Source organism: Microtus pennsylvanicus, chromosome 13 (genome assembly GCF_037038515.1).
Source record: "Microtus pennsylvanicus isolate mMicPen1 chromosome 13, mMicPen1.hap1, whole genome shotgun sequence".
NCBI classification, from domain to species: domain Eukaryota; kingdom Metazoa; phylum Chordata; class Mammalia; order Rodentia; family Cricetidae; genus Microtus; species Microtus pennsylvanicus.
In genome coordinates, this window is record NC_134591.1 from 73,138,811 (window position 1) to 73,275,097 (window position 136,287).

Genomic DNA, 136,287 nt, shown 5'->3' on the forward strand with positions numbered 1-136,287 from the left:
TGTACAGACAGACACACCTGGCTTTTTACCTGGGTACTGGGGATTTGAACTCAGGCCCTCATGCTTGAGCACTGAGCCATCTCCTCAACCTCCTCCTTTTGAGACAGTCCCCAAACTTGCTACATCCTTGAGGATGACCTTGAACTCCTGCTGCCACTTCCCCTGACTATGGAGTCCTGGGATCACAGGCATGGCTCAGTTCAGGTTCTTCATGAAAAAAATGTTTCTGAGATTTTTTTTAAAAAGAGCTTTAAGAAAGCCTTTCTTTAATTACATTTTTGTGTGTGTATATTTGTGTGTTTGTGCTTACGTGTACCATGTGTAAGCAGTTGCTTGTGGAGGTCAGAAGAGGGCAGGGCGTCAGATCCTTTGGAGCTGGAGTTACAGATGGCTGCGAGCTGTCTGACCAGTGCTGGGAACTAAACCTGGGTTGTCTAAAAAGCTGCCAGTGCTCTTACCCACTGGACTGTCTCCCCAGTCCTTCAGGAACATCGTCAGGATCAAGTCAAGTTCACCTTTCTCTCTGATTTTGAACACACCTGATGTGGAATACCACATAAAGAGTTTCTCCTCTGTTCCCCAAGTATTTGACAAATATGAAGACCGCGTTTGGTTTTAGAATACACGATGTTAGCTTTCCTTGTCGACTTGACCCCACCTGGAGTCGCCTGAGAAGAGAGTGTCAGGGAGGGATGGTCTACTGTGATTTGGTCTGCTGGCATAGTTATGGGGCGTGGCCTTAGTGAAGTTAACTGACGTGGGAAGACCCAGCCCACTGTGGGTGGCCCCATTCCCTAGGCAAGGGTACTCGAACTCTAAGACAGTAGAGAAATTGAGCTGAGCTCAAGCAAGCGAGCAGACATGCTCATGTCTCTCTGCCGTGGGTATCGTGTGACTAGCTGTTTGAGGTTCCTGCCTTGACACTGGCAAAATGAGTTGAAACAAACCCCTTCATTCCCTGAGTTCCTTTTCGTCTGGGTATTTTATCATAGCAGCAGAATGAAACTAGAATAAAATATGAAAATATTTTTATTGTGGCTTTCAAAAATAAAACAACAACAACAACAAAACCAATCTATTTTTGTGCTTTTTTTTTTTTTTTGGCTCTTTCCCCACCTAGGTGTGGCTGGCTGCAAGGCCAAGAGAGAATGACAGTGATGAGGTCATGTGGGTAGACAGAAGGCAGGGCACCAGAGGAGAAATGAGTCTCCGTGAACCACATGGAAATGGAATACATCTTCTTTGGGGACTGAGTCACAGGTCTATCCTGTAGCCAGAGACTGGGGAAACTAAGGTCGTTCAGTTCAGCAGGATGGACAATGTGGAAATTAGAAACCGGGCTTCCAAACCCAGCTCCTGTGTTTACTGAGTGACTGTAGGCAGGCCAGCCAATTTCCCGGACTCGGCATCCTGGTCTGTGAAGTGGAGGAACGAAGGGCTTGGGGAAAGGATTAATTCAGAAGTGTGTTGAGAACTGCAAAGTGCCGTAGACATGTTGATCAGGATTACAGAAGCAATGAAATTGATTGGCATTCTAAATTTATTATAATAAACTCAGATATAAATTCATTATACTGTGGTCAAGTGCTCTAAGCTTCCCCTTTGCCCTGTGGCTCTAGTTGGGTTTCTTGGCACACAACTGTATCCACAAGGCTAGGAGTCTGGGTTATAGACATATTCTTTATATACCTGAGTGTATATACATTTATAGATATTTTTTAAAAAATCCTCTCTCCACACACTCCAAAATACATTCTGTACAAAATATTAATCTAGAAAGCCAAACAACCAAGCAGCCATTTTTAGCGTGCTCTAAAAGTCCCTGGCTTACTGGAGAGTCAGACTGACTCACTCAGGATCACATGAGCCCTGGGACAGTGTGTTTTCTAGTTCTTTCCACCCGACTTAACAAACGACAGACTCTGGCTAGACTTGTACGCCTCCTTTTTCGTCTCTTTTTCTTGGCCTGTCTTCTGGGTGACTTTCTTGCTTCCAACCTTCAATGAGCAAAAAGAACAAAAGCACAAAATTTGTCAATGCAGTCAGAACTCCAAATGGCCTGTGCATTTTTTAAAAATTTACTTTATTTTATTTTTGCGACAAGGTTTCTCTGTAGGTTTGGAGCCTGTCCTGGAGCTAGCTCTTGTAGACCAGGCTGGTCTCGAACTCACAGAGATCCGCCTGCCTCTGCCTCCCGAGTGCTGGGATTAAAGGCACCACCACCACCTGGCTAAATTTGCCTCATTTTTAATTAAGTGTAAGTCTATATGTTTATGAGCACATGCATACATGTACAGGTGCCTGAGGAGCCCAGAGGCAGCAGATTGTCCCTGGAGCTGGAGTTCTAGGCATTTGTGAGATTCCTGCCATGGGTGCTGGGAATTGAACCCTAGTCCTCTGCAAGAGCAGTACATGCTCTCAACTGATGGGCCATCAATTCCAGACCTTTATGCAGTTTTTGTTTGTGGAACAAAGTAAAATATGTATGCCTACAGATATGAACAAGGGGGTGCAATGATTGCACACTGCCACGCTCCCCAAAATAAGCCTCATGCGTGAGTGCATCCTTGCGGCTCGCAGTGTGCGGACTGCTTTTCTTCCCTCTGTACTGGACGCCGTCTGTTTGAAAATGAGAGCTGTGTGATGGGGGCTGCCCCTAGGGTGGGGTGTGTCCAGCATAGCTGTCACAGGACTGAAGGTGTCCCTCTGGCTCTGATGGCTTGACAAGAGAACACGGCAGACTCTTCAGGGGGCCCTCACTCCTTTCTGAGTCCTTCTCACTCCCTCTGCAGGGGACACCATGGTAGCCACAGGCCTGATGCTGCTCCCAGGTCACAGCCAGGCTTTTTGGATGATGGTGGCTCCAAGGATCAGGGTTTACAGACTCTAGCTGTTGTTCACTCTCTTCCTGTCACGTGACTGGGAAGAGGTCTGCAGTGTGCGTGTTTGTAGTCAAGTAGACGTGTGTGTGTGTGTGTGTGTGTGTAAACAGCATCCGGTCCTCTCCTTTGGTTTTCACGAGACACCCATCTCTGTTTCCATCTATACATCTCCCCATTTGTGGGTAGGTCACCACAGTCCCAGAAGCCCTCTTGCACACGACCCTCAATGTTCTGTGGACACCTTGGCCTTTTGAGTTCCTATCTAGCAGGATGCACGCTTCCTGCTGTCTCCTTCACATATGACTGCAGGCATTAGTATACACACCCCCCCAAGGCAAATGGGAGCTGGCTGGTAATGGTGAGTTCCAGCTGTCACTATGCGACACCTCCCCCAACTTCCCACCGACAGTCTCTGTCAGATGGAGACCAGGCTTGGGGCCTGTCTTTCTCAGAGACTTTGGAGTCATTCTGGGAAGGTTTATTATTATTATTTTTTAATTACGTTTTATTTGTTTGGGTGTGTAGGCATGTATGTACATGCGTGTGCATGTGTGTGTATGTGTACATGCCATGGATATAGTCAGAGTCCAAATTGCAGGAGTCTGTTGTCTCTACCTTGTGAGTACTGGGGACTAAACTTGGTATTAAGTGCCCTAACATTCAGAGGTGTCTCTCCAGTCTCTGGAAACATCTTGACAGGAACGCTATCTCTTGATCCCTTTGTGCTTTAGGACAGCTTTGAAATTATCCTCAGGAGGCCCAGATGAGCGGCAGATGGGAGCCTTCTATGTTTGTTTTGTTTTAAATAATTGTATTGTTTTATGAGTGTGAGTGTTTTGCTTGTAAGGATGTGTGTGCCCCACACGCATGCCTAATACCTGACAAGGTCAGAAGAGGGTGCTGGATGCCCTGGAAATGGAGTTAAGATGACTGTGAGCCCCCATGTCGGGGTTGGGAATTGAACCCCAATGAGCTGCAGAGCAACAAGTGCTCTTAACCAAGGAGTCAACTCTCCTGCCCTTGTTTTGTTTCCTTAAGACAAGATTTTGCCAGGCAGTGGTGGTGCACACCTGTAATCCTAGCTCTTGGGAGCCAGAGGCAAGTCGATCTCAGTGAGTTCAAGGCCAGCCTGGTCTACAAATCGAGTTCCAGGACAGCCAGGACTATTACACTGAGAAACCCCGTATTGAGGCCCCTTCCCCCACAAAAATATGTAGTCCAGGTTGGCCTTGAAATGGTAGATAGCCCAGGCTAGCCTTGAATCCCTGATCCTGCTGCTTCTACCTCCAAGTGCTAGGATTACAGACCTGTGCTGTCTACTATACCCAGCCCTTGAATATGTTCTGAGAACCTGCATTCAGGATTCATTCAGGGGAGGAAAGCCGGTACAGAAGGCCACTCAGCCACTATTGACCTGACACCCAGGGAGGAAGCAACCAGACAGCAACCAAGATCTGTTCTTTATGTTTCTTTTTTTTTTTTTTTTTGATTTTTCGAGAAGGGTTTCTCCGTAGCTTTTGGTTCCTGTCCTGGAACTAGCTCTTATAGACCAGGCTGGTCTTGAACTCACAGAGATCCGCCTGCCTCTGCCTCCCGAGTGCTGGGATTAAAGGCGTGCGCCACCACCGCCCGGCTTGTTCTTTATGTTTCTTTCACTGGGGGTTTCAATAAAACTGCCACCTTCAGGTGGTTCCCAAATGCCACTGCCCGAACCTGTTGTGGCACCAGAGCCAGAAAGATGTTTATTAAAAATAGAGTTCCAGGTCCAGGTGGTGCCACCCCCGTGTCTGCCAAGAGTGGGGGAAGAAGGGACTTTTGGTGTCTATTTGGCTTGACAAGGGAAGGGCCAGCAGAAGGCAGGTGTGCTCACAGACCTGCGCAGAGGAGGTAGCTGCCAACTTTAGACCGGCTGATGTAAATAGGAAGGGGCAGAGCCCTGGCAGAGCCCAGCCCGAGATGGCCTTCAGACAGACAGCACCCAGTGTTCAGTCTGCCATCTTTGGGATCACAGTCCACACCCTAAGGGACAGAACCCAGACTGCAGCAGTGCTGCCCAGGTGGAAATTACACACTGGGTCGGCTTTTTCTGGCAAACCGCAAGGCCAAGCCGTTCCCAAGAAGCCACAGATGCCTTAGCCGTCTCCCCACATGCCTCTGTGGCCTCTGACTGGGTGGGACCCCTTGAAAGAGGCTCTGGAGCTCTGCCTGCTGACCTTTGCCTTCCCAGAACTTTGGCCAAGGTAATTATTAGCCCTTGCATCCGCTTAACAAAAAAAAAAATAGTTCCGAAGCTAAGCGAGGAAGGCTTGTGAGTGTTCTGATCCGGTTCCCTTGTCAACCCTTCATTCATTATCACCTCTTGCTGACACTGTGGCTATCTTTCCCTATGCTCTCTCAACTCTATGAAAATGTCATGTATGGTATTCATGTATGCATACATGTGTTATGCACGTGCGTATATATATATACGTCAATGCTAAGAAAGTTTGTGTGCATATGTGTGTTTGTGTGTTTTCATGTATGCGATTTACACATAAAGAATTTATGTCTGCCCCCTTGGAGGTGACATTGCCCCTTTGGGGATGTACGATTAACCTCCACACCTGCCCTCATCTGCCACATCCTAGGCTCTCAGCTCATATCTGTCATAGGGTGGAACCTGGTGTTCACGCTTCCTACCCCACGCTCAGCAGTGTGGTAGCCCAGCCTAGGCAATCAGCAGGTCTCGAGGAGATGTTTTACAACATAGAAAACTAGAGAAATGTCTACTTTGGCATGTAGCCCACAAACAATGACAAAAGACTATTGGCTGCAAGGGAGGGTGATGTGGGATTCCCCTCTGTGTGCTGTGAATATGTTTTATTGCCATTGGTTAATAAAAAAAAAATGCCAGTGGCTTAACAGAATAGAACTAGGTGGGAAAACTAGACTAAATGCTGGGAAATACTAGGCAGAGTCAAGGAAAAGCCATGTAGCCCGGCCAGAGACAGATGCCGGAGGAAACTTTACCAGGTAAGCACGCAGGGTCAGAAAGCACAGGGCGAACCTTGACTCTTCCCTGAGGAGCCACACCCACACTTGAGTATGTCTGACCTAACCTTTGTGCTGAAACCTACGTGAAACTCTCTGTACTAAAAACGAAAATCTCCAATTCTGCTTTATAAACTGGCTTGTCTTGAAGTGCTTTTCATCACTGATGCTCTGCATTCTGGTTTAGCCTGAGTCGAGGTCCCTGGAGCTCAAGAGAACTCTTCAGGCTGTCGAGGGTGATACTCGTGTGTGTGTGTGTGTGTGTGTGTGTGTGTGTGTGTGTGTGTGTGTGTGTGTATGTGTGTGTGTGTGTCACTACAGGATGTAAGATGTGTTTGTGTGTGTGTCTGTGTGTGTCTGGGCACTGAGGCCAGGCCATACTGGGGGGTGCTATGCCTCCTTCATTTGCACCCCTGAATCTCTGACAGATTAACCTCCCCTTTCGCGTACAGAGGAAGTGCGTCTCTCCCCAGACTTCCACAAGCTCGCCTCTGCTTTCAGCAAGGCAGAGTGCCGATTGGGGCAATTCCAGGAAGGGCTGGATCGCAACTGCAATGGTTTGGTCTATTGAAAATGTCAAAGTCTTGATTCTCAGCTCTTAAAAAAGAATATTTTAGGTGGTGTTCTCTCGGAATTGGAGAGAAATGCTTACCGGAACTGTGGTAAGTTTACTGGCCCGGAATACCCAAAATCTCCTCATTAACTGTGTGGCTGGGAACACCTCGGTCTCTGAGCCTCAGACCCTTGTTCTGTGGGTGAGGTTAACCCCCGCCCCAGAGGTGGGGAGATGCCATGCGCTGCTGAGGCTAACCGGTTCGGTTCCTCTCTTTCCGGCTCACCTGGAGATTGGAGTTCTGCATCTTTTTCTTGACCACCTCTACAAATATGCGTCTCTTTAACACAAAAAAGACAGTGACAGCATTTAGTATAGACTTGCATTGCCTTTTGCGTCAGGGAGAATGGATTCCTCTCTATTTTAAGATGCTGTTCGTTTGGAATGTTGGGCTTGTTTTTTGGAAGTGGGGGCAGGAAGTGACACATTTGCTTGCAGTAGGGGTGGTACTGCTTTGGGAGTACAGGGGCTCCTGCGTAGCGGGTTAGGGATCTCTGATTAGATTCTTGCTTGGAGGAGACTGGCTGGCTGAGGGCTCTCCCAGAGAACATAGACCCTTTTCAGGGAGCAAAGTTGCTTCTGCTGGTGGCAGGACCATGCAGCACAGTGGGACAGAGGACTCAGGGGGGCCATACGGTGCAGGCCTAAGGAGACCACAGTGACTGCCCTGCTCTCTGGGGATCACCTGCGGGGAAGCCATTGCCATCCCAGTCCTGCAGGCTGTTCAGATTCAGAAGTGTCGGCCCTGGTGTCTTCCAGAGCCTACGTGGAAGAGAGACCCTTCAGAGGTTCAGGGGTACCAGAGGGAGGGGTAAGCTGGGACCTCCTGGTCAGCAAGTAAGCCCAAGGTACTGTTAGGGACAGGGAGTTCCCAGAAAGCTCTGAACGCCCTAAAGATAGCCACCTTTAGGGCTCTGGGTGGAGCAAGAGGAAGAGAGATTGGGTGAACTACGGACCAGGAGCCTGGGTCCTTCCTAAGAAGCTGGGAAGGAGGTGGTGGACAGACTTTTGGGCTTCTGTTCTTGTTTCACACATTTCTCAGAGAAGCTAAAAAATACCACCACCCAAACTGCAAAGCAAAATACATCTCGCGAGCCAGCTGAAGCACACCTGTTGGCAGCTGTTGGTGGCAGCTGCTTCTGGGTCTCCCACCTTGACACCAATCAATACCCATTGGTGGACTGCCAGAGAAAACGGTGCCCAAGTCCGTCCCAGCTTTGTAATGAAAGCACATCGCTAAGAAAATATATCCCCTGTTCAGTGTTCGGGACATACGTAGACTAAATTACTAGTTGTTGTTGTTATCTGAGTTCAAAAGGCAGAGGGCGTGGCTCTGTAGTAGAGCATGCTCCCAGCAGGCAAACGGCCCTAGGTTCTACCCCAACACTGCAGAAGAACAACCACCCCGCCATGAAATTCAGCTGTAACTGGGTGTCGTGTTTACTTTCCCCTCCTGCTCTGGCAGCCCCACCAGGCTCTCCCCAAGCCCCATGGAGGGAGGGGGTGGGGGCTGTCTCCTGGGACAGGCAGGGTGAATGCCTGTCAGTCTCTTCCGAACTCTCCAAACAGCTGTGCCCGGAACTCTTTGAGGCCTGAATTTAGCTGGCAGCTGCCCTCTGGGTATTTTGTACTTAGGGGGCCTTGAGCTTGCAGTTGTTCAATATTTATCACGTTGGGGCTGGAGAGATGGCTGTTAGGAGCTCGGACTGCTCTAGTTGGGTTCCGAGGGTCCCTGTTAGAGGCTTAGGACCAACTGCCTGAAACTCTAACTCCATGCCTTCTGGCCTCTGCAGGCAACTGCACATCTTGGCCCACCACACACACACACACACACACGAACACACACTTGCATGCACACACACAGGCACACATGCACACAGGCACACACGCATATGCACACATGCAGGCACGCACACACATACACGCATGCATGCATGCATGCACACACACATGTGCACACTCACCCCCATGCACATGTGCACGCATGCTCACAAATGCATATGCACACACACGACACAAACCTGGCTTAAGGGGCCTAGGCTTGGACAATGACCACTATCTAGGGTCTGCAGTATTATAAAGTGGCCATTTAAAACTTTCCTTTTTCTTACTATCTTTTTTTTTTTTTAAGTACTAGGGATGGAACCCAGGGCTTTTCATATGCTAGGCAAGGACTCTACCACTGACCTGCAGCCCCCAGCCCTGGTTTGGGTACCTTTCTCTTTCCCTGTTTTCTCCTCTTTCTGCTGCAGAACCCTTTACCCAATTCAACTCCCACGAGTATGTGGCATAGAAAATGCATGTAGTGAAGCCATTCTGGCTAATGTGGGGTCAGAGGTGTCGTCATCCTTCCCATGGAACCCAAGGACTCTGAGGAACCCTAGCTCACTGCTCCGGAATCTGTGAATGAAGGCCAGCTGGCAGATAGCCACGCCCTGAAGGGCAGAGCCGGGGAGCTGGACTCAGGGGGATGGGAGGACATCAGGAGCTGCTCTCAGGTGTGACTCCATGGACGCGGAGTTGCTTTTCACCAAGTTTTCTCTTGGGGATGTAGTCCATTATGTCACAGGAGACCCTGCTCCAGGGGAATACGCTGGATGGCCCTTATTCTGAGGACACTGGGAACTGCTCATGTACTGTATTAACTGGGGACCAAGTGGGATGTATCTCTACTTCCTGGCTGCCAGGAAGCCCGGAGTGAGACGAAAGTTGATGCAGGTGTGAGGGCTGCTATAGTGGGGAACTTTCATCTCCATCCTGGGTCCCACTTTGTACCCCTTGCCCTTCATCCTTAGGATGGAGGTCCTGGGATACCCCCACTCTCCCACTTTCTTCTTTTCTCACGACTTTGTCTCTGAATCCCCAGGTCATTCAGTGTCCAAGATGTTTTGTCCCATCAGTCAAAAGTGCCCTGGGTTTTCTTACACTTCGGGACCCTGGGTTAGACACTTGCCTGTCTCCTAGGTCCTCTGTCCAAAGTGCCAGTAGGCAGTGGGCAGAGTGAAGCTGGGAGGGAGGACGGGGAGGGGTGCCAGTGTCCCTGGGCAGGGTGGGCTGCTGTTCATTGCTGTGGGGCTCTCATCCTTGCCAGGACAGGCTACTGGGCCTGGGGCTGCCCGATCTCGCCGCTTCGCTTCGTACCTGCCTCTCATTGTCTTTGAAGGGACAGCTGCAGGATGCCTCTTTTTTCTCTTGAGCCTCGACTCGATCCTGAGTGAAAATATCAGGTGAGGGAAAGAGCGTTTAGTCTGTCCTGTTCCAGCCTGGGGTATACCTAGGAGGGCTTCTGGGAGATGCTATGTTTCACGGCCCAACGCTCTCAGAAGAGTCACGTGGGAGGGTGGAACCCATTCTTCAGCACTTTCCCTCCATCCTCCACACCACGTATCTGCATCTTACGTTCCAGCCTCCATCCTCTGGCTCTCAATCCATTCCCATCCAATATACCTACTGACTTGTTTCATTTTTTTAAAAAAATTTAATTTGTTTATTTATTTAGTGTCTGTGTGAGCCATGAGCTCATGTGGTGGTTAGAAAATAACTCAAGAGAGCCTTTATTTAACAAGCCAACCTCGCCTGCCCAACGTCTACTGGTTTCTACTCCTTGGCCACAGTGGGAGAGAGGCAGAGAGGATCTGGACCATATCTGGGCCCACGTTGATTTTAGAAAGAAGTGAGTTGATTAAACGGAATAAGGATGATGGCAGTGACCAAAGGTATCACTGGACATCCTACCTGCTCAGGCTTTATGCCCGCACTCTGGTTGAACCCCGTGAGCCGTGCTCTGTTTATATTCTTATCCTGAAGACATGGGAGGGGCTGGGGGCTCCGGCCTAGCTGAGACTGCTCCTAACAGCAGCGCCCGAGCCCCCTGGGCTGGGATTTGACAGGCTCAGCCTGGAAAGGAGTGAAATTTTCTCCCCTGGCTAAAGCAGCCACTGATAGCAGCTGTTCTCACATTTCCAGGCCTGACAAAGCCCGGGAAAGGGCTCACAGGCTTCTCAGAGGGCAGCTCCCGGGTGTTCAAAAGCTTTCTATTGAAAATTCCCATCTGAGCCATTCACGGAAAGTATCTGCTCTTTCTTGGCTGAGGCCCCAGCTGCATTCACCAACTAGAAAAGACTGCTTTACAATAGGGCTGCCAGCCCTCCGGGAGCAGGAAAAGCCTTGGGGTTTGCTGGGCTCTCAGCTGTGCAGGGGGCAGAACCAGCCCTAACCGTCTGGAGTTGCCTTTCTCTCCCTGTAGGTCTGAGTTTTCTGGGGCGCTGCCGGCATTCTGCCATATACCCTTCCCCACTCTCCTGTAAAGTGGGTCCTGTTTGCCGCTGCCGTAGTTGAGAAGCCAGAGACATGGGATGGTCACCTACTTGTCGCTAGGTCTCAGAGGTGGCACAGACCCTATGGTTTGACTCCAAAGTTGACCTCTTCATTCTGAGACGGGCGCCTTATCCGGGAATATGGAAACGGAACAGGACTGAGCGCAGCCAGGGGCATTGCCACGGTCCGATTGTCCCGCAGAGAGAGCTCTGAGGACCCAGGCTGTGTGTGTGTCCAAGATGGGGGTTTTCTTAGTGTTTCATTGCACAGTTGAAGGTGTTAATTTACAGACAGTCAAGCCCCCCTCAGAAAGACAAACAGTGAATGCTGTCCCTCATGTGTGCCTCCCGGGCTTTCTGTAGACACAGATTATAAAATTGAGTATGTTTATATGACACGAGAGTAGGACCAAACATGTGTAGGGGACCAAGGGGCTTGTGGGATTGAGAAGAGGGATTATGGGAGAGAGTGTGTGTGCATAATGTATAGTATTATGTTCAGGAGAGTGTCCTCATGTAACCCGGTGCCATGTGCAAGGCCTATACATCAATGAAAGTCAAGAAAAGAAAAAAAGGGTGTTTTAAAAATACACTGGTGTATGCATGTACATGTGTGTGTATGTGGTGTGTGTCTGTGCATGTGTATGTCTCTGTGTCTGTGTATATGTGTGTGTGTGTGTGTGTGTTTGTGTGTGTGGTGTATGTGTCTGTCTGTCTGTCTGTCTGTTGTGGAGCAGTGTGGTTCTGAAGCTCCAGACGGGAAGTTTTCCTCCCCTGGGCCTAACCAGTCCGTCTTTATGATATTACAAAGGAGACTTGGAAAAATGTTAAGCCTCCTTGAGAAAAAATTAGATGTAAACATTTTCTTAAAATATTTATTTTCCTTTAAAACCCCTTCCCTTAAAAACAGGGTTTCACCAGGCGGCTTCAGAATCTCAGGGAACACCTGCCCTGCCTCCTGAGTGAAAATATGCTCCTAGGATGGACAGATGACTTCGAATTTCTTTTCCCTTAGCAAACAAGAGTCTCTGACAATACATAGAGTCACAGGCCTGTTATGACAAGCAGAGCCCTAGAGTGACACCCCCACCACCCTGGCAATCAGGGGAGTGTAGAGGTCACAGGGGCCCGTGAGGCTGAGGGCGTGGTGGGGGTTCTGTTCTGTTGCTGGGCTGCCTAGCATTGCGGCCCTTTGTCAGTCTCGGTTCTCTTCTGAGCCTGCCGCCCCAGGCTGAGCCCCTTGCAAGCTGTGGAATGCAGCAGGTGCAGGATGGAGTAAGCGCGCACCCAGCAGCAGGCATCACGTGACCCCGGGTGGAGCGTGACGTTTATCAGCTCCACGTGGCCGTGCTGCAGCTCCATCTCTCTCTCTCCAGACTGTAAAGCCCGAGAATTTGCAAGGCTCCAGCCCTAGCTCTGCGGGGACCCCCGCTGCAGGTTCAACTGGACCGGTCCAGGTCACCCACGCAGGATGTCTGGTGCCAACGGGCTGGGCGGCCGCATTGTGTGTGAAGGAGGCGGCTCATGAATAATGCATGCGACACTGATTATGCAAATCTTCAAGTTCTTAGATTTTTCAGCCAGCACACCACAATGGGCTATTGGGGGGCCCTCTGAGGTCCTGTTATGTGGTTTTGAGTCTGATCTCGAGGACCTGGGCTGCCAAGTCTCAGGGGGCACCTTGGGAAGAAGTGGGCACCCTGGCAAGTTCAGCCTCTTGTCATTGCTTCAGCTGTCCTGGCATGGCTCAGTGCCAAAGGCCCCTGTGATCTGCCTAGGGTAGCCCCTGGCACACACATGTGGAGGCTTGTAATCTTTAATTCAAAAGGATGAGTGTGCAAGCAGTGTTTGGGGCTGCTTTCTCTGCTGGGCAGGGCTGGGCTTCTCCAGTGACTCTGCCCCTGCCCCCAGTAAAACTTCCTGGATGGGGAGGGGCATCTTTTGATGTCCTGGCCTTCTCAGAGCTCACCCCAGCCCCACAGTGTCACATGCATGTTGACGTACACAGAAGAGTCATGTGTGTGTCTATGCCAACACAGACGCATACACTGTTACAGTCACACATATACAAGTATGTCCATTGTCATGAATATTTGCATGCTTGCACACAGTCATATACATGTAAACACTCATATATATATGTATCTATACATACATATGTGAGTGTGTACACACAGTGCACCCACACATAAACATGCAGCTCCAAAGTTGAAAAAGATAATCATTACAAGGGAATCCTGGGGGGAGAGCCCAGCATACAGTACAGGAATCAGGGGAGACGCCTGGGGCCATGGTGCAGCCCTATTTACCAGCCACTGTGTGAACCCGGGCCAACCTCTCAACCCTCTGTTTTTACTGTTTTTTTCTTATTCTTTTAGACAGGGGCTCATCTCATGTGGCTCAGGTGGGCCCCCAAACATGGCTATGCACTCTTAACCCTCCTGTCTCTCTCTCCTCCTGAGTCTGGGCTGGCTGGCTATGTACTTTTAACCCTCCTGTCTCTCCTTCTGAGTCTGGGCTCACAGGCAGGCATCACCACACCGGGTTTATGCAGTGGGTTTATGCAGTGCCGGGGATCTGACCCAGGGCTTTGGGAATGAATGCTCGGCAAACACTCAACCAGCCGAGCTACGTCCCATCCCCAGCCCTGGTCTCTCAACCCACTGAGGCACCATTTCTTCATCTGGAAAAAAAAAATCAGGGCCATGGCCCTCACCGGGAAGGCCCTTTGATGACGCTAGTATACGGCCACGGCTGTAAAGTGGAGATGGAGCCGTGGGCCTGACCCATCATGAAGAGATGGTGGCTGTGGTTAATTTCCTTGTTAGTCTGATCCGAGCCTGAGGTCTGTTCTGTCCTAGCAAGAGCTGAGGGGGCTGCCGCGGTGGCTCAGAGGGTGAGGGTGTCTACTGCCAAGCCCGACAACCTGAGTTTGATCCTCGGGACCCACACGGTAGAAGGAAAGAACTGGCTCCTCAAATTGTCTTCTGACACCCACACGTTCACTGTAGCACGTGTACGCCCATGCACAGACAGTGAAATAAACAGATGCAGTTAGAAACAGCACCAACAGACGCTGTTAACCGGCGAGGTTAAGAACCTGCTTAACATCTCAAAGCAGGTGGTGGAGAGCAGAGTGCTGAGCCCAACTAGGTTTGTTGGCTGGAAAAGCTATTCTGCCACCTTCTGCACTGTGGGGGTCTTCCTGGGATTGTTACAGCATTTCCTTTTTCTTTTTGAGGCGGAGTTTTCTGTGTAGCCCTGGCTGTCCTGGAACTCACTCTGTAGACCAGGCTGGCCTTGAACTCACAGAGATCCTCAGGCATGTGCCCCCCACTCCCAGCTGTCCTTTCTAAGGGGCCAAATGGCTCACCTTCTGCTGCCTAATGGCCCTGTTGAGCCTCCTCTCCTGGTATAGCTGCTCCTCTGTGCGCTCCAGGGCCTCCTTCAGCAGCGCCTTCTCCTCGGCTTCTTTGTAGACGTCATCCTCCAGCTTTGCCACCTGCGCCTGGTACATCTGGATGGACACCTTGCTCTGCCTGGGTGCGTGGACAGACAGAGTGCCGTTTCCCCTTAGCGTCCCCACTCGCTATCAAGGCCCCAGCCTCTCTAGATCCTTCCATATGGAACTGACTTCTGAGACCATGACAAAGACTTGGGGATGAGAGGGCAGAACACACTGGACATGGACAGCATTGAATGGCTCAAGATGGCCAGCCTTTCCAGTGCTCTAGGGTGCCGGTGGGGACCTGCAAGTCTGCGTGAAATCAAGGTTCATGTGTGTGTGAATGTGAGCACGCATGTCTGGAAGCCGGAGGATAAACTCAGGTATAGGGCCCTTGTCTTGTTGAAGGCAGGATCTCTCTGCTGCTTTTCTGTTTTGTATGCCAGAACAATGAACCCCATTTCTGCCTCTCACCTTCCCACAGGAACAATAGAACTATAGACACCCCTGCTACTGTTCGTATATGGATCCTGGGGATTCAAACTCATTTCCTTGCCATTGTGGGACAAGTGCTTTTGCCTATAGAACCATCTCAAACCTTTTATTATCGTGAGACAGGGTTGCATGCTACCCAGGTTTGCTTTGAACTTTCTGCGTAGCAGAAGATGGCCTTGAACTCCTGATCTTCCCGCCTCTACCTCCTGAGTGCTGGGATTATAGATGTGAACAGACTCTGTGCCAAGTTTTATGCACTGGGATGGAACTCAGGGCTTAACGCCTGCTAGGCTCCAGGAGGTCATGTCCCCCAACTGGTGTTTTTCCTTAATCTGCATCCCGGCCTCTGACTTGTCCTAGCCCAGGCAGGGACCACAGGCAGTGGCGGTACCTGAGCTGCTCCAGTTCCTGCTCGCATCCTCGCAGGAGTTCCTCTTTCCTCTGAAGCCGGTTCTTGAGCTGAGTGATCTTATCAAACACCAGGTCCAGGTCCTTCTGCCGGAGGTGGTTGATCCTCTCACGCTCTTTGGGTGAGACGTGTTTCAAGTTCACATGGCCAGACATGTCCTTGATGTTCATCAGGCTGCCAAGCGTCTTGCTCATGTCCATGTACTGCAAGGAGATGGGGTGCTGGTGAGGGCAGCGCTAGGGGCTGCCTGGAGGCCATTGGGAGGCTGGCGTTGACTCTAGCACATTCTTTGCAGCCGGAGGAAGCAAACCAGTATGTCGGAAGTGACTGCAGTCAGGTCTTTTATGTCCCCCACAGCCATGTACAATAAGTTCTTTCTGGAATGGGTGGAGATTGGCAACAGACTTTAACACTCGTTCTAATGATGGAGCTATCAAGGAATTGGCCTATGTGTTGATTCCTGACCCATACTGGATAGCAGCTGGGTCTGGCCGAGTTATTAGAATGGCTCAATAAGACTCAGAGGTTAATACTTAGTAAACAGCCCTGTGGTTAATGGTGATGATATGTGGGGACCAGTGCTGGGCAGAAAGGAAGGGGAAGGGAAGGGACGGCGCGTGCACACACCAGCTTCTCGCTGAGTTCTAAGGCTTCTGCAGCATCTGTTTTCATTGACTTCTCAACAGCCAAGTTGGAGGTCGAGATGAAAAGGTCATTCTGAGGCTGAAATGAAAGAGAAATGAACACGCCCTTGGCGGTCTATTGGTGTCAGCCATGAGGAAGCTAGGACCCTGTGTGACTGTGGAAGAGGGTTTCCACAGGTTTCTTATCTCTATTCCTGACCATCTAGATGGAATTATTGGTCATTGGCTTTGCTATATGTCTGCCAGTTTCTCCTCTGATGTCTTTCCTCTAGAACAGTGTCTCTCAGCCTGGTTAAGTTTGCACCCCACTTTTCCGGGTTGTTAGTGATGTCTAGGCTCATCTGAAGAGGGCAAGTGCTACTGGAACCCAAAGGGAGGATGATGAGGTTGCCACTGAACCAGACAGTCCCCAGTCAAACTGGCCTGGAGTCATCTGACCCTAGATATGGTGTGTGTGTGGAGACGGAGGCCAGTGGCCAACCTCACGTGCCATTTCTCAGGAGCTGTCCGTCCTCCATCTTGTTCTTTGATACAGTGTCTCTCACCGGGTCCTGAGGCTTGCTGATCCCCAGAAATCCTTTGGTCTTCACTTCCCCAGCACTGGGATTTCAAGGATTTCAAGAGCACACTACAATGCTCAGCTCTTTTCTTTTCTTTTCTTCTTTTCTTTTTTTTTTTTTTTGAGACAGGGTTTCACCGTGTACCTCTGGCTAGTCTGGATTCTGTAGACCAGCCTGGCCTCGAACTCACAGAGGTCCACCTGCCTCTGCCTCGCAAGTGCTGGGATTAAAGGTGTGCACCGTCATGCTCCCCCCTTTTCAATGGGGACCAGACTCAAGTCACCATATTTGTTTGACAATTACTTTACCAATTAAAGTCTCCCAGCCCTTGACCCAAATATTGTGTCAGTGTTGAGAAGCCCTGGCCAAAGTGACAGGCTCCATAGAATGGGGACCATGCTGCTGTCTGTGTGTACCCAACCTCTGTGCCTAGCATGGCAGTCACTGGTCACACAGTGGCACAAGAGGTGTCTGAAGAATGAATGACGGCTACACAGGAACATTGTGTTCTCCTTTTGTCAGAGGAACCTCATTTTCACACGACAGAAACGAGTCCTTCAGAAGGTGTGGCCCCCCAGTGTTCTCTGGGTGGGCGAGGCTCCCTTGGACTATTTCCTGAGATGATGTAGGCCCGGTCATCCAGCTGTGCAAGACCTTGCTATGCCCTGCATCAGCCAGCTGGCCTCTGGAAGCTCCGACTGGAAGCATGGAACAGAAACCAGGCCAGGCAGAGAATCAGAGAGCCTTGAGCAACTGTGACACACACACCTCGTCAGGACCCAAGTGGACCCTAGCATTCAGTAGGCACAACATGGGCATCTTGGTTGGTCTTCAGCATCTGCAGGTGCTGCCAAGTGACCCCTGGAGATCAAAATAGGACCCAAGAAGACCCTGACCATAAAACCAGAAAGGATTGACAGTGGTAACTGTGGCTTGACAATTGGTAAGAGGAGACATGGTGATATATTGAAATAAGAAAAGATTGTGTGTGTGTTGTGCACATGCATATGGTGTGTGTATGTGTGAACACATGAATGATGTATGTATGTCCAGGTGTGTATAACCCGTGTGTGTGTGTGTGGAGGCCAGAGGAGGTTGGGTGTCCTGCTCTGCCACTCTTTGCCTTATTCCCTTGAGACAGCATCCCTCACTGAACCTGGAGCCGGGCTGGTAAGACTCAGTGATCCCCCTGTCTCCATCTCTCATAATGCTGGAGTTAGAGGTGGGTGTGTGGATGCACCCCACTCTTTCCATGGACACTGGGGATTTGAACTCAGATCCTCATGTTTGAAGAGCAAATGCTCTTACCCATTGAGCCATCTCCCAAGCCCTCACTGCTTTTTTTTTTTTTTTTTTTTTTTTTGAGACAGGGTTTCTCTGTGGTTTTGGAGCCTGTCCTGGAACTAGCTCTTGTAGACCAGGCTGGTCTCGAACTCACAGAGATCCGTCTGCCTCTGCCTCCCTCACGGCTCATGGCTTTGAAGATGACAGTAAACCGAGCAGAGTCCTCTCCGCCCCTCTCTGGGACCCGCCCCCTTTTCATCCTTCTCTGCAGACGCCAGACAGCCAGGGACAGAGTACAGGCTCCGTCCTTCTGTATCTCTGTGACCTTGGATGAGACACTTGGCTTCTGAAACCTTCATTCTTCATCTGCAACATAGGGACAGTGGAAATGCGACAGCCCAGCTGCTGCGAGGATTCACTGAGCATCTGAAGGGCGCAGCTCACGCTCAGCACACGGCAAGTGCTCCCTCCTTGCGGGCTTTCCTTCCTTCCTACTCCTCTTAGAATTCCAATAGCTTCCAACCTTGGAGGATCAGGGCTGTGAAAAGCAGAGTTGGGAGGTCCCCTGCTGTGTACTGGCAGTAGAGGGTCATCCTCAAGGGGACTGGCCTGTCTGGGAAGCAGAGTCAGGCCCTGAGATCTAGCTGACCTGCCATCTGGAAGCTGTCCCTCCACACCCAACCATGGAGACAGGGTGTGCAATTTTTATTAAGAAAACTAGCTCACTTCAAATACATCCACATCCAATGCTGGTAAATGCCCAGAAAGATAGTTAGATAGGATACTGGTTCAGATAGGACAACTCTGGTGTTCATTTTATAAGCTTCCACATGTTTTATTCTCAGTATGTGGTCGGTGGGTCCCGCGATTGACACCGACTTGAGCTGTCCATTGTCATGCGTCCATCAGCTACTTAGTCTAACATCCTTTCGGTGGTAAGGTCACTTTTAATGTCACAATCACTCCCGAGAATCGTGTTATCTAAGGTCCCACTCCTTCCTTGGATAGTATTTAGCAATAACAGCTACCTATTTTGTAGTATAAATTCTGAGTCAGGCTCTGGCCAAAGCATCCATAGAGTTACCTTGATTTTTGTTGTTGTTGAGATGGTCATAAGTAGCCTCGGTAGACCTAAAATTTAGCATGTCATCAAGCGCGACCTGTACCCCCTGATAATCCTGCCTGGACTCCCGAGTCCCGGGACTACAGGTGTGTGTTGCTGCACCTGGCTCTCCTTTCAGGGTTTCGTCAAAGCCTTGCTGGGGGACACCCAGCATGCAGGCTGGACCCCATCACAGGACTCTCTGGCTCTCCCATCCCAGTGTCCTGCTTGTATGTGTTCATGCCTTTGGGTTCCAGGGAACAGCAGACTTTGACAAACTCACGGCATAGTCTCCTGAATCAGCCTGTTGGACATTTTCCGCAGGATGTCACATCTCATGGGAAAAGGAGGAGTCCTTTGTGCTTCAGTGACCAGTGTGGCTCAGAGTCAAAGCTGTGACAGACTGTACCGTGCAGATGGAGGCCACCGTCTGTGCCACTATCCAGAGACTCACTGGCGGGTGTATGCAGACAGACACCTGCTTATCGGGGAGGCCCTGGCCCTGAACCTCCAACACACTGGCTTGCAGCTCAGCTCACATCAGCCCTAATGCCCACCCTCTCGTGTCAGTCACTGCAGAGATAAACGATTTTTGGTTACCGATCGGATCTCTATTCTTGAGAGAGTTGTCAAGTCAGGCTTTGCATCTAACAGTATTTTCTGTACATTTTTTTCCATTCTCAGAGTCTTTAGTTCTAGGAACGATTCATTCGCATGGTCCTTATGATCTACAAAAGAAATGATTTAGACTCAGGAAGACATCATTGCATAGCATCGCTGTAGCTATGGCTTACGGGACAACTCACCACACGACTGTTTTTAATCCTCACGACCTCTCTGGCAGATGAGGAAACCAAGGCCTAGAGAAATTAAATGATTTGCCCAAGGCCACACACTGAGTATGAGGCTTTGGCCCCCAAGCTGTCACTGCAGAGGTGAACGTCACCTAAGGCCTTTCAGGTGCAGAGATGAGGATGGGATTTGTACTGGGACACCCGGTGCTCAGTGCCTTGCTTGGCCACCAGCTGCCCAGTCGGAGCCAATGCCAGCCTTTCTGAATGAGGCATCTAAGAGGCACCCCGGGGCTCAAATTCAGGTAGCTTTAGACTATGACAAAGTTCCCACCAGGCCACAGTGAAATAAGGAGGAGGACGACAGTGAGCTTTTCGTGTCCTATTTATTTAACATCAGGGCCTGCACTTGACTCTGAGGCGGGGCCTGGCCCATCACTGTTAGTATAATCCAGGCTCTGGGGGCCCCCAAGCTGGGACTAAGGAGCAGAGAACTTACTGGAGGAGTTGGCCTTCTCCAGTTCTTTGATTCGTATCCGGAGTTCCGACAAGGCCTTTCTCTGCTGCTGGATGATTTCCTCGTGTCGAGACCCTTTGCACTTGGCCCCCAGGTCACTGAAGATCTGCTCCTGGAGACAGGGTGACACAGACAGCAGCTCCATAAGGGTCCAGGTATTTCCCTCAGATTCTCGGGGACGTGAACAATTCCTGTTCAGTGGGAACCCTGCCACTCGGCACTTCTGGAAAATGCCACGAGAGCTTCGGCAGGGAAGGGATTTACATTTTTCATCGCAAATATCAAGTCCCGTGTAGGAGGGTTTCTGACTCCTCTTCCTGCTTAGTGGTACTATGAATAAAACCCCCCCAGACTCCGTCTCTGCAGCCTTTATTTCTTCTTCTAATGCTTTCATGCCTGTGGCTTTTTTTTTTTTGAGACAGAGTCTCTCTACATAGCACTGGCTATCCTGGAACATACAATGTAGACCAGGCTAGCCTTGAGCTCAGAGCTCTACCAGCCTCCTGAATGCTGGGATTAAAGATGTGTGTCACCCCATCCAGCTTTGCGTCTCTGTTTGTTAAAAATATGATCTTGTTCTGAATAGTAACCCCCCCCCCCCGAGACAGGGTTTCTTTGTGTATCTCTGGCTGTCCTGGAACTTACTATGTAGACCAGGCTGGCCTCAAACTTACAGAGATCCACCTGCCTCTGCCTCTCTGAGTGCTGGGATTAAAGGTGTGCACCTGAATAGTAACTTTTTAAAAAGAATTATTTTTAATACTTTTAAAATTGTGTGGTGTGTGTGTGTGTGTGTAACAAGGATGGTTTTCTCCTGTCTGCTTGGGGGTACTGGACAGCCTGGACTTGGCTGGTCTGGAGAGACCTGTCTCTGAGACTCCAGGATCTCTAGATCCTGTGGCAGGTACAACAGAACATTCTATAACAACAGAACATTCCATGCCTGCCTCACGCAGTATGGTAGCTGCTGGCCTCATGTGGGTCCCATGGGACTGGTAGAGACTAGACTGAGGCTTCCTCAGGGCACAGACAAGGAAGGTCATTGAAGGTCATGCTCCGAGGACGTGCACCCCAGTAAGGCAGAGTGCTTATTGAACGTACACAAAACCCAGAGCTCCATCCCCAGCACTGTGTAGACTGGGTGAAGCGACCCTCGCCTGAGATCCCAGTAGTCCTTCCTGGCTACAGAGTGAGTTCGAGACCAGGCTGGGTTACCCGAGACCCTGTCTCTGTTCTCCAGTGGATCATTCCTTCACTCCATGCGCACCTCAGGCTGCTAGGCTCGTGATAGGCTCTGCGGCTCTGTCAGTGAGTGGCACTGGCAGGTCTCCCAGGATGAGGGGACAGACAGTGTGGGGGGGAGTACATAGTGGGCATGGGCAATTGATAAGCAGATAATTAAGTGGGGGGGCTGGGATGGGGTGCTGAGAGCGGATTTCTGTTGTTTGACAGTTGCTAGGGGGAAGCCTCAGCCAAACTGGCAAGAAAGGGAAAAAAAACCAACGATCTCTTTTTTATAACTATTTTTAAAATAGCAACTTTTGGTTCATTTTAGATTACAGAGATAGATACCGAAGACAAATATATAGCATGAGGTGAACTGAAATTACGAAAATTTTATATAGCTAGGCATCTCTGTCTCTATTCCTTTTTTTTAAAAAAGGTTTTTCCTTTTTAAATTTTCCTTTGAGACAGGATCTCACATAGCCCAGGTTGCCCTCAAACTGTCTATGTAGCCATATACATACTTATGTACGTGGTTCTATGTATGACCTTGAACTCCTGACCCTCTTATCTCCGCCTCCTGAGTGCTGGGATTTCAGGCGTGTGCCGCTGTGCTCAGTTTGTGTGGTTGTAGGGGGTGAGCACAAGGCTTTGTGTGCCCCACAAGCACCCTACCAACTGAGCTCCACACCCAGCCCTGTCTCTGTTTGTAGATGTATACGCATGTGTCTATCAATCCATCACCAGCTACCCAGATTCTCATTCATATTCATTGCCCTCCCTCCCCTTCCCCTGTGCTAGATGCTATTCCAGGCACCTCCATCAAAGACCCAAGATGAGCCCTCCCGTGGATCTGAACTCTGTGCACCAGACGGATGATGCACGGTTCAGCATCGCACACACCCTAGCATCAGCGAGAGACACCCACAGAGCAGAGGCCAGGGAAAGAGAAGCATTTGCTCTTCCTCTGCTGACTCTCGTTGCTTCCTTAAGGCCAAGAGGATGATGGGTCCCAGGCTCCCTGCTAGTTACATTGTATCCTTGTGTGTGTGTGTGTGTGTGTGTGTGTGTGTGTGTGTGTGTAGGGGGGGTTCAAGGCCCACAGCCTTCTTTAAGGGGCTCCCCTCCCCTTGACATTTCTGACACTCACATTGTTTCTTCCTTTTGGCTCTGCTCTGAATTTCCCCCTGTGGGGGCCTCTCACCCCCAGCTCTGAGAGAACCTGTTTCTTATGATGCTCGCATCTATTGTTCTGGTCAGGGTTTTTGTTTTGTTTTGTTTTTGTCACCAGGCCTCACTGGGAAGAGGGAACTTCAGTTGAGAAAATGTCTCTATCAGATTGGGCAGATTGATGTGGGAGGACTCAGTCCATTGTGGGTAGCGCTACCCCTGGGCAGGTGGCCGCGGGCTGTATAAGAAAGCAGGGTGGTGGGCTGGAGAGATGGCTCAGCAGTTAAGAGCACCAGCTGCTCTTCCAGAGGACCCGAGTTTAATTCCCAGCACCTGCATGGCAGCTCCCAGCTGTCTGCAACTCCTGTTTCAGGGGGATTTGATGCCCTCATACGGACATAACCTGCAGGCAAAACACCAATGTCCATAAAATAAAAATAAATAAATAAAAAATTAAAGAAAGCAGGGTGAGTGAGCCAGGAAAAGCAAGCCAGTAAACAGCACTCCTCCTCAGCTTCACTCCCAGCCCCCAGGGTCCTGCCTCCAGGGTCCTGCCTTGAGTGTGTGCCCTGACTTCCTCCGCAAGGAACTGTAAGCTGGAAGATAATGAGCCCTTTCCTCCCTAAGCTGTTTTTGGTCAGAGTCTTTATCACAGCGAGAGGGAACTAACTAGGACTGTCTCAAGTCCTGCCCTAAGGGCTCCTTAAGCTGCTTGTCCCGCCCCCATCCCTAGGATGGTTTGCCCTATACTGCTACTTTCTTGCTGTTTCCTCCCTTCCCACACACAGGCTCCAGGAGGGCAAAGCACGCCTCCCTCCCATGGAGACCATGGTCTTCCCTGGCCTGAGCATGCGCTGACAGTGGGCACAGTCTGGAAGGAGTGAGCCACCTTCCCCAGCTTCTGATAGTGCTGGGACTGCCGGGTGGGTGAGGGGACCTAACTGGTCTGGTGTTTTGCTCCAAAGCTGTACCACCTCAGGGCTTGGTTCTGCACGGGTCTCAATTATCTGCCTAAGGGCATCTGTTTCCCCTGGAATGAGTCACCTGAAGGGTCCCTCCTTCTGGACAGAAGCGGGAGATGCTGCATTGGGGCCGAAGGAAAGGCTCAGCAGCCAGGCCAGACTCCCCTAGGCTTCCACGCGCTGGGAGAGGAAGCACCACCACCATATGACCTCTCCTCAGGCTCCTCTGGGAACTCTCTTACTAAGAGAGGACACGGATTTTTTCTCACACAACTCTTGAGCCCTCTGACCCTCTCTGGCTTTGGAAACAGGAAGTAGCCTGGGCGAGGACCCCTGTTCCAAGAAGGGATGCTTTTTTGCCTTTGATCTTGCATCCTCCCTCTCCCATTAACCTCAGCTTGAAGACAGACACTAAAAGTCACCATTCAACAGGTCTCCTCACGGAACACACGTGGGGCATGTGTGTGTGTGTGTGGGGGGTGATTATGTGTAGGGCACCTGTGAACCTTTTCCTGTCTAGCACAAGGCCTGATTTACGGCAAGTGCTCAGTAGTAGCCGTGGGTCAAAACCTGCTTCTAGGGCTCAGGATTCCAACGGGAGTGATGGATATTTTCTGCCGCCCAGCTGAGTTTCCAGCCACCTGGGCCATTGCACTCCTCCTCCTGGTTGCCCTGAGCAACCGGAGCCCCTTTCTATTAAAGTGCTCTGAAGGGCACTCAGTGCCAGGGACAGCTGGCTGGACCTCAAACGCTTTCATCCTGACTGCCTGAAGCCTGGGCTTGCTGCTGTCTGGCAGGGGTAATGTCTTTGTTGACATATTTGGCCTTGTTTCTTTGGCAGATGACTCATTCTCTGGTTTCTCAAAGTGGAAAAAAAAAGGTTGTTCTGGACTGGACTCTAGGAATCGGAAGCCTCGAGGAACCACTGCGCCCCACAGTCAGCCCACTAGGAACGATGGAGAATGCGACAGCACCAGGCGTGGGGCAGAGTGTGAGCATCAGCTTCGGGGACCATCTGATGGAGGCTGTTCTCACTCAGACATGCTTCCCATTGGATGAGCATCTGGGACTCCTGGGCAGTCACAGAGGGAGACCTTATCAAGGGACTGTCATGGAATGTGTGTGGGGGCCGTACGCGGGTCACATACTGCACGGTTCTCTGGGAAGGTCATTTGGTTCTGTGCCACACAGTTTAGGAAGCCCCTTGGCCCCAGCAGGTTCACAGCCAGGCGTGAGTTCTACATAGGGGCAACTTATACTAACTACAGCACCAGCTTGAGGGAGACACAGCTGAACTCTCCATCATCTGGGGACTGCGTGGAAAAAACTGACACAAAATGGAATTCCAAGCAGCCACTTAAACAAACGATGCGGACTTTTACAGACTTGGCTGAGGAGAGGCCATCAAACAATGTCTGTGAGCAGGGGAGATGGCTTACTGGGAAGCATTGGGGAACTGAGTTCAGGTACCCAGCACCCATTTAAAGAGCTAAGCATGGCTGCATGCACTTGTAACCCCAAAGCTGATGGGGACGGTGGGGGGGGTACCGTGGTTTGCTTACCAGCCCTGCAGGAAAAATAAAATGGTACACACCCCGGCAAGGGACCCTATCTCAGGGTGATAAGACAGTTTGGGCCAGATAGCTTACAGCTAGTGTCCTCCTTTGGTATCTGCACGTGCATATCACACACGCGTGCGCGCGCACAGATACACACACACACACACACACACACACACACACACACACACGAGCGAGAGGAACAAATTGAAGAATTAACAGAAATTTTTCTACCAGATGTGTTTGTGGGTGTGCATAATAAATAAAACGTATTCCAACCACCCTTTGAAGTGGGACTCTTATTCTCAAAGGTGAGAACTGGAGTGCTGTGATTTCCCCACGGGCACAGACTTTCTATGCGTGGAGGGGTTGGCATTCAAGCCCAGGCCCAGCTTGCTCCAAGGCGGGTAGCCGACCACTACACAACCACTACTACAGTTCGAGATTGTAGGAAGACCTGGCGGCTTCAGAAGAGAGCTGCTGGCCCTGTCTCCGTTGTTGATAGTGTAACCATGGAGACTGTGTCCATGGGGCAGCACTCTGTCTGACTTTGCCATTCCATGTGAATGAGCACTACTTTTAGGAGCTATTAACCCTTGGGCCTTCTGTTGTCGCCAACCCAGTCCTGCCTGGAGCCCCAGCTCCAGACACTGACCTCTTGGAGACTGGAGAATGTATCCTGGTGCACTGGTTCTATCTGCAGGGAGATGTCACACTTGGGGGTCGGATTCCTCGGCTTCTGCTCCATGCTCAGGTGGGGTCTGTGGGAAGCCCTGGGGTAGAGAGGGACATCGCGGGTGTCAGAAAACTCGGGGACCTTTGCATCCCTCCGTGACCTGGAGGTAAAAGCTATTTTCATAGGTGACTGAATTCTTCCAGACTTCCTGCATTTAAGCTGAGCCCTGCCGCCCGCCCGGGAGAACGCCTGGTCCAGCACACAGCACAGCCCTGTTTTAGTTAATGGGTCTCTGAAGCAACGAAACACCACCACTCCTTCACCCATCCGATTCTACCACAGTCTGCCAAGCCCTTTCTCTGTGCCAGGCGCCTTGGGGTGGTCATGCCACAGGGGCCCTTCCCACACCTGAGCGCCTCCCTGAGGACCTTCAGTTCCCTGTCTTTCTTCTCCACCAGGCCGCTTGTCTGTGCCACCTTCACTTTGAGCATGCTCAGCTCCTTGTTCTGCTGCTGCACCAGGGCCACGTGTCGCTCCAGCTCCATCTTCTGCTTCTCACTTAGCTCCCCTGTGATGACAGATGTGGAGTGGTGAGCCGTTTTCCACCTCTGATCTCTGTCCTGGCCTATCTGACAGCCCTATGGGATGGATCCGTGAGGCAGATCTGCCCCAGGACTCTTAGGGGCTCGGGTGCCACCTAGGAGCTCTGCCAGAGCCTCAGCATGGGATGTTGGGTGGCACAGGAAGCCCCCTGCTTTTGCCTCACTCTAGTATTACACCGGCAGCCGCTGTGAGGGCCCTGACCATGTCCCCCTGATCTTTTAGGGCATTCTGGCCAGTGTTCAGCTACCTACTTCTGAGGCTTTTTGTTTATTCTTTTGTTTTCAGACAGGGTCTTATCTATCCCAGGCTGGTCTCCAGCTCTTTATATAGTCAACAATGACCTTAAACTTCTAATCTTCCCGACTCCACCTCCTCAGTGCTGGGATCACAGGCGTGTGACACCAACCTCACTGTCATTTAGAGCTGGGACTTGAACCTGGGGCTTCCTGGAGGCTCCACACACCCAGCTGCCTCTGTATCTTTTTGCCCAGGGGTCTTCTTGGCCCCTGGAATCTTCTGGGCTACGTGCCTGCCAGGTACAACAATGTTCCATCCGCAGCTGGCACAGACAGCTGTCCCTGCTCCTAGCTCTCTCTGGCTGAATTAGTTCCGGGTACCTCGGTGCCCCCCTGATGGACAGCCTGCTGCACTTCATTTTCTCTTCCTCTGGCTCACGCTCTGTTTCACTGCTGGCATTTACTGGGGTTACTGGGGTTATGTAGTGGAGTTCCAGTCTTAGGGTCCACTGCTGGGAGAACCCACACTAAAACCTTTCCATGGCTTTAAATCTTCCATGGCAGGTTACTGGTGGCACCCTCATTTCACAGGTTCAGACACTGAACCTCAGAGAGGTAGAGTCTTGTCTAAAGTTGAGGACCTAATGGTGACCAGGTTCTGTACTTGGGTTCTGACTCACTGTATCTTGCGTTATTACTCTCCTTCCTATCGGAAAGCCATGGGAATGGTCTCAGGGAGCAAATAGGCCTGAGGGTTGGGGGATGCCAGAGGCTGGTGATGGGAAAGACAGTCTACTCTCCTCTCTCCCTCCATCCCTTCTTCTCTCTCTTTTCCCACCTTCCGCTCCTGGAATCTAGTTTTGCTACCTCTTGACTCCTATCTGCCTGGACTTTTTGTCCTGCCAGAGGCTGGGGATGGGGAGGAGAAGGAGGCCCTGAGAAGCAAGAGGAAGGAAGGAGAAACGTAAGGAGTGGGAGGGACTGAGCCAGGCTGTGTGTCCACGCAGGAGGGTGTGAGACACCTGGCTTTCTCTCCCTTACCTGTTGTGGAAATTCATTCCACCAATAGCTTTGGGGTGTTGGCTTTAGGGCGTGGCTTTTTGTCTGTAAGAGATCACACCTGAAGACAAGAAGCTACCCCTTAAAGCCGGCATGCTAAAACTATTGGTAGAATGGATTTCTACAACACCTACCCTGGATTGGTGGCCTATGAGGAAGGAGGTGTGTGATCTTTTTGCATGATGAATAGAAGGCTTGTAAGGTCCCTTCATATTGCACCCAGGCTCCTGCAAAGGGCCCAGTCCCAGTGTGGGGCAGGGCGGGGCAGGGGACCCTCACTTCTGCCCTCGCAGGGGTTAAGAATGCTTCACAGTTAAAGACAATATTGACGCTCAAGGTCCACCAAGTGTGTGTGGTTTCCCGGGTGACAGGGGCTGCAGGCACGCAGGAAAGGAGGTCCAGGAGAGGCTTTGAGACCAAGGCTGCTGACTCTGCCTTCACTTCTTTCCTGAGAGGGTCAGGGTGTCGGGTGACCCAGGAACTCATACCTACCTCTCAGGTCTGACATGCGGCCGTGGGCTTCAGTGAGATCTGTCCTCAGCCTCATGATGACCTCCTGCTGAGACAGGATTTCCTTCTGAGCAGTCAGTAAGTCATCTCTGCAATTAAACAACAACAACAATAAGAGTCAGCTGCGCTCACGTCCCTGGCGACTCCCGATGGCGGCTGGAAAGGAGAACCCAGAGAAAAGGTTCAAAATTCCCAGGGATGGACCTTAGGACCCCAGCCCAGCCAGGGGACAGGCAGCCTTTAAATACGTAAAAACAACACAATCTTGATGCACTTAACATACTTTGAGAAAGAACCAAGGGTCAGGTTGGGCTGGGCGGAGGGCCACTGTGGGGTCCTGCATGGGACCTGTCAACACTGATTGACAGGCCAGTCGGTTTTGTGGAAAGAGGGTGGAAGACCATGGGGGCGGTGTTCAGGACTTCCATGAGAATGGGGAGAAGAGGGGGAGACAATGAGGGCTTTCTGTTTGTTCACTGGCATGCTGGGCTCCTGGGCACTGGGGACGGAGCAAGGAAGGAGATGCCAGAATGGTAAGAGGGTACACGGTTGACACCACGAGAGTTGCTGTTCTCACTGGAGGGCTGTTCCACAGGACAGGCCCTGGTTAGGGACCGCAGCAAGTAGGCCTGCAAAAGGGGTGGAAGTAAAAGGAAGCTGGGTCGTGCTTTTGAGGGAGTACGGGGGAGCTGGGTGTGGTACACTAGAAGGCCGGATCGAGGCCTCACTTGTCACTCTCTAGCAAGCTCAGAGGTTTTGGGGGCCTGGGCTCTTCTCTCACACACACGTGTGTGTGTGTAGATGTGTGTGTGTGTGTGTGAGAGAGAGAGAGACAGACAGGGGCACCCATGTTAAAAAATATATATGTATATACATGTATACACACATATACATATTTACCCACACACAAGCATGTGCGCGCACACACACACACACACACACACACACACACACACACGGGTGCCTCTGTCTTTCCGTCTTTCTTGGAGCAAAGATTCAGTGCCTCTTTGTTTACATATTGCTCTGCAGGAGCCTTCTGGACTATTCTACTCCTCGCTTGTTTAATTTTTAGCAGGACTAGATCCAACCCAGGGCCTCACACATGTAAGCTAAGTACTCTGTCACTGAGCTACATTCCGAGCCCTGTGTTTTTTGAGTCATTACGTAGTTCAGGGTGGCCTCCTGTGCACACTCCCGAGTGCTGGGATCACAGGTGTGTGCTACCACACCTGGACACGGATAGATTTCGTTTTTTCAAAAATTGTCAGTTCCTTGAGGCTCCCTGGACTCTTTGACCATTAGGGTTGGAGAGGCGAGCTCATTAGTAGGGTCATTTAGTGCAACCCTTTCCCCTCCTTATGTTCTATTTATTTATTTTGTATGTGTGTATGTGCCATGCTGCACCTGTGGAGGTCAGAGATCAGCTTGTGAGACTGTTTCCACCTGATGGGTTCTGGGGATCACACTGAGGTTGTCGGCCTTGGCAGTGAGTGTCCTTACCTGTGGAGACATCTCACAATCCTTCACAGAACATTCCCCTGTAAGCAGTCTCCACTGTTAGCAGGGATCTTAAGAAGGAGATTCTTCTCAGAGGTGTGTGTGTGTGTGTGTGTGTGTGTGTGTGTGTGTGTAGGGGGGGCGTTCAGGATAGAAAGCAAATCACAGCACCTGCTCCCAGTCACCAAGTTGCAGGGATGGCCCTCCTACAAATGCAGCCGCTCAGGGAAGTAGCCCGACTTCCCCGGGACTGCAAGGCCACCAAGGGCGGACTTGTGATCTGAGCAGGGACAGCTGCCTGGATCTCCCCACCTCATTGTCCTCACTTGCCACAGGAACTGAGAAATCTAAGTGACTCTGAGAACACAGATCTGGCCATGCTCCTCCTGCTCCAATGCCTCGAGACCCCCCTCGGTACTCACATCAGATGGTCGCACGCTATGTCTTTGGCAGTGCTGTCTGGCACGGGTCCTGCTGCGGGCTCTTTGGATACATTCTCTTTATGAGCTGCATCAGAGGGTTAGGTCAACATCACCACGTCCGTCCGTACGCAGTGGACTTTCCCTTTCCCCTCTCCTGTGAACACACTTGTGTCTCTCACAATTTACCCTGAGACTTCCTGTATGGATGGCCCAACAGGCCGAGGCTGTCTCAGTGTATGAGGTCAGGCTTGTGTCCTCTGAGATGGCATGTTGACATTTAATCCCCACTGTGAGGTTTAGGAAGGTGGAGGCCGGATCTCACTGTGGTGTTAGAGGTGTAGATTAGGAGAGACCATCACGGTGGAGCTCGGGACACCAGGGGGACAGAGACCAGACACATTCAGACGCCTTGTCTCTCATTCTTTTCTATCTTCCCCTATTTTTAAAAAAAGAATCTCATGTAGCCCAGGCTGGCCTGAAACTCACTATGTAGCTGAGGATAACTCAAAACTTTGATCCTCCTGCTTGTACGTCCCCAGTGCTGAGATTACAGGCATACACCACTAGATCCCATTTATGCGGTGACAGATTGAACCTAGGGTTTCCTACATGTGCCGCCAGGGCTCCACCAACAACTTTGTACACCCCAAACTGCCTCTTGACAGGTGACACCCTGGGCTTTCTCACGACTCTGCTGGCAAGGACATCACCAGAAGTAGACCGTCCACCTTGAACCTAACCTCCAATTAGACTTCGTTTCTTACTTGTCCACTTGTGGGACTGGGCTGTCAGCAGTACGAAATGGGCTAATACGGCTCTGAGCTCTTCCTGACTGGGCGAGGCAGGGGTTGCCAGTGACATTTACAGACAAGGAAGCCATCTGAGAATGAGGAAACTGATGGCAGTGGTCCAGCCAAGGTTCAAGAGGTACAGCCTTATTGGTGGCTCATACCACCTACCCTTTTCTCTTTCCAGACAAAAATCCTAAAAGAATTCGTGTTTTTTGGCTTCCCATCTTCCCTGCTTACTCCTTAGTCCACTTAGTCCTCTGCTTTTCAATTCTTACTCAATTGTTTATTCATTCAACAAACATGTATGTAATGCCGGTTTATGCCAGACACTTATCTAAGGGCAGATATGATGACAAAGATGCCGTCACCCCTAGGTCCCGTGGTGTATCCTCCCTCTTACCTGAATTCTGGGCTAGGGGACAAAGCCTGTTCTGTGCCCTTGTTGTGGGGCTTTGCTTACCCCAGGTCACTGTCAGGGCCCTAACTTGGTTACTCACAGGGATAGCGGTTGGCTTGTCTACCAGGGATCTCCAGTGCCTAAAGGAAGCTGGGGCATCGTAGATGTGCAAATAGCAGGTGCGTGGGGTAAACCCGAGCTCCGTGTCTCCCACTGGAGGCTAGCTCACCTCTGGGGGAACTCTGGCGATGTCTGGAGACACTTGGCCGTGAAGGGGGAGGGAGGAGTGAAGCTAGTCATGGAGGTCAGGAATGTAGCTAAAGCAGGCGCCCTGCCCCCAAGCAAAGCTTATCCAGTGCCAAACACCAACAGTGCTGATGCTGAGAGACCTAGGGCCTGAGGCTTCGGCTTCCAGAACTTTCCACCCAGGGCTTAGTGTCTGTCACGAGTGGCCTGGGTCATTTAGGGTGAGAGAGTGGCATCACTCCAACTGCTGTTTTTAGCCTCTTTGGGTTTATTTTGTAGGAGGCCGGTCCTAGCTGCCCAGGAGAGCTTTTAGTAACGTCACAGTGGCCAGTGGCACAGAGAGGGCCTGGATTGATGTCCTCATGTGGAAAAGACGACTCCATTAATAGCTCTGCCTGCTGCCGTGTGCCTCGCCGGCTCACTGGGCTAACATAAAGGATGTCCTAACTCATTGCCATTACTTTGGTTCTGTTAGGCCTTGGAGGGCGTTTAGCATCATGTGCGATGGGGAGCAAAAGGGCCCGACAGAGAGCGAGGGAACCGTGAGATGGGGCCCAGCCCGGGGCCTCGCAGGAGCCGCTGGACGGTGGGTTTCTCCCACAGCCCCAGCCCTACCTGGTTCATTGCCTTTTAACATCGCAATCTCCCCTTCTATTTTCCTGTGGTGCTGAGTCATTTGGCAGAGCCTCTCCTCCAGGCTCACGATGGTCTGCGAGTGCTGTCTGATTTGTTCTTTGTACACCGCGATTTCCTCCTCGAAGCCGTGCTTCTGGGATTCCCGCTCATCCTTCATTGCCTGCATCGACTGCTGCTGCAGCCTCAGCCGCTCCTCCATCATAATCTGGGGGAACATTGAGGGAGATGCAGCCTTAGGGGTTGGATCAGGTGGTGGCAATCTGCCTCCTTCGCCTGCACAGGCGCTAAACTGCATCCTACCTGAGAGCCTTGCATGCATGTTCCTGCTAGCATCCTTCACGCTTCCTCCCTGTACCGCTGACCTGTCAGTTAGAGCCAAATCTTCCAGAGTTTGGCTCTCACTAACATTACTGCTTCGGGGAACTTTCCTGGACGTGTGTTCATGAACGAGTCCCCAGTAATTTCTATTTCATTTGTTATCTACCTCCAGGGACCTTTATCAACACCTGATGTGGTCTTGGTTTCTTGTTTCGCTCCCCTGCACGTCCCTCAGATCCACATCGCAGAAGCCTTGCCTGCTCTCTTACTGGTCTGCCCACTACACCTAGGCCCAGATGTTTGATGAGAATTAATGACTGTGGTGTGTGTGTGTGTGTTCGTGTGCGAACGTGCATGCTGGAGAGATGGCTCAGCAGTTAGGAGCACCGGCTGCACTTTCAGAGGCCTGGACTCTATTCCCAGCACCCACATGGCGACTCACAGTCATCTGTAACTCCAGTTCTAGGGGATGCAACACCCTCATCTGGTCTCCATGGGTACGTGGTACACACATGGCACACAGGCACAAACACAAACAAAATACCCATACATACAAATAGAAATAAAAGCATCTTTCAAAAAAAGAATTAATGAGCCAGGCAGTAGTGGCGCACGCCTTTAGTCCCAGCACCAGGGAGGCAGATGCAAGCGGATCTCTGTGAGTTTGAGGCCAGCCTGGTCCACAACATCCAGTGCTACACAGAGAAACCCTGTCTTGAAGACCAAAACAAATCAATCAATAAATAAATGAAATTAAAAATTAATGAATGGATAAACAGTTGGATGAGGAAAAAAAGCAAACCAATTTGCATTTCTTGTATGTGTATGTACCCTGTGTGTGGAGGTCAGAGGACAGCCTTAGCGGTCATTCCTCAGGTGCCTTGCACATGTATGTACCCTGTGTGTGGAGGTCAGAGGACAGTCTTAGCGGTCATTCCTCAGGTGCCATCCACATGTATGTACCCTGTGTGTGGAGGTCAGAGGACAGTCTTAGCGGTCATTCCTCAGGTGCCATCCACATGTATGTACCCTGTGTGTGGAGGTCAGAGGACAGTCTTAGCGGTCATTCCTCAGGTGCCATCCACATGTATGTACCCTGTGTGTGGAGGTCAGAGGACAGCCTTAGCAGCCAGTCTCTCCCTCCCTGCTTCTGCGATACTTGTCAGCTAAAACCACCAACAAAGGCTCTTAGGAAATCAGCCACCACCTGAGACCACCCTCCCCTTTCTGTGACCACCCTCCACTTTCTGATCCTTCCTGATGTCTCTGCCTTGGCCCCTCCCTCCCTGCCTTCCTAGCTCTTGCTCTCCCTTCCAGAGAGTATGCTGGACATAGGCCTCCCAGCGTCCACAAGTGGGGTATTTTGCAAATTCTCCAGATCCCCAGATTTATTTTACTTAGAGACAGGGTCCTAATCAAGTTGCTTTGCTGGTTCTGAGCTCTCTTTGTAGCCCAGGCAGACCTTGAATGTATGTTTTGCTTTCCTCAACCTTCAGAGTAGCTGGGATTACAAACCTGTCTCACCCGGTCCAGCTGGATGATCTTTCCCATCAGAGGTGAGTTTTGCCTCTAAAGGACATTTGGCAGTGGCTGTCTCAGCTGGGGGTGGGGAGAGTGCTGTTTACTGTCCATAAAGCATAGGACAGTCCCTAAGAAGAAAGGTACTTGGCCCAGAGTGTCAGTAGCTGGAGGCTGGGCAGGCCTGGTTTCAGCCTTCCCCACGTCCGCAATCTCCTGCTACTGTGTCAGAGTCTGGATTTCTATTGCAGTGATGACCACACACCAAAGCACCTTGTGGAGGTGAGGGTTCACTTCAGCCTACCACTCTCAGGTCACCCTCCACCGCTGAGGGAAGTCAGGGCAGGGACCTGGAGGCTGGGGCTGATGCAGAGGCCGTGGAGGGGTGCTGCTTACTGGCTTGCTCCCTAAGGCTTGTTCAGCCTGCTTTTCTTACAGAACCGGGCACCACCAGCCCAGAGGTAGCCTCACCCACAATGGGCTGGGCCCTCCCTCACCAATCATCAACCACCAAGTGAGCAGGGCCCTCCCCACCAGTCATCAATCACCAATCAAGAAAAGACACCCCAGGCTTGGCTTCCCCCCCCCACAGGTCAGTCTGGAGGGGGCGTCTTCTCAACCGAAGTTCCCCTTTCCCGAATGACTCTAGTTTGTGTGCCAGGCTGATTCAATCCTAGCCGGCACACATTGCAGTCTTCCCCAGGGGAAGCTTGCAGTTTTCAGATCAACCCACCATTTTTGTCTTGGTCTTATCCAGCTCGGCTACTGTTTCGTCTAACTTGAGGGCAAGGGTCTCTGCTTTGCGGCTCTCGGCTGTCTTCATCCGCTCAGCCTCCTCCACCATGGCCAGGGCGTCGTTTAATTTATTATTTAATATGTCCTCTTTTTGTCCCTTCGATTCTATTTCCTAGACAAACAGCAAACACCAAATTAACGACGCCTGGGAGTCAATATTTACCTTTCTCTCCTTATTCCCCGAGCCGTGAGAAAGGACACAGACCCCAGTCTGTTGATGCTTCTCAAGTCCAAAGCCTGAGGATTTTCTGGAAGGTTCCAATTATTGCAGAGCTCTCTTTTTATCATCAGCAGAGATCTGTCTCCTTGATTTCTGGTCTCTGAGCCCAATTCTGTCACCTGGAGCCCTTGACTCGGTGTTATTTCTCTTTTATGAGACAGCCCTTTAAACATTTGAGGAGGGCTGTCATGTCTCTCTTTAAATCTAATTTCCAGTATAAACGTGCTAAGTGCCTTTGCCCTTCATCACATGACCTGCCCTGGGGACACTCTGCTCCCCCTGCACTCCAGGTCCCTGGTCAGAAAGGATCCCAGTTCCAAGTCCTTGGCATAACTTATGTCTCCCCTCGAAACCGTCATTCATTTTTATAATAATCCTACTGTCCGGGGCTGGAGAGATGGCTCAGAGGTTAAGAGCGTTGCCTGCCCTTCCAAAGGTCCTGAGTTCAATTCCCAGCAACCACATGGTGGCTCACAACCATCTGTAATGGGGTCTGGTGCCCTCTTCTGACCTGCAGGCATACACACAGACAGAATATTGTATACATAACAAATAAATAAAAATGAAAAAGGAAAAAAAAAAATAATCCTACTGTCCCCTTGGGGACCTTCTTCCAAGGACTGGAGTATGGGTTCCTGCCAAGCCCTATGCTGAAGTCCCAGACATCATTTTTTTTAATGTGGGTGTGTTTGAGTATGCATGGTTGTATGCGTATGTACAGGGGTGTGTGTGTATGTGTGTGTGGTGAGCGTGGAGGCCCCAGGACAACCTCAGGTGTCATGCTCAGAAATGAGACAGGGTTTCTCACTGGCCTGGTGCTCACCGATTAGGTTAGACTAACTGGCCAGCAAACATCAGGAATCTTTTTGGTTTTGACTCTGAGAGCTCAGGATTTTTAAGTATGTGTGTTCACTCGAGGGGAGGTATCCAAGGCCAGAGGCATTGAATCCCCCAGGGCTAGAGTTAACAGGTGGTTGTGAGCAGCCTGAAGTGGGTGCTGGTAATCAAACTCAGGTTCTTTACAAGAACAATTCATGCTCTTAACTGTTGGGCCATCTCTCCAACTTCCATGCCTGGCTTTTAAAAAGTGGTTTCTGGGGCTAGAACTCAGGTCTTCGTGCTCTCTTCGCGAGCACTTTACCAGCTGAGCTGTGTTCACAGCCCCATGGGATGTAATCTTGAGACACAGTCCTGGGTGCTCTCACAGCTGCTTTGCTACTGTGGACCAGGTCATCCTTTCGGGAAGGTCACATGGGAGCAGGGACCCAGCAGCTACACTCAAAGCACCTTATCCTAAGGAGGGAGAGCTGACACGCAGTTGTTCAGCCTAGCATCTTTTGCTTATTTGTTTATTTATTCATTGTTATGATCATCCTTGTTTTTTAATGACAGAGTCTCAACAGCCCAGGCTGACTTTATACTCCTTCTCTGTCTTGGCCTCCTGGGTGCTGGGATTACACACACGAGGCACCAAACATTTTCTATACCCATGCGAAGTAGGAAACAACCCCAAGCCTAATGGAGGGAGGGGTCCAGGGGCCTCATCACACAGGGCAGACCCAGGACATTCTTCAGTGGCAGGCAGTGGGAGATGATCAGTGACATGGAGATGTTTGAGAAATTATGTAATGTATCAAAATAATTCCTGAAGCAGTAGGCGTCTTGTGGGGGATGGATTCCTCTCAATTGGTTCATGAAGAAGCTGCTGTAGCCTATAGCAAGGGAGAATCAGGCAAGGCAGGAAAGCCAAACTGTAAATAGAAAGAGGAGAAGGGCGGGACTGGAGATGCCAGCCAACTGACGAACAAGCAGGACTTATAGAAAGTGAGGTAACGAGCCACGAGCATCGTGGTAAAATATAGATTAATAGAGATGGGTTAATTTAAAAGTAAGAGCTAGTTAATAATAAGCCTGAGCAATAGGCCAAACAGTTTATAATTAATGAAAGTGTCTGTGTGATTATTTGGGGCAATGTGGTCGGGACACGAAAGCCCCGTCTCTGTGTAGAGACTATCTTGGCAATGAGTCGGCATCATCCGTGTCTATAGTAACAGCGTACAGGCATCTGAGAGAGCATCACATCATCTGTGTCTATAGTAACAGCGTACAGGCATCTGAGAGAGCATCACATCCCGATGTCAGCGGCGATAGCTCAGCTCCGCAGAAGCAGGGTCAATGTTGAGGTTCTTCTGAGCCATTTTCTGTGTTTGTCAAATATTCTAGAGGAATGGGGCTCATTTGTAATCAGAAAAGATAACAGATACTTTTCTGGAAAAGAAAAAATAGCAGCACTACTGTCCCCAGGTTGTCCTGTACTTCCCTGGAAGTCACTGCCTGGTCTCTGTGTCCCAGGCTTTGTGTGAGGTTGGACGTCACATCATGACGGACACTTCTTGGGGACACCTGACCTTGCCTAAGAGGACGTAGATACTGATGCTCAATGGATTCCTCCAGGTGTCCCTGAGAACACAGCACACTTGCTTCTGTACGGCACATGAAACTGGTCTGTGTGTGGTGAAGAGCTGACAGCCATCCTTGGTCCACATCTATAGATTCTGTAGAGACCCCTGTTGGCCATCTTTGCTCCATTCATTCAACACACGGCCAGATGTTGGCCATCTTTGCTCCACACTCCTAAGTCTAGAGAAGACTCATTGTTGACCATCTTCACCCCACACCCACTGGGATGGGGCTATTTTTCTTCTGTATTTTCTCTCTTTTATCTGTTTGCCTGTGTAGATGACATCAACTTTTTTTTTTTCCGACATGGTGTCTATGTAGAGTCTTGGCTGTCCTGGAGTTTGCTCTGTAGACCAAGCTGGCCTCAAACTCAGAGATCCACCCGTCTCTGCTTCCCGAGTGCTGGGATTAAATGTGTGTGCCACCGCCACTGCCACCGTGGCCAGTTTGGCATTAACCTTTTGATCGCTCTATTGTGAATACAAATAAAATTGTGTGCAAACAGCCACCCTAGGTCTGAGTAGTTGTTTGTTTGTTTGTTTGTTTGAGATAGAGTCCGGGTGTAGCTGAGGCTGGTTTTGAATTCCCTCAGGATGACCTTCAAGTCCTGATTAGCCCACCTCTACCTCCCAAGTGCTGGAATTACAGGTGTATGCCATCAAGTCAGGTTTATGAACTACTGGGGATGGAACCCAGGGCCTCGATCATGCTAGGCGAACATTCTACCAGCTGAGCTCAATGCCTTCAGTAATTTTTCTGAAATTGGCTTTGGAGTTTTCACCTTCCATGTATCTGCCAGTTTTTAAATCTTCCTTTTGAAAACAATGTCTATTCAGGGGGCTGGAGAGATAGTTTAGTGGCTAAGAGTCCTGGCTTCTTTCCCAGAGGGCCTGGGTTTGATTCCCAGTGCCCATATGGTGGCTTGCAACCATCTCTAACCCCAGAAATGCCCTCTTCTGGCTTCTGTTGGTATCAAACACATACAGGTAAAACACTCATGAATACATAAAAAATAAAATAACATTTTTTTTAAAAAGAAAGAAAAATGTCTATTCAGGCCAGGTGCGATGGTGCCAGCCTGTAATACAGCTACTTGAAAGGCTGAGAGGCAGGAGGATGATGGAACTGAAGCCTGCATGGATTACATAGTGAGTTTGAGGTCAACTTGGGCAAATAAGTGAGACCGCATTTCAGAAATAATAAAACAAAGTTGGATGTAGCTCAGCGGAAGATGCACACCTGGCCAGTGTGTGTGAGGCCCTGGTCTCCATTCCCCTGCACCATAATACCAAACAAGCCAGTCTGTTGGGTACCTGTGTGTGTTGCTGTTGGGTCACTGAATTCCTCAGATGGTTTAGAGATTAACCAGACCTGCGTCTGGAAAGTATTTCCTGCCCAATCTGGGGGTTGCATCTGCACATTGTTTCCTCTGCCGCGTGGAAGCTTTTAACTTGTCCATTTTTGCTTTTTGTTTTGGGTTTGGGGTGGGTGGGTGGGGGGTTGGTCTGCAGGATCCAGGCCAGAGTCACACAATGTTTGCTTTGCAGTTGTGTGCTCTGTCCTGGTGCGTGGTAGGTCCCTTTGTATGGGGGGGGGAGGGGTGTCACTGCTTCTCCTGATGTGTTTGCTGTCACTGGCCAACTCTGACAGCCACCGGTGGAGGAGCTCTTTGGGGTTGGCATCTGGAAGGGCTTCGTCCTCCATGTGCTGGCCTGCCATTTGGCTGTGGGCTTGAACCCAGGGTCTTGCTAGGCAAGCACTGTATCTTTGAACTCTATCTTTCTCTCTCTCTTTCCTTTTGATTTTGAGACAGGGTCTTAGCAAGTTTCCCAGCTAGTCCCAAGCTCGCTTTGCAGCCCAGACTGGTCTTGAACTCGCTCGCCTCCTGAGTAGCTGGGATTGCAGGTTTACACTGACAGCCCTGTTGTGCTTGCTCTGTTTTTGTGTAGTGACTGCACGGCCAGTTTTTCCTTGCCCTGAAACTGCTGGAATATATTGTAGTTTGTGTATTGCTTCATGACATACTTTTCAAAAGGTTTTACTTTTATTTCATGTGTATGGGTATTTTGCCTGTCATTATGTCTACACACTACCGTGGAGACCAGAAGAGGACACTGGATCCCCTGGAAGTGGAGTTATGGGTGGTTTGAACTGTCATGTGGGTGACAGGAATCAAACCTGGGTTCTCGGTAAGAGGAGTCAGTACTCTTAACTGTTGAGCCATCTTTCCAGCCCTGATACACACACGTGTGTGTGTGCGTGTGTGTGGTAAGTCTATGTATGTATATGTGTACACATATATAGATGTATATATGTGTACATTATGTATATATTTACATGAGTCCCATTACTAGCTTATCTTCTCTACCCACCCCTGACTGACTTATCCCCCCCCCCCCCAACCACCACTTATTGACTCATCCTGCAGCATTCCAGGGTGCAGTATTTGGGAAACAGAGTAGAGACAGCTCCTGTGGTCTGAGCTCCAGGCCCCAACATGGGAGTGTGGCAGCCCCGAATTCCTGGGCCTTGCCGGCCTCTGCCTCTTCTGGACACCCATCCGTCAGTTAAGGCCTCCCATCGAGTGGGGCCCGGAGCAGCTGTGCTATCCTGAGAGCTTTGCTGACTTTGTTTCTCCTTAGGTGGCAGCGTTCAAAAATGCTCTAGAGTCATTTGGGTAGCTTGTTGAAAAGACAGATTCCAGCCGGGCAGTAGTGGCACACGCCTTTAATCCCAACACTCAGGAGGCAGAGACAGGCAGATCTCACAGAGGGAGTCCCAGGACAGCCGGGTCACACAGAGAAAATGTGTCTCAAAAAAACAAAGACACAAACAAACAAAAACCCCTGATTCCAGATCCACCCTATATCCAGGGCACTCAAAACACATGCACAACAATGTGTGGGTGCCTGTGTTTAAAGAAAACCACACAAAATGGAGGCATAGACACCCTTCTTAGGCCAGTGGACCCAGGAGATCCTTTCAATATAAAATTAACTCACAATTGCCAGGTTGGGTGTTGCTCACCTACTTTGACTAAGATATGGCCAAAGTGTGTGTGTGTGTGTTGTGTGTGCTTGCACACTCACGCACACGTGCATGTGTCGGGGACCCAGGACAAGCGAGTATCTGCAGTTTTTGAGGGGTGTGCAGCCACCTCCTCTTTACCCATCGAGTCAGAACTGTGGGTCTTGACAGAGATGCATTTTAGTTTGGAAGGTAATGACTGCTCTGACAAGCTCTGCCAAGAAAGGGACACGGAAATGCCTGGATGTCCCCTCTCTGTCATCCCCGCCTTACCCTACACAAGGCTGAAGTGTAGTGGCAGGGGTAGGTAAAGATGAACGGTTTGGGAGTTCTGGGTTCGGATCCTGCTATCACCCCCCACACTTCTGAGCCAGGAGCTGACGCATGCAGCATGAGCTGCGTGTATCTGTTTGTGTGCTATAGTCAATGTTGTGTCCCGTCACTGGATGAAGCTGACTGTATTTCACATGTGGGAACACCAGCGCCCAGAGGCAGTGAGTAACTTCCCTAAAGTCGCACAGCAGAAGAAGGATTTGAACCTGGCTGCCTGGCTGCAGGGCCTGACGGGGTCCGCGGGAGCCATGGATGGACCTCTTATCTCAGAGAGCCATACCTCTCTTTGCTTGGTCAGGTGGTTCTCCAGGTCCTGGATTCTCCTCTTTTCCTTCTCTAGGGTGTCTCGCATTTTGTGTCTCTCAAAGGTGATGCTTTCTGCGTTCTGGAAGTCAAAGAGGGATTTGAGGGTGCGGGCAGAAGAGAGGGGGTGGTGGTTTGAATAAGAGCCCCTCCCTATAGACTCACAGGTGTGGCCTGTGGGAGGCCCAGTCTCCTGCTCTCTGCCTTCGGATCTAGCTGTAACTCTCAGCTACTGCTCCAGGACTGTGGCGAGAGCTGCCATGCTCCACCATGCCCCCCCCCAGTGTTGATCCCCCCATGATGATAATGGACTATAACCCCTTGAAACCACAAGCAAGTCCTCAATCAATCATTTTCTTTTTTTATAAGGGCTGTCTTGGTCATGGCGTCTCTCCCCAGCAGTTGAACCCGTGACTAAGATAGAGGCGAACTCACTGCAGGGGAAGCCAAGGCGAGTCACCACTGAAACCAGTGACTCGGACAAGAACTCAAGGAACCAGGTGCCTGCCTGGATGAGGTGAGAGGAAGTGAGGAGGCTGGGGAGCAGAAAGCCATGTCTCAGTCCCAGGAGGATAAAGAAGGAGGGGCTCCTTGTTCCTGGTTTCCAGGCTGGCGTCAGTCACGAGTGTTCAGCCCCGTCACTGGGTGCGGAGCCACTGTCTGACCTGGTAGGTGTGTTGGCACCAGGCCAGGTTCACCCTGGAAAGTCCCTGGCTTTTGGGAGGCGGAGCAGAGAGGCGCTGCTTGGAGCGTGTTTCCTGTTCCAGCAGGCACAGAGAAGGGCTATGTGCACTTTATGTACAGTGACTTTTGTCCCACAAAGAGATAACTTCAATACCCATTTCTCAGGGTCCCCGGAGGGGTCTGAGCTCCAGGGATCCTCCCTGGCTGGCTAATGAGTGGCAGGTGGGGGCCACTTCCTGCAGAAGTGCTGCAGCAGGACCAAGGGACTGCGGGGCTGTCAGGCACACCTGGCTGCATGTCCTCCTGGAGGGAGGGAGGGCCCTGGCTGCTCTCACCTCCTTCTGCTGGGTCAGCTGGTTCTCCAGGTCTTGTGTCTTCCTCCTTTCCGCCTCCAGCATTTCCCGCACTTTTCTTTTCTCACGGGCCACACTGTCCTCCAAGACCTGAAAGGTAGGGCCAATAATATCAGTATCCGAGTTAAGGCTAGCAGCTAAGATGGCCTTATGTTACCCTCAGGATGACCACACCCCTATGGTACTACCATGGAGCTGCTGCAAGGATCCCTTTTGTTGTTTGTTTGAGAAACGGTTTCTCTGTGTAAAACAGTCCTAGCTGTCTTGGAATTCGCTCTGTAGACCAGGCTGGCCTTGAACTCACAGAGATCTGCCCACTTCTGCCTCCCAAGTGCTGGGATTAAAGGCATGTGCCACTGCCACCAGACTTAGGATCTCTTTTAACAGACAGGGAACCAGGGGCCAGAAGAGGTGTGGGCCACACTGTCTGTCAACAGGGAGGCCAGGGTCCCGAACACAGCAAACACACAGACCGTGTTCAGAGGCTCTGGGAGGATACCAGCACGCAGAGGGGCCCATATTCTGCAGGAGAAGAATCCCAACTAGTGGAGCTGATTTCTGAAGATTTGGTCTCAGAAGGATGGAGGTATGGGCGTGAATGAGCCTGTCGCTGTAAGGACATAAAAATTTTTAAAAAGCTTTGCTTGGTCAGGAGCTGGTTAAGACACAGGCCTTGAGCTCTTTGCAGCATCGGGAGTTAGCTGGAAACAGGAATCTTTGCAAAAGTGCAGACCAACTGTCCTTAGTAGTTAAGTCCCCTGTCGACGCCCAGCTTTGTGGTCTAGACAGGAGCAGAAGTAACTGCTTGGGGGGGAGGGCGGGGGGCATGAACAGAAGTAGAAGGAGTCCATACCCTGTGCTCAGTAAAACCAACCCCCTTGACCCTGAGTAAACCTGGCTTGCGGTTTTTGCCTATATATGTCAACCCCAAATGAGGAACGGGAGCTCTCCCTACTACACTGCATTCACATGTAATGGAGAACTCCCAGCTAGCTGGGAAGAATTAAACCTTGCTTTTGCATTCTGGACTTGACTGGATTCTGGTGGTCTCTCAGCTTGGGCACAACGTGAGCCTGTCACCACCTCCTAGAAAGTTCAGGATGAGCCTTGCAGGTTTGTGCTGGGACAAGGGAAGAGCTCTGGGTTAGTACCCTGCTGACCCTAGCCACAGAATTTCATCTGGTCCGTTTCTTGCTGTGGCCACTCTGCTAATGGACTCGCTGCAGATTCCACCGCCAGAGAATCTGAAATCCCAAGAAAGGTCGTCTCAGCTTTCACTCCGTAGCTGGACTTCGGGAACTTGGAACTTGCAGTGTGATTTTCACTAGAGTCTACAAGGTGGGGTGGGGGGGTGGGGGATTAGCCTTCAGAGGCATCTGATCCACAGGAGAAGGTGAGGAGCTACACAGAGACAGTTGTATGTGGTTCATTCCCATGATCCCAGCACCTGGAGGTAGAGGAAGGATGATCAGGAGTTTAAAGGTCATCCTTGTCTGTACAGTGAGTTTGAGGCCAGCCTGGGCTAACAGATCCTTTGTCAAAACAAAACCAAACAACAACCAGCAATCAAAAAACAAAACCAAAATCCCAAGAAACAAATGAACAAAACACCCCTGGTGGTGGCTTAATCCTTTCTGGGAAGAAACTAGGGCCAGGCCTTGTCAGAGTAACAGACTGGTGTAACTAAGCCCAGCTGACCTCTGCATGATGCTTAAATTTTTTTTTTTTTAAGGCAGAGTCTTGTGCTGTACTGGTTGGTCTACAACTCCGCATGTAGACCAGGCTGGCCTCAAACTCACACAGATCCACCTACCTCTGCTGTTTGAGTGGAGATTAGAGGTGTGTATCACCACACCTGACCCAGAGGCTTCAATTTTTCTGACTTGCTCCGTCACTTTGGAATCTCTAAATTCAAGGGCCTGGCCAGCCCTTGTTGACTCCTGGTTGGCATCTGACTGAAGTGACTCCATGGAGACCCCACCCCCACCCCCTCACTCTGCCTGGAGACTCAAAGGCAAACCTTGGTGACACTGTTTACAGAGCTCTGAGGAACAGCTGGGTGAGAAACCACGTGTAAACATCTCCCTGGGTTACATCAGACTGTTTGGGCAGACTTGCATTAGGGGGCTACTTTCTCTCTGGTGGAGGGCAGACAAACACTCTACTTGAGGAGGGTGGGTTTTCAGGAAGCCGGGTGGGGGGCGGGGAAAGAGAGTGGGGACAGGAAGGGGCTATGCCTTAGTGCCAGGAGACCTGGCTGTAGTGATAAAGACAGCAGCCACCACAGATCCGTGACACGGTTGGGTCAAATGCTTGGTTGTTCATTATCTCTGGCTTTCCTGGCTCCCTTCCAAGAAGGGAGATGTGGATAGACTCAAATTGGTGTCTCCCGTGGCTGCAAAGCCTGCACCTTCAGGCCTGAGGCATCATCGAAAGCACGTGTGTGAAAGGACCAGGGCTCTGAGAATGGCGACCAGCTAAGTGAACACTGGCAATGTAACAGAGTTTGCTGGTGGGTTAGAGTTTGGGCACATCCACAGAAACACAGCATCCTTCACGAGGGGGAGGAAAAGCCTTCCCCAGGTGTCTGAGGCCAGAGGATGGCATTTGGTTCTGGCTACTGCACTATAGGGAGAGGGCAGGTGATGAACTGCAAAGAGCAAAGCTTATGAGAGGGTAGGGCCCAAAGGACGACCCGGTGCTGCTGCTGGGATGAATTTCATTCCCCTGCGCCCTCTTCCTCCACAGTGGAAATGAGGGCCCGAGCTTTTTGACTTTCCAAGAGAGAAGGGAAATCTGGATTTTCAAATACATTTTAGGAGTACAAACCAAAACATTCTAGGTACGACACATCTGCAGGCCATTTCACCCACTGAACTTCAGCTCAGTGACTTCTAGAGCACAGAGGGGGCATGGGAAGGCCATCCAGGCCAGACTCCTAGCCCGCTGTGCATGGGGACGGGGTGGAGTGGGGTGGTAGTGGCTGGGAAGGATGCAGGAGCTAGTGCCTGACTTTTAAACATCTAGACAGCTGTGTGGAAGAGGAAGCCTGAGGCCTGAGATGGGTTGATGATCGTCACCTTTTGACCCGAAAGGGCGTGACTCACCCCAGCCTAAGAAAGTTCCTGCCAGCCCTGGGTATCCCTCCGTCCAGGGCCGAAGACTTCTGGGTCCTGGTACTGAAGATGCATGAGTTTAGAATGTGGTTGAATCATCCTCTCAAGATCCTGTCACTCCCCATTTGATGTTTCAGAGCATATAGGACACGTGCAACTGGGCCCCAACCTGTCTCAGCCTGCACTCTGTCACCCATGAGACAGAGCCTTTGTGCTATAACCTTAGCTGGCCTCAAACTCACAGGGACCCTCTCAGCCCTAGTGTCAGGGTGACGGGCAGGAGCCACCATGCCTGGCTCACATCTCCATGGCTCTCTTCCAAGTCCTCTTTGCTTCTCCCAACTGCAGAGCCCAGGCCAGGACAAACAGCACAGGACAGCCCCGCTGTGCTCCACCCCTCTTCTCTCTCCCGCAGTCCCTCTAGCCAGCCGACCTCCCGGAGCTGGGCGTACCTCCTTTTGACAAGCCAAGTGGCTTTCCAGATCACGAATTTGAGTCTGTGCCTTCTCCAGGGCCTCCTGTGCTCTGTGTTTCTCCTGCGTGATGCTCTCCTCGAAAGCCTGCAAGCCAACAGCTGTTGTGGAGTCCACCTGTTGCCATGGCAGGACATGGACTCTCCCTGGGCTCTGCCTGGTTTGTGCTTCCATCCTGGGCAGGCTCCACCGGGCCCAGAGAAGAGGAACCAGGGGCTCATTGGGCTCCAAAGAAGCAGGTCTGTGTGAGAGCCTCAGATGGACCCTGACAACTGTTGAGTCAACTATGGGCAGACTCAACTCCCCCGCTCGGAACTGCTTACCTTCTTCTGGTAGGTCAAGCGACTCTCCACCTCTCTGGCTTTCATCTGCTCCTCCTCTAGAGCCTCCTTCGCTCTGTTTTTCTCTTGGGCAATAGCTGTCTCCAGGGCCTGCAAGTCAAGGACCCTTGTTAGACAGACCTGGAAACCATGGCAGGAAAGTGGACTCTGCCAGGTTCTGTCTTCAGTCCTTATCACACCCGAAGGAGAGTGTGGGCAGCAGAGTCTTTGGGCTGGAGCACAGGGCTTGGACTGGGAGTGTGGGCAGAGTCTATGGGCTGGAGCACAGGTTCTGGAGTGTGGCACAGCCCAGGTGAGAACCTGGATGGACTCTTCCCAGCTCTGGGCCCTGGCAGCTGAGACTCTCTGCATAGAAGCCTCAGTTTCCCTATCTGTACAATGAGATCAGTACTAATGTTTCCTGCCTTGGGCTGATGTGAGAAAGGGATGCTGAAATGATCAGGGTGAGATTCTTGGCACAGTGACAGCCACCCACCTCTGTGCTGCGGGGGGCGGGGATACAGGCTTAGGTAGAGATATTGGAGAATCAGCCTCATCGACTCTAAATTGTGTTCTAAACCAACCTAAGAAAGACTTCCTGCCAGCTCTGGACAGATGGGTGGCTAGCACTGAAGAAGACTTCCAGGTCGTGGGACTGAAGATGGGATGAGGTTAGGACCAAGGCTAGCAAAACGGCTCAGAGACACACCCCACCCCTTCCCACTCACTGCTGTTTTGTATATAAAGTTTTTTTTTTTTTTAGTTTTTTCGAGACAGGGTTTCCCTGTGGCTTTGGAGCCTGTCCTGGAACTAGCCCTGTAGACCAGGATGGTCTCGAACTCACAGAGATCCGCCTGCCTCTGCCTCCCGAGTGTGTATATAAAGTTTTATTGGGATTCTCTATGCACACTGTGGATGTGTGGTCTACAGCTGCTTTGTAAATAAAGTTTTATTGGGACTCTCTATGCACACTGTGGATGTGTGGTCTGCAGCTGCTTTTGTACAAGAGCAGAGCTGCGATGTCACAGCAGAGATTGAAAACAAGTAGCCTGCAACAATGAAGACATTTATTATCTAGCACTGTGGAGGAAGTTTGCTGACATTGGCCTACAGCAGTAAGAAGTGTGTGCAAAAATTAAGAGGGTGCTCTTCAGGGCCCATCATCATCATCACCATCATCATCACCATCATCATCATTACCACCACCACCATCATCATCATCATCACCACCACCACCATCATCACCATCATCATCACCACAGCCACTACCACCACCATCATCATCATCACCACCATCACCATCATTATCATCACCACGACGACCACTACCACCATCATCATCATCACCACGACGACCACCACTACCATCACCATCATCATCGTCATCATCACCACCACCACCACCACCACCACCACCATCATCATCATCACCACGACCACCACCACCATCATCACCATCATTATCATCATCATCATAAATGGGTGCTGGATTGATGACGGTGCCTGACATTTCTTTGGCCACTTAAAAATCCTCAGAGCAACCAGTATTCATAGGAGGGAGGCTGAGGGATGAACTAAAACTTAGAGATGGAGTACAGGAGGAAGGGTCATTTAAAAGCAGGACAGCGAGGGGGAGATGCTGTCTGTCAGAAAGGCACTTTTGGCATGCAGGCACAAGGACCTGAGTTGATGCCCCGTGTTCGCTTAAAAACAGGTGTGGGGCTGGACAGACGGCACAGCAGGTGAAATGTGCAAGGGAGAGGACCAGCGTTCAGGTCCCCAGCACCCAGGGAAATGCTGGGTGGGTGTGCAGTCTAGCTATAATTACAGGACTCTAGAAGCAGAGAAGAGGGAGCCCTGACCAAGCTCAATAGTTAGCTGTATCTGTGAGCTCTGGGCACTCAGTCAGCACGGAGAGAGCCTGACTCAATCGATAACGTGGACTGTGATCAGGGAGGACCCTTGGGCTCCACACTTGACTGCATATGAGTACATGCTATGCAATGCAGTCACACACATATGTACCCCCCCACACATGCATGACCTCATGAATGCATACCACACGCAGAAAAGAAAGGAAAGGCCAGGCATGGTGATGTGGCCTTGTAATCCCCGTCCTGGGGAGGAGGAGACAGGCTGATTTCTGGGTTCACTGGCCAGGTAGTCTAGCTTACTTGGCAAGTTCCAGGCTAGTGAGAAACCCTGTCTCAAAAAGCAAGGAGGGGTTGGTGGGATAGCTCAGTGGGTAAGGAGGCTCGCTTGCCATGTCCGACAGCCTGATTTTAATATTTGAGAGTCACATGGTGGAAGAAGAGAACTGATTCCTGAAAGCTGTGTTATGACCTCAAACATGGGCCATGACATGAGCATGTCCACACACACGCGCACCCGGACTAAAGCCCACAGAATTTCTTTCAGGTGAATCTCCGGGGTTAAGCTGGTTGACCACCTGGTTGTTCTCTAAAATCTACCTCTGTGATTTCGGCTTCTGTGGTTTGAATCTGAAACACAGGCTCCTGCTGGATGTTTGGTTCCCACCTGTGCTGTCATCGTAGAAGGTTCTGGAAACTTTAGGATGTGGGGCTTAGTAGCAGTAAAGTTGGTCAGCAGGGCATCCTCTCTTGGGTTACACTGAGCAGAAAGTTGGTCATAACTCTCTTAGGTTACACTGAACGCTGCTCCTTTCTCTTCTCTTTGCTTCCTGTCCACCAGGAAGTGCACGGCCCTCTCTGCCACATGCTCCTGACTCTGTAATGTTCTGCTAAGTGCACGGGGTCCAGCAAACATGTAAACTCTTCCTTCCTCTTAAAACGCTAAACACAACTACCCTACAATCCAGGTTCTAAATGAATCCAAACCAGCGGTACCTGCACATCCATGTCTATCACCCAACCATTTATAACAGCCAAGACATGGAACAGGCTGGACACCCCTCAGCAGGTAAACGGACGTGGAAAGAAAATGTATCGCGTTGCATAAAGTAGCCATAGGGAAGAATGGAACAACAGTTTGCAGAGAAATAGGTGGCATTGGAAATCACCACATTAAGAGAAAGAAGCCAGACCCAGAGACATCAGCATCGTGTTTTATCTTGTATGAGGAACTGATGAGGGAGGTCCAAGCTTTGGTCCACAGGTTGCATGAGGAGCTATGGGTCCAGCACTAGACTCTCCCTTTCCTTTAAGCATACTGAGATTTTTTTTTTAAGATAGGGTCTCCTATGTATTCCTGGCTGACCTGGAACTTATTATATAGACCAGGCTAGCCTCTAGCCCCCAAAGATTTGCCTGCTTCTGCCACCCAAGTGTTGGGATTAAAGGCATGTGTCACTGTGCTGAACCCTATTTCGTGTTCTTTCACACCTGTGAAGTAGTTTGTAGAGTGTGACGAGCAAGCCAAGGGGACTGTTTTGGGGAGGAGGGGAACTGAGGGGGACTTGCAAGAGTAACGGGGTGAATGGGGTTAATGTAGAATGTTAATGTAGAATGTTATATAAGCACAAAAATGTCATAATGAAACCCACCGTTGTGTGCACAAAATACTTTTTTTTTTAAAAAAAAAAGAATCCTTCCTTCTTTAAGACTTTTTTTAAACAATCAAGCCGGGTGGTGATGGCGCACACTTTTAATCCCAGCACTCGGGAGGCAGAGACAGGTGGATCTCTGTGAGTTTGAGGCCAGCTCTAGTTTAAAAAAAAAAAAGGTTCTTTAAAAACTCTCAGGCATTCTACCCTATCGACGAGAAGGCTGATAAACCCAGCAGCCCTCGTTAATCTTACCTTTACGAGCTTTGGCTATTGGCTCTCCCATTTTATACCCTCCACTTCACAGGAGGCAGGAAGGGGGCTAGGGAGATGGCAAGGATGTCTACTGCAGTACCCGATGGCCTGAGTTCAATTCCCAGGACCTACATGGTGGAAGGAGGGGACTGACTGCCACTGTCCTCAGACAGACAGACAGACAGACAGACACACACACACACTGAATAACTAATGAGGAGAAAGGCAAAGAGGAAGGAGGAGGCAGATATCCCAAAGAAACTGGATGTGAACCGGAGGTTGGAGAGAGGGCGGAGAGCAGGTGTATGTGACAGAGAAGGACTGTGGGAGTCTGGAGCCAACAGAGGGGACAATGCTGTGGGAGGCCTTGTCCCTCCCTGAGGAGAGGAGGAAGGACTTGGAGTCTTGCAGATGGGAACAAATGCACGGCCCTCCACACCCACTCTGACTGTGGCTACCAACTATGGCTATGCTTTGCAATGTTGCCAACCCCAGAGCCTGGGCGACACTCCCGCCTTTGTCCTCAGAGTCTAAATGAATAAACACAGCCAGGCAATGAGGTCATAAGCCACTGACCAAGGAGGAAAGCAAAGAAAGCAACAGAATGGGTGGCAGGACCTCAAGTGTGACGCAGGAGAATGACAGGAACTGGATTTGGACACCCACTTTCTACCTTCTCCACAGAGTCTGATACAATGGGCCTTTTAATTTATCTTTTAAAAGATTTACTTATTTTATTATGTATACAATGTTCTGCTTGTTTGTATGCCTGCAGGTCAGAAGAGGGAACCAAGTCTCATTACAGATGGTTGTGAGCCACCATGTGGTTGCTGGGAATTAAACTCAGGACATTTGGAAGAGCAGCCAGTGCTCTTAACTGCTGAGCCATCACTCCAGCCCCCCTTAAAGATTTATTTATTTTTATGTATTATGTATGGGTGTTTTGCCCACATGTATGTGTGCTATCTGTGCACAGGGCCCACAGAGGCCAGAAGAGGGCATCAGTCTCCCTGGAACTGGAGTTACAGATGCTTATGAGCTATCATGTGGGTGCTGGGAAGCAAACCCCAGTCCCTGGCAAGAGCCGCCAATGCTCTTACCAATGAGCCATCTTTCCAGTCTATTGCTGGGGTTTGGGGCTCAATCATTCACCCCATGCAACTCATTTAGAACCATCACATTAGTCCACAAGCTGGGGAGGTCACTGCTCAACCCCAAGCCCCCAGTGACCCATGGAAAGGTCCCACCTCGCTTCTCAGCCTCAAAGGAACTGTCATGGGTCACCTTACCTTCTTCTCTTCCGCCAGCTGCTGGATTTTGGCTTTTAGCTTCTGCTCTTGTTCTAGCTTCTCTTTGTTCAGCTTCTCCTTCTCAGCCAGGTACTCCTGCTCCAGAGACTGCTGAGTTTCCTGAGAAGTGCTTACCTGGACCTGCATGGAGAGAAAAGTCAAATGAATCCCACAGGGGAGAGTCTGCGGTCTTTTTCTCTTCCTTACAAATTGTTTATCTTCCAGGGAGGAAAGCCCTCCATAAAAGCTCCTTAAAAACATGGCTGAGCCATCTTCGGTCTAGAGAAGTGACTGGCGAGGAAACAGCAAGAATACTAATATGCCACACCCTGGTCCTGGACAGAGATCCCTGCTCTAGTTAATTCTCTGTGCTTCCCCATTCTGAACAGGAGGTGTCATGGGGCCTGCATCTCATTTGTGACATGATGGGGGTGGTTAGCCCAGTGCATGGTGGGTAGTAAGTGCTCGGTAACCGGCAGCTCATATTGTTGGAAAGCTCCTACTTTTGGTTCTTTATCCAATTAGCTGTGCGGCAGTCAGATTATCACCAACCTCTCTGAACACCCATGTCCATTATCTGTGGAATGGAACTGATGAGCTGCCGGCTATGGATCAGATCTGGTTCACCGTCTGTGTGTGTGTGTGTGTGTGTGTGCGTGTGTGTGTGTGTGTTTGTAGGTATGTGTCATGGCATCGTGTGGAGATGAGAGGACAACCTGGCTGAGTCAGTTTTCTCCTTCCACCATGTGGGTCCCAGGGGTTAAATTTAGGAGGTCAGGCTTGGTGGCAAGCACCTTGATCTGCTGAGTCACCTCACTGGCCCTCTTTCAGAGTTTTTACAGAGGAAATCAAGCACTGTGGATATCCCAGGAGGTCAGATACAGCAGGCGCCCTGTGTTTGTGTATTCTTGGTGAGCCATCTCAGACACTGGGCTCAATCCCTTTGTGCACACGGAAAATCCTGTCACCTGCAGGAGGGTGGGTGCTGACTCACCCACAGCATGGAAACAAATTCAAATTCACAGTTGGGGAGGGGAGAAGAGAACATAAAGAATCACCTGAAGTTCCTGGGTCTGGCTCATGATTTTCTTGTAATGTTCCAGAAGATATATTAGATACAGAGAGAGCCCTTAAAAAGAGGGGCGGGAGGAGAGGCGTCAGTTTCTCCTGTGTCCTTTTCTTCCCCCACTTCCATCCCTCCCTCTACCCGTCCCTTCCTCTGTTTATGTAATCCTCTCCTTTTTCAGATGTGGTCTTGCCCCTTGGTGGCAGCTCACATCTTTAATTCCAGCATTCAGGAGGAAGAGGCATGTGGATCTCTGTGAGTTCGAGGCCAGCCTGGTCTGCAAAGTTGAGTTCCAGGACAGCCAGGGCTATACAAAGAAACCCTGTCTTGAAAAAACAGCAAGAGAGGGTGTGTGTGTGTGTGTGTGTGTGTGTGTATGTGTGAGTGTGTGTGTGTGTGTGTGTGTGTGTGTGTGTGTGTGAGAGAGAGAGAGAGAGAGAGAGAGAGAGAGAGAGAGAGATCTTGCTATGTAGCACAGGCTGGCCTTGAACTTGTGACCCTTCTGCTTCAGTATTCTAATTGCCCACGGTACAGATGTGCATCACCACGCCCAGCCATGCATGATGACTTACGGAATCTGCAATCTGCAGACAGGCAGACAGAGGCACCGTGGCCCTCCCATCAAGACAACACGAACTGTCAGCAGTGTTTTTATTTTTAAATGGCTGTTGGGCCAGACACAAATCCATAGTGCGGATGACTTCGTTTTGGTAGAAATTAAATGCAAATTGAGAGTGGGGAATTCTGTGAGGCCACACACTCTCAATCCTTAGAGTGTAGTCTGAAGTGACGGGTCCACCCTGACAGATAAAAAACACACGGGGACCATGGGTAGCACCCACACGACAGGGGAGGAACACACAGGGACCATGGGTAGCGCCCACACGACAGGGGATGACAGGGGAGTGTGATAGGCTGTTTTGGCTAAAAAGCCACTAGGTGTGGGCAGAGTGGGAGGGAGAACATTCCAGAATAGAAGTTGAGGCTGGCTGAGGGATGATGCCACCAACAGCTGGGTCCTAGTTCCTGGGACCTGTGAGTGCGCGGAGAAAGGGACTTTGCCAGTGCGCTTAAGTTAAGGACTCTGATGTAGAGATTGTCCAGGGTTATCTGTGTGGACTCAACACAATCACAGTAATTCTCATAAGAAGGAGACAGAGGCCAGGCAACAAAAACATCTAGACAACTGGTCTAGATGCTGGCCTCGGGTGTAGCGAGAAAGCCCACATGTGTTCCAAGTCACTTGGGCTGTGGTGACTTGTTGGAGCAGCACACAGCACAAAGATGAGAGGATGAAGACCCGTGGGGACCAGGGAGCCATGGAGTTTCCCTGGGCAGCTGAAAGGTAGTGGTGGTGGCGGGGGAGGAATGGCAGGTGGAGCTGGATGGGAGGCTGAAGACCGGAAGAGATCATTTCTGGTAGGCCCGGGGAGGAGCCTAAAATGTACCGCCTTGATTTAAAAACCTCAGAAACGTATAGTGCACCTCTGTACGTTTGGGTGTCATTACCCGCCGTGTGCCTGGTGCTCTGAATCAGGGGACACTCCCATCCCCCACGACAGCATCCTGTCATCGCCCCAGCTTTGAGTGGGGTGGCTGCTGGCGGTCCCTGACAGCGGCGTGACGGCAGGGTCTGAGTCACAAGTGGCTGGGCTACTGACCGAGCAGTGAGCTGCTCTGGGAAGACCATACTTGCAGAATAAAGGCTGGGATAATTAGAGAGGAGTGGGCGACAGGCCGTCTTCACTGGCATGGTAGTGAAGCCCCTTCCTTGCCGTGGAGACTGCCTTATGCCCTATAGCAGTAGTTCTCAGCCTTCCTAATGCTGCAACCCTTTAATACAGTTCCTCATGTTGTGGTGACCTCCAACCATACAATTACTTTGTTGTTACTTCATAACTGTAATTTTGCTATGTTAAGAATTATAATGTAAATATCTGATGTGCAGGATATCTTATATATGACCTCCACAGGGGTCGAGACCCACAGTTTGAGAACCGTTGCCCTATAGGGTGTTTAGAAGTTTCCCTTGCCTCTGTCGGATGCCAGAAGTATCTCTCTTGGCCAGCCCATCAACAGAACAAAAGTACTCTAAACATGGCCAGATATCCCTGAGATGTTAGAGGTTCCTGCACTGAGTTAGAGGCAGGGGACTTGCTTGTATCCAAAGGTGTGCCCACGTGGTCAAGGGCGATGTTCTGAGCTAGGTTGCAGAAGCAGGCTGACACCAGCCAGCTCTGAGATACCTGGAATCTGAACTACGGGAAGGACCCCAAGGGGAGCTGATGAGAGAGGCACTGGGTGCCACCTGTGGCCAGGGCCAGTAGAGGTTCTCATTCAGCTACCACCTGTGACCCAGGAGACAAACAGAGGGGCCACATCATGGGTGGGATCTAGGGAGGACCACAGGGAGTGGGGAGCAACTGAAGGTGAAGTGGAGACGGGGTGCAGACTGTGTTTCCAGGTCCGATGGTGAAATATGATCGTGTTGGGATTTTACCTTTGGGGAGAAGAGCAAGATTTCATGATATTTTCAGTTACAAAGGCTTTACGTGTTCATTACAAAAACCCAAAGGTTACAGAAGTTGGTCGTAGGAAGAGCTCACGGCTCTGTCTTCAGTGTTCCACAGAGTGGCCAGCACACAATAATTGCTGAGGCTGGGATACAGCTCAGTGGGTAAAGGGCTCGCCTAGCTCGTAGGACGCCCTGGGTTTGATTCCCAGCACCAGTGTAAACCAGATGGGGTGGTGCAAACCTGTAATCCCTGCCCTCGGGAGGCAGAGACAAGAGGGTCAGAGGTTCAAGGTCATCCTCAGCTGCGTGTCAGAGGCCAGCCTGAGTCAGTTAAGAGACTCTGTCTCAAGAAACAAAAACAGTCACACACACAAAAAGGTTGAATGACTGAATGAAAAAGCAAAGGCCCTCTGTGATCTACCCTGTCACCATGATATTCCGTAATTTTGTGTGCTCCACCCCCAGATTTTTCTTTTGGTCAGCTACTGACATAAAAAAAAAATTAAAAAAAGGAACATGGTTTACATATTGTTCTGTAACTTCTTTCTTCTTTCGTCAGGGTCTCACGCCTCCTGAACGCTGGTGTGACTGGATCTTCCTTCCTTTGTTTTCCTTCCTTCCTCCCTTCCTTCTTTTTTCCCCTTTCTTCTTTAAGGTTCTACATACTGATTACTGAACCAACCAGATCACTCATGTAAAACAGATGAATAGCAAATCTCAGCCTCAGCTGAGCCTAAATCTCCAGCCATAAAAACTTGGAACTGTGTCCGGTAGACCAGATGACCTCTGTAGAACAAGTCGCCCCGGGATTCAGTGTGAACAGCTTTGCTGCTGTAAATTCTCCACAGCGTCTTAACAAGCTGTGCCTGACCTTGTTACCCACGGGACAGTGGGATGAGTTGGCTTTTGTTTCTTGGTCGGGGATCCCTTAATTTTGAAAGTCTTGTGAGAACACAGAGGCAGGGGAGCAACCGAGTCAGCTGATAGCCCACAATGGCAGCGATGACAATGGTGGAGAGCTTTTTCTCTTCTCTTCCCCCACTTAAAGATATGGCATATCTTAGCTCTTCTAGAAGTGTGGATCTCCCCCAACACCACCCGAGTTGCAAAAATGGATACAGAAAGGCTTGCAGAGGTATCTCTAAACAGTCCTTTCTTTCCCTTATCAAGGGAGCCTGAGAGTTGAGTGGGGGCTGCTGACATTCAAGGCTTCCCCTTCTATGTTTCCTGTCTTCCCAGCACTCCCTGTGATGCCAATCAGATTGAAAGCGGTGCTTCCTGGAGGCCGAGCTGCAAGATTCAAGGCTCCCCCACATTAGGCAACCTGCACTGCCCTGGGGTTTGTCTCAGGGCCTTGTTGCTATGCAAGATTTTTGTCCTGGAACGCTGTTGTGAAGGAATGCAGGAAGCATGGTGCTTCCTAGGAGCAGGGCTCCGAGGTCAAAGGGACCTGGAGCAGGGAAGGACACATGCCGTGTCACTAAGGCTGCCTTGAAAAGGCTCTTCCTCTCTGGGCCCTACTAAGTGCTAATTCACTGCCTGGTGGAGGATGGGTGGGGTCTGGATGCAGTTTCTGCTCAGGCACAGGTCGGTGGCCGCCACCATCCCTGTTGTCACCACCATCACAACCGTCGCCATAACCAACATCACCATAATCACCACCATCACCATCATCCCCATCACCACCATCACCACCATCCCCGTCATCACCACCATCATAATCATCACCATCACCACCATCCCCATCATCACCACCATCACAACCGTCACCATAACCAACATCACCATAATCACCACCATCACCATCATCCCCATCACCACCATCACCACCATCCCCGTCATCACCACCATCATAATCATCACCATCACCACCATCCCCATCATCACCACCATCACAACCGTCACCATCACCACCATCACCATAATCACCACCATCACCATCATCCCCATCACCACCATCACCACCATCCCCGTCATCACCACCATCATAATCATCACCATCACCACCATCCCCATCATCATCACCATCACAACCGTCACCACTACCATCTCCATCATTACCACCATCCTCGTCATCACCACCATCACAACTGTCACCATCACCAACATCACCATACTCACCACCATCACCACCATCCCCATCACCACCATCACCACCATCCCCGTCATCACCACCCTCCCCGTCATCACCACCATCCTCGTCATCACCACCATCACAACTGTCACCATCACCAACATCACCATAATCACCACATCACCACCATCCCCGTCATCACCACCATCACCACCATCACCATCATCCCCATCATCACCACCATCATAATCATCACCATCACCACCATCATAATCATCACCACCATCCCCGTCATCACCACCATCACAACCATCACCATCACCACCATCACCATAATCACCACATCACCACCATCCCCGTCATCACCACCATCACAACCATCACCATCACCACCATCACCATAATCACCACCATCACCACCATCCCCGTCATCACCACCATCCCCATTGTCACCACCATCCCTGTTGTCACCACCATCACAACCGTCGCCATCACCACCATCCCCGTCATCACCACCATCACCATCATCCCCATCACCACCATCACCACCATCCCCGTCATCACCACCATCACAACCATCACCATCACCACCATCACCATAATCACCACCATCACCACCATCCCCGTCATCACCACCATCCCCATTGTCACCACCATCCCTGTTGTCACCACCATCACAACCGTCGCCATCACCACCATCCCCGTCATCACCACCATCACAACCGTCACCATCACCACCATCACCACCATCCCCATTGTCACCACCATCCCTGTTGTCACCACCATCACAACCGTCGCCATCACCACCATCCCCGTCATCACCACCATCACAACCGTCACCATCACCACCATCACCACCATCCCCGTCATCACCACCATCACAACCGTCGCCATCACCACCATCTTTGCTGCCTTAGTCACTGTTCTGTTGCTGTGAAGAGACACCATGACCAAGGCAACTCTTATAAAGAAAACATTTAATTGGGGCTGGCTTACAATTTCAGAGGGTTTAGTCCATTACCATCATGGTGGGGAGCATGGGGTGGTATGGTATCCAGGCAGGTGCTGGAGCAGTAGCTGAGAGCTACATCCTGATCCACAGGGAAAGAGAGAGACTCTGGGCTTGACATGGTCTTTTGAACCCTCAAAGCCCACCTCCAGTGACATACTTCCTCCAACAAGGCCACACCTCCTAATTCTTCTAATTCTTTCAATTAGTGCCACTCCCTGGCGACCAAATCTGTGAACCTCACTCAAACCACCACAGTGACTTATCACCATTGTCACCATCATTACTACCTTCTCTGATGACATTAGCATCATCAGCATCACCATTATCTTCACCATTACCACCACTATCTCCAAAATCATTACCTTTACCAAACCATCAGCATCACCACTGTGGTGGTTTGAATAACAATGGCCCCATAGGCTTGTATGCATGAAGATTTGGTTCCTGTAGTTAGTGGAACTAAGTATAGGAGAGATAAAGAGCTATGGCCTGGTTGGAGGTATGTCATGGCAGGCTTTGAGGTTTCAAAAATCTCTCATCATCCCCTGTGTGCTCTCTCTGCCTCCTGCTTGTGGTTTGAGATGTGAGCTCTCACAACATGGTAGCTGTTCCTTCCACAATCCCTTTGTTCTGCCATCATGGACTCTAGCCCTCTGACACCAGAAGCTCAACTAAGTGCTTTCTTTATAAGTTGCCTTGGTCATGATGTTTTAGCAGATCAACAGAAAAGTAATTAATACAACCACCACTGTTTTTTAACAAAATCTCGATTATTTGATTTTATCAATAAAGACTTGGGAGTCAGATGTTGGGGTGAAGGCCTGCTGGCTCAGAGAGGCAGAGAGAGCACCCAGCTGACCTTCCTCATCCCAGAAAACTCCTTCCTCCTCTCTGTCTCCAACCATTCTTTTTAAACTTTATGTCTCTCCCTTCTACTTTCCGTGTGCCTCTCTATCTGTCTTTCTGACTCCTTCTTACTCTCTATGGTCACTTTCTGTCAACTGGCTACTGGCTACTGGCTCTGCCTCTTGACCTATAGTTGACTTTATCCAATCCTGGTTACAACATTCAGTCAGAAAGCTCTTGGATTAAGGTTGTGTGCTAGGGCTGAGCCACACCACAAGTAGAAACAGGTTTTTCTAGTTAGTACTGCAATCTTGGGGTTCACAGTGTGATCAGATATCCTGCAACCCTTCACTACTGTCATCACCTTCACCACTACCGTCACCTTCATTACCATCATCACCACCATCACCTTCATTACCACCACCACCACCACCACCTTCATTACCATCACCTTCACCACCACCATCACCTTCACCACCACCATTACCTTCACCACTACCATCACCTTCATTACCATCATCACCACCACCACCGCCATCACCACCATCACCTTCACCACCACCATCACCTTCACCACTACCGTCACTTTCATTACCGTCATCACCACCATCACCACCATCACCTTCATTACCACCACCACCACCATCACCTTCATTACCATCATCACCACCGCCGCCATCACCACCATCACCTTTACCACCACCATCACCTTCATTACCACCATCACCACCACCATCACCTTTACCACCACCATCACCTTCATTACCATCATCATCACCACCACCACCACCACCGCCATCACCACCATCACCTTTACCACCACCACCACCACCACCATCACCTTCATTACCATCACCACCACCACCATCACCTTCATTACCATCATCACCACCGCCATCACCACCATCACCTTTACCACCACCATCACCTTCATTACCATCATCACCACCACCATCACCTTTACCACCACCATCACCTTCATTACCATCATCACCACCACCACCACCGCCATCACCACCATCACCTTTACCACCACCACCACCACCACCATCACCTTCATTACCATCATCACCACCACCGCCATCACCACCATCACCTTTACCACCACCATCACCTTCATCACCATCATCATCACCACCACCACCACCACCACCACCACCACCATCACCTTCACCACCACCACCACCGCCATCACCACCATCACCTTCACCACGATCATCTTCAGCGCTACTGTCACCACTATCGTCACCAGCACCACCCTCCATCTTCCCCGCCCTCTTCCTTCCACTTCTCCTCCTTGTGCTGATGGCTCTGTGCTGGAACCAGAGGCAGGGTGGAGAGAGTAGGGAGCACTCCATCTCACCTGCTCCTTTCAGTCTTTTGGAATCTCAATCTAACACTGCTTACGCCGAGGGAAAAACCCCTTTGCCAGTCACTTCCTCTTCCCCACGGCTCCTTTTATTACTTTTTGTCTGTTCCTCTTTAGTTTGCAGAAGCAAAGTCACTGTAATCACAGAGCCAGCAGCCCCCATCTCACCAGTGATCCACAGATTACCTCCTCCCAAAAGCAAGCTGTGGATAAGGAGCACTAAGGAGCCTGCACTGGGGAACCTCCCATCCTCTGTCCCTGCACATACAGTGTGAACTGGGGAACCTCCCATCCTCTGTCCCTGCACACACAGTGTGAACTGGGGAACCTCCCATCCTCTGTCCCTGCACCCACAGTGTGAACTGGGGAACCTCCCATCCTCTGTCCCTGTGCACACATTGTGAAGTGAGGAACCGCCCATCCTCTGTCCCTGTGCACACAGTGTGAACTGGGGAACCTTCCATCCTCTGTCCCTGTACACACAGTGTGAAGTGAGGAACCTCCCATCCTCTGTCCCTGTACACACAGTGTGAAGTGAGGAACCTCCCATCCTCTGTCCCTGTGCACACAGTGTGAATTGGGGAAACTCCCATCCTCTGTCCCTGCGCACACAGTGTGAACTGGGGAACCTCCCATCCTCTGTCCCTGCACACACAAGGTGAACTGGGGAACCTCCCATCCTCTGTCCCTGCACATACAGTGTGAACTGGGGAACCTCCCATCCTCTGTCCCTGCACATACAGTGTGAACTGGGGAACCTCCCATCCTCTGTCCCTGTGCACACAGTGTGAATTGGGGAAACTCCCATCCTCTGTCCCTGTACACACAGTGTGTGTGAACAGAGGCGGGTTCTGCAGAGCCCAGCATAGCGCTGCTCAGAGTTCAGGGCTGAAGCCGGGAGAGAACAATGGTGGGTCTGAGAAGTGCTGACCAAGGCCCGTCTTTCTCAGCCTTTCTGGAACGGCCGCCTCGACAGCTTAACTTCATATCCATATTTCTTTACAGTAACAGATGGCTCCATTTACAGACACAGACAGTGATGACAGAAATGGTCTTGGGAGTGAGGAGGGGACAACGTACACACAGCTTGGTGCAACTGTTACCCGAGGGAGAGACCCGGATCTGCTTCTTATTGCTTCTAGCCTGAACAAGCAACTGGAAGCCTAGGCCACGCCTCCCCTGGCAACTCCGGCTGGAGAGCCACTGGTGGGGGAAACACATTAGCTCCCTCACCCTCTGACCCAGCCCTCATCTCTCATTTCTGTGTACACATTTAGATAAATTAAGCTTATTCTTACTTTTGCTTTTTTTTTTTAACCCCGCCTTATGGATTATATTGGAGACACCCTGTCTGGGAGGCTGAAGCATCAAAATGCAAACAACTCTCTATAGTTCATTAATGGCTGTATGAATGCCATATTTATGCAGCCCTTTTTGTAGCAATTTTTAAAGGAATGGCCACAATTTTCAAAATGTTGGTGCTACTATAAGCATGTCCCTGGGAGCTCTCTCCACTCACTCTGTATGGTCATTTTGTATACCATCCACACCGATGGCTTTATTCATTCATCATTATCCACCCACCCATCCATCCATCTATCTACCCATCCGTCCATCCATCCACCCATCCATCCATCCTCCCATCCATCTATCCATCCATCCATCCATCCATCCATCCATCCATCCATCCATCCATCTGTCCATCCGTCCGTCCGTCCGTCCATCCATCCATCCTCCCACCCATCCGTCCACCCATCTATCCATCTATCCATCCATCCATCCGTCCGTCCGTCCGTCCGTCCGTCCGTCCATCCATCCATCCACCCATCCATCCATCCATCCGTCCACCCATCCACCCATCCATCCATCCATCCACTCACCCATCCACCTATCCGCCCATCCATCCATCCATCCACCCATCCATCCATCCACCCATCCACCCATCCACCCACCCATCCATCCATCCACCCATCCACCCATCCATCCATCCACCCATCCACTCATCCATCCATCCACCCATCCACCCATCCATCCACCCATCCATCCATCCATCCATCCACTCACCCATCCATCCATCCATCCATCCATCCACCCATCCATCCATCCATCCACCCACCTGCCCATGCACGCATCTATCCTTTACCCATCTACCATCCTTCCTATCTGCCCACACCCCTCTTTCCTCCTTTCCACCTCCCACCTGCCTTTTCTTCCTTCTTTCTCACTCACTCCTTTCTCCTCCCATCTCTCTTCCACAGACATTTATGAACCTCTTCCAAAGTGGCAGAACTCCCCTGAGCATGGGATGCATCGCTGTTCTCTGTTTCCAGACAAGGCATCCAGGCGGAGCTGCCTCCTGAGCTCTGTATCACTTGAACCCATCCTTTCCCTTGAACCTGGGCTGCATCCAGCATGGCAGAGACTTAACAGTCACACAGATAGATATCTATATGCCATTTTCTGACTGTGTTCAATCCTGTCACTTCCTAAAGACACTAGAATCTTTTCTCCCTCACCCCTACTCTGGCTCGCGTTTGGCCGCTGTCACCTTTAATAATAACTCACTATGTAGACCAGGCTGGCATAAAACTCAGAGATCTGTCTGTCTCTGTTGGAATAAAAGGTGTGGACACCATACCTGGCTACACTTAACATGTTTTTTCTCTAAATGGTTTGTTTGTTTAGTTTTATACATGTATGAGTGTTTTGCCTGAATGTCAGCCTGTGTGTCATGTGCCGTGCCTTTTGGGAGCTGGTCCTCTCCTTCCACCATGGATCCCGCGGACTGAACCCAGCTCATGAGACTTCCTGCTGGGCCGTCTAGCCAGCCCTAATGATTCACCAGTTCCCTCCTCACCAGCGTGTCCTATTTCGGGAGGATTCATGGTGACATTCCAGACACATGGAACCGTAGGAGAGAAAAGGGCCCAGTTACCTTTGTCGGAACCCAACATTTCGATGTTGAGGTCCCTAAGCAGCTGCTCTGTTTCCTCCAGCCAGGACAGGGCCACTCGCAGGATTTCCAGGACAGCCTTCTGAAGCCCTGCCACGGGTGGGCTGAGCTGCAGGTGCTGAAGGAGCCCCACCTCCTTCTTCAGGTCGCGGCTGCTGCACGATTCCCCCATGCAAGCCTGAGAACAGACAGCTCATGAGCAGACAGACCCAATGTCTATAAATGGCCCTGGTGTGACTGGCCTGTGAGGAAGGAGATCTCGGACTTGGCCAGAAAGCAGTGTCATGAAGCCACCACTTCCCTGGCGTGTCCCAGCTTCATTCAGTTTCTTTTGGCAGCCTTTATTTTCTCCCATTTTAATTCGGCCTCAGTGTGTGTGTGTGCATGTGTGTGTGTGCGCACGCATGTGCATGTGTGTGCATATGTGTGTGTGTCTGCGGGTGTGCATGTATGTGCGCGCGTGTGCATGTGTGTGCATATGTGTGTCTGCGTGTGTGTGCATGTGTGTGTGCGCGTGTGTGCATTTGTGTGCATGTGTGTGTTCTCCTCTGTCGCTCTCATCTTATTGCCTAGGGACAGTGTCTCTCAGCGAACCGCCAGTTCGCTATTTCAGCTAGCCTGACTAGTCAGTGGGCTCGTGGGATCGCCTGTCTTCACCTCCCAATGCTGGATTACAGCACCTGCAGTCAGGCCTGGCTACTTTACATGGGTGCTGAGGATTTGAACTCAGGTCTTTATGGTTGCACAATGAGCACTCAATTCACCAAGCCATCTCCCCAGCCCCTCTTTTGATGGGCACAGGGGTCTCCTTTTTAGGCTGTGGAATGCCAAACTGCTGCGTCAATCTGTCTGACGTGAGAACCCAATCTGGCTACTTCGAGCCATCAGAATTCCTGTCAAGATCAACACGCGCGCTGGACAGAAAGTGCCATTTCCTGACTTGTTTGAAAGACCGCTGACGAGCCAACATTTGCACAAAGCTCCCCAAATAGCAGCTTCTGATTGCAAGACAAGCAGAGGCAGCTGCGTGCTCTAACTGCTCAGGGTAGGAGCACCAGGGGGCACCCCGGACCTTCGCCCCGCCTCTTCTAGAGGGGAAGGCAAGGGGCTGGAAATAGTTTGCACTGCTGGGCCAGAAAAGGAGGATGTTGAGCAGAAACATCTGTTTCTTTCTCTGTCTCTTTCTCGTGTATCTGTGTGTGTGTGTTCATGCACGTGTGTGCTTGTGTAGACGTGGAGGTAAGAGGCTCAGGTGTGGCTCCTCAGGGGCCATTCGCTTTGCCTTTTGAGCTAGGGGCTCTCACTGGGTAGGGTAGCTGGCTGGCCAGTGAGCCCCATGGAGGCACCTGTCTCCACCCGTGCTGGGATTAACAGATGCGCATGACCATGCTCGGCTTTTTTATGTGGGTCTAGGGGTCACCCTCGGGTCCTCGTGCTTGCAAAAGCCCCATTTCACCAACTGAGCCATTTCCCCAGCTATGCTTTCTTTTTTCCTTTCTTTTTTCTTTTTTTTTTTTTAACGTCCAGAACTGGGGACTTTCCAGAGTTGGTGCAGACATCTCTTCCTGTCTCTGAGGAGTTAATTAGTTTCAAGACAAAGATGCCAAAAGCTGAGGAAGTTCAAATCCCTCCATAAGGGGCATGGCGTTTGTGTACAACCTACACACGTCCTTCTGTAAACTTTAAGTGGCCTCTGGGCAACTTACCATATCCAGCACAATGTACGTGCTGGGAGAAAAGTGACCTGAAAAATGTCCGAGTGGAGAAGGACTTCGGTTGCAGTACTTGCCTGCTGTGCATGAGGTCAAAGCTTTCGTTCCTTGCAAACAAAAGCAAACAGCCCACCCCAAACAAAGTCAAAACTTCCCTGGTACATGACTGACTTTTGGGGTGTCTGTATGCTGGCCAGAGGTCAATGTCGGGGTCTTCCTCGGCCACTCTCCACCTTGCTTTAAGGACATTTTTTGGCGCGTTTGGGATAAGGTCTCAGGAAACCCAGCCTGGCCTCAACCTTGCTGTGTAGCCAAGAATGACCTTGATCCTGGAGCCTTCACCTCCCAAGCACGGGGATTAGAGACCTGCCTCAGCAAGCCTGGTTTTCTGTGGTGATGTGATCAAACCCAGGACGTCATGTATGCCAGGGCTTAACTACACCCCCACCCCCACCCCATTTATTTTTTGGCAGTGTCTCTCACTGAACCTAGAGCTAGCCTATTTGGCTAGATTGGGTGTCAAACAAGCCCCAGCATCTTTCTGCACCTGCTTCCCCAAGAATTAGGGCTCCAGGTGTGTGCTGCCCAGCTTTTGAATGTGGGTGCTAAGGATTCGAACTCAGGTCCTCGTGTTTGTGCAGCAGGCATGTTTCTGACTGAGCTATATTTTGAGCTGAATTGAGAAAATGAATCTGTCCGTGTTCAGTGTGGATGGCACTCTTTTCCGTTGCTATTTTTGGTCCGCAGATGTGAGATGCTGGGCACAGCGGGCTGACACCACCTGAAAAAGGTCGGCCATCTTTTTCTGGCCCTATCCACTTTCCCTGGGAGGCATTTTTGAGTGGGAGGTTGATTTATGAAAGGAGACTGTTTCTCTCCAACCTGCTCCAGAAATCAGGACCATTTCTAGGCGAGCAGCCGAGAAGGGGGTGGCGAGCCTGTGGGGTCAGAGGTCACCTGGCAGCTGCTCAGCCGTGCCCTCAGCTTCTCCATGTTCTCCGTGGTCTCCTCCCGCTTGGAGTTGCTCAGATGAGTCTCCTTCTGCAGGGTCCATTTCCTCTGCTGGAAGCTGAGGTTGTCCTCGGTGACCTGCACGATCCTCTCTATCAGCTGGCGGGGGTGGGGGACAAGGAGGAAGATGTCTCAGGGCAGCGTGTCCCGTGAGGCCATGGCTGCAGAACGGCCGCACGGATTCTGCCTCAGTGGGCCAGAAGGAAGGCCCTCAGACGGTGGCTCTGAAGGACACATTGCCCAGAAACTGCAGGTCTGTACCCTCCCTCTGAATCTGTTCCAGATCCTTCCACGCTTGTACCAGTGACTCTTGACACTAAGCCAGGTGTCCTGTGTGTCTTCACAGGCTGGGTTCTCCTCTAACTGCCCACTTGTGTTTTTTCTGTGTTTGATGTATGTGTGTGTGTGTGTGTACACATGTGTGAGAGTATGCATTGTGTATGTATTTGTGTGTGTGCATGCACGCACATGTGTGAGAGTATGCATTGTGTATGTATTTGTGTGCATGCACATGTGTGAGAGTATGCATTGTGTATGTATTTGTGTGTGTGCATGCACGCACATGTGTGAGAGTATGCATTGTGTATGTATGTGTGTGCATGCACATGTGTGAGAGTATGCATTGTGTATGTATGTATGTGCATGCACATGTGTGAGAGTATGCATTGTGTATGTGTGTGTGTACACGCACGTACATGTGTGAGAGTATGCATTGTGTATGTATTTGTATGTGTGTGCATGCACATGTGTGAGAGTATGCATTGTGTATGTATTTGTGTGTGTGTGTGTGCGCGCACGCGTGCATGTGTAGGCCAGAGGACACTTTGGTTACCGTTACCATTCCTCATGTGCCATCTGCCCTGTTTTATTGAGGCAGGGTATCTCATTAGCATAGAACTTGCCAAGTAGGCTAAGACTGGCTGGTAGGAGACCCTGAGTCCCTGGGATCCGCCTGCTGCTCCCCAGGATTGGGGTTACAAGCCTGCATATCGCACCACACAGACCTTTGCGTTTTATGTGTTTCAGGGATTGAACTTAGGTCCTCGTGCCTGTGAGCCAAGCACTTTCCCAACTGAGCCATCTCTCTAGGCTCCACTCACGGCTTCTTATCTGCCCTTGGCCACAAAGGGCTGAAAGATAACAGGGCCAGCACCCCAGAGGCCTGTCCCCTCTGCTGTGGCTATCTTCCCCTTTGGAAGGGATCAGCCAAGGTATGTGGCCCGAAGCCAGGCCACCCCTCCGCTCACAGAGCATCAGTGTGTCTGGTGACCAGACGCGAGTCTGCTTGGCTGGACTTGATTTCCACAAGTAACATGTCGAGGGATTTCAAACCAGCTTTCACTTCAAAAGCCAGGAAATCCCCTAAAGTCAAAACAAATCTCTGTGGTGTAGCAACAGTGTGGAGAAATATGTGTCACTAACAAAAACAGAAGCATATGCTCTCAGGGTCTGGCATCCAGATCCCCCGAGACAGACGCGAAGGAGTCACGTGGCCGGAGAGCCACACTAACCTGCTGGTCGGTGATGGGCTTGTCACGGAATGGCTTTGTTTTTCCGAAAGTGGCTTTGATGACCTGGCTTCTGAAGTGCTCCAGCTGTGACACAAAGAGGGTGACAGGTGGGGGGGGGTTGTTGGGACCGAGGCAAGGCTGAGATGGCGTCTCCACCTCTGGGTCCAGGCCACACCACTGAAGCACTGGGCTGCAGAGCCATAGACAGAGCAGAGCTGGCTGCAAGTATGTCTTAGTGCCCGGCCCGACCCAGGCACCCGGTCCCTGTGCATATGTCCCGCGCCCTCCAAAGAGCCCCTTGCTGTCAGTTATCCAACGGGAAGCCTGGACCCAGGAGTGCTTGCTCATAATTGCTAGGCTGTGAAATAAGCATTGAGGCTGTCAGTCCCAATACGTTTGTAACCAGCATTGGCGATGGGAGAAGAGAAAGCAACTTCTGTCTCCAGGGGCCTCGGACGTCAACCGTCCCAAAGCCCCTGTCCATTGTAATTCATTTCTGCGTCCCTAGAGTCAGCACAGTGTAGGCTACGGAATGGGCACTCAGTGGGTGTTTGCTGGGCACTGAGACATGGAAACATACAGGTCAGACCTGTAGATGGTACCCAGTGCCTCCCATGGGCTGGAGTTTTCAGCTTCGGGTGAAGGGGATCAGATCAGCCTGTGTGTCAAGTCAGAGACTAGAGAACCCCAATTCTAATGTTGCCCCAGACTGTCAGGAGACAGAGGCTAAGAAGCCTGGTTGAGAATTTACTCCCACAGCTGTGCTCCACTGGACAGATGTGGGCATTAACGAGTAACATCCATCCATCCCCAAGAGGATGCGGAGGGCCACCAGATGAAGCCAGAGTCAAGGTGCTCAGAGACCTCTGGGCTCCAGGGAACCAGACATGGTGACAGTGCCAAAGACCTCCAAGCTAGGAGCTCCAAGCTCTCCTGGCCCAAGGAAGGGCCAAGCTGGTTGGGAAGTTGGTGAGGTGAGGAGGCCCTGCGTGCGGGGCCCCTGGTGCCACTGGAGAGACTGTTTGTGGGGATGAGTGCCCACAGTGGAGGGTGACAGGAGCTCAGGAGGTGTGCTGGGTGCTGATGACACTGGGCCGGGCTGAGGCGATGTCAGCTGGGCAGGGCCTTGAGGTAAAGGGACAGCGAGAAGGCAAGGAGGAGGAAGGAGGAAGGCTGATTCCCTCGCTCTGCAATCTGTGCGTGGAGCAGTCTCAGGACCCTCTGGGAGACCCAGCTTGGAGCAGAAATGAAGGCCTTCAGGCAAGGGGCACAGGCCATGCACTCACATCAGGTGTATTTTGTAGGGGGAGCAGAGGGGGCAGCTCAGGGACACAGACTGGCAAGTCTGGGCGATGGGGCAAGGGACTGAGGACCGAATAGAGGAATCGCAGATGTGATGGGTTATTTGATGAGGGCCTCTAATGGCCGTCCGGTGATTAGCACCGTCTAATGGAGTATGCCTCTGAGTCCCGAGTGTGGGGACCAAGCCTGGTTACACGACCTGGTTACAGTCTGGATGGTGGGAAAGGGAAATCCTCGTGGACTTGGTGCTGGGTGCTCTAGAATTATGGTTCTTAGCCTTTGGGGGTGGCTCGGAGCCCTCTGAGACCCTGCTGAGTGCTACAATAGACCCTCCTCCCAGACACAGAAGCACAAAACCCTGGGAATACAAAGCGAGTCTTGAGCCAGGTGGGGCGTCAGGAGAGTTTCCCACAGAGAATTCTGGACAGCTGTCCTGGGTGGCTTAGGTTTCTGCTCGTGGCTCTTCATTGGCTCTCCCCAGTCCCTTGGTAAAGTCTTGGGGGCATTTTGTGTCTTTCACTGTGGGACCCTGTGCCGTGGAAGGCCCTTTGGCCGTCTTGGACCAGAGCAGTGGAAGCTGGCCTTTCCTGCCCAGCTGGCCAAGGGCTCTGTCACTATCCTGCCCAGGACCTTCTCTCTCTGGTGGGGACTTTAGATACTCAGGGCTTACTTATTAAAAAACAAACACATTTCCTTAAGGTCACTATGAATCTGCTGGGGTTCCCTGGGGGGGGGGGGCAGAGTAAACAAATTTGGCAATTGAAATTATCGGGAGAAAGTTCTAGAAACATCCCAGAGAGGAAGAGGGGGTGGGGTGGGAGTGGTGGATGTGGGCCCAGGGGCCCAGGGGCAGGGTTGGCTGTCTGGCCAGGGTCTTGGGTCACAGCACACTATTGGAGTGAGAGCTGCCCAGCAGGAGGATGGAATGGTACCACCTTCTGGCCTTAGGCATCACACCCCACCCCACCCCACCCCACCCTGACAGCAAAATTGGCTGCCTGGGTGTAGGAGACCCCCGAGGGCACATGGCCCAACAAGGAGGGCTGCAGGACGCTCCTACCTGGCCTACTGCCCTTTCCAAATTGATTTTAATGAGGCTCTCTCTGTTCCCCATTTCTTGTAGCTGAAGCAATTTCCTTCTGGAATCTTCCTGAAGCTTCTCTTCAACCTGAAAGGATGATGAAGGTGTGTGCTGTCCGCAGCTAGTGAGGTCATAAGGCAGTCTGGGGAGACCCCTCGAGGATAGCCAGTGGCTGTTGGGGGGGTCAAAAGGGAGTACAGTGCAGAAGCAAGCTTACAAGGCACCGTCCCCTGGGGCCAAGGACCAGGCTTAGGTCCCTGGGCTCAGCCAGGCTAATCCTACCTCAGGCTTGAACCCAAGGGCAGCTCGTAATAAGTCATGTGACTTCAGAGAGTTATTTTGCTGGGTCTGTGACTCAGTGTTCCATGGGGTGGGGGGAGGGGGTGTTACCAGGGCTGCCTTGAAGAGTTACTGTGGGGTTAGGTGTTTGGAGTGGCCATGGTATGTCCTAAGGGGTCTCCATGTCGTGTTAGGGTTTGCTGTCTCTTACAAAGCTGGAAGATAAGCCGCCATTATTCGGACACCTCAAGTGACCTGTCCACAGCAGGCTTTATTAGATATGCTGTCCTGGCCACATCACTAGCGGGGTCCGCACGAGGCTAGCCAAGCAAGACTTTGAAAGCTGGAACTTGCAGAAGCAGTTTAAAAGGGGTGGGGACAGGAGCCAGGCGATTTATTTCCGCCTTGTAAACCTGAGCGTGCTCAATGCTGCCCTCTGCTGGCCATCGTGGGGCACGGCTGCATCTCCAATCACGCAACAACTTTTTTCAAATTAGTAGATGTTAATTAGGTAGAATGGGCTTCTTGATGGCATGTTAACACACTTATTCCTCGCCACCCTCTCTTGACCTCTCCCACATCAGCTCCTTCCTCTTCCTGACATGTCCCTTCCCCTTCCATGAGGACCTCAGCTCTAGCGTGGATTGGAGGGGCGGGGTGGGGCGAGGGGGGTTGCTCCTCAAGGGTTTCATGCTGACACAGTCACACAAGCCTCTTATTGGGGTCTTGAGGGGGGTGCAAAGATATCATACACCTGTAGGAGCCAGCCATGATAAGCTAAATATGAACAGATCACCCAAAGGAAGTTCTTTACTTCCAACCATTATCACCTGCCATTGTAAGACTCAGTCATGATAAGTTTAATGGAAGCCTGAGTCTCAGTAGTTTACCCTGAAGCAATACCTGGTTGCAGGAAGAATCACAAACTGAGATTACCTGGGCACCACCCAAGAACAAACCATCCAAAGGAATTCCTAATATTCTAACTAGGATCACCTGCCAACACATTCACCAGGACACCCTAGACAGATGTCAGCCAATCAGGGGTCCTGAACCTCAGAAACCCATCACCCCCACCTATACTACTATAAAAACCCAACTCTAGCTGAGCTCGGGGCTTTCCATTTATTCCAATAGTTGGATACTCCGAGAGACCGAGTTTACAAACTTGCATAAAATAAAGGCTCTTTGCTTTTACATACGGGACTCGGTCTCCTTGTTGGCTTTTGGGGGGACTTCGTGGATTTGGGCATAACAACACCCAGAACCCTTCAGAACTTTCTTCAGAGCTCCGTGGGACGGCAAAGAGCCTCTTAGACCGAGACTGCTTGAGAAGATTCCTTATAGCTTAGGTCTTCATGGTTTTCCCTGCAGGTCTTCCTAGGTCTAAGAAATCTGGACAGCCGTGCTTGGCCTTGGATCTGTTCTGTGTCCCTTGTCCCCATGGTCTCCTCCCTTCTCCCCAGCTCAAAACCCTAGAGCCAGCCTCAGCCACAGCCCAGTTCTGCCCTGGCCCGCGAGTGTCCTGCCTGCCCTCCACACTGGCACAGAGAAGGTATTTAGAGGGGCATTTAGTCCACAGAGACTAATCAGGTCCCTACCCTGGCCACAGCTCAGGCTGGGCACTGGGCACCTTTGGCCTGAGATTTATGTTCCTTCTAGTGCATTCTTCAGGGTACTGCTGAGAGTCACCCAGATGTGTCTGCAGCAGCTTCCTTCCATGAGGCCTGGATGACCCGGGCTGCCTGATACCGTGGCCACTGGCCATGTCTGGATATATGTGACATGTGATTAGGGACAATGAATACATCCTTGCTCAGTGGAGGATGTGGACTTTCAATTGAATTTAAAAATAGCATTTTATTTTTAAATATGAGTATGGAGAGGTTGAATTTTAAAACGAATTTGATTTCAGTTTCAATAGTCACACATGGCTAGTGGCTGTGCCATAGTGATGAGTCACCTAGATGGGGCTGCTGGCTTGTTTTTTTTTTTTTTTGTCCCTTATAGAGTGCACGATTTCACATGAGCTATTTTGCTCCGAGATGCCTCCTCAGCCCTCACTCCCTCATCCGGCACATGGACACGATGGTTTCCAGACCTGAGGGTGGGCTGAGTGAAAAGGCAGGATGCCTGTTGCAACGCCAGAGGCAGCATTGTCACCACGGTCGTGGCTAGTCACAAACCCAGCATGGCCAATGCCTGGGTCAGACCCTTCAGGTGCTCCTCTCTGCATTCAGTACACAGCCCAAACGCCAAACTTAATCAAAAAACAAAACAAATAAAGCCACCAAGTCTAAGACGCAAGAAGCCCATAGGAATGGGAACAGAGTAAGGAAGAGGCGTTCACCCAGGAAAAGTTGTTGTACATTAACTGTGAGCCAAAGGGAAAGGGAATCTCAAAAAACAGCAAGGGAAGACTGGTTACATAATAACCATCCCACAGTAAGAGTAATTATGTAATAGTTAGACTTATAGTCAGGAGACAATAGACGATAGACAGAAAATCACTGTCAACCGAGAAGTCAGTGCACAGTCAAAATATGTTCCGAGAAAGAGGGGTAATACATACGCATGCACACACCAAACACACACACACGCACACACACCAAAGCACACACACATACCACACACATGTACTTCTGAGAGACTTTGTCATCAATAAAACCTAAATCCTTAAGGAAATATTATTTTAAGCAGAAGAGAAAGGACCCTGGATGGTTACTTAGGGATGCAGGTGGGTGTGAACACAGAGTGTGCAAAAAAGCACTTGGGTTGTCAGTGTATGAAGGGATGTCCAGGTACAAGTGATGCTAAAGAGGTCTCGTTGGTAGCCATTGTAGGATCCAGGAGTGGGGCGAAACCACCCATGGACACTGGGTTTTGAGAAGCTGAAAGTACATGTTTAGAATAACTGAGAAAAGATACCCAAAGAGTTAAAACTCAGTCAACATTGAACTGTGGAAAGACACAATAGCTTCTGTGCTGTTCTTACCTGAAGAAGAGCCAAGTGAGTACAGGAGAAAACAAACCAGGGAAAACTGTCAATCGAGAGGTGAGCATGATGATGCTCGCCTTTAACCCCAGCACTGGGGAGGCAGAGGCAGGCGGATCTCTGTGAGTTCAAGGCCAGCCTGGTCGACAGAGCAAGCTCCAGGACAGGTTTCAAAAGCTACACAGAGAAACTCTGTCTCGAAAACAAAACAAAACAAAACAAAAATAAACAAAAAGGAAAACCTCAGGCAATACCAGAGGGTTAAAGTCACCCAGAGAAACACCTCTGTATACAATGTAATCAGTCTAGAAACCAATAACCAAAAGACAGCTAAGAAATCCTCATATATTTAGATACTAGAAAATAACCCCAAATACCCCATATGCCATTGGAAAAGACTGGGTTCTGAGTAACAGCGGAAAATATCCTAGAACATGTGGGGTGCAGCAAAAGCCTCATTTAGAGGAAAACATAGGGCCCAGAAAGCAGCTTGGCTCTGTTACCGTGATGACAATGACTTTGATGAAGAGGAAAGCCAAAGTCAACCACTTTTCACTGAAAAGGTATTTTACATAGGGAAGTTCATTGAGCCAGTGACTCGGCATGTTTCCAAAATGTTTCTATTTTCATTGTCTTGGAATTGTTTTCATCTGGATTCATTTTTTGGGACAAATTTTACAGACAGTTTTTCTGGTCACTGTCATTTAAAAGTTATTAATTTTATCTTTACATGTGTGTCTCTTTGCGTGTGCGCGTGTGCACGAGCGTGTACACACGGGCATATGAGTGCAGGTACCTAAGGGGCCTGGTGACCTGGGTCTCAGCAGCCACGTCAGGCAGCTCACCACCACCTGTAACTCCAGCCTGGGGACCTGACACTCCTCTGGCTTCCAAGGGACTCACATGCACGTAAGTGTGTGTGTGTGTGTGTGTGTGTGTATGCCAGAGGTGTCCTTTTTTTTCCTTTCCAATTACATTTTCTTTTTATTGTTTGAATTTCACTCTACCCCCACTTTCCTTTATCTTTTTCTTTTTTTGGTTTTTCGAGACGGGGTTTCTCTGTAGCTTTGGTGCCTGTCCCGGAATTAGCTCCTGCAGACCAGGCTGGCCTCGAACTCCCAGAGATCCGCCTGCCTCTGCCTCCCGAATGCTGGGATTAAAGGCGTGCACCACCACCGCCCAGCTCCTTTATCTTTTTCTTATTTATGTATATGAGTGTTTTCCTGTGCATGCCTAGTGCCTGCAGAATTCACAAGAGGGTGTCGGATCCCTTAGAATGGAGTTACAGATGGCTGTTGGGAAACTGAAGCTGCGAGGGCAGCCAGTGTTCTCAATCACTGAGCCATCTTCCCAGGCTCCGCTCTTTTCCCTCTCGACTTTATCTGCTCTTTGAGTCTGTTTAACGCTGCTAATATATGCATGGCTGCAGGGCCATCTGCTGGCCAGCAACCCAGGGCCTGCATCCTTGAAGGAAGCTGGCTCTTCCTTCAATTGCTAGGGTTGGGACCACGCGATTTTGGCTGATTCCGAGTGTCTTTAGCATTCTCCACTTTTCTTTTGTTGACAGTGTCATTCATTGAACCTGGATTCTTCCAGATTGGTTAGAGGGCCCCTGGGGTCTGCTTTTCTCCATCCACCCCAGTGCTGGAATTACAGCTATGTGCTACCCCTTATGGCTTTTACAGGGGTCCTGGGGATCTAAACTCAGATGTCCATGCTTGCGTAACAGCCAGTTTCCCCACAGAGCCATCCCCCCGGCCCTGAATTTTATTTTACTTTACTTTCAGTTAATTTAAAAATTAGATAGCCCTGTGTGGCTGTCGCCCACTGAAACTGATGCCACATTTCCTGGGACAGGAAAGCAATTTGAGACCTACTAGGATCTGCAGGTGGGGATGAGCCTCCCTGAGATAAACCGGGAACCGTTTTATCCTGCGAATCCGGCTCCCTGTTACCCGCTCCCATCCGCGAGCAGCCGCAGATGCCAGCATCGGCCACACGGGGACGCTGTGCGGGTGGAGCGGGACGGGGGACGCGAGCTTCCCTGAACCACGCACCTTGCTCCTTTCTCGCAGCGTCTTGGAGATGGTGTTCTGATTGGAACTACTCTTCTTCAGCTCGTCTCGGAGCTTCTTCACTTCTTTCTCCATGTCTTGCATTTGCTGAAAATAAAATTCAACCGCAGAGAAGTCAAGTTTCCCTAGGCGTGGCAAGAGTTGCCTCCTAAACGGAAGGCTCCCCTTCCTCGGGACTCCCTTATTCCTGGAGGATCCTTGCCCCATTCCAGCTAAGCTCCTTCACAGCTCTGTATCTGAAGGCAAAGCAGACCGTTTCCTTCCCAGTTAGTATATTCAAAGTACTCAATGAAGGAAGAGTTTCTTTGGGGGGGGGGGGGGGGGGGAATCAGCAGAAGGGTTTGGAAGAACGGCTCAGTGGCTGAGTATTTGCTGATTTGCTGTGCAAGCCTGAGGTCTGGAGTTCGGATCCCTAGCAGGCAAATAAAAAACTGATGGGTGTGGTAGCCGGCCTGTAATCCAGCAGCAGAAGGTAGAGACAGAGTCTCTCAATCAAATACAGAGCAAGCTGGCTAGGGATAAGAGTCATATGGGGAGCTCTGGGTTTGATTAAGAGTCCTGCCTCAGTGGTGGAAGAATGATGGAGGATTACATCAACCCCGGCTTCCACACGCTCACGCGTGCACACACACGTGTGCACCTCCCCCCCATATGTGTGTCTATACACATGCATGCCACAGGCATGTGGAAAATGGTGGGAAAACAACAAATAACCGGCACAAATCCTGGATTAAGTACGTAAGATACCTATTAACTCATTAGAATCACTACTTTGTATTTTTAGATCGACTAAGATAAGGCTTATTTGAAGGATAGAATGGTATAGATTGTATTATTATTATTATTACTACTACTACTACTATATTTGAGGCAAAGAGAATATTTATTAAGGTTTATTTTTAGGCGCGTGTGCATGTGTACATGCACATGAGTGTAGTACCCTTTGAAGCCAGGAGAGGGCACCATACACCCTGGGACTGGAGTCATAGGGTCATAGGTGGCTGTCAGTCCCACAGTAAGGGTGCTGGAAAGCGGACTCAGGTCCTCGGCAAGAGCCTTCTTCCTTGTAGAGCCATCCTCGCTGCCCCTCCGCAGTTATGTTGTGCTGGTTGCCTTCTCTCTAAGGCAAATGACAGTCTTTCTCTTTCTTTCATTCTCCCTGAGTGTCATAAGGCCTCTGCCGTTTAAACCACCGAAGACAGTCCTGTTTGCAACACCGCCTGCCCGTGGCTGCGACCACATTTAAGATGGCGGAACTCAGACTTAGGTAAACATAAGTCCAGGGCAGGGAACTTCTAGGACAGCAAGCAGGTGTGGCCTCCTGTCCCCATCCTTGTCCCTGCTCAGCCCCGGAGGAAACCCATGAGACCTGGCCAGGGAAACCTGGAGAGACCTCTATGGCCTCCTCCAAACAGCACACAGCCAGAACTTTATACTCTGGGGAGGGCCGGGGGTCCCGTCAAAACACCAGGGTCAGCCTCTCAGAGGTGTGCTCACCGACGAGGACATTCAACTCACGCTTCGGCAGAGTTTCAGCTCTTTCTCCTGAGCCTCCCTGCTCTCCCTCTGGGCCTCTTCCTTCCTTAGCTCTTCATTCAGCGCAGAACACTGAGGAGAGAGAGGACAGCAAAGGAAGAGGCCAAGGCTGGTGAAGTGGAGGTGTCTGGGGGAGGGCGTTCCCAGGGCCCCAGCAGGAGCGCTCTGTGCTGCTCCACCCCAATCGCACACCCACGTTGAGCAGGGGGGACAGCTGGTGTTTGGCAGGCACACAGATGCGTCAGGGGCTCCGGGTTCCTGCCTCTCTAAAGATCTGAGATCTCAATTCCTTTTCGGAAGCTGGCAATCCGCATCATGAGAAAAGCCCATCTTTGAAGAGCTGGGTAAGGGAACAGGTGTGGGATGCCACCGGAGACTGGGGTGGCACCAAGGGCTGCATCTGGTTGTTTCTCAGGTTGTGACCACCTGGCAGCGGAGGGAAATGCAGCCCTCCCTTTGGAGGGGACTGGGTAGCAGGCAGCTGGAGCGTAAAAAGATGCCCTTTATCCCACCCAGTGATTCCACATAACAATCTTTCCAGTTTTAACTGTCAGCTTGCCTGGGAATAGGGTGAGGAATGATTGACCTGGGCTGACCTGTGTGTATGCCTATCGGGGGAGGTTTTGTGATTCTTAACGGATGTGGGAAGACCCAGCCCATTGTGGTGGGACCACTCCCTAGGTAAGGGGTCCTGAACAGCATGAGAGAGGTAACAACGACAACAAGCAAGCAGGGTCTGTGGGATCATTCTCTCTTTGCCCTTGACTAAGGACAGGAGGCTTCCAGTCCCTGCCTTGACTTCCCCTCAGTGGTGAACTATAGCCTAGAATTGTAAGGCAAATAAATCTGATGAATCCTTTCTTTCCTGAGTTGCTTTTTTTTTCTTTTTCTTTGTGGGGGAGTCAAGATATTTTACCTCAGCCACAGAAATGAAACTAGGGCAGAATGGACATGCTTGTGAGTTAGACTCTGCATGATGGTAATTCTGTTCTCGTGCTCACTGTTCTTTGGAAAGCTGCACGGAGGGGGCTGGAGAGATAGCTCAGTGGTTAAGAGCACTGGCTGCTCTTTCAGAGGACCCAGGTTCAATTCCCAGCACCCACATGGCAACACATAAACACCCCAGGGGGATCTTGCACCCTCTTCTGGCCACTACAGGTGCTGCACTCACCTACCCGTGCAGACAAGAATGTTTAAAAAGAAAACAATTCTTAGAAAGAAAAGAAAAGCCATAGGGAATCTGGCTCTCTATGTTGGTCTGTCGAGGAGGACATTTTAGGATTTAGTCTTCGGGCAAGTCCTCCTTGTGTGCTTGGACCCCATGCTGCGGGAGGAGGCTGTGTTGTCCAAAGTCAAGGTTAAGAGAAGTGAAGAGAGGGGCTGGAGAGATGGCTCAGAGGTTAAGAGCATTGCCTGCTCTTCCAAAGGTCCCGAGTTCAATTCCCAGCAACCACATGGTGGCTCACAACCATCTGTAATGGGGTCTGGTACCCTCTTCTGGCCTGCAGGCATACACACAGACAGAATATTGTATACATAATAAATAAATAAATATAAAAAAAGAGAAGTGAAGAGGGACATGCCACATGACCGGTGTGGGTCCCTCATACTGAGCACTCGGGAGACGGTGACCTGGACACTCACTCTGGAGCTCAGGGCTTCCAGCTGGAGATCCTTCTCCTTGTTCTGATTCTTCAGTTGGTTCACTTCCTCCTTCATCTGCTGAACTTGCTCATTCTGCACTGACACATTTTTCTGTAACGGTGTCACCATCCCTGTTTCGAGCAAACCAAAGACACAGCGAGGATTACTGTCATGGCTGCCACTGAAGACCCCAGGAGCTGGAATGCGGCTGAGACCATGTTGTGTGGCCCTTTCTTCCACACAGAATCTCTTCCCAGAGGAGGAGATGCTCTTCCTGCCTGTTGCCCGGCTAAACATTGATGTCTGACTTTCCCTTACTCTCTTTTTTTGTTTGTTTGTTTTTTGAGATAGGGTCTCTCACCAAGCCCAGAGCTTATTAGTTGTATGAATCCCAGGGATCCTGCTGTCTCTGCGTCCCCTGTGCAGGGATTACCAGTGTGCACCACCATGCCGACTTTTAACATAAGTTCCGGGGATTGAACTTGGGTACCCTTGCAAATACCTTACCGACTGAACTGCTTCCCTGGACCTCTGTTCTGGAATTCTTGACACTCTTCCCTTTCTCTCTCCTACTGCCTCTATCCCCTCTGGTATTGAGAACACACTGCGCTCTGCTTCAAATACCCCAGTGGCTTCCTAGCACACTTAGAAGACAATTCCCTGTGGGATTTGGCTCTGCCTTCTTCTCTGACACCCCCCCCTCACAATTTTCCTTTCCCTGAGACTCACCTGCTGCGCCTTCAGCAGAGCTAGCTGGTTCCTACCCCAGGACCTTTGCATGCACGGCTGCTAACAGCACTCTGTTCCTACAGGGCTCTTCCTGCGGACACATGTGGTCTCCTTTTCCTTACTCCCGAAGCCCTTCACCACCATGCTGGCCCATGTTGTTTTCTTTACAGCATCATTTAATCTCCCAGATGCTTGCTTACTTACCGATTTGACTGTCATTGCGTCACCCTTGTAGGAACTGATTATGACTTGCTCAGGGTTCTCCTCCCAGTAAAGTACTATAGGGGTAGATGGATGGGTGGGTGGATAGATGGGTGGGTGGATGGATGGATGGGTGGGTGGGTGGATGGATGGATGGGTGGATGGATGGATGGGTGGGTGGGTGGGTGGATGGCTGGCTGGATGGGTGGATGGGTGGATGGATGGATGGATGGTTGAATGGGTAGAGATAGGTGGATGGATGGGTAGATGGATGGGTGGGTGGGTAGATGGATGGGTGGATGGATGGGTGGATCCATGCTAATTAATCCCTGTGGCTGGCAAGGTGGCTTATGAGTTATCTGTCTCCTCTCCATATTCTTCAGCATGGAAGTACCTCAGTTGATCAGTTGGTAAAATGTCTTTACTTGGGCTAAGAGCCCATTAAAGGAAATGGTTCTCTGGGCTCCAGGCCACTCAGCATCTTTGTTCTCCCTGAAGAGATGGGTGCTAGCTAACAGAATATGTCTACTCAGATGTTGAGTGACTTTGGTCACAGGATAGCTGACTTTGAGGTGGTCCCTGGGCTAAAGCTGGCTGGTAAACACACATCTGGGGAAGACCCCCAGTCACCGATAATATGGCCTGAGGGTTGCTAAGAACTCTGAGGCTCTGTCCAAGCTCAGGGAGCAAAACGTGGTGGTTGATTGGTGATGTCTGCCAGGGCCACAAGAGTGAGTGGTGGGGTAGGGAGCGTCTCCTAAGCCTGACTCCAGAAGAGCTCTCCTGATGTGATGGTGTGGTCTCTCTTTAAGTTCTCACCTTCATTCTTCAGCGATGCAATTTCTGAGTTGCGCTCAGCCAGGGTATGACTCAGCATCTGGCTATAGCCTTTTTGAAGGGCACTGATCTGTGGGAGGAGGTGGCACACAGTCAGAGGGCAGCCGGCCCAGATCCAAGACGCAGGGCTATTTCCCAAACCTGTGCAGAGATTCTGATGTGTCACAGGACATTGTTTTGGGGCTGACAAAGGTGCCGCTGCCCTGGGATATCTGTCCTTTAATGTGCATTCTTAGGTGGTTGGAACTCTCAGAAATAGACCAGCCCTGGGGTTCCCGTCAATCATCACTGGCTAGTCTCAAACTCACAGAGATCTGCCTGCCTCTGCCGTTCTCAAGTACTGGGACTAAAGGCGTGTGCCGCCATGCCATGCCTGGTCCTATCTCAGCATTTAGTTCTGTGAGTGTGGTCATGCCAGAGTGACTTTTCAGGGCTGTGGAGAGATTTTATAAGCTAATAGCCTTAAAAGCTCTTAGACAATGCCCGTGATTATATGATTATCTCGTGCTGCTTTGGCTTTAGCTTCTTTTTTTTTTTTTTTTTTTTGGTTTTTCGAGACAGGGTTTCTCTGTGGCTTTGGAGCCTGTCCTGGAACTAGCTCTGTAGACCAGGCTGGTCTCGAACTCACAGAGATCCGCCTGCCTCTGCCTCCCGAGTGCTGGGATTAAAGGCGTGCGCCACCATCGCCCGGCTGGCTTTAGCTTCTGATTGCTTTGGAGGAAGGAAAACAGACTATAATACTTTTGTGTATGCTTGTGAATCCGTCTAGACAAACTTAACTACCGGGTGACTACAGACCGTCACACCCTGTCACAGTCCTGGCATGAAAAAGACAAAAGGGCCGGTCCCGCTCCACCCATATGGTGGTATTGGTGGTGGGGTGACAGGACGCTGCACCTGCATCTGACCACTAGATGGCGCCACAGGCCTGCGTTGGACTTCCCGCTGATTTCAGAAGGACAAACGTCATAAGTGGATCTTCTAGGTTTTTTAGTTTTTTCTTTCCTTTTTTCATATTATTTGTGTATGAGTATACGCCTGTATGTATGTCTGTGCACCACATGTATCTGTGATGCCCTCGGAGGCCAGAAGAGGGCATTGGATCCACCTGGAACCGGAGTCACAGGCTATTGTGAGCCACCCTGTGGGTGCTGGGAACTGAACCCTGGTCCTCTGCAAGAACAGCCTGGGTTCCGCCGAGCCATCTCTCCAGCCCCCATATATATTTAATGCACTATCTATGTGGGAGTCGGGGAGGAGAAGCGTCTGGAAACTAGAAAGGGACCGTGAGAGGGGAAGGTTCCTTTATGTGGGAAATGACCGTATAATTAAATCTCAGTGAATGTTAAGTATGCTTTATATAAACCCCAATGCGTCATGAATGGCTAGATTGGACCAACCATAGGCAGCCTCACGGTCCTCATGAGGCTGTTAGGAGCCGCTGTTCAAATTCACGTCTTAGTAGCAGATGGCGCTCCTGAAGGCTTCTCACATTTTCACCCATTTTACTATTTCCAGTGGGTTTCGGGTCTGCTTGGCTCGTGACGCCCCTTTACCGCTCATTAATTCTTACTTTGTAAATTTAAATCCCCTTTACTTCTTGTTTGGATTAAGGCTTCGCCCCAGCCCCTGGCATCCATATACCCAGAGAGTCTGGAATGTTTGGGTGGAAGTTCCATCCCAAGCCCCCTCCTCTGGGAGTTGCCTCAGTCCAGACTCCACCCCGGAGAAAGCCTGCCAAATGGTGACCCCTCCCCAGAGATGCACAAGACCACTCCCACAGTGTATTTAAACAGCAACCCAGAGACCAAACACATGGTTTTCTGATCTTCCTTCCCAGCTCCTCTCTGGGGGGCTAGAAGGCCACCCAGGAGTGCTGGTATTCATTAAACCTGAGCTTTTTCTAATTTGGTCTGATTGTATTATTGTGTCGGCAGAGAGGCTTATTGGGACGTAAAAACTTTTCACTTTTTAAGAGTTCTTATTGTGTGAACTTAAATCTTCTAATAAAAAATTTTAAGTAATGAAAAAAAAATCAACGAGGGTAAATGCCAGTGTGTGTGTTTTGGGGGGGGGCACAGGCTGTATCCCTCACCATCCTTGGAGTGACACACCCGAATGTGTGCTTTGGAAACTGGAGGGTGAAAGGGACAACTGGAGCAGGAAACCAACCAATCACTGAGCATCCTGACTCTGAACCCAGTCAGTAAAAGAAACACTCCTTGGATCTGAGACCTGGGCCAGGGGGAAAATATCTTTATTCCTGAACCCAGGACTAAAGACATGTGCCCTGACTCTGAAACCAGTGTCAAAGAAACACACTTTGTCTCTAGAATCAGAGCCAGTGAAAGAAATATGCCCTGGTCTTAAGATTAGAGTCAAAAAGCTAAAAAGGACCAGTGAAAGAAACACAGTTTGGCCATGAAGTCAAAGCCTTCTCTGCCCCTGACCAACTAAACTAACCAATCCCTCTTCTCCCTGGGAAAACTCCGCCCCCAAGAAACCCTATATAAGCCTCTCTGTTCAGGTAGAAGCCACATTTATCCCTCCCTGGCAGAGGCAGCTACTCTCCTGGACTCCTCCTTCCCAAACTCCTCTTTCTCAAAAGAGTCTTGGGTGACAACCCTCAGACTAGAAGAACTGGCTGGGACGCTCCCCTACGGGGCCTTGAGCATGGCAGAGCAGCACAGAAGAACCTTGCAAGGATGCTCCTTAAAGGGGGCTGAGCAAGACCGGGCAAAAAAGGTAACAACTTTTTCCCAGGAGCCAGAGGAGATTGCTACATTTCTGCAGATGCTTCCACTTTAGTGGAGTGTTAGCCAAAGAACATCTTGGGCTGGAGAAAAGGATGCTGCCGTAAGGGGTCAGAGCTGAACTTGGCTATATTGGCTCTCCGGAAGAAGAGCAGGATTGCTATATCCTGCTGGGAGAGCATCCCCGACTGCACCTCAGCCACAGGTAGCCTGGCTTCCCAGGAGTCAGGACACCTGTCCTCCAGGGCTGAGCTGTCCTATTGCGGCTCCGGCCTCCAGAGCTATCCAATTGCTGCTCTAAGTATAGCCTAGCTTCCCCATACGTCAGGACATCTCTGCAACGCTACAACTGTAACCCATTCTCCTACATAAACCCCGGATGAAGACAACTCACCTCTTTCTGCTTACTGTAAAAGATACCTGCAATTAGAAATAAATGTTTCTAGGGGTTTCAGAGATAGCTTAGTGGGTAAGAGAGCTTGCTGCTCAAGCATGAGGATCCGAGTTCGGATCCCAGCACCCACATGTCAAACAACAGTGTCAACACACAAGCCTGTAAGCCCAGCCCTGTGGTCCCTGGGGCTTGCTGGCTGCCAGTCTAGCTCCAGGCTGAGCGATCCTGTCTCAGGGGAAGAAGACTGAGTGGGACAGGCCTGTGCACCGGTTCACAAGTGCAGGCAGACACTACACACATTCAAAACTAAAAACAAACATTTCTAATTCTCAGTCTAAATCTTTCTTGTGCAGGACACCAAAGGCATTCTCTAAAGATGAACTTGTGGCCGAGATGGGAAGGGATGCCCCTGAGAGTTCGAGGCCATCAGATGGAAAATATTTCTTTTCAATCAAGCGCCACAGCCCCAGGGTCTCAAATTGCAAACAGTTTTCAGCCGTCTTCATAGCCTTCATTACCCAAATAAATATCCAGATTGTCTGTCATTGGCACAAGCCCCAGGATGTTTATTGCCTGGTTAGGCTGTGTAATAAAACGGGTATTGGATCATAAGAAAGTTAACAGCGCGAGAAGAATGATTGCCGAGAGGTGATAACCAGCGCGCTAATTAGCGCAGGCGCAGAAAGGCAAGCGTGGTCTAGTGGCACGGTGGCGGATGGAGCGCGTTGAGAGCAAATCGTTAGGCACGCGCTTTCAGGAGACTCTTCATTAATCAGAGCCATTCATTAACCTGCCGTGCAGTTTTGACTTCTGCCCAAGGATTCTGCTGGCAATAAAATAGTTCAGACGCTAAAATAGCTCGTGGAACTGGAGTTGGATTAAGATCCAGCGCATCTTTGGGTTCAGACAGGCTGTGACTAAATACCTGAGAAAACCAGCTTCGGGAAGGAGGGTTTACTTTGGCTCACACTTTAAGGGAGCCGTGGAAGAATGATGTTTACTGGTTTGCTCTTGCTCAGCCTTTTCTTTCTTTCTTTCTTTCTTTCTTTCTTTCTTTCTTTCTTTCTTTCTTCCTTCCTTCCTTCCTTCCTTCCTTTCTTCCTCCTTCCTTCCTTCCTTCCTTTCCCCTCCCTCCTTCCCTCCCTTCCTTCCTTCCTCTCTTCCTCCCTTATTCCTTTCTCTTTTTCCTTCCTTCCTTCCCTCCTTCCCTCCTTCCTTCCTTCCTTCCCTCCTTCCCTCCTTCCTTCCTTCCTTCCCTCCCTCCATTCCTACGTCCATTCCTTCTTCCCTCCTTCCTTTTTTTTGAAGCAGGGTTTCTATGCACAGTCTTGGCTATTCTAGAATTCACTCTGTCGATCAGGCTGGCCCTGAACTCACAGTGATCCACCTGCCTCTGCCTCCCTAGTTTTGGAAATAAAGGTGTGTGCCACCATTCCTGGATCCTTGGTTTTTCGAGACAGTGTTTCCCCGTGTAACAGTCCCAGCTGTCCTGGAACTAGCTCTTGTGGACCAGGCTGTCCTCAAACTCACAGGGATCCACCTGCCTCTGCCTCCCGAGTGCTGAGATTAAAGGCGTGTGCCACCATGGCCTGGCCTCAGACTGCTTTCTTTAGAACCCAGGCCTACCAGTCTAGGGATAGCACTGGCACAGTGAACTGGACCCTCTCGGTTAATCATTAATAGTTTATGTACACAACCAATGTGGCCACACATTATTTCTTTCATATTTTTTGTATGTATGAAGGTGTGTATGCAGGTGTATGTATGCAGATGCATGTGCAGGCGTATTTTTGCAGGTGTGTAAGCAGGCATATGTATGCAAGCGTGTATGCAGGCATATGTATGCAGGTGAATATTCAGGCATATGTATGCAGGTGAATATGCAGGCATATGTATACAAATGTGTATGCAGGCATATGCTTGCAGGTGTGTATGCAGGCATATGTATGCTGGTGTGTATGCAGGTGTATGTATGCAGATGTGTATGCAGGCATATGTTTGCAGGTGTATATGCAGACATATGTATGCAAGTGTTATGTATGCAGGTATATTCATGTGTATGGGTATATATGTGCATGTAGAGGCCAGAGGTCAACCTCAGACCTTATTTTTGGGGAGTCACTGACTTCCCAAGGGCTTCTTATTGGGGCCTGGGGCTTGCCTCTTTGACTAGACTGGCTGACTGAAGAGGCTGAAGGCCTTGTCGCTACCTCACCAGTGCTGGCATTATGAGTGTGTACCACCATACCTTGCTTATTTTAAGTATTTTTAATTAGAATATTTTAAGAATTTCATATATGAGTACTGTATTTACATAATTTCCGCCTCTCCCCTCCTTTTCCAAGTCCCCCCGTGTCCCACTCTCTCTCATATTCCTGACTTTTTCATCTCTAATCATTATTATTACATCTATACAGATATGTACTATAAATTATTGCTATATAATATATATGTATGATATCTATATATCTATAAATCTATATAACTATATACATCATACTAAGCCCATTTAGTGCCGCTTACAGGCATGCGTGTTTCTGGCTGACCCCTCCATTGACTGATTGTTGCTCTTTATCTAGACGTGGGGCCTTCTAAGAGTTTCCCACACATACTGCATGCCTTGCTCTTTTCCACGGGCCTGGGGATCAAAGTCTGGTCCTTGTGTTTGCACAGCAAGCACTGTAACAGTTGAGCCATCTCCTCAGCCCAAGTGCTGTTACCATAAAACAAGAATTTGGATCTAGTCCCCAGAGACTGGAAGCTTCCTGGTTAATGGAGACCGTCCAATGGGGAGTTCTCATTTGATGACACTGCCTGTTACCGAGCCAGCGGCAACCTTCAGGCCTTGAGGAGGTGTTGGAATCGGATGGGCTGGGAATCCCCATCCCTGGGCTAACTGCCCGGAACTCTCTTAGACTGGGGCATGCTGGGTGGGATGGGCAGTCATTAATGCAAGGAAACCACGCACTGGGATAGAAAGAAGCAGCTGGGATGAGGGTGTGGGGTCAACTGGGCAGAGAGTTCTGCAACCTCCAGTGAGCTGCGCAAGCTCCAGCAGCTCCTGGGCGTCTCTGGGGCTACCACAGTCTTTCTGTGGGATGTATCAGAGAACCATGACAGCCCTAAAGAATGTTCCCCAGGACCCAACACATGCTGTCTTGGGAAGTTAGGCCCCTGGTGACCTTCTGCTCCTTACCTCCATGATGTCCTAGATGCCCCTCTTCCAGCTCCTCCCATCTGTACCCCGGGCTCTACTCTGACCGTGGGAACTCTGAGCTCTGGTGGACTTGTCTCCGGTCCTACCTGGCTTTTCATGTCCTCAATCTCCTTCTGCCTGGGATCGTCGCCTTCATCTAGGCCCTGGAACTTCAGCGTGCCCCTGTCGCTCTGCCTGGCTGCGGCGGCAGCGGCTGTCTCCGATAGTCTTTGACTCAGGTCGGCCAACTCACCCCGCAGGTTCATTATCACGACATCTTTGTATCTGGACTCCATTTCAAAATCAGAGAGCCGGTTGACCTCTCTCCCCAGGAGCAGGATGATCTCATCCTGTGTGCAGACAAGAGGGAGGTTAGTAGGGGTGGCTGTGGGTGGTAAGCTGGGCCTGTTTCCACAATATGGAGGAACCATGGGTGTCACTCTGGGGAAGGTGGGAATGGGGGAAGGTAGGCAGAAGGGCAAGGAGGAATTTACAAACTCTGTGTCTCTTGGAAGGCCGCAGAGAGACTAGAGTTGGGTTAGAATCACACCCTTGTACCTAGGTGCCTGTAATGAAGCCTCAGAGGCACAGAAACTTCCTTTACCCAGAAAAAAATGCTTTCACGTGGTAAACAGCAACCCTCCAGGGTTGTCAGAGGGCGAAAGGTTTCTTTATAAACACTCTGTGTGGTTGCTTGTGAGACCCGCATCCAGAATGTCGGAGACCCAGCAAAGGAATTAGAATGGCATTCAGTCCCAGCACATTCTGACCACAACAAGGGTATTAATTTAATACTTTTTATGTATTGTGGAGGGGTCATTTTTTTCCTTTCCTCTCTCCTGAAATTCTCTATGTCCTCTGGAAGCCCCCGTGAGAGCGTACTCAGGGAACTGAGTCAAGAAACAGTGGAGTGCCTGGTGGCTTCTGAAAACACTGGGATGTGTGTGTGGGGGTGCTGCCGGCAGTTTCCCACGGGAGGAGCCAAGGCGACATCATCTCCCTAGGAGAACCAAGTGACCAGAGAATTCTCCCTGTTTCCCCAAAGCAGGAGAGAGTAGCCTGAACCCCTCAGAATGTCAGACAGACCGGAAAACCAGAATCCTAACTACGTACATGTCTAGGGACGGAAGATGTCACAGGCGTGAAGGAGCCTGCTGGCATTGCCAGCTGCTTCCACGTCTTTCTCTTGTTAACACTTATGTCGCAGCTTCTAATGTACTCTGCTGTCCCAGACAACCCCTGCCTCATCCAAAGCGAGCCACTTGGGGCCTCTATGTTCAGCATAGAATATGCTTGGTCATTATTCATGGCACAAACATTTCTTGGGTGCCTACTGAGAGCCTGGTTCTGTACTGGACCCTAGATATAAACAGACCTTTATAGGTATGGTGTCCAGCAATGGCCTCTGTGTGTCTGGTGAGGTCCCTATGCCCCCCTTAAGGAGTGTCACGCAATCCGTTCATGTGGGTCTTGGTAGTACTGAGTGTCAGTCAAGTCCCTCCCTCCCTCTCCTTCCTCCTCATGTCCCTGTGACCCAGGCTGGTCAACCACGTTTTCTCAGAGCCCCTATGTACGAATTTTAAGATGGCGGCAAGGGTCTTGGATAATGGACTTTAAGTACAGAGGCTTGAACTTGGCCACAGTCATCCTGTCCAGCACAGGAAACTGGCCTGCTGGAGAATGTCGGACGGCAAGGGGGACAAAGAGTAGAACAGGCTAGTATTCCAATGACGTCACTGAAGAGCCTAGATCCAGTTACACCTGAAGCTTGTCAGCCTTTCAACTGTCCAATAAGATTGCCTAATGAACATTTTTTACCTGGTTGTTGATTGTTCCTTGTCCTTAGAGGCACCTTGGGAAATCAGGGCATAAACGGTGCGAAACAGCGAAAGTTACTCTGTTTTCATTTTATTCCCAGCTTACAACTGTGGTGGGCTAGACATGGTGACTTTGTGGCTTTTGTCAGCAGGTGATGTTTCTTCTCCTGTCCACTGAGTCTCAGCCAGCTTGTGACTCCAGCGCACAGATGGAAAGTGACTAAGATACAGTGAGTGAGCTCGGAGTAAGCGGAGTGGACAGACGGACGGATAGACGGAAGGTAGTGGAAGTGGTACAGAGGGAGGGAGTTCCAAGTGAGCAGTCAAGGTACAGCAGGGTCCGCCATGGCACATGGGGACCTGGGGGCTGCTGTGCCAGGGAGAGACTGCCTGCAGAGAGCTTGCCATTTCCACCGTCTGGCTGAGGACCCAGACCTACGTATGGCTGCTACCGCCTGAGACCGCCAGCCCCGCGATTGTGCATAAGCTGCAGGACACAGGCAGAGGACCATTGTGCGAGTCAACTCGTAGGAGATGGGGGAATGGTGGTGGCTTCTTTTTACCACTGGGTTTCGGGGTGGCTTGCTGCAGGATGACAGACTAGTGACGGTGTCCTCAAGGTGGTTTCTCGTTTTTCCACAGCACCTCATGGTCTGGCCTCAGGACACCAGCCTCAGAACTGCCTCCTAGCCCTAGCTACAGAAATCTCAGGTTGTGACCCAGTGTGGGAGGAACCTCCTGTTCCTGTTTCCCACACGCAGGACCTCCCTGGGCTCTGACCCTGGTCTGTAAGGAAAGTGAGGCATTGGCGGGCTGTGCTTTGTTGTGGCCTCTTCATTTGGAGGCAGGGTCTCACGTAGGCCAGGCTGGCCCCGAGCTTATTATACAACTCAGGATGACCCTGAGCCTCTCATCCTCCTGGTGCTACCTCTGAGTGCTTGGGATTACAAGTGTGCCTTACCTGCTTGCCTTATGCAGTATTGGGGACCGAAGCCAGGGGGACCCTCCTGCATGTTGGTACCTGCATGGTAGGCGCAAGCCTTCTACTGGCTGAGGCGCACCTTCTCAGGCTTCTGTTTTGTTTTCAAGCTGTGGCTAGGTGGGGAGTGGTAGTTTCTAAGCTCAACCATGCTGATTCCCTTAAGGGTTCAGCCTCTGACCTCTCCTCTCCTCTTCTCTAAGGCATCACCTTGGCTCAGCTGTCCCCAACCACGGTTCTCACTCCCTCCCACCAGTATGGGTGTGTTTTTCCCACCGCTGTACAATCACTTGGGGCTGATTGGGTGTGTGAGAGAAGTGTGCCAGACCTGGATGCGAATCTAGTTCTACTCCTTGCACTGTACGCCTTTGGGCATGTCACTTAACCTCTCTGGTTTGAAGTTTCCCTAGCAGTAAATCTGTTCTGCAGCCTCCAAAGGCAGAAGGAGCTGAGAGTGTCATTAGGGGCTCAGCCTGGCTCATAGCAGATGCTCAGTAAACTGTCTGTGGACGCGACTGTCCATTAGATAAGAAGTGGTTCCTTGAAGAAAGGACACAGAGAAGAGGTGGCCTCTGGCTGCTAGAGCACCATGTCCCCCTCCCCCTCAAGGCCCCCTCACCTTGTCTTGCTGGCCCAGGTCCTGGTCCATGAAGATCTCGGTGGGAGGTATCGTCCCCGAGAGTCCTTCGGCCATGCATTGCTCTGACAGTTCCATGGCGCTGGCCCACACTGTGTGACATCCACAGAGAACAAGGCATGGTGGGTTCCCAAGCCTGGAGGGGCCCCATGCCTGAGCCGTCATCATGGTTTCCCCTCGAAGGTCACCTTACTTTCCATTCTCTGAGATGCTGCCCCAAACTCACCGCACAGAGCAGGGTGGCTCCCAATTCTCTGTGGTCTTCTGGCCTCAGCCTTCTGAGTTAAATGCATAAGCCATGCACCTTGCTCTGAAGTTTATATTTTCTCTGGCTTTGATTATTATTATTATTCAAACAGGGTCTCACTTTATAGATAGCCCTGACTATATAGTCCTGGGATACTCTCTGTAGATCAGGCTCGCCTCAAACTCACAGAGATCTTCCTGTCTCTGCCCCCAGAGTGCACTGCCGCCATGCCCAGCCTTTATTATTATTATTTTAATTTGTGTATGCCTGTGTGTCCCTGCGCACATGTCTGGGGGAGGGTGCATGTGCCTCTGTACATACTAGGCAAACACCCTACTAACTACATCCCCTGCCTTCTCTATTTAAGTAATCATGTTTTTAAAATAGCATTTCATTTATTTACTTATTTTAAAGATTTATTTTTTATTATGTATACAGTGTTTTGCCTGCATGTATGCCTGCACACCAGAAGAGGGCGCCAGATCTCATTACAGATAGCTACAAGCCCAACTCTGTAGACCAGGCTGACCTTGAACTCACAGAGATCTGCCTGCTTCTGTCTCCCAGTGCTGGGGTTAAAGGTGTGTGCCACCACCACCAGCTCAAAACATTTTAAAGACTTATGATTTGATTTGATGCACATGAATGTTTTGCCTGCATGTATGTCCATGCAGCCCATGAGTGTTGTGCCCGAAGAGGCCAGAAGAAGGTGTCAGATGGCCCGGAACTGGAGTTAGAAATGCTTGTGATGTGGGTGCTGGGAATCGAACTCAGGACCTTTGGAAGAGCAACCAGTTCTCTTAACCTCTGAGCCATCTCTCCGGTCCCCCATTTCATTCATACATGTGCCTGTACCCCATGGCATGTGTAAGGAGGTCAGAAGACAGCTTGGGGGTTCTGGGAATCAAACTCAGGTTGTTAGGCTTGGTAACAGCCCCTTTACCTACCCAGCCCTCTCTCCTCTCTACTATTGTGCCTTTTACAATGAGTTATAGTTCATGTTTAGAATCAGAGAAAAGCGAAAAGCAAGGGTGATCTATCTTCCTGGCTTTAAGCGCATGCTGGAGGTCACCGCCAGAGCCTGGTACATACCTTGCTTGATGACAGGGGACTTGGGATCCATCATGAAGGAAAACATCTTCCCGTTGGCACTCATGGGCCGCTGGAAAGGGGCAGGCGGGACCATGGTGGGCCTGGGGCAACCCTGCGACCAACTTCTCTGCATTGTTGCTGGCCGGAAGCCCTCGTGGAAGTGCATGTGGGGTGGCGAGGCTGACTGGTGTGGCTGCTGTGTGGCCTGAGGTGGCTGTGGCATTGGCCAAGGTATTGGGCCCATCATCCATGGGTAGGAGACCTACAGGGCAGACAGGAGGCTCAGAGGAGGTGGCATTCAGGGACGTCACGGTTTGTCTTAGACCCAGCTTGTGGGTCACTCCCTTCAGGGAACCTTCTTGCATGCTCCTCAAGTTTGGGACAGTGACCTAGCCATGGGACACTAGAACAACATCAGACACTGCCAAGAGATTCCCCATGTGTTTGTTCATTTAGCACATCCCTAACAATGATGCTGAGGCAAGATCATGTAGCAAAGATGTGAGGATCCAGCTGCTGTTCAGGCCTCAACATCTGCAGGCCTCCTCCTCCTCCTCTTCCTCCTCCTTTTCTTCCTCCTCTTCCTTCTCCTCTCAGACACTGACAGACACCTAACAGTGACCCAGGGGCCAGCGTCTCTAACCTGAAATTGAGTTTACATCAAAGGGGGTACCGGTGGCCATACTCCCTCCTTCCCACCCCTTCCCTGCCTCCTGCCTGGCAACCTGAGAGCCTGGCTGCGGGTGTGTGCTATGAAACCTTCCCGCCCTCATGGGCCTCGATTCCTCCCTTCGGAGCCTCCACTAGGCTGTCAGTCTCTTGGCTCTGGGGCCTGAACTCTGAATGTCCATGGTGTTTAGTAAACTATTCGAATGCACTACATACCTGCAATGATCCATCTCAGGGCCCTCTGGCACCGTCATCCAATACTTGTGCATGTGACTTCTCCCAAGCCAATGACATAGCACCTAACTGCTGTCTCTCTCTCTCTCTTTCTTTTTAAAGATTTATTTATTTATTTATTTACTTATTTATTTATTTATTATGTATACAACATTACTTCCATGTATGCTTGCATGCCAGAAGAGGGCACCAGATCTCATTATAGATGGCTGTGAGCCACCATGTGGTTGCTGGGAATTGAACTCAGGACCTCTGGAAGAGCAGTCAGTGCTCTTAACCTCTGAGCCGTCTCTCCAGCCCCTAGCCCCGAACTGCTGAACTGATGGTGTGTCACCCTGCAGGGACTAGGACTCCCCCCTCTCGCATACCTACAATGTGCACCAGGCATGGCATGCTGGACGCAAACAGGGGCATGGAAGGAAGGGTGAGCAGGCCACTGAGAGTCAGGCCAGCTCCAGGGACTCCCAGTTGATTCTTCCATCCATGTTGTGGTCCCTCTATGGGTCCCAAGGCTGAGAACTCAGGGGTCAGTGTGGGATACTGCCCCATCCACCTGCATCCTCAACCTCCCGAATACCTGTTCCCAGCAGGAGCTTCTTAGACACCCCGAATCTGGGACCCAAAGAAGGTGTCTGTGGCTGCTTCAATGGAGGTGCTGGCAAGAGCCTTGCCCCAGGAGAGACGTCAGGATCTCTCCTCTCAGGAGAATCCAGAGTGGAACTGACGCAAAGCTTGTAATGAGGCTTCTCCCCCGTGTCTTGTCATTCAGTGATGACGGCAACAGGGCTGTGGTCTGCTGCACTGGGCTCCCCTATTCCCACAGCAGGCCTTGGATGCATCGATGAGTCACCCAGGCTCAGGGAACACGAGAGGGCTCACAGCCTCTCTCTCGCCCCGCCTCCCTGCCCACCACTAGCTTTAACCTCTTTCCCTGTGTTCTCTCTCTCTCTCCCCCTGTGTGTGTGTGTGTGTGTGTGTGTGTGTGTGTGTGTGTGTGTGTGAGTGTGTGTATGCGTGCATGTGTGCATCCATGCCCTACCTCTGTCTGTCTCTTGCCTCCCTCTGGGAATACCCATCACACTGTCCAAGTTCCAAGCTCTGCTGAGAGCTTTGTGGCCCCAGTATTTCCAAAGCTGTTATCTCTTTTTTTAAACAATGACCAATGAGGAGCAGGCAGCCACTTCCTGACTGGAGCTTGCTGAGCCCTCTTCTGTCACGACTCCATCAAAGGAAGACTGTCCCCTGCTCAGGGGCCTGACCTGGTGGGAAGCAGGTCGAGGACCCCCGGCATCCCAGAATATTCTTAGAGCCGGTAGGAGAAAAGTATCCAGGGAAACTGAGTCACCTAGGAATGCTACTCCGCTGACCCACTTTGAGTCTGCTGTCAGGAAGGGGACATTGCTGAGGTCTGTTCCTGGCTGGACTCTCTGACCTCAGGTTTTTTTTTCTAGACTGTTCTTACTGAATTAATAAGTGTTTACTGAACGTGTAGGCTGAATACATCTCAGGCGAACCAACTGCGAGAGTACTGGGTGATGAGGAACGTCACCTCCCAGACCACAGGCAGGGCCCACTCGACATCTCTGGGCCCGGGGGTTTCTGGGCAATTCCCCCTGTTTATGGGAGGAACTACGTACCCGGCAGGCACATCTCCTGACTTGACTATAAGGACTGGTTCAAGGAGCGTGGGCTCTAAGCAGGGCTGGGTAGACTAGGCTGGGCCCTAGGGTCTTCTGCTACAGTTGATTCTTTGGGCTTGAGCACATAGCAACCCCAAAGGAGGAGAGGAGAAGTGGGGCTCCTAAAGACCGTAAACAAACAACCATCCAGAGGACAAAGACGGGTGTGATGGAGCATGCTTGTAACCCCAGAACTTGGGAGGTTGAGACAGGGGACGGGAAGAACATGAATTTGCTGGCTGCATGCACAGAGAGCCTGTCTCAAAGACTGCACCAAGTCTGCCCCATCCTAAGCGTTTCTAAGCACACACAGGAGTAGTGTTAAGCACAGCCTTCAAGCTGCTGGGGGCCGTGTCTTACAAACCCGAAGCTCTCTTCTCCCTCCTCAACTCCCCTTTCCTGCCTCTTTCTTTCTCTTTGAACCTGACTGCTCTGGGTACCTCATAGAAGCTGAGCTCCTTCTCTGCTCAAATATGGGCTCATGTAAATGATTAAAAAGACTTAAAAAATATGTATGTCTGTGTTATGAGTTCAGGTGCCTGTGGGCATTGGAGGCACTGGATCTCTGTAGAAGTAGTGACAGTTTTGGGCACTGATGGGTCCTGGGGACTTGGGTTCTCTGAGGGAACAGCCCATACTCTTAACTGCTGAGCCATTTCTCCAGCCCCACGTGAGTTGTTATATGATTGGCTTATTTCTCTTAGCACATTGCCCTCAAGAGCTAAAGCATTGTAGCAGGTGTCTGTGGTGAAGTCAGATGGGGCTGCTCTGTGTTCCATGTTGTCAGACCCCAGAAAGGTCCCCTCCACATTCACACGTTCTAAGCAGCGGGCGTGCACACACCCCATACTCACACATGTTCTAAGCATGCACACTCCTGAGGGCTTGCCTGTTTTCAGTCAACTTTTAATCTAGATGAGATCTGGGTGGCACCTCAGATGGGATGTGAGGTTTCATAGCCTTAGGATTATGCACACCCTAACTTCAGAGAGAGAGAGAGAGAGAGAGAGAGAGAGAGAGAGAGAGAGAGAGAGAGAGAGAGAGAGAGAGAGAGAGAGCCTTTGTGGCTACACAGGGGTCAGAAATCAATCTTAGGGCGTCTTCCTCAATCACTTCTCCATCTTAATTATTTTTTGAGACAGTGTTTCATACTGAACCTTGCTGTTTTGGTGATACAGATCACAGCCCATGGGCAGTCGGTCTAGTTGGACCAGTGAGCTCCAGGTTCAGGGAATGACCCTGTCTAGGGTAGAGAGTGATGGAGGAAGATATTCAATGCCACCCTCCGGCCTCCACACACATGGGTGAGTGCATCTGCACACACATGCATAAGCCACACCCTCTCACACTCGCCCCCCCCTGCCCTGCAAGACAGTGATAGATAAAACATTAACAGTGCAGAGGCTGAGTGTCGTATCCGCAGCCACTGTGTCTTGAAGCGCAGTATGGGGAAGCCGGCATCCGATTCAGCAGGGAAGTCTGGTAGGAGTCAGGGTTGTTGATGGACAGGGGAGGTCCCATCCCTTTCACATCTTATTTCACCCTTGTCTTAATCATAAGCATAAGCATGAATCCTACCAAGACTTAGGTTGTAAACTCACTTATGTGTCAGCTGTCACCATGAGCTGAGGTAGGGATGGCAACATTTGGTGAGACTCAGTGCCATCCGGAAGTCACAATAGTGAGCATTGAAATGAATACTATTGTAAAGGACACACTGTACCGTCTATCGGTAACTTCCGTGGTATCCGTGCAGGCTTCACCCTTCTCCAGAGCTACTAAATAAACAGTCTGACAGACTGCTGGCTGAGCCCAGCGCCTGGGACGGTGCCTGGCACTCACTGATGGTTTCTGCAGTCCACCTGGACCCACACTTGGCCAAACAAAGTAGTGTAAGCAAAAAGGCTTTGGTTGATTCTGGGACTGGCCAGGGAGAAGACGCACTGAGCCTGGGCGTTTTGCAATAGCGGGGAAAATGGGAACTCGCTGAAGGCCAAAACAGAAGCAGCTGAGAAAACAATGTAGGTGTGTTTCAGGGACAAGCACCCCGCCTGAGAAGCACCCAATGGCCAAGGCTAGACCAGTTTGGATGCCGAAAAGACAAGACAGGGGCCGGGGAGATGGCTCAGTAGGTAAAATGCTTGCTGTGTGTAAGTTCTAGGAACTGAGTTAAATCCTAACATCTGTATAAAAAGCCAGATATGCTAGCCCACATGTGTAATCCTAGCTCTGAGAATGTGGAGACAGAAGGGTCTAGCCTACCCAGTGAGTTCCAGGCTAGTGAGAACCCCTGTCTCAAATCAAGGGAGATGGCATTCCAGGGATTAACAGCTGTCTCTGGCTTCCACACGCATTCACACATGTTCTGAAGTCGCACACCCTCTCCATCAAAATTAATGACATCCTACTACAAATCAGAGCATAAAATAAATAGATGCAAGCCCGCCCTGCTATACACAATTGAGTAAAATAAACAGCTGGGGAGAGGAGGAGGCTTGCTTGCAGAAGTCAGTGTAGGTGGAGAGCTCTGAGTAGGAGTTCCCCATGGAATACGCTCTCCCATAGGTGGCGCAGGTCCCCACGGAGGCTGAGCTACAGCTAGTGACTTGCTACCTGCTTCTCAAGAGCCGAAATAGTGACTCTATCACAATGAAACCTGGCAGACACGGCCCTCATTTATTAAGAAGGAGACACCTATGGGTGTCAGCGTCAGTGGACAACGGGTGCCCCTGATATGGGTGTCAGCAGACATCAGGTGCCCCCAACAGAACTGGGTGATGGGGGCCTTTCACCTTGGCTGGTCAGGGAGTGAGAAAATGTCACATTGCATGGGGTGTGGTGGCTGAATGCAGCATAGGTCCTGGCTGCGATGCGGGCCCTGAGGTGTAGTTATAGTAACCACACAGGTGGATCCTGCTTGTTCCTGACAGCTGTTGGCAATGGGGTAACTGGAAGAGGAGTCTCTAGAACTCTGTTACAGTGCCAGCCTTTCTGTAAACCCAAAATTATTTCAGAATAAGCTAGTGTGTGCATATTGTGTATGTGTTCATGTATGCATGTGTGTGCACATGTGTATGTGTGCATGTATGTGCATGTGTTCATGTGTGTGGTTGGGTGCACATGTGTGTGTGTGTGTGTGTGCGTGTGTGTGTGTGTGTGTGTATATGTGTGTGTGTGTGTGTGTAGGCCAGGTGACAACTTTGGGTTGTCAGGACCCATCCACTTAGTTCTTTTTCCTTTTTCCTTCCTTCCTTCTTTCTTTTCTTTTTCAGACAGTCTCTCATTGGCCTGGATCTCTCAGAGGAGGCTAGACTGTCTGGCTTCTGAGCCCTAGGAAATAACCCATGACCCATCTCCACCTCCTCAAGAGCTGGAATTGCAAATGTGCCACCCTGAGGGTTCTTGGGATTAAATTCAGTCTTTGGGGTTTTTTGTTTGTTTGTTTTGTTTTAACAGGATCACTGCTCTACTCTCTAGTAGCTTTGGCTGTCTTGGAACTCCTCATGGTTTCAAACTTTCAGGCTTCTTCCTCCTCTTCTTTTTTTTTCCCTTCGAGACAGGGTTTCTCTGGGTACCAGCCCTGGCTGTCCTGGAACTCACTCTGTAAACCAGGCTGGCCTTGACTCACAGAGATCCGCCTGCCTCTGCCTCCCCAGTGCTGGGATGAAAGGTGTGCACCACCACACAGGGCTGGGATTCAGTTCTTCACGTTAGCAAAGCAAATATTTTATCAACTGAGATAGCTCCAGGTTGCTTGTTTGTTTGATTACTTTTTAGATCTTTAAGTTATAAGATAAGAGAGAGAGAGAGAGAGAGAGAGAGAGAGAGAGAGACAGACAGACAGACAGACAGACAGAGAGACCTGTAGCTCTCCCAAACGAAGGAGTCCTAGGGCCCACTGGCAAGCCCCACTTCTTTTGGTTTTCTTCTCACTTCTACACAACTGCAGGAAGGACAGGCAGGTGGCAGAGGATAGAGCACAGCCCCCCCTCCACTCCCCGTTTCCTGCCAGCACTGCTCCCCAGCAACAGGTCTGGCTGCCCAATAGGCGGAACTCCTAAAGTGCAGATTCCACACTAGGTGGAGGAAGTGGATTATTGTCTTTTTCCTCTCTGGACCCTCACAGGGATGCTCTGCTCAGCTGGAAGGAACCCTTCTTATTGCAGCATCCGTGTCTTCCCGTAGTGCGTCCTTTAGCCCTTTTTCTGGGCAGGACTGGGCTGCACCTTAAGTTTTCTAGGGAGAGATACCTTTCCCTCTCTCAATTCTTTGCATTTGTGTGGTGTGTGTATGCATACACTTGTTCTTTGATTTCTTCGTTTTTTTATGTGTGTATGATGCTCACGTGTGTACGGATGCAGGTATGGGCATGTGTGTTTGTGAAGGCGCATACACATAGAGGCCAGAGGCCAACATCTGTGCCCTTTACAATAACCACCTTGTGTTTTGCAACGGAGTCTCTCGCGGAACCTGGTGCTCATGGACTCCGCTATGCTGGCTGGCCACCATGCCCAGTTTTTTATGTGAATGCTGGGGCTCGAACTCCCTTCTTCAGGGCTGGGGAGACAGCTCAGTAGTGTGAGGATTGGAGTTGAATTACCAGGACCCCTGTAAATGCTGGGTAGGCATGGTGGCTCACTGTAACTCTAGCCTTGGAAGGCAGAGCTGCTGGCTCCTGAGTTGCTGTATTGGTGAGCTCTGGGTTTGATTGAGAGACCCTGCCTCAATGAATAAGGTGAAGGCACCATTGAGGATGGCTTCTGATACCAACCGAGGGCTTCCACATGCACATGCCTACCAGCGCACATGCACACCTACACATATGTAGGCCTACATGCATGCAAACATGCATGCCTGTGCAAATGTGCATGCCCACATGAAAAATGTAGAGAAATCAAAGACCAAACTCAGGCTTGCCAGGCAGCACTTTATCCACTGGACGGTCTTCCCAGCCCCTCCCTCTCTGTTCTGAGTCCCTGTAATCCCAGCAGAGCTCATTCCCTCAGTGCCAAGAAAATGCCTATGAGAGGGCTTGGCCAATCAGAGCGCCCATACCTCTGGCATCAGTGAGAAGTTGCAGATAGGCATAGGACCTAAGACAAATCAACAAAAAATCCTAGTGCTGGGGCTGCTGGTGAACTTGATCCCAGTGAGCCCAGTGCAGAATCTGCCTGAGACAGTGGAGCTATCGAAGCTGGAGGAGACAGATTCCCAAGCCTCATGGAAGAGAGATGGATTCCTGGGGCATTGTTTGAGCGCCTGGATCCAGCCAGGCCTGAAGCAGACGTTTTCCACTTACATGGTTTTGTTTGTGTTTGCTCAGTTTGATCCAGGTTTCAGACACCGGATAACAATAGAATTTCCTGGACAATAAGCTCACTGACACTTTTGCCCACGCCACCATGTGTCCACAAGGAAAGGCTCTCTCTGGCAGGCTCAGATAGGACCCTCCATGGGGCAATCACGCACTAAACTTAAAAGTAAAACAGTGGCCCAGAGGAGAAGAGATTTAGACGAAGACAGGTAGTGAAAATTTAGAGAAACAGGAAATAAAAGATTCCTCACCTACAGCCACAAATCCTGCTTCCAGCTACAGCCGCAAACCCCACTTCCAGCTACAGCCGCAAACCCCTGCTTCCAGCTACAGCCGCAAACCCCACTTCCAGCTATAGCCGCAAACCCCACTTCCAGCTACAGCCGCAAACCCCTGCTTCCAGCTACAGCTGCAAACTCCACTTCCAGCTACAGCCCCAAACCCCACTTCCATACAGCCACAAACCCCTGTTTCCAGCTACAGTCGCAAACTCCACTTCGAGCTACAGTCGCAAACCCCGCTTCCATACACCCGCAAACCCCGCTTCCAGCTACAGCAGCGGTTCTCAACCTCCCTAAAGCAGTTCCAACCCTTTAAATAAGGCTCCTCATGATGTGGTGACCCCCAGCCATAAAATTACTTTCGCTGCTACTTCATAACTGTAGTTTTCCTACTGATATGATCGTGACGTGACGGCTGTTTTCCAAGGGTCTTTTGGGTTGAGAATCACTGAGCTATAGACGGCTACAGAGCACAAACCCACATTTCTGCTTCAGAAGTTACACCATGGGAACTTTCCAAAGTTCTCACAGGAAACTTTCCAGACAAAGGAACAAGCGCCTTTTATAACACGCCAGTGTATGCACATTGGATAATGATGATCCATCATATTTACCTGCCACCGCGATGTGGGTACCTCGCGGGTGTATGCAAATGCACACATTTGCATATGCATTTCCACGGGGGTGGTTTTAAAGGGACAGTAGAAAGAGTGTTCATAGTCTGTTCTTCTTTTTCTTACTGCCCAGTTAGGGGAGTGAATTATTAACCAGCACAGCCCTTGGTAGACAGCAGGGGCTCAGCATGCGTGAATCCCGTCTTCTCTCTATGCCTGTTTTTAAATTCTTCTTTGAGAAACTGAGTAAAAGCAGGCAGGAGCCTGGCAGAGCGTTCCAGCGGAGGTTGGTAAACTCATATAGTAAGGCAGTTAGTAAGTATGTTTGACTATGCCCATAGGTCAGGTAAACAGGGGCAGCACCCACACAAAGAGGCAAGACCTTGTCCCAGTAAAGCAATAGTTCTCAACCTTCCCAACGCTGCAACCCTTTAATACAGTTCCTCATGTTATGGTGACCCCACCATAAAATTATTTTCACTGCTACTTCATAGCTGTAATTTTGCTACTGTTATAAATCATAACATAAATATCTGCTTTTTTCGGATGATTTTAGGTGACCCCAGTGAGAGGGCCGTTTGCTCCCCAAAGGGGTTGCAGCTCCCAGGTTGAGGGCTGCTGCAATGAAACCTCATTCGTAAACACAGACTCTGGCCTCTGCTTAGCTCACTGCAAGAAGTCCAGAGGCAGGTGGATCTCTGTGAGTTTGAGGCCAGCCTGGTCTATAGAGTGAGTTCTAAGACTATATAGAGAGACCCCATGGCAAAACACAAACAAACAAACAAAAACAAGAAATGAGAGAGTAAAATTATCAATAGCCAAGCTTGCCTGCAGACGTGGCAAAGCCAAGTGCCTGACAAACTTTAAACCCAACAGGCTGTGAAAGGCAGATACAAACCCACGCTCTGTCTTTGGTTAAGAGAGAGACAGGATCCTGAGTAAATTGGGAGCATGGGGACCACGGGAGAGGGCTGAAGGGGAGGGGAGAGGAAGGAAGGGGAGCAGAGAGAAAAATGTATAGCTCAATAAAATCAATAAGAGAGAGAGAGAGAGAGAGAGAGAGAGAGAGAGAGAGAGAGAGAGAGAGAGCTGGAGGAGGGCTCAGCTCAGAGAGGGCTGCTTTTGTAGAGGACCAGGGTTTGGTTCCTAGCACCCACAAATCTGTAACTCTAGCTCCAGGGTATCTGCCTCCTTCTGGCCTCTGCAGGCAATTGCATTCATGTGTGTGTGTGTGCGTGTGTGCATGTGTGTGTATGCGTGTGCATATGCACGTGCACACACACACTCATGAATGCATGAGTCTGGATACATATGCAAATAAAAATAAAATAAAAATATTTCTAAAAAATGAAATACGATCTGGAGAGGTGGCTTAGAAGTTAAGAGCACTGGCTGCTCTTCCGGAGGTCCTGAGTTCAATTTGCAGCAATCGCTTGGTGGCTCACAACCATCTATAATGAAACCTGGTGACTTCTTCTGGCCTGCAGGCATAAATGTAGGCAGAACACTGTATTTGTAATAAATAATTCTTTTAAAAAATGAAATAGACAAATGTAAGCAGCAAAGGACAAGCCAAGGCCCAGGTGCTGTGTGGGGTTTCATCCACCTGGTCACTCAGCCAATGAGGAGAGGGCTTGCATTAGGGATATGCTAACTGTTCTCTGCACTCGGTCAGGTGTCGGCCATGCCGGTCTAATGTTAGGACTTGCAAAATTGCAAAATACACTTCCTTGCTTTTGGTAGTCTGATGCAGTGCTCTTACTATGGAGCGGGGAGGGGGACACATTTCTCATGCTCGGGGGCTGGACTTTGTTGATCTGCCCCCTCTGGTTAAGGGGACAGGATTAGTTAATAAGCAAAACTGGGTCCAGCTTCGTCCTCTGCCCCTGACCACTTGACAAGTGATGAATGTACAGTTCTCATCCTCAGTTCTCCGCAGTGACTACCTGCCTTGCAGAAACGGAATCAGAGAATGTCCACCGGGTCCCCTTCCTGACATTTAACGCTGGCTGCCAGGCACCACTGTCATTATCAGACAGGGAAGAAAGAGACGACCAGGGTTGCCAGGGGCCGCAGCAGCACTCTGGGCAGAAGCCCAGACAGAAGAGGAAGCCAGTGACCCCAGAGTGGCTTCCCTTCCCATCGTGTGCTGGGTCAGCCCTGTCAGCACAGGCTGCTGCAGGCTTGGGGGATGTGGGGAGGGATGTGGCTTGAGTTCTCACGTCATGAGGGTGCACTGGGTTCTGGCAAAGTCCTCCTAGATCAGAGCGCAGGAGATCTGGCCATTACTGACTGGAAACCTGGGGGCTGGGGAGATGACTTGGTAGGTAACGTGCTTGCTGCACGCAAGCTTGAGGACCCAAGTTCGTATCTCCAGAACCCATTTGCAGCCTGATATGGTAGTGTACATCTGTAATCCCAGCCCTCCAAAGGTGAGATAGGGTGTGGAGACAGGGGAGTTCTCAAAAGTCTGTGGCCCAGCCTGGTATACACAGAAATGAATAAGAGAGCTGTCTCAAGCAAGAGGAAACAACGTCCGAGGTTGACCTCTGACCTCTGCACATGTACCATACACACACACACACACACATACGAGAGAGAGAGAGAGAGAGAGAGAGGGAGAGGGAGAGAGGGAGGGAGGGAGGGAGGGAGGGAGGGAGGAGAGAGAGAGAGAGAGAGAGAGAGAGAGAGAGAGAGAGAGAGAGAGCTGAGAAAGCTGAGTCCTTGCGGGCTTCATATATACCAGCATTGGTAGTCTTCACACATCTACAGAAACCCGAAAGGATAAAAATAAGCCCATGACGCTCACCTGCATCTGCTTGGCAGAAATTAGAAACAGAAGCCAGAAGGTTAAGGGCTGGGGATGTGGCTCAGTTAGTGGGGTGCTCCTCCAGCATGAGTCAATCCCTGGGTCCGTCCCTACTATCACACAAGCCACGTGTGGTGGTGCACACCTGTAACCCCAGCACTTGAGAGGTGGAGCCAGGAGGAGTAGAAGTTTCAGAAGTTTAAAGACGTCCTTGGCTCAGTAGTGAGTTCAAGGCCAGCCTGGGCATCAAACGCAAGACGAGACAAGCAAAAGGTCCCTCAAATGTCAGATGAGAGTCATGAGCCGCTCTCCCCATATCCCTCTGTCCTCTTTTGGTTTATTTTTGTAGCCTACAGGTCCGGGTCATCAGACAAACAGAAAGTGAAGTCACGGGAAAGTAGCTGAGTCCCCCTAGCCCATCATTATCTCGAGTATGGTCAGTGAGGTGGGAAGACACACCCTGAACGTGGGTGACATCGTCCCCTGGGTTCCATAAAAAGTAGAAACTGAGCTGAGCACCAATATTCGTCTCTCTTTGCTTCCTGATCGTGGGTGTCGTGTGCCCAGCTGCCTACACTCCTGTCACCATAATGGACTGCATCCCCTTGACCTGTGAGCCAAGATAAACCTTGCTTGTGACAGGCATTTTCTTACAACAACAATACAAAAACTAATACATACCAGGTAGTTGTTTTCACAGAGTCAGGATATAATGGTGGTTTGAGTAACTGGGGGTGCGTGCATGGGGGAGGGGAGGGTTAGTGTTTGTGGGACACGGAGTTTCAGTCCCACGAGCCGGTTCTATGTTTCGACGCACAAACAGAGAGAATGGGCATAAAGCAAACAGACTTACCCCCATGGATGTGGGTAAGACGGTAAATTCCATGGCAAATGTAGTTTGCCACAATTTTTTTTTTTTTTTTTTGATTTTCGAGACAGGGTTTCTCTGTAGCTTTTGGTTCCTATCCTTGAACTACCTCTTGTAGACCAGGCTGGCCTCGAACTCACAGAGATCCACCTGCCTCTGCCTCCCGAATGCTGGGATTAAAGGCATGTGCCACCACCGCCTGGCTTTGCCACAATTTTAGAAAAAAAAGAAATAAAAACAGATAATCGAAGGCTTCAGGACCACCACAGGCTTCACACGGGAAGGGAAGCATTTTGTAAACAGACTCTAAGGGCTGGCCCAGAATTTCCTTGATTCTTCCAAGGTGTCCGCACAATAGCTAGATGAAGCTCCCTTTCAGTAACCCACACTTGGGTGGAGCTGCCGCTGGCAGCGGTCAAGCAAATGACCGCCACGCCCATGAGGAAGTCGGGGTGGTGACCTTCATCACCTGCTGTAGCTGTAACCTGTTTTTACAGGAATACTCACACGCCAAAACCACCCATCCCACCCTTGAAACACACACAGTTCATTGTAGAACAAGTTCACCAGGGTGAAGTGTGGTTTTTAGAAAACAGTGCTGGACTGGGTAGATGGTTCAATGGGTAAAGGCGCTTGGATAACTGACAGCTTCCTTAGGACTGAGGCTGCGTGAGTTTTGAGTTCTCTTTCACTTGAATCGAGATCATAATTTTCGGATGTGACCTCAGGCCCATTTCTGAGCTGGTCTAAAACAACACCTGGCATGTGTCCATCACCTACTCAGACACGGGCTTTAGAGTTTAAAGGTATACCCTCTCAATGTCAGGTGCCCTGGAGAAGACTCTGTCACATGGGGATCCGCGTTGGACATCTCATAATGCAAGGAAGTGCCCATTGAGAGAGCTGACACATCCTACCCCACCCCGCCCCGCCCCGCATCCCCCAGCCGCCCCCCCCTAAGCCCCCTGGGAGGCACCCCAAATGGGCCTGGGTGGAGTCTTGTGGCTATGCCCTGTGCGGTCGGTGTAGGTTGCAGAGTGCTTCCGGCGTCGGTAGTGCCTGAGAATAAGACTGCACGCATGCGCCGGCATAGCACCCCACCTCCACTCTCCACCACGCAGCCGCTGGGCTTACCTGGGGCGGGTTCTCAATGACCAGCTCGTAGGTCAGTCCTGTAGAGCCAAACCGCAGGATGTCCCCAGGGATCAGCTTCACCGCCACGTTCTGAATGTGGCACTCGTTGACAAATGTGCCGTTGCGGGAGTTAAAGTCCTGAAGGACGAAGCTGCCCTCATCCTCGTTGAATTCGATGAGCGCATGGTGGTTGTCAATGTCTGGGGACTGAGACATAGAAAAAGCAGTCAGGGCTGCAGACGTGAAAATCACATCTTTGATATTTGCTGCTCATGGGTTGCCAGAAGGTGGCGACACTGAGCGGTCTTGCTGGATCCTCACCAGTCCTCATCTGTGTGTGTGTGTGTGTGTGTGTGTGTGCGCACACGCGTGCGTGCAATGTGTGTACACCTGTGCACATGTGTGTGGAAACCGAGATCAGCACTGGGTGGTCGTGTGCTGCAGCTTACACCAAGGTAAAACTGTTCATCTTGGAGGGAAGGCGACGTTAAAATAGAGATGAAACAACAGAATGTTCATCTAAGGCCGCGTTTCTCAACATCTCAGATGCTGCCCACCTCTGAGACAGTTCCTCCAGGTGTGGTGACCTCCCACCATAAAATTGCTGGTTGCGACTTCAAGACTGTAATTTTGCTACTGTTGTGAATTGTAATACAAATATCTGTGTTTTCTGGTGATCTTAGGCAACCCCTGGGAAAGGGTCATTTAACACCACTCCCACACGCACACGAAGGGGTCATGACCCACAGGTTGGGAACCACTGTTCTAAAGGGAGGGGAAACATTCCATCCTGCTGAGAAGCTCTTTTAAGCTAGGGAAGGAAACAACTCAAAGGCATTATTCAGGAAATTCCAGAAACTACCAGAAGCACAAGGTCCCTCCCTCCCCAAGCTTATCTAAGCAGTGGACTTGCCAAGAGAGACAGACAGACAAGCTGAACTTCCCAGAAGAAGCATTGCTACCCAGAAAGGACACTCCAACCTGCTTAGCTACTGCAGGCTGTGCAGTGTGCTCCAGGTTCCCAGCTTTATGAGCCCTCACCCACGCTGGCACGGGCTTTTGTAATATGGCTGTCTTTGAGTCATTTCTGCGAGTGACCCCCACCCATATTCCCATAAGTAACCCCAATAAAACTCATTGATCCACCTAGTTGGACTTTGATGGTATCCGTACTTTGGTCTGTCATTAGTTCCCTGTCTGAGGTGTATAGATATTTTTTTCAAGTCTCCCCAGAAATAGTGTCACGCAGCAGGTACCTTCACTGCTCCTTGCCTTAACTTTTGAGACAGTGTCTCTCACTGCATCGATGCTGTGGATGGACTGGCTGGCCAGCAAGTCCACGGCTCCTCCCACCCACTCATGCCAAGTCTTGGACTTCCAGATGACCTGACTTTTCACGTGGAAGCTGAGCATCTAAGCTCAGGTCCTATCCTCATTTGTTTCTCGGTTGCTGAGGCAAATGCTGACCAAAAACAATTTGGGGGAAGGAAGGTTTATTCGGCTTACAGTTAAGGTTCAACACGGACAGACATCAGGGCAGGGACCTGGAGGCAGGAATGGAATTGGAAGCCATGGAGGAGTGCTGCAGAGTGGCCAGCATCCAGGCTTACGTCCAACCACCCTTGCTAACTACCCAGGCCTATCTACCACAGGTGTACACACATTGTACGCACGCGTGTGTGCACACACACACACACACACACACACACAGATGAGGACTGGTGAGGATCAAGCAAGAACGCTCAGTGTCGCCACCTTCTGGCAACCCAACCCAGAGAGGGCTGAGCCCTCCCACGTCAACCAGCACCCAGGAACACGCCGCACAGACACGCCCACAGGCCAATCTGATGCAGGCCAGTCTTCAGTAGCGGGTCCCTCCTTCCAAGACAACCAGAATCAGTCAGAACGGCGTTCCAGGCTCATCGACATTTTAGATCTGTTACTACCCTTGGCTCAGTGGCAAACGGTATCACACACATGTGATGGACTGTTAATCTGTGGGCTTATCCAAGTGGGACTGAGTCACGGGAGTCGGGGATGGGACTTTCAAGGACCAAGGAGATGGCTCTGTTGGTGAAGTCCTTGCTTTCTTTTGAAACATGAGGACCTGAGGTTATCCCCGTGTAAAAAGTCAGGCTGGTGGCGCATGCTTGAAATCCTAGCTGTGGACCGCTAAGGCTCCCTAGCTGGCCAGCTTCGCCTACTTGGTGAGCTTTGGGCCACTGAGAGACACTGTAAAAAAGTGTGTGTGTGTGTGTGTGTGTGTGTGTGTGTGTGTGTGTGTGTGTGTGTGTACACCTGAAAAATAACACCTAAAGTTGTTATCTGATCTCCACACACATACATGCACATGTGCACAAACTTGCTCACACACACACACATATGCACACACACACATGCATGCACCAATCAGGCCAGCCTTTTGGTAGCTGGATCTAAAGAGGAATCTGAAGGGGAATCACAGGCAATCAGCCTCTGTGGCTGGATTTAAAGGCAAAAGGGGTCAGAAGCCATGGAATGTTGGGAGCTTCTAGAACCCAAGTATGCCCTCTGACTGACAGCCAGCAAGGAAAGGAGGGTCTCATTTCTGTAAGTGCAAGAAAATGAATTCTTTCAAAAGCTGAATAGGCTGGGAGGCACACTATCTTCAAGATATTATCTGAAGGACCCCAGGTCCGCCAACACTTTGTCCGGCTGATGTTAAGGTGGACCCCAGGTCCACCAACACCTTGACTCCGGTTGATGTTAAGGTGGACCCCAGGTCCATCAACACTGACTCCGGCTGAAGTTAAGGAGGACCCCAGGTCCACCAACACCTTGACTCCGGTTGATGTTAAGGTGGACCCCAGGTCCACCAACACTTTGACTCCAGCTGATGTTAAGGAGGACCCCAGGTCCACCAACACTGACTCCGGTTGATATTAAGGAGGACCCCAGGTCCGCCAACACTTTGCTTTTGACTTTGAGTGACAGAACAGAGACTGAATCCACCCAGATTTCTGGCCTGAGCGCTGTGAGATAGTAAGCGTAGTACTGGAGACAGAAAGCTAACGTAGCGAGGGAAATATTCTGTTCTAACAGCTGCCAGTGGCGGTCCCAACCACTTCCCATCAGTGCAATCTCATGACACCGGCACCACAAAGATCCCTATTGCACATGCTCAGAAGCAGTGGCTGAAGGAGACTACACAGCTTGTCTGCACCCTGTACCCTACTGGGCAGAGCCAAGTTCACCCTCTTGCCACTAAAAACCAATCAGCCAGTTTCCCATTCTTTCTGCCTGCTCAAGAGTCTCTCAAAGCAGCAGAGATGGCCAACTGCAAAGCCGTTTGTGGGGAGGCTCCATCTTCCAGGTACGTTCTGAGCTGAATGCTTAGCCTTGCCTGCCCACGCTACCGAGGTTCTCTGTTTCTTGACTTGCTGTCTCGGGGTTTCTGCTGCTGTGGAGAGACACCACGACCACGACACTCTCACGAAGGAAAAGCATTTAATTGGGGTGACTCACATGTTGAGAGGTTTAATCCATTATCATCATGGTGTAATATGGTGGCATACAGTCAGACATGATGTTGGAGAAGCCAAGAGTCCTGTAAGTTGGTTTGCAGGCAAAAGGAAGTGGCCTGAGACACTGGGCGTGGCTTGAGCATACATGAAAACGCAAAGCCCACCTCTAGGGCACACTTCCTCCCACAAGAGCACACCTACTCCAACAAGGCCACACCTCCTATAGTGCACTAGATAGCCAAAGGGAATAGACTCCCTTTGGGGGCCATTGTCTTTCAGCCAACACTCTTGCCAAGCCAGACCACTGGTCACCGAATCCAGGACCTCGCACTAGTTGCTGGATGTCCTTTGCAGGCCGACTCTGACAGGCTTCTGTTTAAAGAGGCAATTAGGCTTCGTTTACTCTGAGAACCTGCCCTTTGTACCCCAGGTAGGACTCAAGGGCTACCCTAGTACATACAGCCTCCAGATCCGCTTAGAGAAACATGTTGTTACCCTAGTTGCCCAGCAGAAGGTGCCGGCTCACCGTGTTGCCTTAAAAGAGAATCACGAGCTTGTCAGCTGGCTTACGGTTGCACTCTTTAAGGATTGCACGGCTTTAGGCGAGTGGCTGCCTTAGTATCTCTGTGAGCCCACAGGATGTTTAGGTGTTCCTCAAGCCACATGGGGAAGCATGGAGTCAGTATCAATTCTGAAACCACTCTTGACTGGCTCTGTGGTTTTGGCTTTTCCAAGACCCATTTACGCACTTTGGTTTATAAGAGGATAATAACATTAATAGTGGTTTTTATCCCATAGGGTAGCATTGTGTGTGTGCATATTCATATGTGACAGTGTGCATGTGTGTGTGTTCAAACGTGTGCATTCATGTGTGCCAGTCTCTTTCCTTGGGTGCTGTTCACCATATTTTATGGCACAGGGTCTCTTGCTGGCCTGGAACTTGCCAGTATGGCTAGTCTGGCCAGCCAGGGAGCACCAGGCTTCCCCCTGAGTTACCCCTCTATGGAAGCAATCTCACAGACACACCTTCAAGAGATATGCTTCCTGAGGGATTCTAAAGGTTGCTATGGTAACAACGAGATCGGTTGTCACAGAACAAGGGAGGTGGAAGAGAGGACGCTGCCAGAATAGAAGAGGCTAGCCAGGATGTGGAAGAGAAGAGGCTAGCCGGGATGTGGAAGAGAAGAGGCTAGCCGGGATGTGGAAGAGAAGAGGCTAGCCAGGATGTGGAAGAGAAGAGGCTAGCCAGGATGTGGAAGAGAAGAGGCTAGCCAGGATGTGGCGAGAGGAGGAATCTGCTAGTTAGGAGTCTGCATTTAATAACCAAACTCACAAGCAAGTGCAAAGCCCATCAGCCGCTGGGTGGGGACATTTCTCCATTCAAAAAGAACTGAAGGCCTTTCCTAGAAGAAAGAGCTCAAATAACCATCATGTTCACCAGGCGCAGAGATGTGCGCCTGCCATCAAAGCCACGTGTGTGACAGAGGCAGGAGGATCTCTCGAGTCCAAGAGTTTAAGACCAGTCTGAGCAACATAGTGAGACTTGTCTCATAAACAAAGAAAGAGGGGCTGGGGAGGTGGCTCAGTTGGTACTCCACTTACCATGCAAGCCTGAGAACTTGGCTTTTGATTCCCACCATGAATGACAGGCACGGCAGGGGCGGCTGGAACCCTAGCCATGGGGGTATATAGGAAGGTAAAGACAGGTGGATCCCAGGAACCCAGACTTTGAGCTCCAGGGTCAGTGAGATGCTGTCTCAAAATTTAAGTTGGGTCTAAGAGATGGCTCGGTGGTGAAGGGGTTTGAAGAGCTCTGAAATCTCTTAGCTGTGCTCAGGGGGCTCCCACACCCTCATCTGGCCTCTGCAGACAGCCACACAGGGGCACACGCATGCACACACACACATGTGCACGCACACAGAGAGAGAGGGGGCAGAGAGAAACAGAGAGGAGAGAGAGAGAGAGAGAGAGAGAGAGAGAGAGAGAGAGAGAGAGAGAGAGAGAGAGAGAGAGATTCAGTAACCATTTCCAATATTAAAACGTACAAATTACACTTCAGGGTTTAGCGCTGAGCTGAGCTGGGTTAAGTCAGGGAGTGGAGTCTAATCACATTGTAGCCAGAGTGGCCATTTTGAAATTCAGTCCCCTCCCTTGCCGGGAGTCCTTCAGTTCCTTTTTCCCCTTGCTCTCCCAGACTGGACCAGAACCTTAGTAACCACCCTAGGATCCCTCTCCTCAACCCTTGCCTCTCAACTCCCTTCCCAGTCTTCCTTACGGGCCCACTGCTTTTCTTCCAGGACTCTGGGCTCAACACATGTCCTCGCACTTCAGGGCCTTTGCACGCGGAATTTCCTCGCTCCCTTGGGTAGCTGAGTCCTCCCTGACCTGATGCTGACCTGTGCCGGTCAGCAGGTCTGTGGGCACGCACGGCCTGTATGTGTCTGCTTCCTGATTGCAGGACCGTGTGGCTGTGCCCTAGGTGCTTTCGTACCAGGTAAATATTTGTGAAATGAACGTGTGGTGAGAACAGTGGAGACCAGGCTGGCTAAGGTGGGCTTCCTGCTGCCATGAGGAAGCCAAAACCTGCACAGGGGACAGAGAAAAGTCTGGAAGGAAACCCTGGAGATGAGCCTTGGCTATACCCAAGTCCTATGATCATGTTTGATTTTTTCCCCTTATACTTAATTTGTTTATCTAGTTTTCTCTTCTTTTTTCGAGACAGTCTCACTATGTAGCCCTTCTTTGGGCTGGGATTTGCTAAGTAGACAAGGCTAGCCTTGAACTCATAGAAATCTAGCCACCTCTGCCTCCCAAGTGCTGGGTATAAAGGCCCCTGCCATCATGCCTGGCTACTTTCTATGATTTTAAGTGCTCGACTCCCTTTCGTCTTGAGAAAATTTAATGTCAAAATACAATGACATCCACGCTCCGTATGAGGTTGGGTTTACCAATTGAAAGAAATCTTGGCGAACAGGTTCCCCATCTTTTAGAATTAACCTAGGGAAATAAAACTATTTATTGTAAGTTTTTTTTAAAAAACCATTTATTTATTAATTTGGGGGTGTGCCCGTGCCATAGCACACATGTGGAGGTCAGAGGACAACTCATAGGGGCTGGCGTTTTCCTTCCACCATGTGGCTCTCAGGATCAAACACAGGGCCCCTTTGCCCACTGAGCCTCACCAGCTCAACTTTATTCAGTGGAGTGAATTTTTAAATTTGTATTTTTACACGTGTGTGTGCGTATGTGCGTGTGTGCGTGTGCATGTGTGTGTGTGTGCGCGCGTGTGTGTACACTTGCTGAGTGCTGAATCCCTGGAACTGGAGTTTCAGGCAGTTGCGAGCCTCATGCGGGCTGGGCTCTCTTAGCAGCGTGCTCTCTTAACTGCTGGGCCATCACTCCACCCTGGTGGCTTCCATTTGCACGGGGCCAAGAACAGTAGGTGGCCGATTATTTTTATATCAAATGCCACTCAGATTCTGCCTGTATAATAAGGATTCTCATTGATTCCCTTTCCCAAACAGCCTCAGTCTCCGTAGGTGCCCCTGGTCTCCCTGGGCTCCTGAAAGTCTCTCTCTGCCTCATTTTATGAGACCATAATAAAAATTATGGTGTTACTTACTTAGCATCGTGTGCCAGGCGTTTGGATGCCTTTTGTCATTCACGCAACACAAGAACCCAGAGAGGGACATAATTTACAGATGGGAACGTAAGCTTAAAAAGCTGCACAGTCAGGAAGTGGCTGAAGGAAGTTCACGTCCAAATCTGTCTTTTCTCAAAGCCTGCACCTTGTCAAACCATTATGATTTTTTTTGTTCTCATAGTCAGGTCCAAAAAGAGAGAGCCCTGGGGTGGTGAAGTGGTCCAGCAGGTAAAAGTGCTTGCCATTGGGACAGCTGGCCCTGAGGTTGAAAGAGCCGGAGATCTGTCCCTGCCCCTCATCAGCTGCAGCACGCAGGAGAGTGAACCCTGCACCTCAACTGGACAACACAGTAGAACAGGCCATGAGGGCGTCCCTGTGGGAGAACCAACCCGAGGGTGTAGAAGAACCGGCCACACCCCTTGCAAGGGTGAACTGGCCAGGGCAATGCTGAAGAACTCACCCTGGTGGTGAAGACAGGGGAGAGCTGGTTGGCTGACCAACCCTCCAACTACCGGACCCAGAACCAGGGTGATGTGTTGGCCACCCCAACATTCACCCCATCTGTGATCTCCTGGGGCACGGGTGAAGGAAAGGGCAGTCCTGCGGAATCAGGGCTGCAGGATTTCTGTGACACAGGGCAGCAAGGGTATGCCCAGGAAGAGTCCCCGTGAGGGTCCATCAGTGTAGCAGAGGCCAGGGGCCTCGAACCAAACCAATGACTCTTTGCGATGAAGGCCTGTATATAAAGATGTACGGATAACGGGGTCTACATGACTCACTGTGTCACACTGCAGCTTCCATGACAAGATTTTCCCTTTCTACCTTTTCTTTTTTGTCTTAAATTGTATTTTGTTTTATTTTGGTGGGGGGAGGTTGCAGAGGCAGAGGGTGGATATGAGGGGACGGGAGGTGGGTGAGATTGGGGCGCATTATGTGAAAGACACAAAGAATAAATTTAAAAAAAAGTTAAAAAGAAAAAGTGCTTCCCATGCTAGCCTGGGCGGATGAGCCCAATTTCTGCTACCCTCCCTCGTAAAGGTGGAAGCAGATGATCAACTCCACAAAGCTATCGGCATGCCATGTCTCATGGTTCTCTCTTCTTCTCTCTCTGTCTCTCTGTCTATCTCTCTCTCACACACAAATAATAATAATAAGTAAAATAAAAAATTAGACTTTTGTTTTTACCTTGGATAACAGGAAGTAAAATGACATAATCTCTCTCTCTCTGTCTCTCTGTCTCTCTCTGTCTCTCTGCCTCTCTGTCTCTCTCTCTGTGTGTGTCTCTCTCTCTCTCTCTCTCTCTCTCTCTCTCTCTCTCTTTCTCTCATTCTGGTTTTTCAAGACAAGGTTTCTCTGTGTAATAGCCCTGGCTGTCCAGGAACTTGCTTTGTAGACCAGGCTGGCCTTGAACACACAGAGATCCACCTGCCTCTGCCTCCCAAGTGCTGGGATTAAAGGTGTGTGCCACCACCACCTGGCCCACGGCAACTATTGTAAAGGAAAACATTCAGTTGGTGCTGACTGGTGGTTCAGAGGCTTAGTTCATTATCATGATGGGAAGCACGACAGCATGCAGGTAGTAATGCTAGGGTGATGGCTGAGAGTTCTTGATTGCAAGCAACAGGAAGTGAGCTGTGTACTATCCTGGGCATAGCTTGAGCGTATATATAAGATCTCAAAGCCTTCCCCCACAGCGTCACACCTTCTAATAGTGGCATTCCCTACGGGCCAAACATTCAAACATGAGTCTATGGAGGCTATACCTATTCAAACTACCACAGGGGGTTAATTGATAATCAATATGATCAATTTGATTGAGAAAGCTAGCCCTGGGCATTAGTGAAGCACATCTCTGGAGCGTCTGGGATGGTGGTTTCCATGGACATGCTGAGGACTGATTAGTGTATGGCTTTGTGATAAGATAGAATGATTGGGAGGTGGTGGGAAGTGGGCAGAGAGGGCACTGAGGCGTGTCCTGAGGGTTGTCGCTGCTCTGGTGTTGTATGTATTCCCACTCTTTGTTTCCTATCTGTCATGAGGTCTGAAGTTCCTCTGCCACGCATCCCTGCCACCATGATGTTCTGACCACACACAACAGGCCCAGGAGCAATGGTGTGAACTCTTGGATACTGTGCGCTCAGGCAAGGTCTCTGTGGTTTCCATCAGGTATTTTGTCCCAGAAATGAGAAGATTAAGTACCACAGGGGGATGCAGAGCTATTTTTAAATTGGTCAAATTTGTTCTAAGACTAAGTGGACTCTCCAGGAACGCTCTAGCTAACTCGCTGTGTAATGGCGGGGTGCTGAATGCCGTCTCTCCAGAATCAGAAACAAGGCAGATATGGAGATTTATGGGGCCCTCGTCATTCTTACTCAACACCTAAAATACAACAACCGTGGACAGCCCTCACTGCTGGAGGGGAGCGAGGAACCATCCACACTGCGGGTGGAGATGGAAATCGCACAGCCGCTTTGGACAGAGTGGTGGTGTGTCTAGGTACCAAACACACATTGCTAGGCGACCCTGCCATCACATTCCCAGGCATTTATGCCCTCTCAAAAACTGCATACAGCACTGTGCTGGTTGGATGTCTTGAAAACTTGGTACAATCTGGAATCATCTTCGAAGAGAAGCCTCAATTAGGAAAATGCCTCCCTCAGATGGACCTTTGGACAAGACTGTGGGGTTCTCATGATTCATGGTTGGTGTGGGAGGGGTCAGCCACATCACCTGGGCAGGTGGTCCTGGGGTGTTTAAGAAGGCAAGCCAGTAAGTGGGGTTCTTCTGTCACCTCTGCTTCAGTCCCTGCCTTAAGATCCTGAGTTGAGGTCCCTCAATGCTGAGTGGCGATCAGAACACGTAAGCCAAACAAATCCTCTCCTCAATCATGCTTTTGGTCATGGTGTTTAATCACAGCACTAGACAGCAACTGGAAACGAGAGGCTGTCTGCAATGGTCCTGAACTAGAGATAATCACCGTGTCTTGTACACAGATGGATACTGAACAACAGCATGTCCACTCCACCGAATACTACCCAGCAATAAAAAAAAAAAGAACAAGATAGCAATCGAAATACATCCCCAGGCCTGAGTAAAAGGGAAACCAAACCAAACCAAACCCCTAGCGCAAGAGGTCACACCTATGATGTTACTGATACAACCTTCTCCAAACAACAGACTTATCAATACGAAGAAGAGAGTCCTGGTTTCAGGGTTCAGGGGTGGTGGGGGGGCTGCTGTAACTCTGAAGTGGGGTCCAGGTCTATGATGGCACGGATGTTTTGCATCTAGGCTACTGCGTATGAATCCGCACCCGTGATATAATCATGACCATCTGCTCTCCACGGGCCACCCTCCCCCACACATATGTCCAGAACCATGGTTCGTGCCCTGGCCTGTTTTCATGCTGATATAAGTCACACGAGTGTAATCACTGAGGAAACAGAGAGAGGTGCATGCTCAAGTTCCCTCTACTGTGTTTGCAACCTTCTGTGAATCTTTACCTGTTTCAAAGAAAGGTTATTAAGGACGCCTGAGGCAAGGTTGGGGGCAGTGCACCTGCTCTCCTGCTGGACGAGGCTCCGCCTCCTGCCTCTCTGCCCTTCCATACATATTTTAAACTGCTTAAATATTCAAAGAGACGCCGAGCCTCTGTTTTTATTAGTCATTTCTTCTGCTTCCTTAGCTGTCAGTGAATGGAGGCTCTGGACCAAACCACAGCTCATCAGAGAATGAAGTGAAATCAGAGGAGGCTGTGACTAAGCCCAAGGCTTCACCTCAGAGCTTTCTGGACTCCAGGGTCCCCTCACAGTCAGGCTATGGAAAGGGAAAGGTCTGGAAAGAGAGAGGCCTCCCCTGACACAGGGAGGGGAGGGCAGTTCAATGCACCTGCTCTGTGAACACCTTCCAAACTCACCCAGAAGGCTGCTTCTGGGCAGGGGACAACTTGGGGCGTGGGAAGATGTGTTCAGCAACAGGTAGAAGGCCCATCACCTCCAGGCGACACTCAGCTCCCCTTTTCCTACACGCGATAGTGGATCCTTGGCGGCACAGGAACTGCGAACCAAGGTGGCTGCTTGCCGGATGTAGCCGGTAGGACTTTGAGAGCCCTGCATCCACCCCACACTAAGAAGCACTAGCACTGGGGTAGCATGGGGCAGGGTGGGCTGTGTTCTTACTTGTAGGACGAGGTCCGAATCTGCATGCTTGCCAATTGTGGTGCTTTTGTTTAGGACAAAAAAGCCATCTGCGCTCTTCAAATAGGCTTTCATGCTCTCTGATTTCCCTGCAGAAAGGTTCAGAAAGACTTTGGTTAGAGAGACACATTCTAAGTCAGACTGGGCTGGATGTGGTCTCTATAGGGTCCTGAAGGGAAGGTCTGTAGAGACAGGAAGTGGCCAGGTGGTGACAAGGTCATGCCTTCTGAAGGTCATCTTGCTAATAGTGATCACCAACAGAGAAGAATTGAAATCTAATAATCAGACTCAAGGTATTTATTTTTTAACATATTTATTTATATTATGTCATTGTGTGTGTGCTTGAGTGTATGTGTGCTCACCAAGTGCCTGCAGAAACATACAGAGGTCAGAAGAGGGTACCAGATCCCCTGGGATTAGAGTTACAAGTGGTTGTGAAGGGGGTTTGTGCTGGAGAGATGGCTCAGAAGTTAAGAGCTCTGTCTGTTCTTTCAGAGGTCCTGAGTTTAAATCCCAGCAACCACAAGGAGCTCACAACCATCTGTAATGGGATATGTTGCCCTCTTCTGGCACAAAGGCATACATGCAGATAGAGCCCTCATATGCATAAAATAAACAAACAAATATAAAAACCTCAAAAAACCAAAACCCAAGTGATTGTGATCTGCCATGTGGGTGCTGGGAACTGGGTTCTCTGCAAGAGCAGTAAGAACTTTTAACTACTGAGTTCTCTCTCCAGCCCCCGATGGTATTTCTTAACTGGGGGAAGCAAAACCAAAGCTCTAAATAATCCAAGCACACCCTGAATGCTCGGATGATGAATGCTCACCTAGTTATCCATGACCCCCAATGCTCATGCGGATTAGTCACAGCCCAGCACTAACTAGTACAGAGACTGAGGGTGAGTTATTCTCTCCTTGGCTGCCTGGTACAAGGCAAACTCTGCTATCACTGACGCTAACCTGGGCTTCCCAAACTCCAGTTCAGAGAGCCACACGCTCCCACTGAGTTTAAAGCACCAAGAACTGGCCCCGGAAAACCCAGGCACCAACTGATACTTTCTCCGTAAATCACAGAATTTCTCCATAGATTGAATTAGGAAAGAGTGATTTCTTTTTAAATTTTAAAACTCTTTCTGTGTTTCTGTCCTTGTCTTTGTCTCTCTCTCTCTCTGTGTGTGCATATTTGTGCAGGTGTCCTTAAACTTCAGTAAATATATGGAAATCATAAGACAACTTGCAGGAGTCAGTTCCCTTCCTCTTCCGTGGACGGGTGATGGGAATCAAACTCAGATCCTCGGGCTTGCTTGGCAAGTACTTTTACTGGCTGAGGTACCTCACTGGCCCAAGGACTGATTTCTAGGGATGATGTAGGAAGATGAAAGATTCTATGAGACCAGAACTCTGCACAGATTTCCCCCAACATTGTATTATGGGAATTTCAAATATACAGAGAGCTTTAAAGATAGGGAACTGGGTGTGGTGGTGCATGCCTGGAATCCAGCACCGTGGAAGCTCAGGCAGGAGGATTGCGAGCTTGAGGGTGGGCTAGAGTACATAGGAAGAAAATCAAATGGAGGCAGAAAGATGGGTCAGAGGCTGAAAGCACTGGCTTCTTGGGTTTGTAAAGGACACAGGTTTGATTGTTCCAGCATCCACATGGTGGCTCACGACCACCCATAATCCCAGTTCCAGGGGATCTGATGCCCTCTTCAGACCTTGGTGGGCACCGAGTGGACACAGTGCATGGACATACAGGCAAAACCCCAGAAAGAAAAGAGAGGAGTAGAAATTGAATTCCTAGAAGCTCGCCACCCAGATTCTGTAACCAATAGTTTCCTGTTATTGTTATTATTGTTATTAGGTTTTGGGTTTTGAGACAGGTTCTCCAGTAGCCCAGGCTGATCTGAAAACTCACTGTATAGCTGACAATGACTTTGAACTCATTTTTCCCATCTTTCCCTCCCAGGCGCTAGGATTCCGGGTATGTACCACCATGCCCAGCTGGCTGTGTTTTCTTTCCCACCTACCCATCCATTTGTATCTCTGTCTCACAATGCACTCTAAAGTAAGTTCTGCACAGTTTAAAAACACTGTGTATTCCTCAAATATTGATGTGGATGCACCTTTCAGTTTGAATCTTGGGACCCTTTGCCATCCTGACAGTGTTGGTCCCTACTCCATCTCCAATGCCCAGAGCTGCCATGCCAGGCAGAGAGAGGTGTTCAGTAAAGACTTATTGAGCGAGAGGACAAAACGATACCTCAAAGGAAGGTCAACCTCTAGCTGTGGAGGGTACCACCTGCCTTTCATCCCCCCTTTCTCTATTAACCCTAGACGGAACTGTGGAAGCTCAGACTTCTTCCGCTGCCTTGCTAGGCGGCGTTTCTACACCTTCGTCTGATCCTGTGCGGTCCTTGCCTGCCTGAAAATACTGTAGTCATTTGAACGTGCTAAACTGTGGACTGGCTCTCTCTTCATGCCCCGCCAAGAGCCAAACGGCTTCCATCACGCGTGGGACAGAAATGGGTTAGAAATGGGCTACGGATTGAGCATTCTGGGAGGGCTACTTAGCCTGGGCGCCAGCTGTGTACTTCCTCTGCGTTACAGCCCGGCACGTGAGGCCAGGCAAGGGGACCTCTCTGATGGTTGGTGGATGACCTCCAAGGCGGAGAGTTCCCCTCCTAATCCGGGCTGCACCGGGTGGACATCCTAGAGATCTAAGGTCCCATCACGATGCCTCTGGGGACAGGGTGTGACTGCACTTAGAGAGGAGGGGTTGGTGCTTGGGCAGCTGTCCTGAAACAGGAGACTGGATTGGAGAGCTTGAGGCGGGGACACGCCTCTTCCCATCACCGCTGCTCTTTGCCAGTCCTCCCTGGAATGGCACTCACCTGGCAGGAGGAGGAAGCTAGCGTTTTGTCCTCCTCCGAGAGCCCCACGGGCTGGGAGCCGCTTGACAGCTCCAGGGCGAGGCGGCCTGCCGCGCTCTGCCGAGTCTCCAGCTTGGCCCGCACCCCGCGCTCCTGCTCGGCCTGTGTACGCGCGTCGCCATGGCGACGCGATGGGCTGGGTCAGCAGGTGAGGGGCGTGGCCTTTGCGGGGGCGTAGCCGCGCTCTGAGCACCCGTGTTCGTTCTCTCTCTCTCTCTCTCTCTCTCTCTCTCTCTCTCTCTCTCTCTCTCTCTCTCTCTCTCTCTCTCTCTCTCTCTCCTCCTCTCTCTCTCTCTCTCTCTCTCTCCTCTCTCTCTCCTCTCTCTCCTCTGTGTGTGTGTGTGTGTGTGTGTGTGTGCGCGCGCGCGAGCGCGCAGGGTGAGGATCAGGTATGACTTATGTATTCCAGGCAGTCCGAGAACACCTCATTTTACAAATGGAGAAACTGAGGCTCGGAGACCCCACAAACTTTTATAAAACAGTGATCGAGCTCAGAGGGTTCGATTTGCTTCTCTCTGTCGAGGTGGTGTGGTGGTGACACGTGGGTTGGGAGGTTGGAGAACCTTGGGGGTTAGCGCCCAGTCTCACTCAGACACACCCCCTCTGGGGTGAGTGAGGGTAGTGTTTATCGTGGAGTTAACCAGACAGAACCAGGATTCTTTCTTTGTGCTAGGGATGGGCTGTTTCTGACCTCACAGCCCTCCCATCCTCACCCCTTCATCCCTGTGAGAGAGACTTAGTCTGTCTCTGTAGGCATTGTCTGGAGCCCTAGACACGCTAGCCTAGCCTGTATAGCGCCAATAGCCAAACCTGACAGGCTTGTTCAGTGAGCACGGGGCCAGCAATGTCTTGGGATGACTGGCCTCTATGTGCATAGGTGAGCAAACACCACCCATAAAGACCTGTTCATACTACTGGACTCAGTGAAACCCAGGAGCACTGTGAGGGGGGGGGCTGCCCAGGGTCAACCTTCTGCAGCGTGTGTGGCTGCCAGCCCATTCCCATAAGGGATTCTAAGCTCCCAGTGAACAGATTTTCAGAGTCCCTGGAATAAACAGAAAGCACCCAAGCCTGATCAATCTTCCATCCTGATTCCAGGCAGTCCATGTTCGCTTGGGAAGCAACGAAAACCATTCTAATTGCATAGGGCCTTCTACTAGTGCTTCCTGGGTGGAGTGAGGGCCCTCTTAAGCAATGGGCAGGGTCTTAATTAGGGTTTCTATTGCTGTAACAACACACCATAACTAAAAAGGATGTTGAAGAGGGGAGGGTTTATTCAGCTTACACTTCCACATCACTATTCATCAGCAGAGGAAGTCAGGACAGGAACTCAGATAGGGCAGGGACCTGGAGGCAGGAGCTGATGCAGAGGCCATGGGGGAGTACTGCTTACTGGCTTGTTCCTCATGGCTTGCTCAGCCTGATTTCTTACAGAACCTAGGACCACCAGCCCAGGGCTGGCTCCACCCACAATGGGCTGGGCCCTCCCCACATTGATCACTAGTAAAGAAGATGCCCTACAGCTGGATCTTATGGGGGCATTTTCTCAACTGAGGTTCTTTCCTCTGTCACGACTCCAGTTTGTGTGTCAAGTTGCATTGAGACTAGCCAGCACATCGGGGTGTTGAAAACACTGCCTTTGAAGAGGATACTCAAGACTCTGGTGCCTGTAACCAAACTGCTGAGTTCTGGGTGGCTTGGGGGTGGATGCGGGGGACACAGAAACACTCAGGGGAGACTGTTACTCCCTGTGAAATCACTGCCCTTCTGACAGAGACCTGAAGCTTGGCGACAGGAAGGGGCCCGCGGCCACACCCACTAGACAGCCAGGCAGGATCTGTGGCTAGACTGAGCGTTTACGACAGCCGGACAGAGTTATCTGCACGGTAGGAGTTACATTCACATTTTGATCCTTATAGGATTAGAGACTTTGTATGGAATGTGATTCCCTCTCTCGTGCTTGGCGGCAGCCCTGGGCTACAGCTGCCTGTCAGACACTCCCAGAGGGAAGTAGCCTGTTCTGTGCAACTGGGCTGTACTGCCTACCTAGTGCTCAGCAGGTTTAGTGCATCCAAAGGCATTTTCAGTTTACAATATTCTCCCCTCCCCCTTTCGGCATGTATGTTCACGTATGTGCAAATGTTCCTGTGGATGAGCATGCAGGCATACCTGTCTGTCTGTGTACATGCGGAAGCCAGAAGACAACCGTGATTGTCATTTCTCAAGGTCTGTACTCTTTTTTTTTTTTTTAGAAACTGGTAGTTTGAATGTAATTGATCCCAATAAGTTCATGGCATTAATAGGAGGTGTGGCTTTGTTGGAGTAGGTGTGTTCTTGTTGGAGGAAGTGTATCGCTATGGAGGAGGGCTTTGCTCAAGCTACTGCCCACATACTCAGACCACTTCCTGTTGCCTGCAAGACGTATGACTCTCACCTACTTCTCCAGCACCATGTCTGCCTGCATCCTGCATGTCCCACCATGATGATAATGGGCCGAACCTCTGGACTGTAAATGAGCCACCCCAATTAAATGTTTTTCTTTATAAGAGTTGCAGGGTGATCATGGTGTATCTTCACAGCAATGGAACCCCTAACTAAGACACAAGGTCTCTCAGTGTCCTGGAGTTCAGCAGTAACTTAGGCTAACTAGACAGTGAGGCCCCGGGGCCCATCTATCTACATTTCTCCAGTATCGGTATCGCAGGCACACGTCACCATGCTAACGAACTGAGATTTCAAGACCATGACCCTGCGTTTGCTCAGCACATTACTGAGCTAGCTTCTGAGTTGGACATTTTCAGTTTATGACAGGGATATTGGGTCATAACCTGGTCTGTAAAGCAAGGAGTATCTGTAGATGAATGTAACCAGGGTGGTGTCCACTCTTAGGCACCATGACTGGCAGCTGTCACAACTGAAAGAATGACACCTGCTTGCTACCAACTTCCCTGCCTTCTGAGCAAACTGAGCTCCTGTCTGTCCCAAAGACCCAGGCAGAGACAGAATGCAAGGAGAAAGGTCACAAGCCAAAAGGGGCCATCTCAGGTCTGTCCCCCATCCCAGCTGCTGTATTCTGGGAGTCCAGCTTTTCTCCTGCAACTTCAGCTCCCACAGAAATCTCATTTCTCTCCTGCCGCCTTCCCCTGACTGCCTTTACCCCCTCTCTGGAGACCTCCAGATGTTTCTACTTCTGCTCTTGTGTTCCAGAAGGAGGTGAATGCTGGCTTCAGCTCCAGCGAGGCAAGGCAGGAGGCTCTATGGTTGGCTCAAAGGAAGTTACTGGTCCTGTAGCCCAGTCTAGAAGCCCCTGGCAGACCTGTGATGTAATCAATACCAACTGTCACATTTGGGCTCCTATGGGTAGCAGATCCCAAACCTGACCCTGGATCAGGAGCACCAGATCCCTAGGCCACCGTGCTGACGGGCAGATTGTGTGGCACTCGATGACAAACCACGCCAATGTCTTTCTGCTTGCACAACTTCCTGGGTGCGCAGAGCAACATCTGGAGTGTGCTGCGCCCACGATCCTTTTTTCACATGCGTGAGTGAGGTTAGGTGGGAGTGGACCGAGACGAGGACCCTCAAGAGGGTGGAGCCACTGTGATGGGGAGGCAAATGGTGCCCCAAGCTGGGGTGCACACCTCTGGAGAGCCCAGAGATTTTGTTGTTTGTAATAACAGCTCTACTATTTTCAAGTATTTTAATTTTTTTGTGGGGAGGGCAGTGGTGTGCACGCCACAGCACACGGGTGTGGAGATCAGAGGGCAATCCAAGGGCGTCGGGTTCTCTTCTCCCACCACATGGGACCCCGGGATTGAACTCGGGTCACCAGGCTTGACATCAGGCACCCTTAGCAACTGAGCCGTCTCCTCAGCCGAGGCTGGAACTTTTACAGGTTCTTTCTCTGCCGTAACAACTGGCGATGGTCAGCTTTAGCTGCTGTGTCCCTCACAGAAACTGTGGGGCCCAGGAAAGGAGGCGTGAGAACTGCAAGCCGAGGGAGATTAAGATGTGAGAACAGATAGCTCACTCAAGGGTGACTCATCCAAGCCACCTGACTCCCTGGCCACTTGGACCCACAGTGGCTCTCTGAGGCACGTCTCACGGAGGCGCTCTTGTCTCTGTTAGTTAAAGAGAAAATTCTAGAAGGCTTTGGTGAATGGGGGTCTCCGTCAGTGGCAGAGCTCCACCGTGTGAGAAAGCTCCCTCCAGTCATGGGCTTGAGATGACCTCATCTGTCACTGGATTTGTGGCATTTCACAGGGTGTTCTCAGAAGCCCTTAGTCATCTCAGAGGTGCCTTTGTGGGGCATAAAGTGGCTGTTTCAGGTCATTCCTGGCTCCGACTTTTCCTTTCCTTCCCAAGCAGGTTGGCTTGGGCCTCTCTGGTCATTTCTTTCTCCTCGGGTTTCCTCTGAATCATTCCATTGGACTGATGACATCCGGCCTCGTCCCCACACTCTGCATAGACTCTCTCTCTGGGAACAATTGCTCTTTTCTTTCCGAGCTCTGGTCCACCCTCGTCTGTTACCCCGTCTTCTCGTCTCTCCTGGGAACGGATTGTCGTTCAGAAACTTAAGCCTCCTAGATTGTCCCCTCTAACCCAGGTCTGAATTTAGACCAGTCAAGAGCTGAGAGACAGGAATGTTCCCGAGTCACTGGAATCCAGTAGAGGCACTGATTGCTCTGTGAGGCTCAGAAGAAACTGAGGTAGAGAAGGGGGGCTTGTTCTTAAGTGACCCCATCACTCGTGTGTTGAAGGCTTGGTCTCCAGTTTATGCTGCTCCTGAGATGTAGTGGGAACTTTAGGAGTGGAAGAGGTGGGCCACTGAGAGAGTGTTCTTGGAAGGGAATGTCTCCTTTTCTCCCTCCCTCTTTCCCCCTCTCTCTCCACTTCCTCCTTCTCCTCCCCAGGCACCATAAGCTGTGCAAACTGGCTTCACCACACACTCCCAGACCAGACACTCTGCCGCATAAAACAAGCCCAAAACATGGGGCTAAGCAACTGTGGACTGACACCTGTAAAACCCTGAGCCCAAACAGACCTTCCCTTCTGTGTCAGCTAGTCACTCAGGTGTTTTCCAGCAGTGAGGGAAAGCCGAGGAACACAGGCAGGGGCAGTCTTCTGCCTGGGGCAGGGTCCTAGGAGTCAGAAGAGAAGCATTTGACCGGGGTCCTGAAGAACTGACAGGATTTCAGGATGTTGAAAAGGAGAGAATGGGGAGGTGGAGGAAGGGGCCGAAGGGACAAAGAGGGGGACCCAAGCTGAGTGTGGCAGGGTGGCTAGACAGGTTAGACAGCCTCGGGCAGGTCTCATTTGCTGATTTTCATATTGATCTAAAAACTTTCTTTTTTGGGGGGGGGGGGGTTTCGAGACAGGGTTTCTCTGTGGTTTTGGAGCCTGTCCTGGAACTAGCTCTTGTAGACCAGGCTGGTCTCGAACTCACAGAGATCCGTCTGCCTCTGCCTCCTGAGTGCTGGGATTAAAGGCGTGAGCCACTACCGCCCAGCGATCTAAAAACTTTCTGCAGCTCCTTGGAACCCAACGTCAGCGTGAACTGGGCCAGCTTGAGAGCAGACTCATTATGCGCCATGAACGGATGTCAGCAGGTCTGTGCTGGCTGGTCTTCTGTCACTGGACACACAAGCTAGAGTCATCTGAAAGGAGGGAGCCTCGACTGAGAACATGGCTCCATAAGATCCGGCTGTAAGGCATTTTCTTAACTAGTGATTGATGGAGGGCCTAGTCCATTGTGCTGGGTACCATCCCTGGGCTCGTGATCCTGGGTTCTATAAAAAGCAGGATGAACAAGCCAGGAAACAGCACCCCCTTCCATGGTTTCTGCATCAGCTCCTGCCTCCAGGTTCCTGCCCTGACTTCCCTCAGTGAAGAACAGGAATATGGAAGTGTGAGCCGAATAAACCCTTTCCTCCCTAACTTGCTTTCCGGTCAGGTGTTTCATCACAGCGATAGAAACCGTAACTAAAGACAAGGTCCTTCTGCTCCTTAGCTCTCTGCAAGCTGCTGCCCCCAGATGGGGTCTCTGAAGAGTTACTCACAACTGGGCAGCCCCAGCCCTTCCACCCCTCAGCCTTGGCTCCCAAAGGGAAGAGTGAGCTCTCCCTGTCAACTGCTCCCCAGTTCCTCTGGCTGGGTCACACGCCATCCATAGAACTAGAGATGGAATCTTGTCTGTCACAAGGAGGCGGAGGGTCTGGGCTGAGACAGGGAAGAGCATGAGCACAGCCTCACAGCCACAGCTGGCTGCTGTGTCCCCCAAACCTCTTTATTTCTCAGCAGTACTCTCGCTCCACTTTTTAGAGAAAGAGCCTCACTATGTAGCCCAGGCTGGCCTCAAGCTCCTGACACTCCTTTCTGTGTGTCCTGAGGGCTTCAGACTGTCCACCTGCCTCTCCCTTTGATTTGTTAGAGTTCCTGGGACTTGGTCCTTGCTGTGCTTTGAATGAGGAATGTACTCCATAGATTTGTGTATCTGAACACTTGGTCCCTTGCTGGTGGTGCTGTGTGGGGAGGTTATGGAACCCTTAGGAGGTGGAGCCTTGTTGGAGGAAGTACATCACTGGGGGCGGGCTTTGAGGTTGTATAGCCTGGCCTCCCTTAGTCTTCTCTTCCTCTACTTCCTGATTCCCAGGCTGGCCCCCTGCTCCTCCCGCCAGGACAGCGTGCTGAGCTGTATGGCGAACCCTTTCTCTTCATAGTTGGCTTTTGTCGGGGCATTCCTTCTATCTCAACTGAAAAGGAACTAGGCAGCCTGTAGATGCCTCCCATCTGGGTGTGGCTGCTCTGGGGAGCTTCAGTGCTTGCTCCTGCCTGGCACAGAAGCCTGCTTAAACTCCGCCCTCTATTGTTTCCAGCCAGGCTGTGTGATTTGACACCCCGTGCTGAGCACAGAGGTACCTGGTTCATGTAGCTATAGCTGGTGAGAGACAGGGGTCCAGCGTCTGTCTCCTACATATGGGTATTATAGTGCCTTCAGCTTTGTTCTTTTTAAAAATACATCAGCAAAACAAAACAAGAATATATCAGCAACAACTACAGCAACAAATCATTGCCAAGTGATGGTTTGAGGCCAACTGGGTCTACAGAGTGAGTTCAAGGGTAGCCAGGGCTCTGTTACACAGAAACCCTGTCTTGAAAAACAAACCAAAATATATTTATGTATCTTATTTTTTTTTTTTTTGGTTTTTCGAGACATGTATCTTATTTTTTATTTATTTGTGTGTGCTGTTTTATTTCTATTTCTGGGAAGGAAGACATTGAGATTTCTGTAAAAATTGTACTGTCTGTAGATAGCAGTAGGTGGTCTGGACATTTTAAGCTATTGATGTTTCTGATCCACAAACATGGGGTTTCTGTCCATTGTGTTCTCTCAATTTGTTCCGCCGGTGTTGGTAATTTTCACTGCTGGAATCATCCACTTGGCTTGGCGGCATTGCCTTCTAGGTGGTTTATCTTTTGTTGCTCCTGTGAATGGAGGTGTTTGTGAGCGGGGTCATTTTCTTGACTTCTCTCGCAGTATTTTGCCGTTGGTAGATGAAGGGCTGCCTGGTCATGCTGCTGACTGGCATCCTGAAATTGCCTTTATTGTCATTATCATTATTATGATTTGAGGGAAGGTCTCAAGTAATAGGGACAGGCTGACTGTCGTGACTAGGGACTAAAGAAACAACAGACACGCAGACCCGGACATTTGTACTGAAAAGCTGGGATCGAGCGGGCCATGCCCTCTGAGGGAGGTACACTGCCAACAGCGGCAGAAACTCAGTGTTTACTGTATGCCTCTGATTGGAGGGGCAGCTGACCCAGACAGCTGGACAAGGGCTGGTTTAGCTACTCCTAGCAGGGAGGATTCTGCAAGGGACTAGTCTAGAGCTAGAAATTCCCCAGAGGAGGAAGCTGTGATTGACAGTTTCTGCTCACTCAGGGTTCAGTGGATAGTGGAGGGAGTGGGTGGGACTTTTCTTTTAAAGGGACAGGACAGACCATTACAGGGGCATCTGCCTTGTTCTGTATCTGTGAGTTTGTCTTGTCATCGCACCCCTAATAAATTGGTTATTAGACTTTGTGAGTTAACACTTGAATCCATTTTAAGAATTTCTTTTTGTTATTTTATTTTATTTTGGTTTTTCGAGACAGTGTTTCTCTGTGGTTTTGGAGCCTGTCCTGGAACTAGCTCTGTAGACCAGGCTGGTCTCGAACTCACAGAGATCCGCCTGCCTCTGCCTCCCGAGTGCTGGGATTAAAGGCGTGTGCCACCACCGCCCGGCCACACGTAGTTATGTTCAGGTTAGCGCAGAGCACAGATTCCCACGGAGGAAAGAAGGCATTGGATCCATTGGAGTTGAAGGTACAAGTGGCTGAGAGCCACCTGTGGAGGCCTGAAAATGTGAGCCTATTTCCACGTTGACCAAAGGTCAGAGAGTTACAACTTCCCTCTTGTCCCTTTAAGGCTATTGTGCTTCTACCCCAAACAAAGGTCCCACCTAGAAGAAGAACAGAGAGTTCTGCTCTCTCAAGGTAATTGTCAGCAGGTGTGGTTAATAGCCAGACCTTGTACTCCAGGAGTAGAGAAGTAGCTCTGTTCCCACCTCAAACAAAAACAAAAGTCTGAGAATCCAACTAAGTCCCAGTTCCCTTAAGGAGATAACTTTGGATTCCACCCAGGGAGTGGTTTGCCTACACAATGGTTTGGTCTAGTGTGTGAGTGTGACTTGTTTTGTTCTAGCAACAGAATGTTTAACAATGGATGTAGCCTGCGACCTTCAGTTAGTCTGTTCATTTCCTTGTACCTGTTAATGCAGTCTTTTGTCTACTCCTACCTTTTTTTTATTTTATTTATTTATTTTTTATTTTTTTATTATTTGGTTTTTCGAGACAGGGTTTCTCTGTGGCTTTGGAGCCTGTCCTGGAACTAGCTCTGTAGACCAGGCTGGTCTCGAACTCACAGAGATCCGCCTGCCTCTGCCTCCCAAGTGCTGGGATTAAAGGCGTGCGCCACCACCGCCCGGCTCTACTCCTACCTTTTGAGGTCAGGGGTTGGAAATTAAACAAGGACGAGTTTTCAGTACTCACTGGAACTCCCTTCTAATACTATCCTATATGTTTCTCCATTTTATTATTTTCATTTGTGTCTTTGTATTCTTTGCTATATTTCTAAATCTCCACACCTCTACCCTGGCGAGAGGTGTTTTTGTCACCAATAACCACCCAACATGGTTGCTGAGAACTGAACTCGGGTCCTTTGGAAGAAGATCCACTCTCTAGCTCTGAGCCATCTCTCTAGCCTCTGCTTTACCCAGTAAAGCACGCATTTTACAAGTGTAGAGTGTTTTTGTAGGCCATGCAGTCACTCTCCAGGAGACTGTCATTTTGTAAAACTGAAAGCAGACCCCATAAATACAGGCTTCTTTCCTCTTCCTCTTAGGCTTGACACAGGCATTTACTTTCTCTTTCTATGAATTTGGTTCCTGCTTATTCCTCATAGAACTATGTGTCTCTGTGCCTGTCTTTAAATTTTATTGATTTATGTGTTTGTGTGGGAGTGTGTCAAGGGCATATGTGTAGGCTGCACGCTCATGTGCAAGAGGCCAGAATGGGACATTGGGTGGCCTCTTCTGTAGCTTGCCGCCGTACTGTCTTGAGATGGTATGTCTCGCTGAACAGGAAGAGCTCTGTCTTGGTTAAGCTGTCTGACCAATGAGCTCTGGTGATCGCTTGTCTCCACTTCCCCAGTGTTGCCGTTACAGGTGTGTGAAGTGTGCCTGGCTTTTTTCATAAGTGATGAGGGATTTGAACTCAGGTCCTCATACTTGTAGATCAAGCAGTCTTACCCACTGAGCCATCTCCTAACATTCTGTGGCACAAAGTCCTCATGGTTTATCATGGTGTAGAATATCAGAATTTCCTCATTTTGAGGTGGGTAACTCTCCACAATACATGTTGTTTACTCATTCACTCATCAGTTTCCTGTGATGGTTCTTTGCCAATTGCTAACTAGAACTTTTCTATAAGGAGTTTTTCTTCTACTGTTTATCATAAAATACAGTTTGGGGGCACCACCTAGAATATTTATTGATAGAGGTTTCTGTTCTGCCCAGTCCCATAGCTGTTTAGTCCCAAAGAAACACACAGAGGCCTAGATTAATTATAAACTGGTTGGCCTATTAGCCACCACACCCAACTACCTTTCCTTCCTTCCTTCCTTCCTTCCTTCCTTCCTTCCTTCCTTCCTTCCTTCCTTCCTTCTTTCTTTCTTTCTTTTTTTTTTTTTTTAATTTTCGAGACAGGGTTTCTCCATAGCTTTTTGGTTCCTGTCCTGGAACTAGCTCTTGTACACCAGGCTGGCCTTGAACTCACAGAGATCTGCCTGCCTCTGCTGGGATTAAAGGCGTGCGCGACCACCTTTCTTGCTTTCTTTAAAGGACTTTATTCTTTTTTTTTCTTCTCCCAAACCTACATATATCTTTAAACAGACAGGAAACTGTTTAGAGATTTTCTTCATCTTTGAATCTATGTATACTATATATCTCTCTTTTTCTGACCACATGAGTCTTTAATTTACGAAGTGATGTGGCTAGGATCAAAGTCGTGGCTTTGACCACTAACTAGATCCACCTCATTCCTTAGCTTTCTGAGAAAGGTGGAGGTACTGGCCAGAGTCATGTTTATTGCCCAACTCTATGGTGTTTCAAGGTCTGTGCTACCACCAAGAAGCATGTTGTAGGCTATTCATAAACACCACTGAAGTGTTTTGTGGCAGAGCCTCTTAAAAGGGCTGCAAAGTTTTTGCACCTAAAGCTGAGTCAGGAAGCCTCTTTTACACGAGACGTGCTTGCCTCTAGCAAACAGAGCCCACCCAAGAAAATGCAGCTACCAAGAAGCCATGCTCAGCTCTGTTATTTTGTGTCTACTATTACTTCCCAATCTCTCTCTGGTTTTATGTGGATGTAGTTATCCATGTTGGTGCCATTTTGTTTCCATAGGAGAAAAAAGATCTATGGATACCATCAAAATTAATAAAGATTCGATTTGGAGCCGGGCGGTGGTGGCGCACGCCTTTAATCCCAGCACTCGGGAGGCAGAGGCAGGCGGATCTCTGTGAGTTCGAGACCAGCCTGGTCTACAGAGCTAGTTCCAGGACAGGCTCCAAAACCACAGAGAAACCCTGTCTCGAAAAACAAAAGAAAAAACAAAAACAACAAAAAAAAAAGATTCGATTTGGAAACTGAATCTTGAGGCAGAGAAATGACGGCTCATCCACAGAGGTGACAATCATACAGGCGGTAAGGAAACCTCATAAAGGTTGGGGCAGGATTCTCTTCTTGTCTTTGCCGAAAAATATTCATCTTCAAAAAGTCCAGAGACCCTGGGTGTTTGGATTCTTAAAGAGGAAAAGATAACTATCCAGAAAGGATCGCCAAACAAAGAGGGATAGGACCTGTGATGACAGGTCATCTGAGGGTAAAATTTCATACGTACATCATATATAAATGATAAATAAATAGCTAATACCCAGTAGAAATATAAACTCACTTAAAAATCAAAAGCTGGCTTTTGGAGTTGGACAATGGCTATCCTTCTCTAAATTCAAGGATATTGTTAAAAGAAAAATAAGAGTTTCTGTCTCATGTTGGGAGCCATCTGGTATGGGACAAAAAGAAGAAAGATCTTAGGAAAAATTTTACTTTTCTTTATACCTATTTTGCCTATATCATATTTTTCCTTGGATATATGTCTATGTGAATAATGTTTAAATTTTCCTCAATGAACATTAGATTTTCCTGCAGTAATCTTTGAAGTTTCCAGGAAAAGATGGGCCCCACAACAATGATTCTACCTGGTTAATATGATGTCATGATGCTCACAGTGCTACTTTAAGACTGATTTTAGGTACCAGCTGCTCAAGATGGTTCCGACTTGGTTAGCTGAAATGGTGCACCTTCTTACAGTGTTCTTCTGGTCAGAACTCCAAATAGGAACCTCAGAAAAACCCTAATTGAGATTATTTGCAATTATACCAGATGGTAATCTTGAAACTTAACCATCATTTATTTTTACAGAATTCCATGGAAAGAATATTGCCCCCATGAGAGCTGGAAGTAATTCTAGAAGGAGACATTCCCTTTCCCAGCAAAGTTTTTCCTCAGGGTTAGGGACATCAATAAGGAGTTGATTATAACTGGTATAGGTATAGGGTATATGGTTGGGGTGGAAATTATGTAGGGTCAGGGATCTCTTTGAAAAAAAGGGGGAAATTGGATGGGATAATAGGTAGCTTAGTGTGAGTTTACTCACACTAATAATAATAGTGAGTAATAGAGTGAATACTTGTAAGCTATTATTTATAGGTAATTTACTTTGGTATAGATTCTTGTATATTGATACAAGTTCAAATTGTACTGGTTATATTGAATATGCTCCTATTTATGTTTACAATATTTGTACACCTATGCAAAATTATTTTTTCAGGTTGTATGCATGCATGTCTTTACCTCTGTTTGTGACATTTTGTATACTGATACAATTTTAGGATATATTTATCATATTGTATTATACATTTCTACCTCTGATCAATATACTTATACATTGTTTGCATTTTGAGGTCATTGTCCTCAATTGCTGTGCAGTTGTTTAAAGATTGTTTAATATTCTAATATGAAGTCTTAGTCTTTAAGTTATACAGGTATTAAGAACTATAGGTCAATAGTCATTCATATTTGTCATAGTTATAGTTAGAGTAATCATGTTCTTTAGATACATGAGATTGTATTCTGCATAGATAGGTAATCTTCTGTAGTAATATGGGCGGCGGCAGGGTTGCGTCCCCAAATCCCCAGCCGCCTGGCTCGGCTCGGCTAGCTTATGCCCCGAAATAATTACACAGACACTGTATTCATTTAAACACTGCTCTGGCCCATTTCTAATCATCTGTGTAGCGCCCCTAGGTGCGCTTACCGGGAAGATTCTAGCCTAAGTCCATCCTGGGTCGGAGCTTCATAGCGTGCATCTTCCCTGGAGCAGGTAGCATGGCGTCTCTCCTGAGGCGTCTGCTCCGGAGAGCAGAGCTGTGGAGTCTGACCTCACTTCCTCTTCCTCCCGGCATTCTGTTCTGTTTACTCCTCCCACCTATCTCCTAACCAATGAGAGCCAAGCAGCTTCTTTTATTTTAACCAATGACTTTCCTCCATCAATCTTCAACCACTTCAAAGAACTGTAGAACATGGCATTTGAATAACTGAGGGTCCTGTTGACGTGAGACACGATTGTTCCTTGCAGCACCTATTTATTCCTGAAAAAATGTTGAGCACCAAAGACACTCCACTTGGAGCTTGTTTTCTTCTTGACAAAACTGGCCTTTGGGCAAGGAACTGTCCGTGCCTCAACCACTGACAAAATGCACGCTGTCCAGACTGGACAAACAGGATACAAGAAAAAAGACTGGCAAACCTTGCCAAGATAGGATAAGACAGTTCTGAAAATTTTCCTGCCTCTGAAAATGGTCTGTCAATTACTCTAGGCCTTAGCCAAAGGTAGCCAGTTGTCTCTGTCATCTACTGCACATTTTGGAAGCTGCTTGATTGCACTTCCTGCCTACTCAAGTAATATTATCTCCCTTCTCAGTCCTTTGATAGGGGTGAAGTCTAGATAGTCATAGTTACTTTCCTATTATGATTTAACCACGCCATTTCTAATACAAGACTTAGACTCCTTAGTATAGAATGATTATTGAAACATTTAGCATATGTTCTTTGATTAATATTGTTTATGTTGGTTGTAATTCTAATTTTTATACTTGATATTTATTCTTATTATTTATAGTTTTGTATTAGGCTTAGAACTCTTTTATTTAAACAAAAGGTTGCGGTGCTGTAGGAATTCCTTCAGCCAGTAGTTTTACGATACCGGCCCACTTTGGCATAAAACACGTGTCCTTCCTCTTTCTCCAGGCTTCTGGATTTGGGTTCTGTTCCCCGTTCATGCAGAGGACTGTGATCTGTGAGTCTACCCCTAAATAAATAACCCTTTATTATATGCAATTCTGAGCTAGTGTGGGATTATTTTGTAACTTCCATCTTCATGGAATTACCTGGGGGCAGTCTTAATGAGGGATTGTGTACACTGGCTTGACCTGTAGGCAAGCTCATAGGGGGTGTCTTAAGTAAACTGATGTGGGCCCAGAGTAGGCAGCACCATTCGGGGGCCCAGAGCTGTGTGAGTGGAGAAATTGAACTGAGCACAAGCAAGCAAGCAAGCCAGCATGCATACATTGGCCTCTCTCCCCTCTTGGGTGTGATGTGACTATCCTTTTGAAGTTCCTGCCTTGACTTCCCTCAAATGACTAACCTAGAACAGAGACCTGAAATAAACCCTTTCTTCCATAAATTGCATTGCTTTCAGGGTATTTTATCATAGCCCAGGAAGAAACAGGAGCAACTAGTCAAAGTGCTTCTCCCATGGGAAACCATGATCAGATCTGATGCTCACAGGGTGCCCCCTCAGGCTTCCATGGGTGGGGGTGTTTCCTGTGCCCTTTTTCTCCCCAAGTGGAAAGCACAGAGTATTTACCTATAACTGCTGATGTTTGCTTAGTGTGGTGTGGCCTGCAGACAAAGATGGTATCTCTCTTCTCCTTTCCTGCATAAGGAAGTTGGGCAAGAAGAACTCTGGAGCCCTTCCTACTCAAGGCCTGCTTGCAGGATTCTCTCTATACTTGACTCACTCCTTTGATTTTCTGCCTTGTGACCCTGTGCTGTTTTCAAAATTGCCTTGTACAAGCATGGAAATTACCACCCGATTAGAGTCATTTTTTCCCCTCCCTAATTTTTCCATGTGGTTTTCAACCCAGGGATATTTTCCTCTCGGGTGATATTGGATAATATCTGGAAACATTTTGGACTGGCACATGTGTTGGTCATCTTTCCATTGCTGTGATAAAATGCCCGAGACAATCAGCTTAAATGGAGGAGAGCTTATTTAGGTTCATCCCTTCAGAGGCGATGACAGGTTGGTCCATGACTGCTTGACCCCATTGCTTTGGAACCCGTGGTTACAGAGGCCGTCAAGTGGGAACATGTGGTGGAGAAGGCAGCTCTTCTCAGGTGGCCAGGAGAGAGAAAGAGAGAGAGAGAGAGAAAGAGAGAAGAGGAGAGGAGAGGAGAGGAGAGGAGAGGAGAGGAGAGGAGAGGGGAGGGGAGAGAGGAGAGGAGAGGAGAGGGGAGAAGGAAGAGAGGAGAGGAGAGGAGAGGAGAGGGGAGAGAGGAGAGGAGAGGAGAGGAGAGGAGAGGAGAGGAGAGGAGAGGAGAGGAGAGGAGAGGAGAGGAGAGGAGAAGATCAGGCTCTCAATCCCTGTTGCCCATAGAGACAATTTAAGGATGGAAGGGTTTATTTTGGCTAATGTTTTGAGGGTGCTATCCATCATCACGGGGAAGAGAAGGTGGCGGATGTGTGTGTGTGTGTGTGTGTGTGTGTGTGTGAGGCAACTGGTCACATGGTATCCACAGTCAGGAAGCATAGAGAAATGGATGCTGGTGCTCAGCTCACTTTTTCTTTTTTATGGACTGGCATCCCAGTCAATAGGATGCTGCTGCCCACATTCAGGGTGGATCTTCTCAATTTAATTAGCCTCCTGACTCGCTTACAGATTTTCCCTGAGGCCTGTCTCTTAGATGCTTCTAGATTCTGCTATTTAGTAATCAATATTGACTATCGCGGTGGACATAACCTCAAAGGACCTACTGCCGGTGACCTACTTTGTCAGCCAGGTCCCATCTTCTGGTTCCACAGCCTTCAAATGGTGACACAAGCCAGGGTCCCAACATTCAAACCACGAGCTTACAGGAGATATACTAGATCCACATCACAGTGCCCCAGTGGGCTGATGTCCTTCAGCTAGGTTCCAGCTTTTTCAAGGATCTACCATCTGTCACTGGTACCGCAGGGTGGTGGCCAGGCCTTTTCATAAACCACCGAGGACAACTCAGATCTTAACAACAACAGCCTACCCAGAAGGTGCTCTTGGCATCTTGTGAGTACAGGTTGAGGATGCTGCTGGCCTTCCTTAAGTCATTGTCACCCAACCCGCAATGTGAGAAGGTCAGAGCGAAACACTCAGTGGAGAGAAGATTGTATTCATCGAGTTTAACGTTTACTCAGTGAAAGGGTGTGTAAAAGTGTTCTCATCTACTGCAGGGTGGTGGTGGGTGTGACCGTGGTGGGTGTGGCTCAGACGGAAGAGTGCTCACCTAGCACGCACCAAAACCTGGGCTTGATCCCTGGCATTCTCACGTCTGTAATTCCAGCACTTGTGAGGTGGAGGCAGGTGGATCAGAAATTCAAGGTCATTCTTAGTTACTTAGCAAGTTCAAGGTCAGTCTGGGATAGGTGAGACCCTGTCTCGGAGTGGTGAAAGTACATACTTAAGTATTCCAGGCTCCATTAAGTAGACCCACGGGACAGCCTGTCTTCAGCATATTTGTGGAATGTAACCATTGCCATTCCTCCCCAGCCTCCACGTTAGTCCTATTTCTGGCTCTGGGGTGGTCTCTTGAGACCTTTCTATTATTGGCTTAAGGAAAAGATTGATGGACAATTTTTACTGTTTTCAGAAAATGGAAACATTTTAAGTCCTAGCATGTTTTTCTTAGCTTGGAAAATGAATATAAAAATCAAGTCTTAAAATTTGTGGTTACTGTCGTGGGTTGTTTTTTTTTTTTGGCATTTTGATGGATGAAATGAATGGTTTTTTTTTTTAAATATTTATTTATTATGGATACAATATTCTGTTTTGCATATATGCCTGCAGGCTAGAAGAGGACACCAGACCTCTTTACAGATGGTTGTGAGCCACCATGTGGTTGCTGGGAATCGAACTCGGGTCCTTTGGAAGAGCACGCAATGCTCTTAACCACTGAGCCATCTCTCCAGCCCGAAATGAATGTTTTTAATTGACAGCGTTATCTTTTAAAAATCATTTATTATTGTGTGTGTGCGTAGTGTGCACAGGTGAAGGCACATGCCACAGCTTGCATGTGGAAGTCAGAGGACAGCCTATGTGGATGCCAGGTGGGCTGGCTAATTTTATGTCAACTTGACATAGGCTGATTCATCTAATAGGAGAAAACGCCAATTGAGAAAAAAAACACCTCCATAAGATCAGGCCTGTAGGGAATTTTCTTAATTAGTGATCAACGCAGGAGGGTCCAGCCCATTGTGAGAAGTGCCATCCCTGAAGTGGTGGTCCTGGGTTCTATAAGAAAGCAGGATGAGCAAGCCATGGGGACCAAGCCAGTAGGTAGAACCCCTCCATGGCTTCTGTATCTGCTTCTGCCTCTGAGTTCTTGTCCTATTTGAGTTCCTCTCCTGACTTCCTTTAGTGACAGACTATGGATGTGGAAATGTAAGCCAAACAAACCCTTTCCTCCCCCAACTTGCTTTTTAGTCTTGGTGTTTCATCACAGCGATAGTA

At 50.0% G+C, this 136,287-nt stretch overlaps 1 protein-coding gene across 1 annotated transcript; it reads right to left on the reverse strand.

The window, feature by feature from the left end:
* Positions 1-1,524: 1,524 nt before the first annotated feature.
* Positions 1,525-115,945, reverse strand: Fhad1 (forkhead associated phosphopeptide binding domain 1). Its single transcript, XM_075944925.1, has 32 exons — positions 115,853-115,945; positions 104,529-104,735; positions 90,927-91,188; positions 89,570-89,679; positions 86,262-86,504; positions 79,794-79,881; positions 78,045-78,175; positions 76,383-76,472; positions 74,847-74,951; positions 67,133-67,216; positions 65,568-65,720; positions 62,881-63,076; positions 52,122-52,192; positions 51,064-51,204; positions 46,000-46,107; positions 45,656-45,763; positions 42,070-42,177; positions 41,028-41,132; positions 34,646-34,819; positions 32,056-32,281; positions 30,007-30,091; positions 28,070-28,176; positions 26,088-26,247; positions 25,659-25,776; positions 20,071-20,200; positions 19,381-19,508; positions 15,818-15,913; positions 15,173-15,393; positions 14,215-14,380; positions 9,667-9,735; positions 6,752-6,805; positions 1,525-1,997 (listed from the first exon to the last, which is right to left on the reverse strand). The coding sequence occupies exons 1-32, from the start codon at positions 115,943-115,945 to the stop codon at positions 1,887-1,889; spliced, it is 4,248 nt and encodes a 1,415-aa protein (XP_075801040.1). The 3' UTR covers positions 1,525-1,886.
* Between the last annotated feature and the right edge of the window lie 20,342 nt (positions 115,946-136,287).

Excerpts from the sequence above, each read along its gene's own strand:
- Fhad1 (XM_075944925.1), bottom strand. The coding sequence starts at position 115,945 with ATGAAAGCCTATTTGAAGAGCGCAGATGGCTTTTTTGTCCTAAACAAA. Across the intron at positions 45,764-45,999 it reads GCTTGACCTACCAGAAGAAG|GCTTTCGAGGAGAGCATCAC; the intron begins GTAAGCAGTTCC and ends GTTGGCTTGCAG. Across the intron at positions 9,736-14,214 it reads GGGCCATTAGGCAGCAGAAG|GATCGAGTCGAGGCTCAAGA; the intron begins GTGAGCCATTTG and ends ATTTTCACTCAG.